The 144,179-nt window shown below is 40.5% G+C and overlaps 3 protein-coding genes across 3 annotated transcripts; all 3 read right to left on the bottom strand.

Annotated features, from left to right (window-relative positions):
• Positions 1-26,348: 26,348 nt before the first annotated feature.
• tmem8b (transmembrane protein 8B) lies at positions 26,349-71,217 on the bottom strand. The gene is made up of 13 exons (XM_054611250.1): positions 71,054-71,217; positions 64,968-65,157; positions 64,171-64,378; positions 56,813-56,946; positions 55,882-56,150; positions 53,091-53,476; positions 45,218-45,314; positions 44,052-44,175; positions 39,382-39,524; positions 37,735-37,913; positions 36,900-37,046; positions 31,836-31,952; positions 26,349-27,438 (listed from the first exon to the last, which is right to left on the bottom strand). The coding sequence occupies exons 1-13, from the start codon at positions 71,139-71,141 to the stop codon at positions 27,103-27,105; spliced, it is 2,418 nt and encodes an 805-aa protein (XP_054467225.1). The 5' UTR covers positions 71,142-71,217; the 3' UTR covers positions 26,349-27,102.
• Positions 71,218-75,758: 4,541 nt separating this feature from the next.
• Positions 75,759-91,392, bottom strand: mccc2 (methylcrotonyl-CoA carboxylase subunit 2). The gene is made up of 17 exons (XM_054610748.1): positions 91,184-91,392; positions 89,860-89,926; positions 88,791-88,875; positions 88,386-88,487; positions 87,642-87,769; positions 86,779-86,891; positions 85,754-85,867; positions 85,420-85,484; positions 83,557-83,656; positions 83,360-83,455; positions 81,964-82,036; positions 81,782-81,858; positions 80,437-80,503; positions 79,936-80,092; positions 79,153-79,267; positions 78,129-78,214; positions 75,759-76,762 (listed from the first exon to the last, which is right to left on the bottom strand). The coding sequence occupies exons 1-17, from the start codon at positions 91,313-91,315 to the stop codon at positions 76,645-76,647; spliced, it is 1,695 nt and encodes a 564-aa protein (XP_054466723.1). The 5' UTR covers positions 91,316-91,392; the 3' UTR covers positions 75,759-76,644.
• A 10,555-nt stretch (positions 91,393-101,947) lies between these two features.
• Positions 101,948-140,446, bottom strand: LOC129101680 (transducin-like enhancer protein 4). The gene is given in 20 exon segments (XM_054611583.1): positions 101,948-102,203; positions 102,422-102,498; positions 103,692-103,842; positions 105,614-105,761; positions 106,628-106,875; positions 106,972-107,221; positions 107,327-107,403; positions 108,167-108,354; positions 108,516-108,648; positions 108,977-109,129; positions 109,280-109,333; positions 111,016-111,138; positions 116,123-116,139; positions 119,012-119,136; positions 119,138-119,217; positions 121,798-121,872; positions 125,338-125,400; positions 137,071-137,115; positions 137,360-137,423; positions 140,382-140,446. Coding segments are annotated over 19 exon segments (2,136 nt in total). The 5' UTR covers positions 137,381-137,423; positions 140,382-140,446; the 3' UTR covers positions 101,948-102,095.
• Between the last annotated feature and the right edge of the window lie 3,733 nt (positions 140,447-144,179).

Here is a 144,179-nt window from a genome sequence, read left to right as displayed (position 1 = left end):
TTTCCATATGGTAAATTATTCATTTTCTTGTTTGTTTGCAGAGGCTTGTTTCACCAACATGCACTGGGCAGGACTTAATAACAGGGCTGACACATATTGACAGTCACTCACACTGACATTTATGGCCAAAATAATGTTCCCAATCCAAAAAGGACCCACATGTGTTTGGAAAACATCCAAAAGATAACCGCACAAATGTGGTAAAATATGCAAATGCTGTAACAACTGAGCAACCGTGTCACCTATTTCCACATGCAGCCACTCAAAACGTGGAGATGTGTCTGTGATTTCTTTTTTTAACAACACATCCAGCACTCAAAGTGATGTTAAAATCCCACTAACAGTAAACCACTTCGCAACGAGGTTCATGGCCTGGCTTGCTTTATGACTTTGGAGGATGATTACTTTTCGTGGTAATTTGCTGTTTATATGAATAGAAAAGCCTATAAATAGTGCAGCCTTGCAGAGTGACAATGTGATTATGGCTTTGGCAACTCTTGATAAGCAAATCGTGTTGCTCTAAGTAAAAGCTTCCCTGCGATTCACTTTCCCTGACCTAGAAAGTCCCATCACTCCCACTCGTACACAGACTTCTTTCCCCTCGAGGTGGTTTAAAAAGTCAGTTATGCTCGGAGGAAGCAGGTCCTATACTGTCCACAAGTAAGCTAACTTTTTAGAGGTTTTTTTGTGCTATATAATTCTACTGTATCCCCTCAAGACTTTCACAAGGGCTATAAATATCAGAGAAGTTGTATACTAGTGGGACTGCTTAGTTCAGGCTGTGAGATGAGTAGTGCTTTTTAGACTGAATTTGTAAATGCTCTCCTGTGATCGTTAGAGAGGATTAACTGTCCATTTTCTGATAGGCAGATCGTCCTAAAAGCAATAAAATGAGATAAAGGCTTGATATTGGTTGCCCCTGCATAAAAATATGGTTTTGAGTGATGTTGGCAGCATTGGTTCCAGTGATGGCAGTGTTGTGTATTCATGGAGCGCCACCAGCAGGTCCATTACTTTGGTTTGTGACCAAGGTAACACTATTTAAGTTAATAGGTGCACTCAGTAGAGTGCAGATCTGCGCCGGGTCTGTCTGCAACGACCACTGCTGTAATGTTTGATTGAATGAATACAACCCACAACTGGCTGACCCCCTTTTCTAGACACCAATTGGCTGTAAGGCGTTGTTAAACACACTTTGTCAAACTCAAAAACAAGCGGTGATGTATGCATGCAATCGCCAAAATGTCATCTTATAAGACATTTCATACATTCTTTCCAAAAACAAAATCAAACGCACCAAACTGCGTCTGCCAGTGTAGCAGCCGATGAGTGGCGGCGATTTACACAGCAGTGTGTGTGCCGTGTGTGTACTTGTCGTTACCTTTGCTGTTGGTCAAACACACCGTCCAAAAGAATAAGAGTGGGCGCACTCAGCTCTGTTACCACTAGCGGCCCCTACCAGCCGGGAGCTGGTCAAGAGTATGGTGAGGAGTCAGCAGGCAGCCAATGGCAGTATAAAGCAGGCAATAAAAAGTGTTTTGAGTAAGTGTGAACCACGGCAACCACCAGCCTTGAGCATGCAGCCATAACTGGGTACCAAAATATATTATGCAGTTTGCTGCAGCAGAATGCGAGATTTGCTGTGGACGGACAAAGAGGTGCACGGTCAAGGATACACGCACGCACATATGCGTCCGATCGCATTATCATCAGGTTGAGATTATAATGATTGGGGACAAAGCATATACTTAGGTGATGCTTAACTAATGCCTGACTCGTGATGATTTAATGCATGAATGAAAGAAGGATGTATCTGAATTCCTGTTGCTCACCAAAAACAAATAAACAAATCACTATGACTTTATGCGATTAGTTCAAGCTTAATATATCATAAATTACGGAGTGTTATTTCACAGTTATTTCACGCATTTATTGATATCCTACCAAATTAGTTGGATTCCAGTTACAGAAAAGGTAATCTCTGACCCGTTCATTTTCTCAACCTCTCTGAAAGCAAAACTGTTAACTCTAACAAACATTTTACATGTTTCTTCACAGACTTTACCCAAAGGTAATTATTTCACAACAGGGGGTGGATCACGAGTTATTGTTTCTTTTTAAATTATTTTTATATCTGTTTGCTGTTGTTGAGAGAAGTTGAGAGTTGCATTGAATCCCAAATCATCTGGTACAAGCCAATTAACAGATTAAAGGAGAGCATAGTGGAATGGAATAGAACGATGGAAATAAACAGGTACCGTTCCGCTTACAGAGAAGCATAAGTTCATTAGTTAAGCATCACATACATGATGTTTTATCTCACAGTCTAACATATATATAAGTACTTTGTGCAGCTGATATCTCACTCCAGAGCCATAAAGCAGATTAATTGTTATGCTTCAAAATGGACTGTGGACTCTCACAATTGGATAATGTGCCATATTAAAAGGAAATGTATGTGACTATGCAGTCATTATGAAAACTGTGTGTTCTTTTCCTGTCAGCCTTTTAACTTGTCGTGACTAAAGTTGTTATGTTTGTGAAAAATGCTGGTTCAGTCGCTGGGTTTTGCAGCAGCAATTTTAAAAGAGCGTTTACCGAAGAAGATGATTGGCTTCTACCGATTTGTTTATGACAGGCTGCAGAGCCACAATAGCTTGATTTGACTCAATCACCCTCATGTGATGGCGTCCCCAGTGAAGCATGCAACGTCTCCCTTTTCATAACAGCAATATATGCTCACTTCTAAAGTGAAAATCTACTGTGGTTCAGAGAGTCATTCGTGTCCGATGAGGTTATCTAACAAACACGAGATGAAAATGCTGCATAAATAACATAGCGGGAGCTGCTGTTTTCTGAGTGGCCACATTTATGTAATGCTTCTCGGCACAAGCACAGGCTTTGACATTATTGATCACGCTTCATAGCTGTAGATGTCTAGTGCTCTATATGCACTGGTTTTCATTTTAGGATTTTATCTGTAGCTGCTTGTTCTGTGCAGGGAGACTATCTGAGTTCAGTGCAAGAACCGACAACATGGAGCGTTACATGAGCGAAGCTGACCAGTTTTTACAATCAAACCGGCACCTTAGGCGAGGAACACATAAAAAATCTGCACCAACAGCGATGAGGATCCTTTCACTCAGCAAAAGTCATCCCTCGTGAGCTGACTCTATTTTTGTGAATGTATAGTTGCATGGTCCTTTCACATTATATTTTCATTTTCCAAGGCAATTGAAAGATAATTGGGAACAGACTCAATATATATTCACTCTATACTATATCCTTAATATATATAATAATATCCATATCACTGTATTATGTTTAAGGTAGCAATTAATGCAACGATAGCAATGACATACAATTACACATACAAACAATAGATACAATATACAGTATAAATATACTATTGAGTTGATGTATTAATACATCATTTGAACTTGTTTATTTACCATTAACATCAAAAACAAGACAACTGCAACTTACTTTCATTACCAATTAATCTGTCAACGGTTGTTTTTATTACTTGATCAGTCTTTTGGACAATGAAATGTCAAAATATGCAACTTATCCTCATACCACGGTCCGAAGGATATCTTACAAAAAGGTACTTCTCAATTGTTGTGCGTTTTCTTACAAATGTCCAGCAACACGTGTCAATCGCAATTCATTGCATACGGTCTTTTCACAATAAACTTCCGTCTTCAGAGGAAACAAAAGATTGTGTATTACTTGGTTAAATAAAGGCAACAAAACCACTTAATTAGATTTGGGAAAATATTGTGAAATACTTAGTTAGGTTTAGACCTTAGATCTTTTTGGGAAAAGATCGTTGTTTGGCTTAAATAACCGCGGAGGTGCGGTAACTACATGACACAAGTTACTTGACAAATAAATAAACATTGACTTATACCAATATAGATATAGATATAGGTATAGCTACGAATGTTGGATGAGACCAGCCGGAAATATAAGTAAAAAATGCCAAACACAAGCTCTGCTGGTACAAAATACTTTGCGTTTCTGTCTGAGAGACACTTCCAGTGATGGCATCTACCTGATGAGAGCGGAGCTACCAGTCTGTCGCCCTGTTGATTTTGCATCTGTGACTATCTCCCCATCACGGCACCTAAATGAACACCCACAGATGGCAACTGTGTTCCAGAGCAGTTTAATGTGCTGTTTTAACGGCCCTGTCTATAAGCCTCCCCCTCAACAGTGCAGAGTTTCTTACTAGACTAGAATATGGAAATCTTTCTTGTTACATAGTGCTTTCTTTTTTAAAGCCTGTTTGCCAAAGCCTGTTAGACATTTGAGGTTTCTCGGACATTTGAACTCCTACTAATGTAACTTCCTTTGCACCATCACCATTGACACTAATTGGAGCGTCCTTTCGGCTGTTTGCCTTTGAGTCAGTAAATGATTTCCTCTATGTTGGAGGCATTGAAATCAACTTTATTTTCACTTCATCACCGTGTGAGTCACCCAAGCTTCTCTCTGTGAAAAGGGACTCGTTATTCTGAATTCCCCTCGATCTGTTTTTTTGCTGCTTGCTAATTTAATGATGCGGCCCCCATCATATTTTGCAATGCAGTCATGAGTGAAATGTGAATATAGGAGGGAACTAAAGGGTGCGCCTCTGGGGTGCACCTTCGTTCATTACCTTCTGCAGAAGAAGTGGAATTATCTATTCTGACTGCCTTTTCTCTCCTTACTAAAAAAGACTGAAATCCAGGCTAACAGAATGTCTGCATGCTGTATTATACTGGTTGGTTGTAAAATAACACGCCGGTGGATGATAGAGATTAATTGGAGGGATCTGTGTATGACCTTTTAGATAGTCTCCCTTTGCGAGTGGGAGGAAGACGCTCTGAAGAAGGCGATTTGAACATAATGCTGATGTGTGCATCTGCACAAAGTAAATCAAAGTGAAACACTGAAATGTTACCTACACCTGACTCTCTACTTCTATTCATCCACACGGTATATATTTTTTGTCAAAGAACTTCGCATTGGTAAAACACATTTTCAAACATTTCTCGTCAAAGCACATTTTTATCAACCCTCAAGTAAAAAATATTTATAAACCTAACGTTTCTTTTTCGTTGCTGCGGCGACGGTTGAACAGGCTACAGAACTTTTCCCTAAAAAAACTTGATCAAACAGGACTTTTATCATTTTATCTTGACAAGAAGACAGAGATAAGATTGTTCTCCATGTTTAATAATTCTGATAGAATTACTTTTGCTTTTGTATCACTTCCACTCTATGACTCCAGTACACTGTTTTTCTGTCTTTTCTGACTGGCAGGGTGAGGAGGGCTGCTGCCTTGTCATCAACAAATCCTTTTTTTTTTATGCCTCCCTATTGAACATATTAATTCAGACAGTCTCTTAAGCAGGTGTTCAAGTCTTTATTTGCTGTAGGAAATATCCATGCTGTGATGTTCCTAAAACTGAAGTAAAATATGAATGATAAGATCAATCTGAATGGCTGTATACTATATGATAGTCATAAGGCTGAAGGAAAACCTTTCTTGCTACATAGAATGATTATCATTTTGTCAGAATTGTTCCTTTTTCCTGCAACTTTGCCATAAAGAACCGCTGTTCAATTCCTATATTGACCATCAACCATGCACATGATCATTCCTTACCCTAACCAAGTAAAGTTGTAAGAAAGTATTGATAAACTTGAGAATTGCAATGTTATGTTTTGTGATACTGTTTTGAATCTCAAAAATGCTGTATGGATTTTAATTAATAGTTTACATGCAACGATTCATAGCCATGTTACCAGTCAATTGTCAAGCCACTGTTGAGCGAACTTTGGAAATGTGGCAAAAAAGTCATTCGACTTAGGCGAATTAGCAAAACAAATTAAGCTACAGTTTAGTTTCATCAAAAGTTAGCGCTATAAGCTTTGCATGCTAACCTGAAACATAATGTGTTTGGCTTGGCCAACTTCATTTAGTGTTGAGCTCAAACCCCCAACCACAGGTGCACCGCTAATGTTAGCATTAGCAAACCTAGCTGTCTAGTAACATTACTAATAATGACTGACATCGAAAGAGTTGGACTGGCTTACACAATAAATATGGCACTGAGGAAACTAAAAAGAGCCATGTCGTTTCCAAAAATGAACCATCCCAAAACCAAATCAGGAACCAAATCTGATGTACAGCTAACGGCTAACAAGCTATTGAGTGGTTCCCTCTCAACTCACCGACATTAATGTACCACTGAACTCAACGCGTCCATTATATAGTGATACAACAGAGACCCTTTACACAATACCCAGTGAAGATAGCAAATGCACATCTGACTGTTCTGATTACATAAAAAGGATTTATTGCATTCCTGCATAGTGTTTACATCTCCAGAACTCTAAAATTAGGTCAAATGGGTTGCTCTATGAAGGGCAAGTCACTGTTTGTGTAAAGCAGGGATCTCTATTAGTACTCAGTTTTAAGGGTTGAGAACCTTTGGCTCATAGTAAATGTACTCCAAAAGAGAAGAGTTCTGAGCATTCACATAAGCAAATGACAGGTTTAGAACAAAAACAGAAGCCGAGCGTGCAGGCTGGCTTCCCAAACCTGCAAAAATGTTCACGCAACGTCTGACACCTGCATCTTATAAATAGTGTCATGTGAGTGGTTGCATCACCTCGAGGAGCAGTTAATAAACTTGTTTAGTCGTCATTTTGTTTTTACATCTTTGCCACCCACTTAACTTTCCTTTTTTTCTGGCTGTCTTCCGAAATCCTTTCCACTTGCTCATCATCACCAGATGTCTCCCCCTCAGCAAATGTCTCTGCCACAAAACATCCTGAACATCACTGTGAGCCAATTCCAGGTGAACAAGGAGATCAAGAACTGCATGAGTTGATAATGTGGAATCGACCCAATTTTTCGTATATTGCTATTTTATTGCCAAAAAGCTACATATTGCAGCTCAAGCAAATGTTGCAACTGGCTCAGGATTGGCACATTTCCACTTCTCTCAACTTGCAACTGTTTATCTGTGGATAGCATCACATCCTTAACTGTCAAAAAATAAGAGGAAATTTGCCTTACAAAACACTGAACATTTCCAGTCCAACAATAACACATCAAACTTCTCCATGGAAAAACCCAACAAGCTTTTGTAAACTGGCCTGACTCGATCCAGTGATTGACCCAACTTGCCGGGCTCCCTGTCCCCCACCTCAATACTCCGAGCCCCTAATTGGGAAGACTGTGGGCTTATAGCAAGCATGAGCCAATCAGGATGTCTCCCTCTCCACGGGAGTGGAACTGCATGCTGGCTGTGGAGCTTGTTAATGCATAGTTATTTGTAGCATCATGGGAGCAGCAGCACACAGGCACACACCAGACACACAGCAGAGTTACTCCAATCACGCCACCTGTCTCCCCAGCATTACAAAAAGTACCAAGTAGAAATTTGATGTGGTAGATTTGAGGAAAGTACATAACATCATAGTCAGACATCCTGTAGTTAATCACACTGCCTCCAAAACCTTTCAAATCTATGGTATTTGGCCAAGTAGAGCCAATTATCAGGCTGACAGAAGGACAATGAAACGCGACGAAGGAAAGAAAGAACAATAGGCGGCATCTATCAACACAATTAATCAAGTTGTGCCTTCAGATGCCAATCAAATTGGAATGAGACGTCTTCTGTTTTTATTTTAACACCACCACCACCACCACCATCAGTTAGTGTTGCTAGTGGATATGATACACCCTGAATTAGATAAACAAACCAACAAGACTGACTCCATGGCCACTAGCAACTGTGGTTGGCTACACTATGAGCTAAAAACGAACATCAGCATGCTGACATGCCCATAACTTCAATAACTGACAATTCGGTCAGGAACACCCACGTCATAGATTTTTATCCATTTATTGCAACAATGGAAATATAGTTATACTTGGCGCTGGTGGCTCCGCTCTTAAAATGCTCCCTGGATTGGCTGAGCTGTTACTAAGCCAAAACAGGGAGCACCATGCATAGAACCCCGGGTATACAGAAATAAGCCCAAGGTGAGACTTTGAATACCATTTAAATCATTTGTTATGCAAGATGAACTCTGAACTAAAAAGGGTGGAGGCTGGGGTGGAGGAGGCAAAGCTTTGCCAGCAGTACGGTCTGTAACAGCGTTGGTGTAGCAAGGTATGCCTTTAGGTGAGAGTGGGCTGTGATTGGTGTGTGGCTGATTAGAAGCTATGATTCAATCGGCATTTCACATGAAGTAGGCTACTCACTGTTTACCTTGATCTTGAAACCTGGCACCTCATAGCCTTCACAAATGCATGAATATTAGGTGTCCAATCCTGAGCACTTGCCAAATTCATAATGTCATTTAAGTGCTTGTGTGTGCTTATGAGTTTATTGATGCTCATTAAAGAAAAAGCTTGTTCTCAAAGATAAACGGTACCAAATGTGAAAAACATTTCTGCAGCCAGTGCTGTCAAGTTGCCGTACACCTGGTAAGAGATACTAATAAAAAAAGTGCCCAAGCACAAGAGGCAAATTTCTCCTTTAAATCTGAATCCTGTTGTAAGTCAATAATCTAAAGATAGATGTCAATGGGCAAATCAGAAGCCTTGACTGTGGATGGCGAGCGAAAAAAACTGTGAATTCTGTCTCAAGTTCAACAAAGACCTGACAAAGCTCCCGTAGAACCTTGTCTTAGATGGGGAAAAAGAACAGGTTAAACATTTCACAGCTGTGTCTCCCTCATCTGGAAAGAGCTTAAGCCTTTATAAAACTTGTGTGACAACTTCATTTTGGCTTAGCAACTTTTCATGAGATTATACAACCAGTTTGTAATATCCACAATTAATGTAAGATATTTTAGCTATTCTGCATTTTCCTTTTTGCTCCATAAAATTTTCGTAGAATCAAAAAAGAAACGAATCAGTGCGGCTCCTGGGCTTAACCACATTGTTTCGGTTTGGTATGGCAGACAATGGGTAATATGTTTGCAAATTTGAAGGCTATAAAACTGACAAACATTCCGACCTCTGGCTTGAATGAAATCAACGATTCGGAGCACCAATCCCATGACGTGATCCATTCTTAACAACTTACAATGTTTTTTGATGGAAAATGTTATAAAATGCACAAAACAAAATGCTCTCCATTTGTGGCCTGTACTTTTTTTTTGACAACGCATTCCTTTTTCCGGATCATTGATGTTGGACCATCTGTAGCCAAGGTGACAGTACGGGCCAGACAATCCCGACCCTGCAAGTGCTCCCAAGATGTCCTTCATGTTTAATCGGCAAAATGTCCTTCATGTTTAATCGGCATCAACTACGAACGCCAAGGCAACAGTCAAAGTCTCAACAACACCACGAATGAATATAGTCGGTAGAAAGCCAGTACATCTGTTATGTCTGTGTTCTCGTCAATTGCAACCGAAAGTGCCACAATTGATTTAACTTTGTGCCTAATTTAGATAATTATGTTGGCAAAAGCCTGCTGATTCTATTTCATAAGCAGTAAGTATAGCTATCTGTCATAGCTGCATCACTGATCTATCAACTATGACCAAAAAACAGACTGCTGTCTCCTCAAACCTACCAAGACTTAATTTATCTTCTCTGGTCTCTGTTCTCCTTACATGTTCTTTTATTTTTCGCCAGGATGAGTCTGATAGTGACACCGCATATTCTATGCCTTGAGCACTGTAAGGTGCTGTGAACACAACAAGCACATTGTCTTACCATTTAGCTCTGTAAAGAAATAGGAACTGGTCCATTTTTCTTTTCTCCCTTTTGATGAAGGCCTTTTTTCCACTGACGGCTTCTGCCTGAACAGCAGCCTGTTTGACAGTGTTGTCTCTTGTAACCTGTACCTTATCATATGGGATCTATGATCCAGTTTCCAGTGGGCTGGAATGGACCCCTTTGGGCTGGTTGTTTCTGGCCCGTTGGCCGTATTTCTGACAGAAACGGAAAGTCAGAGGATCACTAAAGTCATTAATATACATCTCTGGGGACCATGAATATCCTTGTAAAAGTCTGTGCTGCTGCATCAATTAGTTGTTGAGATATTTCACTGGATAAGTGAATACTTTGACATGGATGTGTGTCCAACCTTTCACGGAAATCCACCTGATTGTAAATAAGGAATTGGCAAGTGTAGCCTCAGTGGCCTCAAGCTTGAGTTATGATCCTGACGTGAGTGACAGGCACCATGCGAAAAGATCACAGCACCGGTCACATCACACCTCGCTGTCGAGCGCTGGTCATATCAAATTTTATCTTCAGGGGTGCTTGTTTTTATGACTCCTGTAACAGGCACCACATCCACCAGGCAAAAATAATAAAACAATGGTGGCTACACAATAACTTCACTGGATTTGAATATAAAAGAAATGAAAGGCAGATGGGAAAATTACACTGCTTCAAAAGATTGGCAAAAGTAATAATAATAAATGATATGATCACAGTTTTCTTACAAAGACAGCATACTTTTACATGAAGGGATTAATATAGCTGCAAACTTCACAGACTATGTGCGAGACACACTGATTACTAATAAACGACAACCTCAGCAGGTACAAAGTTTGTTAAAATGAATCATATAATTTAAAGTGATTTTCATAATTTCACAACACTCAGCAGCTGGCACAAGCCTACATGTGGTGCTTATACTTTGACTACTTAGCATAATGCATAAGTCCCTGAAGGCAACAGGGGGGCCAGATGTGTCTCATGATAAATAACTACCACAGACCGGGGGAAAAGTGCTTATGGCTCTCCTGCAATTATAAAGCGGGAGAACCTTTTTTTTTTTTTTTTGGAAAGATTGGGATATTTGCTAAATATTTTAGTCACCGCATCAAGGACATGTCCAAATAAAAAGACTCGGGACACATTAACTTGCATGTTGCCTGTTTGCTAATCAAATTTCCGTAAAGGTGCTACATTCAAGACAATTCGATTGCCTCTCAACGGCTCTCAACATGTCGACTGAAAGCTTCCGGCTTAGTGCAAACTATGGCGAAAGTGCGTTTTTTTGTGCTCACGTTGTAGGCTCTGCCTTGGCCTACTCCATGTCTACTGCTTTTAGCGGCACAACACCCGCAAAATTACTCTTTCCACTATCAAAATTCAATCAATTCGGTTTGATAACATTTGGAAGGTCGAGATGAGAAGCACAATTTAATTATTTTATCTCTACTCAAGTGAGCATAGGGTTTAACCAGAAGTTAGCCAGCTCGCTCAGCTGGAGTCTCTTGTGCCCTCGTTACCATTCTGCAAAAGTAGCACGAAGCAGTGAGATGACCAACATATTGTTTAAAGTTTAACTTTTCATGTGAAGGTAATCAACCTTCACCCACTATTGGGCTGGGTTTCCGAGCCTTCAGCAAATACTCTAAGTTCTTTTCACGAGTTTGAAACCTAATTTTATGTACTTGCCAATTTTTTATTGATTCAACTTTGGCTGGGTGGTTAGAAACACATTTTCTGCGAGGTGACACTTGTTCATTTTTGCTTTACTTGGAGTGTAAAGGGTTTCACACCGCCAGGGCAGTATAAAACATTGTCATACACGCCATAAGAATACATCTGCAACACATTCATCCAATGCTTCTGTACAAATTGATCTCTTATCTCAAACATAATCTGCTCCGGGGCAGGTTAGGTGTTCAGCATAAGTTACCATGGTGATCTAACTCCGGTAAGAAGTGAACCTATGTGTAGGACTGGAAACCTGTAGGGTTAACCCTGAAGTTACCTCACTAACCACAAATTGTGCTTCATAGTACAGACCCCAGGACAGCTAAACTAGCTGAAGCTCGACATAAAGCTCCATACAGCTGATGTGAAGCTATAGATTCAGCCAATAATAATTCTCTCTAAATTCATCACTATTATTCAGTTTTCAATTCAATTCAGTTTATTTTGTATAGCCCAGAATCACAAATTACAAATTTGCCTCAGAGGGCTTTACAATCTGTGCACATGCGACATCCTCTGTCCTTCCCTCACATCGGCACAGGAAAAACTCCCCTAAAAAACCCCTTTAACAGGGAGAAAAAAGGAAGAAACCTATGGGAGAACGACAGAGGAGGGATCCTTCTCCCAGGATGGACAGAATGCAATAGATGTCATGTGTACAGAATGAGCAGCATAACAGTTCTTAGATACAACACATTCAATGTATATGACATAAATGATTCATATAATAAGACTACTTATAATAACAGCAGCAATTATTACAGTAGAATTATAGCCATGAAAATAGGGATAGTAATGTGACTAATAATAATAATCGAAGTAGCAGTGGGTGTCAGTCGGCTCACAGCAGGAGGCACGACTACGGTCCAGGTACCACAACGATTCATGGAAACCTGCAGAACGAGAAAGCAAAAGGGCTTCAGGGTGGAAGTAAAGCTAAAATGCTTAATGGTACAGGTAATAGTAATAGTAATGTGACTAGTAATAATAATAATGGTGGTAGCAGTCGGTGTCAGCAGGGCCGTAGCAGGATGCACATCCACGGTCCAGGTACAGCCACGATTTATAGAAGCCTGCGAAGCGAGAAAGCACAAAGACTCCAGGGTAGAAGCAAGTCAATAAGCGTAATAGTACAGGCAATAATAATAGTAATGTGACTAATAATGATAGTGGTAGTAGTAGTGGGTGTCAGCAGGGCCTCAGTAGGTGGCACGATGACAGTCCAAATATAACCCCGATTCCTGGGAACCTGCGAGGCGAGAAAGCACAAGAACTCCGGGGAAGAAGCAAAATCAGTAATGTGCATAAATAGGAGATTATTACATAAAGAAGGAGGGAGAGAAGAGGAGAGAGGAGCTCAGCGTATCCTAGGTAGTCCCCCGGCTGTCTAGGCATATAGCAGCATATCTAGGGGCTGGACCAAGGCGAACCTGAACCAGCCCTAACTATAAGCGCTATCAAAAAGGAAGGTCTTAAGCCTGCTCTTGAAAGTGGTGAGTGTGTCTGCCCCCGGACTGAAACTGGAACCTGGTTCCACAGAAGAGGAGCCTGATAACTGAAGGCTCTGGCTCCCATCCTACTTTTATATACTCTAGGAACCACAAGTAACCCTGCATTGATTGAGCGCAGCTCTCTAGTTGGGTAATATGGAACTATAAGTTCCTTAAGATAAGACGGTGCCTGACCAGTTAGAGCTTTGTAGGTAAATAAAATAATTTTAAATTCTATTCTTGATTTAACAGGGAGCCAGTGCAGAGAAGCTAATACTGGAGTAATATGATCTCTTTTCTTAGTTTTTGTTAGAACACGTGCTGCAGCATTCTGGATCAACTGTAAAGATCTAAGAGACCTATTAGAGCAGCCTGATAATAAGGAGTTACAGTAATCTAGTCTAGAGGTAACAAATGCATGAACTAGTTTTTCTGCATCACTTTGAGACAGGATTTGCCTGATTTTCGCAATGTTACGTAAATGAAAAAAGGCTGTCCTTGAGATCTGTTTTATATAAGAGTTAAAAGACAGATCCTGGTCAAAGATAACTCCAAGGTTCTTAACGGTAGTGCTGGATGCTAGAGTAATGCCATCTAGAGAAACTATATCGTTAGATAATTGAATTCGAAGGTGATCTGGACCTAGTAGGATAACTTCTGTTTTTTCAGAGTTTAACATTAAAAAGTTACAGGTCATCCAGGTTTTTATGTCCGTAAGACATGCTTGAAGTCTAGAGAACTGGTTAGTTTCGTCTGGCTTAATTGATAGATACAACTGGGTATCATCTGCATAACAATGAAAGTTTACTGAGTGTTTTCTGATAATATTCCCCAAGGGAAGCATATATAAGGTAAATAAAATAGGTCCAAGAACAGACCCCTGTGGAACTCCGTGACTAACCCTGGTTTTCATCGAGCTTTCATTGTTTACATATACAAACTGAGATCGGTCTGATAAATACGACTTAAACCAGCTAAGTGCGGTTCCTTTAATGCCTATTAGATGCTCCAATCTCTGTAATAGGATTTGGTGATCAATGGTATCAAATGCAGCACTAAGGTCTAGCAATACAAGTACAGAGACAAGTCCTTTGTCTGAAGCTATTAGAAGGTCATTGGTAATTTTCACCAGTGCCGTCTCTGTGCTATGATTCACTCTAAATCCTGACTGAAAATCCTCAAATAAACTATTGTTATGCATAAAGTCACAGAGCTGATTTGCTACTGCTTTCTCAAGGATCTTAGAGAGGAACGGAAGGTTAGATATAGGTCTATAGTTAGCCAACACCTCTGGATCTAGAGTAGGTTTCTTAAGAAGAGGTTTAATTACAGCTAGTTTGAAGGCTTGTGGTACATGGCCCGTCAGTAAAGACAGATTGATAATTTCTAATAAGGAGTTGCTAATTAAAGGTAAAACTTCCTTAAGCAGCCTAGTCGGAATCGGGTCTAAGAGACAGGTGGAAGGTTTAGACTTAGAAATAGTTAAAGTCAATTGTTGAAGGTCGATGGGAGAAAAGCCATCTAAATATATTTCAGGTTCTACAGCTATGGATCGATCGGTACTGGTTGAGGGCAGTAGATTATAAATTTTTTCTCTAATAGTTAGAATCTTATCATTAAAGAAGTTCATGAAGTCACTACTACTGAGGTTTATAGGAATACACGGCTCAACAGAGCTGTGACTCTCTGTCAGCCTGGCTACAGTGCTGAAGAGAACCCTAGGGTTGTTCTTATTTTTCTCTATTAATGCTGAATAATAGGCTGCTCTAGCATTACGGAGTGCCTTCTTATATATTTTAAGACTGTCTCGCCACATTGGTGGAACGCCATATCCTTTCAAGCTTTCGCGATATTTGCTTTAAATTGCGGGTTTGAGGATTATACCATGGAGCAAACCTCCTTTCTTTTATTAGCTTCTTTTTAGAGGAGCTATAGAGTCTAGTGTCATTCGCAGTGAGCATGCAGCACTATCAACAAGATGGTCAATCTGAGACGGACTAAAGCTAGCGTAGGAGTCCTCTGTTATATTGAGCAATGGTACTGAATAAAACCCTGAAGAAATCGCTTCTTTAAATTTAGCTACAGCATTATCAGATAGACATCTAGTGTAGAAACTTTTGCCTAATGGCGTACACTCTGGTAGAACAAATTCAAAGGTTATTAGAAAATGGTCCGATAAAAGAGAGTTCTGTTGAGAGACAATTACATTTTCTACTTCAATACCATAAACCAGAACAAGGTCGAGGGTATGGTTAAAAGAGTGAGTCGGTTTATGTACACACTGACAGAAGCCAATAGAATCTAGTAATGAACCAAACGCAGTACTAAGGCTATCATTATACACATCCACATGAATATTAAAATCCCCTACAATAATAACTTTATCTGTCTTAAGGACTAAACTAGATAAAAACTCTGAGAATTCAGATAGGAATTCAGAATACGCACCTGGTGCACGATACACTATAACAAATAAAATTGACTTTAATGCTTTCCCGCTCGGGTTTGAAAGACTAAGAACAAGGCTTTCAAATGAGTTGTAATTTAATTTAGGTTTAGGGTTTATTAATAGGCTTGAGTCAAAGATAGCTGCTACTCCACCTCCTCGGCCTGTGCCTCGAGGAATATGAGTATTAATATAACTTGGAGGAGTTGATTCATTAAGGCTAACGTACTCTTCATGACACAGCCAGGTTTCAGTAAGACAAAATAAATCAATATGATTATCTGATATTAAATCATTTACAAGTACACCCTTAGATGACAGAGATCTAATATTTAAGAGTCCACATTTAACTGTCCTGTTTTGATGCACTGTTGCATCGGTTGCCTTAACTTTTATTAAGTTATTTTGTATAACTCCTCTTCTGTTGACTTTAAATAATTGAAGTGGCCGTGGGGCAGACTATTAACGACCCCTTTCACATGTGTATTAGTTTTACAACAGTTTATACCAAAATAAATTCTGTATTCTGTTTTTATGAAGGCAGTAATTGCATTTTTAATTGCTTGAAACTGTGACAAACTTGAAAACACAATGAAAGATTTCTCATAACAGAGTGTTGACATTGAGGAGCGATAATTAAAGCCCCCGTCCCTCTGACCAGCAGCAGTCAAATCTGAGGCTGAACGACAACGACAAGGACCTTTTATTTTTTGGCCGCAACATTATGCATCTTTAACTGCCAGCATCATTAGCACTCTACAAACCCAGAGGCTTTCACTTTTCAAAAGCCAGCCATCATTTAGTCCTTTATGCCAGATGTCCGTGTGGGGATACACACTGTATATACCCAAGACAGACTTTATTTAATCTCCAAGCTCCGACATTCAGCCGATCCCTCTCTACACAGCATCTGAAATGTAGCATGACCTTTCTGCTCCCATCAGACGGCAGGGCTGTCTGCTTGATGTGTTTGGGTTCAGTATGTGCTGACAGGAATCAGAGGAGGAGCAGAGTGCAGCCAAATCAGAGATGTGAAGCTGTTCTTATTCAGATCTGCCCTGTTTTGACAGTTTTCTCAACCATCCATACCTCTCTATTTGGAACTGATTTAAAAGCCCTCTTAGCTTAAATTTCATCTGACTGTCAGTTCTCTCTTAGAAATGAAGGTGCTCACTAATCACATGGTGTTCTTTAAGGTTCTTCCTCTTAGGAGAACCCTTTTTGGGTCCTGGTAAAACCTTTTGTGAAGGTTCCACCTAAAACCCTTCAGAAGGGTCCTACTTAGAGCCATCTGTGAATGGGAGGTTCTACAGACAGCACTTCTATGGTGTAATTGTTCCACCCAAAATCCTCTCTGGAGTTTCTAACCAGAACCTTTCCACCATGTAAGGCTGCTAACACGAACTGAGCCAAGGGATCCTACTAAGAACTTTTTTATATTCTAAGGGTTTTATCCAGAACCCGTTCCTGGAGTTCTACCGTGAACCCTTTGTATATTCCAATAGTTTTATCAAGAACCCACCCAGGGGGTCCTACTGAGAACCTTTTTATATTCAAAGGCTTTCAACTAGAACCCAACTACAGGGTTCTAAGAATCCATTTATATTCCAGGGGTTTCATTTAGAACTCACCCAAGGGAGTCTGCCGAGAACCCTTTCATATTCCAAGGGGTCATCTAGAACCCACCCACAAGATTTTACCGAGAATCCCTTAATATTCAAAGGGTTTCACATAGAACCCTTACACAGGGTTTTACTTAGTACCCTTCTAAATTCAAAGGGACTCATCTTGAATTAAATTGCCCGGGGCTGACGTGGTGCAGCACCACCCACAAGAATCATGGTTCACGATTACAGTTTTTGGGGGTGTGTGGGCTGAATGTAAAAGATTCAGTATAGTCAGATACTGTTCTATTAGTTGCCAGTAATAATGTTTTGATAACACTTTAATTTCTATCTGAGGATAACAGGATTAAAGCGTTCATTAGACAAGGAATTTGGATAATGAGTATTCCTTCTTCCTTTTTTATGTGTAAACAAAATGGATGGTGTGCGAACTCTGATGGGTATTCAATTTATCTAATTTCAGTTTTTAGTACTTGAGGCTAATAGCTCACAGGCTTATTACAAATCTTGTGTACCACCCTAATCATGTATTATATTGAGAGAAAACTAATAAATATAGGTCATATATAGAATTTGTACTGTCTACTTTCTCATCACACAGTTTAATTTCCTCTGCAACCTGACGTAATGATGTTTCTAATAATTGTGACCTGGTCTTGCATGTGGAATAAGTCTTCTCCAGATCTAATAAACTAAAATCCACATTACATCTGAATTATTCATGTCAGCAGATGTAATTTGGGATACAATTTCTGCTGAAAAAGACTGACAGTACAGAACATTTTTGTTCCCTTTGCTTCAGTAACAAAGTTCTGCAATTTTAACACAACTAGCTTGTTTATATGTTTTGGTGGTTCCTCTTGTATGATCAATATTAAATTTTATTCTGTGTTATTTATATAATTTTCATCTGCACATATTCAATCTGCAAACAAGACTAAGAGTCCACAGACATGCCAGCATCTCTTTGAAGCTGTACTCAAGCAAACAGTGGTGGTTTGAGCTAAATGCTAATGTAAGCATGTTTTTATGTTCACAATGACACTATTAACAATGCTGATGTTAATCTGGTATAATGTTTACCATGTTCACCATCCTAGTTTAGCCTGTTAGCAAGATAACATCTGCTAATTAGCACTAAATACAAGAGACAGCTGAGGCTGATGGAAATATTGTTAGTGTTGCAAGCATTCAGTCATTAACCAAAGTATCGGTTTATGAATTGCAATTTTGACTCGATGATGACACTTGATGAAGAGTCAGAGGATTGTCAAAGTGAATGCAATTCATCCTGAGGAGGCATATGTACCTTATAGTTGTCTGAACATAACACTCAAAACCACAAATGACAACCTCATGGATGCGTTTGAGGAAAAGTCAGGTACCATGAATGTCTGATCCATCCAATAGCTAGTGAGAGACAAAGTGGTGGACCAACTGACTACAGACCGGCAATGCCATCTCTACAGACATGCTGCCATCGAGACTAAAAACTAAGTAAACCCCAAAAAAGGTTAATTATTTACAGGTGAAAAAAAATGACTGCAGCAAGTACATAACAAACTAGAATGTAATAATTCAGCACTAAGGAGTCCTGAGATACAACAGTATAGGATGTGGCCTAGGGACTTCTATATGTGATATTGATTGGCTGCACACTGAGAGCGCCGATGTGACCAGACCTGCAGGTAGTGGCTGCACATTGTAAACTGGTCGCCATTAGGGATAACTAGACAGGACAGTGTCCAGTTAAAGAATGTTCTGTTTTGATGTATGTGCATTGCCTGTACTTTGATGTTGCATCCCCACCCAAAATGAAAATCAGTTCTAGCCTACCTCTGCCCATTGGCCAAATTATATTCCAAGTTTGAAACTCAACATCTCCTCCTCCTCCTACGTCCGTTGCTGGGCTTGTTCCCCAGTAGCCAACAGTATTTAACCTGCAGCCCCGAGTTCAGTAGCTGAGATAAAACCCAAGAGTCTCCACCTTCCCCTCAGTCTCCGAACTGTTTGCTGCTGCAGCTCAAGAGGAGCTTCTCTGCCTCCGGACATCAGCTAATCTCTCATTTATATTAAAATCACAACTTCATGCATAATGTCTTACTTGTGAGGCAAATGAAGCACGTTACTGTTTCAAGCTCAATTTAAGTGAGTGATAGCATGGTGGAGATGCAGGAAAAGCCAATGTTTTGATGAAAGATTAGAAATAAAAAACTATGTTTATTTCCTGTAATTAAATCGGCACATCCCAGATGCAATAGATTAGCTCAACCTAAACTAACCTATCATCATTACAGACCAGCATTTGCACCCTAGAGTGCATCTGGTCCTATAAAATGGCCTCATATTTCCTGGTTGCTATGCAATTGTGCAGAACAAACATTGGACCCGACGACTCTCACCGGATGGATGCCCAAACCATTACAGATCGACCAACATGTCTAATGGTGGGCAACAGACGGTGTAGGTTAAATGCATCCTTTTGGCTTTCTTCAAAATTCAGACCGTTCTGGATAAAAAGAGGCTTAAAGATGACTCATCATCAATAAGCCCTTCAGCGTTTCTGCTCCCTAGACCACATTATGTATCTCTGTCTGTTGACCTTGGAGCACAAATTGCATTTCTTTTATCTGCCACCAGCTCTTGGATCTGGTCCGGTTCTAGAAAGCTTTGGATAGGGGGCAAAAGATGTTGTTTGCTCACCAATGACTGTTGTTAATTTAACGTTTTTTAGGACTTGGGCTGCAACTAAAGGTTACTTTAATTGAGTAATTGATTAATCCATTAGTTGTTCAGTCTATAAAAATGGTAAATTGCGTCAATCAGTGTATCCCAAAGCCCAAGATGATGTCCTCAAAAGTATTGTTTAGTCCACAACTAAAAAAGACTGTCACAGAGGAGTAAAGCAACCACACAGTATTCACTGTAAGAAGCTGAAATAAGAGAATTTTGACTTTGTTTCTTAAACATTTTCTCAAACTAATTAATTTATTAAGTTGGAAACCATACGATTAATCGTTGCAGCTCTAAGGACTGTAACGTCACGCTCACTGTTTAAATGTTTTTATCTAAAGCTTTCTCCAAACCAGTACATTCTAATGTCACAATGCCAACAATAGTTGTTGCACATCTTTATAAGTGGTTTCCAAAACATTTCACATCAAGGACACCTAAACTGGCACAAATAGGACCATGGACCCCCATTTGCTATTCCACGGTCCTTAATCTGGTATGATTTCTACTCTTAGATGTTTTAGTAAAGAAAATTAATGACCAAAACAGTCATACATTCTGTCATCGTGATACTTCTGGATGGAATTATCCAAAATCCACTGGAAAAATCCCATTGACTTTCTGTCGAGGAAACCAGAGCGATGCCAACTTCTGGGGTTGGCCTACAAAAATATGTCATCCCAGGCTCTAGCACTCTTTGGGCGGTAAGCAGGTATGATTTAAAACTGAGCATTTCACTTTGTTACATACAAAGCAGCAGCCTACATTTCCCCCCTGTTAGTTTTTCAACGTTGCCTGTTTTAGTGTGTGTTCGCAATGTGTCTGTGAGATGGTTCTGCTGTAAAAAGCTCAACAGGAGAAAAGATAATTCATTCATTCATGAAGCCCATAAACGTCTGTGCGGCGTTTAGGATTTCCCTTGTCTGTGCAATCAATGCAATTCTTAATGGGTTTTGGTCATCAATTATTTTGCTGAAGACGACTCCCTGCTCTCTACTCGGCAGCACACAACTCTCAGCTTACGGCACACAAACATTCATACAGAGCCTGTGTGGGCAGCACTGATACAGTCATATTTCAACTCAATTCAGTTAAATAATTTTTTTTTAAAGTCCAAAATCACAAATCACAATTTTGCCTCAGAGGGGTTTACAATCTGTAAACATTGGCCCGTCTCTCTATGATCATGCTCACATAGGTTTTGAAGCGGAGGGTAGTGGTCATAAAATGTACAAGCAGCAAATTGAAACTGGTTCACCAAACCGTTATATTAAAATTCAAAATTATTATAACAAAGAAGGCGGTTAGACTTAAATGGGTAGTGGAACTAACAAGCTCAGAATAAATTATTTGGGGTTTTTTTTGTTTGGGAGGATGAGGGGATACTTGGGGTGTTGATGGAGCATTTTTGGGGGCGGGGTTGCCCGTGCTTACAACCGGAGTCGTTCTAGATCCTCTGATGAGCAGTCTTGTTGACACTGAATTCAAAACTGAGTAAAACTGGATGCTAACATGTAGTTTCCTTGCCGAGGCAGTTTGTCCATATTTGGAATAAGCTCTTTTCATGTTCAAGATTGTTCCCTCTGCAGCATTCAATAACTATCAATCTTTCTGACAGATGCACCTGCAATTTTAGAAACATTTATTGTTCCCACTTTGTACGGCCCTGATCAGACGGCAGCATTTTAAGTTATGTTTCAATGAGAGTGAAGCGTTTTGCACACAGCTGCCATGCCTTGTGTTTTTGCAGCATGCTCCGAACGCCTCTTGTTGGGAAAAAGTCATTTGAGAGCGGAAAATCGCCAAATGTCATCAGCATTTTTTCTCACTGTGGTGACTTTTGCTTGACATCTAGATCTATGTGACTTCACCACCTGTAAACAGTCCTTAAAGCTGTTGTTTGAAACCTGGAACTACTGTATAAGAGTTATCGTAGTTACCATGATCTGAACAGAAAACAGCAGGTGGCCAATTAGCGCGTTATTCAATATTCCAGGTACGTTTTTTATCATGAATCTAAAATGTAGGTGGTCTACAGTTCACGGTGTGTGTAAAGGTAACGTTAGCAAGCATTCAGTTGCAGCGAATTGAAAAAAAAAATGCAGCGAATTGATCTCTCTGATTAGGGCCTAGGCTGGCTTTTTGGAATTGTTTTCAGTGAGATGAAGCGTTTTGCTTGCTGCTTTTGAGTTGCTGAGCACCTCGCATTTTTCCACTTTATGGGCCACGTGTTTTTGCAGGAGCGATGAAATTGGAAGTTTTTTCTTATTGTGGTGACTTTTGCTGGATACCCTGAGCTATATGACTTTAAAAACAATAGTTACCATGATCTGAACACAAAACAGCAGGCCTTGGGATGAAATTTGTGCTGCACTTGAGATTGTCTTTATTCAAACTGTACTACTAACTTTAAGGTAGCGTACCGTTCAAGGTTTAAGTTAAGCTAACTAAATTTGTGGTTGCCCAGCAACAATAATAATAAAAAAGACGCTGCAAACAAAAAAACGCTCTGTCTGGTTGGACGTCTTTCACAAAAAAAAGGCAGTGAAGTCAATGAGGTGGGCTTAGCTTTGCTTTTCAACCTGCAAAACACGCTCTGTCTGATCAGGACTTAACTCTGTTTGCTGTCTTGTGTTGATTTTAACCTCACCTTATATCAACTCTTGAATTGCCACCCCTTACCGCTAATTAGTATTCAAATGAATAGGACTTGTCCATCTGGCGGCTTTCTAATTATGCTTCAGTTGATTTAAGTTATTTTTTTCACGTGGTATGTGCAGCATTTTGTATAATCGCTTGCTGTACTTCAGAACATCAGCAGTATATCTATTGTATTGAAGCTTGTGCTCATCCATCATGATGAAACTTGTTTTTGACAGCGCACATCTGTTTCACACCTTTCTGCAGGGTAATTTAAAAAAAGAAATAGTTTATAGAAACTTGTATCACTGAGAGCTGGCAAACTGTAGCCGTAAAAGGCATTTGACATTTAATGAATGCCTTAAGAATCACACTTAAATAAACCCATTTGAAGGATTTTGTGAATACGAGTGCCTGATTTGGATCTCTGCAGGCTCTATCACCATACTTCCTGAATAAACTGCATACAAAATGTTTAGTGCCTTTAAAGATTTTACTAAATAATAAACATTCTTGGTCATAGTTTGGGAACATTGACGCTAAAGTTAAAGTTATAATTGTTGAAATAACAGTTCTATAGCAACAATGTTGGTCAGCGGCCTGTCGGTCAGCACCACTTTGATCCAGACTGAAATATCTTAACAAATGTTAAATGGATTGCCATGAAATTTTCTACAGAAATTCATCTTTCCCAGAGGACTATTCTTACTGAATTTGGCGATTCCCTGACTTTTTCCTCCAGCGCCACCATCAATTCAAAATTTTTAAATTGTCCTGTACTTTGGTTTAGGATGAAATACGTAACTAATGACATTCCCATCAGCCTGTTAACATGCTAACATGCTACCATGCTAACGTTAAATCTGCTTTGCCTGTCACCGCTACGAAGAATGAGGTGGACCAGCAATTTGTGAGGTAGCAAAAGCCAAAATGAAATAACTAGCAAAAGTCATATCTCGGTACCGCGCGTCTCATCATATTTCAGCCCAATGCTGTAGCTCTGAGGACTGCAGGATTTATCCAAGGGGAAAAACAGCCATGCAAATAAGCTGAGCTGAAATTGCTCGAGTGCTGTGGGTTATGGCGTGTCAGAGTAATAATCCTGTTAGATATGTTAGCCAAGAACCCATGAATACAAAGAAGGTACTTTCTTTGGTTTTCGTGTGTGGTGGAAGTACATGGATATCCACTGTTTGAAATTTCAATATCTAAGACCTTGTCATTTTGGTGTAATTTGTCTCATTAAGTGCAGTCACAGGCCTTTTATTCACACCAAGGGGTGCACTCTCAGCTTGGAATATTGATTCTCTTATCACACACATTTCCATTACTTGGCTTTAGTAGCAGGAGAGTGAAAGAGAAATGCATTGAAATATATACAACTTTACAAAGTCTGTGTTGATTAAACCAGTGTTTCATTTAACATTTCAAATGTACTTTATTTCTCATTTCAGTATCAACTGAATCCTTTTAGAATAATGTTCCTTAAATGATCTGCCGGACCTACAAAAGGGATGAGAGCCAATTTGTATTTCTTCTTGTTGAGGACAAGGGGAACTACAAAGACTCTCTCCAATATAGAGGTTGTCTGGTTGTATCTTGTTCAGTTAAATACATACCATTTAATTTAAGAAAATTATATAAATGTGAGTATGAGTCAGCACAATTAAGATAAAAGCAGGATGTAATGCCGCTGTCTATTGGTCACATTGATCTTGTTTCTTATTTAGAAAAACGACTTGACGTTGGACATCTTTTTTCTTCTTTTGGACAGAAGGAGACAGGAAGAAAAGTTAATGTGAGGCCATTAAACACCCCCAAGTGACCTCATTCTATCACATTTTTAAAGCTCAACAGAAACACTTCGAGTAAAGGATTCATACATAATTATCTAGCAGCAGTGGCAGCTTTGGTAAAGATGAGGATTTATTATTGTTTTTTTCTCCTCCGTCTTGCCCTGTAAATGAATGTCTTGCTTGCAAAACTTGAATGGAAAATTATTGAATAGGTCACTGGAGTGAGGGTGTAGGTGTGTGTGTGTGTGTGTGTTTAATTTGTATCATTGGACAGCTGAAAGGAATGAAATACACTTTCTTGCGCTCACTTGCAGAGATTAGATGAGAAGATATATAGGCCTACAACTTTCATTCCGTCTGCCAGAGGACGGTTAGCTTAGCATAAGGCGTCTAATTAACACATTATCTTTCAGTTGAATCTGTACAATTTAAAATGTATAAAAACGACAAGTTAAGAACAGACTGCTGTCAGACTAGCTGTTTCCCTGTTTTCAGTCTTCATGCTGAGCCAAGCTAACTGTTTCCTTACTGAAACCCATTCATGGTCCCCAGAAGAATGAATTGCAATCCCTTTCATCCCCCACTTTTTCTCCAGCACGATGTCTGGTCGGAAATTACATTGCATCCAATACTTTAGTTTATAACCAAATAACTGCAAAACTAACAGAGTTATCAGCCTCAGCTTGTGATGTCAGCATGCTTGCACCTCAAACTAAGATAATGAACATGGTAAAAAAAAAAAATGACCTGCTAAATATCAACTTCCTTGCATTATTATTCTGAACATGTTAATGTCTGTTTCCTGATACAAACACATTCATGGTCCCCATACGTTGTACTGCAATCACTTTGATCCCTTGACCTTTTGTCTAGGGCAATCATCTGGCCAAAATTACCTTTCATCCAATACTTTGGTTTATGACCAAATACCTACAAAACTAAAGACAACCCATCACTCTCATTTTAGGATTAGTGGTAATTAGCAAATGTCAGCATGCTAACACGTCAAACTAAGATGATGAACATGGTAAAAATGTCATACCTGCTAAACATCAACACGCTAGCACTATCATTGTGAGCATGTTTATGTCTTTGTGCTAGGCCAATCAACCTGTTTCTTGGCTGAAACACATTCATGGTTCCTAGAAGATAGATTGCAATCACTTTGATCCCCTGACCTTTCATGTAATGCCAACATCTGGCCAAAATGACATTGTCATCCAATACTATGGTCCATGACCAAATACCTGCAACGCTAATTCTTTTCTAATCACCCTCAGCTTGGGATTTGTGCTAATTAGCAAATGTAAACTTGCTTTCACATCAAACTAAGATGATGAACATAGTAAAAACATTATTCCTGCTAAAAATCAACACACTAGCATTATCATTGTTAGGATTTTTGTGTCTTTTGTTATAGGCTAAGCTAACTGTTTTTTGGTTGAAACACATTCATGGTCCCCAGAAGTTAAATTGCAATAACTATGTTCCCCTGACCTTTCATCTAGCACCATCATCTGGTAAAAATGACATTTTACAAATACCTGCAATATACTGTATTTAAATTCCCATCAGCCTCAGCTTGTGATTAGTGCTAATTAGCTAATGTTAGCAATGCTTGCACGTCAAACAAGACATTGAACGTGGTAAAATAATTAGACCTGTTTAACATCAACATGCTAAGCAGTTACGTCAAGCTCACCGAGTTACAAACATAGCTGTAGACTTGTGTTTTTCTAGTGTGATGTCAAGTCAAAACTAATTGTTTTATCTTTCTTTTCTCTTATAATTTAATTGAAAAAGGCCGGTCGTGCACAAAGGATGATAAACACAGAGGAGCTGCTGATGGAAGAGACAAATAACTCCCTCTTTCCTTATATAACAGAGAGGCTACATATCGACAGTGCGCTCTGAAGCTGCTCTGTGGGAGAATTATTTATCTCTCGCTCTATTCCTGGGAGGACGCTGTTGACAGCGTCTCATCTCACTGTCTGAGTACTGCTGGTTTCCATTAGGGCAGTGCTTGCAATGCAATGTAGTTGTGGGAGGTTCACCGGTTGCACTATGTTTAAAAGCTTCGAAAGCAGAAGTGATACCAAGGCGAGAAAGAAAAAACATTTATTGTTTATGAATGTGGTGTCACACAGGTCCTGTCAGAAAAGAAACAGGGAGGTGAGGTCTTGGTTTTGAGGTCTCTGTGATAATCCCGCCCTCCCCTCTTCTCTCTTTTACAACAGGCAGCCGGACTTTGGAATTGTTCCTGTCGAGAACAACCTGCACATTCGTGTAAAAGCGATACATTGCGATTGCAAAAGACAGTCTAACATTCCACATGACGACTAGGTTTTACATTTGTGATGCCCACTGTAGTTTATATCGTTATAAAAATGTACAGAATAACATTTTTTTGTGTCTCAGTGCAAAAGATATATTTCGAAAAGAATTTCAGAAAAGCCGTGCCCTTGATAAATGTCCCCGCCCCCCATGTCTCCCCCTGATCTGTGCCCCCCAACAGTAAAATAACTGGCCCATTCAGAGGACCACCAATAAATAACCAACAGAAGCAGTTTTACAGTCACCGTCAGATAGCAGCAGTATTTCAGCTTTGACTTTAAATACATATTCACAAACAACAGTGTGCCACTGTACACCCACAATTCTTCAGAACAACTTTAACTATAGATAATAATAATTACAGTTGTATTGATAGTAATTACCATGACGAAAACAACCTCCCCCCCAAAAAACAAAAATCCAATGTGTCACATCTGCATTAAAGTATTTACATTGCTTTTTCAAGTTCTCTGGCTTAATTTCCCGTGTGTGAATTTCCCAAGTAAAAGAAGGCAATGGAGTGTCTCTAAGGTAAAAGGCTGGGTGTATGGGGAGTTTATCAGCTGGTGCAGATGCTGTTGATAGAGATGATGGCGGGGTCCACCAGGCCGAGCTCCTCGTGCTCGTTGACGCACAGCTGATAACCGCAGCCCCGCCGGCGCTTCAGCGGGGTCACCTTGGCGTCGGGCTTGGCGCGCGGCGGCAAGAGGAAGCCCACGCTCCCCGCGATCAGCATGTGCCAGATACTGTGGATGTAGAAGTAGTTCTCCTCCGTCTCCACAAAGGCGTAGAGGGCCACGGCCGACGTGGCGATCATGGTGCCCGGGAAGAGGAAGAACACCCAGCGCTTCCAGGTGGGCGGGTAGCAACGCCGCCGACGGATGGTGCGCACCGTCTGACGGAGACATAAAACAACGTCTTTTTCAACTTCACCATTCAGACCTATTTCTTTTCCATTAGGTTTAAGATAGCAAACTGTATAGTTCATGCGATAACGATTAATTTGTTTTTTTCGATAAATTAATATCTGAAACTATACTTGGGAGTTGGGAAATGACAGTTACATAAAGCTTAAGGGGGGTGTACACATACAAAACATGAAAAACTCTAAGCGAACAAAACATGCAACACTGCAATGACAATGGAGATGAAGTTTGGATAAAGTAGCTGTAAGCCGCACTGACTAAACTAAACAAAGTCAAAACGAAGGAAAATAGATTTTCAGCACGGTTAATCACACAGTAGCTTAACTTTGCGATTTGTCCATGTCAGGTTTGCTGACCTTTCACCTTGATGTTGCGAAATCCTTGAACGGGAAGTGCGAAATAAGTAAAATAGCCTGTGGACCAGATTGTTAAACTGTAGGAAGATCTGTATTAAAATTATTAACTTCTCTTCCATATTAACTGCAGACTGATATTTCCAGAAAAGAAAGACAAGATCTCTGCTTCAAGGTAAGAACTGCACAATGCCAGTAACTTGAAATACTGAGATCCATTCGCTAACCCAATTTCTTATCATATTTGTTGAATTGCCTATTTCGATCACACAGAACCAGATAAATATTTATTTTATTTTGATCTGACCAGATCAGTACCGAGTAAAGCTCAAATAAGGCTTATCCGGGCTGCTCGTAAGCAGACGTGCACAGCCGTCGTTTGAACACGTTTGTGTGTTTATGGGGGAACCACAGTGTGAAGAAAATGCAGAAATCAGGAAAAGGAAATAAATTTCACTCAGGTGACAGAGTAATCAAACCAATAAATCAGAGAAACACATTTTTTTAATTTATAGATTGGCTTGACACTACCTTGAAGAGGAATTTAATTTCATTGGCTCTGATAGAAAGTCCCGTGTGGCAGTAATGTGCTTAAACGTACCACCAAACTCTGTCTTTGCTATGCTGGTAACAAACAAAAAAATGTTCAGTGTTTTTCCTTAATGAGTCTCAAATTAAACCAGTCCTTTCCAATAAACTTTTTAAGACAAACATTTGCACGTCAATTTCTTTCCAGAAAACTATTAGGGACCCAAGGGACCCATTCAATTCTACAGTTAATTTCTTTTACAGTTGATCTCAAAGGGCCCCTGTGTTTAATGTTCTTCCTTCCTTAATTTAATGAACACATTTCATGTATAAGCGGGATATTGAAGTGGGAGATCACACAGGGAGCAGACATTCAAAAGATGGAGACCAATGGGATTTGGGTGGCAGGCGGTTTGGTTTGCTTTGATTGGAGGAAAAGAGAGAGCACGAGATGGGACTCTTAATAAATCTCTGTTGGTTTTTATTGTATGAAAATTGCATTCATGCCTCCCGCCGCCGCATAAAGTCCATCACAACGATCATAATCAGCGGATAGATGTTTTAAATTGGTCATCAGCGAATAGCCAGTCACCGCTTTGGCTGTTTCTGTTCTGCCAGTTACATGTGTATGATGTTTCTTTTTGTTTAACACAGAGAATGAGCTCACTCGTCGCAGAGCACGAGGCGCAGAGCGACTAGGTCATTTCATTTCTTTCTAAACAGCGTTCAGAGAGTGCTTCCTTATTGGATTCGGTCTCTATTTTCTTCAGTTCATAAACACTGATTGCGTTTATTAGATTTTTTTTTTCTCCCAAAACATTTCCATAAAGAATCCCGACATCATCGAAGGAAATGTGAGCCGTTCACAAGTGACACAAATAATTACATGCATCCTGACGGTAAAAATGGCTCTGATTGAGTTATTATGCTGTTTGCATTTTAGGTTAAAGACTAAGAATCTATGTGAAGCCAAGTAAACCCAGGAATAGAGCGAGAGATAAATAATTCTCCCACAGAGCAGCTTCAGAGCGCACTGTCGATATGTAGCCTCTCTGTTATATAAGGAAAGAGGGAGTTATTTGTCTCTTCCATCAGCAGCTCCTCTGTGTTTATCATCCTTTGTGCACGACCGGCCTTTTTCAATTAAATTATAAGAGAAAAGAAAGATAAAACAATTAGTTTTGACTTGACATCACACTAGAAAAACACAAGTCTACAAACCTGAAATGTGTTGTTGCTGCTCCAGTCCCTTTGAAAATGCACATTTTTTTGCAGTTAAGACAAACAAATACAGCCCTGGATGGTCTCTTCATGCATAAATCAGAGAGCTCGTTTAGTTTGGAGGGTTGGGGATATTCGGAATTGACAGATTTGAACTTCTCCCTGCTGCTGCTGACACCTCCGCGAAGCAGCAGACGCCTCGTGCCCTTCACTTGACTGATCTAATTCGGTTTGTGTCTGGGAACGCTCAGAACGGCGGGCTTTGCAGGAACATGACAAGCTGAAATGAAAGGGGCTCTTGTAGAAAATGTGTGGCGCTCAAACTCGGAGGCGCGGCGGCACAGAGTGCTGAAACGCAGAACGTACGCCATTGAGCGGCTGATGAATTATGAAGTGTCAAGCGATCAAAGCGCAAATGCAGGTTTGAAAAAACAGCAACATTAGCATAAGATCCAAGTGACCTTTTATGAAAACGTTGCTGCGCTAGTTAGTGTGTAGTTCGTCACTATGGAGGGATTATTCTGCTCTGTTTCTGTCATTTTGGCATCGCACAAAATGCTGTGTACAATTATGTAGATATTGTCACAGTATAACCAGACCATGATATTTTATAGTTGTCAAATAACATATGTCAACAAGCAATCTATAATTGAATCACTAATGTGCCAGAGCCTAAGGGAGCCAGCCAAAGTGGAAGCCAATGGCTATATGTAAATCTAGAAATACACATTTGAATGATACAGTAGTAACAAAAAGCGCTGTCCAAAGAAAAAGATTCCCCTCTATGGTAAAATATACTGTCTCCTAGCTGTGGTTCTAAAACTGGAGGGTTTAACATGGTGGAATTAAGCAGCGCTTCGTCTTCCACTGTTTCCGTAGGAACCTCCAGCTCGGAGACCCGGTAACTCTCAGAGCTACAACTCCCACACTTTATTCAAAGCGAAGCTTTCTCCAAGGAAACCACAAACCTTGTTTTCAAACTCATGTCAGAGGTTTGGTGTTGAAGGCACTTTTTTTTTTTCTCCAAGAACCTTGCCTGAAAGACTATTATTTTTTATCTTCTCAGTTCAGGGAGCACATTATGACTCGGAGAAGAGTCGGTGGAAGTACAAGCTGACTTATAATGGAACTACAACCCATGACTAATACCCATAGGCTGCAAAACTTTTAAAGCCCCTTTCCATGCTAATGCAAAGTAGCTTCATTGGTCAGAGCGTCATTTTTTTAGCCATGCACATGTTCCAGCCCCATGTTCTAGCCCTGAGCTTAAAAGATGGATTAAATCCTTTTACACCTACTAGCATGAGTAACAATAGAGGGACAGTGCTGACACATTTCATCTGCATGTTCGAACAAGCTCGTCTATTAACGTCAAACACACATTATGTATTAAAGTGAATCATCCTTTTCCCCGAGTAAAAAATCCCTGGTACAGCACTAGTTCACACACTGTATTATATACTTTTGGGGTAAAGAAATGTCTTTACCTCGGAAATACAAGATAAAGAAGCTAATATTGCTATAATTTGGTCAAAAAATATCAAACTACATGTTAAAAATAGGCTAACTTTATTAAAAGCTTATGGTTTTTACTATTTTCCCATTATATCTTGGGATAGTAATTCTTATAAGCAGCGGTTAAGGATGTTCCTAATTACATTTTGAGTTTTAGGACCAGTCAAGTAGTCTAAAAGTCAAAAATGAGCAAAATGTAATCTATAAGGTTAATAATCATTTGAGAAAATATTTAGTGTAATAGAAGAGCAATTAGAAATTCTTAATCACATTCTTTAACAACCAAATTGTCTTTTAAAAGGGGAGATAGGGAGCGTTACGATCTATCGAAGCCTATCGACGGCTCCTCTAAACATGGCGACGGCAAAGCCGGTAGCTCAAAGCTAACGGTGCTAATGGCTCTAATAGTGCAAACAACTGCAAAAGCGTTGATAGCACTAACAGTTTTTATCTGAGAGCGACATATTCATTTTCAGAATGTTAAATACAGCTCCTTTAAATGCCGCTGGAATCAATATGTCCCCAGTGTACTCTCCAGTCACCCTGGTTAGGATTGTGCCTCCCAAACCTGCAGTGTGGTGTAATATTTGATGAAATGCCGGCAGGGACTGTGGTCTTACAAGTGTCATGGTCTGGAATAGCTTATACCATTAGTATCTTAGCATGCACATGAACTCATTATGAAATAAACCCAAATTTTAGCTTTAGGCTACTGTCTGCTGTGCAGTGAATATAAGAGTTGCCCTCACCCATGCTACGGCCATGATGCCCAGAGCAAACAGGCTGGGTCCCAGCAGGTTCCACAGACCGTGACGGTCCAGCTGCAGAGCCATGGACAGAGACATCGCCCCCAGCAGATACAGCACCTTGACAGAAAACACACAGATCAATAACAGCCCTCTATAAACACTGTTGACACTTTTTACTTTCTCAGTAAAAAGGAAGACATTTTTTGTGGTCGGGAAACAGCACATCACTGCTTTTGGAGAGAAAAATACTTAAAAAATTCCAATATTCTCCTCATGTGAGAAAAAGGGGGACAAACGCTCTGCAATGATTGACAGTTACTAAAAACACCGGGAGATGATTTTGTTCAGTGTTTGTTGAACTACATTTCAGTCTTTCTGCACCTGTGTCCTGTTTTTTTGGGGGGGAGGTGAGAGTTCTACTTTTTCTAACACAGCTGGTGCATTCATGGAGGTCTAGTGTAGAACTGTGTTGCTGCAAAAAAAATAATTAAAGAAGCTTAAATGTTCCACAAACAGGAACAAAACAGCAGGAGTGGGTGGGTGCAAGTTAGGTTGAGAAAACTGAGTAGTACTTGAAATAACTTGTCTGTATTAATTTGGTACAATTCACTATGGTAATGCACTACGAACTCTAGCGTGAAAAGTGGTAACAGTTAGTTGTTGGCTTAGCCAGAGAGATCATTTTGAAAACTATTATCAATTAACAATTGGGACTGGCGATATTCTATATTTTGGTATTATCCACCAATCCAATGATGGATCCAATGACGATTGCCAAAAATTACTTGATGCTACTAACAAGTATTGCCTGTGTATTCAAACCCTGGTATATTGTATTCCTCTGCACCATAGAGCTCCATTGTTGTGCAAAACTATTTAAAATGCATCAATGAGCCACACTGTTGCACCGTGTGCACGTTCCTTCATTATCATAAACACCTGTTTATTCCGACTCAATCCAATATACAATGTTGTGGTGCAGTAAATATGCACCAGAGCACTGTGTATTATTCCCCCACTGGAAATTGTCCTCAACAAATGCACAACTTACTCCAGAAAAAGCTAAAATTCAGTATAAAAGGCAATTAGCATTTTTTTCCAAAATGAAACGGTATATTTGAGATCCATTGTTAAACAGTTACATCTTCTGTAGGAAGGAATGGGCTTGGGACATTTAAGTCAGAAAGCATTTAGAGACAGAGGAAAAATGCCAACCTTATCCTTTAATGTCAACTGCTACTACAAGAGCTGGCTTTCAGCAATAGCATGCAAATCTGTGATTACAAAAAAGGCAAAAGCCTGTAATTTTGCAGAATAATAAACAGAGTGAACCTCCACCATATGCTTGAGAGACAAGATATAACAAAGAGAACAAAACACTGACAATAGAGGCCATTGCTATAAATAATGCCAGTTTAGCTCTTTTTTCTCAAGCTCACAATTTGACATAAAGCCACAGGATATAAAAGAAATAAAGTGGAGGGGGAAAAAATCAATAAGCTGTGCTACACATGCTTTGGGAGACGCTAAGCTTCTCCAGGATGCCTGAGGTCTGCATTCTTCTGTCTGGAAGGGAACGTGAGGAGAAATTGGGGGATTTTGGAGCTGGGAAGGGATGACCCATGCTGCAGGAGAACAGCACTAATTGGCACAGACCAAAGGAGGGGAGCGCAGCAGCGCGGTACAGCCCGAGGACTCTGTGCAGCAACCGTCATCAGTCATACTGCACCGCTGGATCGCACAGGGGCCCCCGAACATGCATGTATACATGTATAGACCCTTCAACAGCCGACGTCATGATTAAGTTACAGTGTTAGCTGTAGGCAAAACAAAGGAAAGACTGGAGGCAAACACAAATCACCTGACAGTAGTGGGCTAAAGTTACACACCAAAAAGCACAACCTTTCTCTGTTGTTGGGTGGATGAGTCGATATCGCATACATTTGAGAAGATCCGAGGCACTGGCATGCTACAATATCATCGAAGCGTTTCAGATATAAAGAGAAATTGTTGCTAATGGTTTAGCTTAGACTCCTCAGCTGTCACAACTGTTGCACCACAGGCTAAATAATCTGAGAAATGGAGAAAAAATATTACTAATATGCTAAACTATTGGAGAGATGAAGAGACGGCCTGCGGCGGGGCATATTTTCTGCAACCAGTGTAGCATGATAGTATGGCTGAATTAGCACGAAAACTAGCGGATGACTGGCTACTTAGCTAGCTTGGTAATTCTGCGATGCTATAATGAACAAAGTGTTCATTTATCTGGCGATAGCAATGCGCTTTCCTTCAATGAAACAACAGTGTGTGGATGAAGCAAGAAGTTGCTAAATTTTTCCCCATTTAGCGGCTGGCTAGTTATCTTTCTACCCCGCTGATTGCACCATGCTTTCATGCTAACATGACATTGGTCACAGAAAATGAACCCTACAGCGGGCCTTCTCTTCATCCCTCTAATAGCTTAGCCTATAAGCAAGAAATTTCTCCATCTCTCAAAAAAGTTAGCCTGCTGCAGTGGACTAGTGGCCAGATGGGTCTGTTGGTCCCTCTGCCTCACTCCTCGCCGCGAGGAGGCTACTACTACTAGCCTGTCTGCTCTTCTCCTGGGGAAGTAGTCTGCCAGTGGCGTAGGGGTCGCTAATATGTTATGGTTAACTTTCTCAAGTAACACTCGCGGAGAGTGACTGCACATATTGACAGAAACTATTTTCCCCAGCCATTATAAAAAAAACAACAACAAGCCAACAAAACTTGTTAGCCAGCGTTAACTAACGTCTACAGAGAATTATCCTGCCTCTAGCTACACTCCGCCTACAAAAAAACGTCTTCATAATTACTTACAGAAAAGAATCAACAAAAAAAAAAAGTCTACACAAAAGGTCTACTGGATGCAGGCATGAATGCATCTTTTTGAATTTCCGTGTTACACATCAAAGTCCTGGTACAACTTTGACCCAGCACACTTACCTAATTGTGGATGTAAAACATTTCAGATGGGCTCACTTTTGTTTTTTATTGTATTTAAAGTGGCTTTTCTAAACAATTGTTGTTTCAAACCCTGTTGTACTACGTCTCAGGAAAAACTTAGTGAGAACAATGTTACCATAGCCGCCCAGTAAAAGAGTGCCAACACTACAAAGATGAGATCCAAGTTGTACAAAAAACGCAATTATCCTTTAAATTGACTTATCTGGCGCAATGACCTTCAGCGAGTTGAGATAAACAAATCCCCTGTTGCAAAATGTCATTGCAAGATATCCAGCTTACACATTTGTAAGGATTCTTTGACCTTCGTAGGACCAAAAGTCACATACACACCTACACACACACACACACACACACACACACACACACACACACACACACACACACACACACACACACACACACACACACACACACACACACACACACACACACACACACTCTCTATCTCGGCCCCTGGGTCCTTCACCCTCTACTGCTGCTGCGGTCATGGACTTCATCAAACAAACAAACAAACAAACAAACAAGCAAACACACATACACAAACAAACACACGCACACACCGTCTCTCTCTGGTACACAAACACACACAGCTCCACTTGCCAGTCCTGACATGTGCGATTTGATTAGTGGCTGCGTTCTGCAGCGCTCAGCAAAAAATGAAAACTCTAGAGGACAGCAGATGTTCGTATACTCTCCCTCCCTCCCACTACTCCGCCCCCTCTCCCCGTCTCTTTATGGACATAGACACACACACACACACACACACACACACACACACACACACACACACACACACACACACACACACACACACACACACACACACACACACACATACACACACACACACACACTTTCCCTGTGACTGCTCCATCTTGGTGTGCAGCCAAGGAATGACCCGGGGAGAAGGTGCACCTGTTAGTGTTTACTGCTATCCACCGCAATATGTCAACAACCGCAGAATTCAGAGCACATTGATCTTCTGATTATTAACTCAAAATTGAGGCATATGCCGTACCCATTTAAATCTCTCTGTCACAGCTCCACAGCTCCGCTCTTCAGTCCTCCATCACTTAACAACCACTAGAACATGGAGCTCTCAGTCTAGGTGCTGCCGGACCGAGACCCATGCCAGCGGACATGAGTTTTTGTCATCCAAATTCCCAACGCATCATCTAAGGCCACATCCACACTACTGCGTTTCCACTTAAAACCAGGGTTTTAAAACCAAAACAATCTCCGTCCACACGGCGTTTCAGCACCATTTTAGAAAGGATTTCCGTCCATACTAACATTCCTGAAAAGAATATCACATGACTTTTCATGTACACTGGGCATGCGCGTTCTGGGGTTAACAGGAATTAGATTGGTTGCTTAGTTACAGAAAAGACGAGTATTATTGTACTCTTTAACAATAAAAGGTTGTGCTTGATACTTAAGATCATGCTCTATAATCTTCCTCTTTAAACTGACAGAGAAAAATAGTTTTATTTTTCAAACATAGTTTTAACGCTGCATGTCATGCTCTATCTCGAAGAGTTTACAAATGTATCCATCCTCGGGAGCATTTTTATACTTATCCGTTTTCGGTGCTCTAAAACTCCGGCCTAGTTTGAAGGCTCAGTGTAAACGTAGCAAAAGATATGTGTTCTAAAATGGAAATTTAGTAGTGTGGACATGGCCTAAGATTTTGTCTTTTTTTGTAAATGGCTGCTTCACCATTTGTACACAACCCGAGCCAATCAGAGCCTTTTGTGTGGCCGGATCATAAGATTTGCTGCTCGTTAAAAAAGCAGCCATCTGAGCTTTATTAAATGATCAGATAGCTAACAATTCCTACACTTTGTCGTGTCGTAATCCACTCGAATGCTGTGCTTGTGAAGTTGTGTGCTCGACTTCCCATACCGGAAGCTCACAAGTCTTATTTTAAGTGGAAAAATAGGACAAATGTGCCTACACTCACTGCTCTTGGGCAAACTAAAGTTCCATTAAAATCGTCCTTTTTTCCTTTCAGCTACATCACCCGACTCTCATTGGGAGGTTAAGTAAGTAGAACCACAGCAGGCAGCCTACCTGTTTGATGATGGACTTAAGCCTGGCCATCGCAATGACAGTGACCCACACTGACATGAGCGAGCCGAGGAAGTCGCAGAACTGCAGGACGTCGTACTCCATGATGCAGAAGACCACGATGCCCGGCTGGTCGCACGCGTGGTAGAACTGTCAGGGGAGAGGGAGGAGGCAGTGAGCGGTTCAAGCAGAAAGCAGATGTGACAGGGGGGAAAAAAAACATCAGTAAAATAATTTTCTTTGGTGAGTTTTTTTCTTTCTTGACAACAGCTAATGTGCACACTATTGTTTGACAAGATGTGTGTTGTTGGCTAAGCACAACTACTCTCAGACAAAGTGATAGATCTTTCTGGTTTGGTCTAAATTTAGCCCGAAATCGGTCTTCTGTTTCAGTCACCACTCTCTGAGAAAAAATGCTTTTGTGTTTTCTTCAACTTTGATCAATTCTTACATTTCAGAATTTTTTTTCATAAAAAAATAAATAAGACTTTTATTTTCAACTGACTACACAAATCTTATAAGTCTGGTGTGTGATTCATCTTGTCAGTGTCTTCAGATGGCTGTTTTTTTTCATGCAGGACTCAAGCAGTTCTAAAAGTATCCTTCCTTGTTAAACACTTGCAAAGCCAATTCTTTTTTTTAAATTTGTATAATGTTTGCACCCATGTTTGCTGGCTTGCCTTTCTTTACTTACAGATAATTCAAATATTGTTAAGCTACAGACGGAGCAGTAATCTTGCTTGTATCAGACCAAATAACTGTTTAAGGGTCAACTCCTTTAAAATATATATTGTATAGAACATGCACCGCTTTGTTCTTTTCTGTGGCAGTCACTCACAGTGGAGAAGAACATGGTGAAGATGTAGACGGAGGCCTCCAGCAGGTAGTGGCTCCGGACGGCGATGGCCACGGGTGGGACGAACATCAGATTGCTGAGGCAGAGCAGCAGGGTGGAGAGGAGCTGGAAGCTGTAGGAGTAGGCTTCCGAGTTGTCTGTGCACCCCCAGCCCTCCCAGCCTAACACACACACACACACACACACACACACACACACACACACACACACACACACACACACACACACACACACACACACACACACACACACACACACACACACACACACACACACGTCAGTACTGTACTGTGTGATGATCTAAGAAAGTACAGATCTAAGAGCTTTCTGCAGGCTTTATCGGTTTATAAAAATAGAGTTGAAGCGGTTTCCGACTTCCTGAAACTCTAAATAAACTTTTAGGGAAGGTCTTCTTAAATCTTTCGGCTGAATGGATGAGAAGAAATTCTACTGTGGATGAATCGGTTCGCTTCAAAAGCTCATTCCCTTCAGAGTTTAACAGCACCTCTTAAAATGCGTAAAATATTAAAATCTCTCAACGAGATAAACGCTTCATCTGCCCTTCCTTTACAAACAGACATTTCTCTGTGGGAAAAAAAGCAACAACAATCAAAAGCAGATATGTGTGAAGTTGTTTATCCCATAAACAATGGAGCCTCCTGGTGTGAATTCCCTCCTATCCCCCCCCCGCTTTGCCACTCGAAATTGGATCCTTATCAAGTGGTGGATTGGATGAGACAGTGCAAATTAAATATTCGTGAGCGCTGTTGAACCGGGGGGGGGGGGGCATTTGCAGTGGTGGGAGACGGGCCAAGGGCAAGTGGTGAATGCAAAGCGCCTGCCAGGAAGCAGTCACACATATGAGGTATGACAATGGATTTAACTGAAGAGAAGGCAGCTCTGATAAAAGAAGATCAAAGGCAGGAAAAGGCCTCAGAGGACATGCTTTGTTTAGTTTCATAAGCTCATCTTTTATTGAAAATCTGCTCGTAATTAAGAGCGTGTTTCGTTGGCTTATGTGAGGAGATTAATACCAGCGCGCTGTGTGACTCGTTGGGGGACAGCGGCACGTACAAGCTAATCTCTGCCCTGCCAGTTTGACTCTGGAAAAAAAAAAAGACCGGTGCCATCCCTCCTTACTCTCCTCTCATTTTCTTGTCACTCTGTGTGACGCATTCTCCAACAAATTAGAAATTCTTTGCATTAGTGTTGACACAGTTTCCTCACAGAAAGTTCTATCTTATCTTGAAGCTTTTTGACTGCTGAAAATCCCTTCTAATAATTAATACATTGTCATGCTTTTTTCTGCTAATTAATAATTACTGATTAATAATGAAAGGCATTGTTGAGTTTACATCTCATTTGTACAATTATTTTTCCACTCTTATCAAACCATCTTGCTTTGCTTTGTTAGAACATGGCTTCCATAACTGGGTTTGGTGAATGGGAATGCAGTTTGATAATAAGGCGGACATTAAAATAGAATCAAAAGAAGACATAAATGGACCAACAAATCTGAATTGAGTTCACATTTGGAATCCTGCATGAATTCAAATCAACAAAGAGGGAAAGAGAAAAAACGAACTGACTTTGCAATGCATTGCCATAGATTTTACATGAACTTGTTACCTGCTTTGCATTCACACGCAGCGTAAAGGTAGTTGTTGGTGCGCAGGAGCTTGCACTGTCCATACGTCCCACAGTCATTGATGCATGGAGTCAGGTACGCACGCATGTACACCTCGGCAGTGATGTTGACGCATGCCTCGAATCTGGAAAAGGTCAGAAACAGGCAGGATGTTAGATGGAGGTGAGCATGGGGACCATCAGGGGGGAATTTCAGTATGAAAGTCCTTTTAAATGGATTTCAGCTGTCATATTTTGCACTTAACCTACACCACCACTGTCTAGATGGAAATATCAAAACAAGTACTGGATGGATTTCCATGAAATGTTATACAGACGTTTATTTTTCCAATACTATGAAATTTAATGAATTAGGCGATCTGCTGACATTTCCTCTAGTGTCACCATGAGGTCCATGTTTGTGGTTTTGTTTGATATTTTGACAACTATTAGCGAGATAACCATTAAATATCCATAACTGGAACAACTCTCATGATCCCTTCGCTGTTTATCAAACACCTTTATCAAATAAAAATACTTCATGGCCCAATGCTGCCAAACTAATAACATCCACATCAGCTTCACACGTACTATGCATTTCTTTCTAATTAGCAAATGTTGCTAATATGCTAAATTAGGATGGTAAACGTGGTAAACATTATACTTGCTATGCATTGATACTGTGAACATGTTAGTATGCTGACTTCATTTCACTAGGCACTGCCACGTTATAGTTTCACAGAGTCAATCAGTGTGACTGTAGACTCTCATGCTCCAGCATTATAGAGATCAAAAGGCCATTTTAGGGTTGTCAGATTTCAGACACCTTTACTTTGTTAAGCTTGTGCAATATCCAGAAGCAATTACACAAGCAATCATTCACAAATTATGCCCATGCTTTAGAGACCAACAGGGGAGCTTGAATTCTACTTTATAGTTTAACATTCATTAATTATCTCAATTGAACCTTAGCTAAGTCCCGCCCTCGAAAGCAAACGTTACGTTTCGAAGTAAAAAGTTGTGGAGCTAACATTAGCAGAGTACGTTGGCGCATCTTTAACTAGCATTAGCACCGAAGCTACAGTGAGTGCATTCACACGCTTCTTTTGCTTTTTAATGATTGTAACTGTGAATAAAGACCGGTCCGGCTTAACAGGAACATTGGTGTTCCTTCATTTCATTGTCTTCTGTCTCGATCACGAGGTGATGTAGTGGTTCACTTTTAAGATAAGATAAGATAATCCTTTATTAGTCCCGCAGCGGGGAAATTTGCATTGTGATCTGTAGCTCTAGCTTCTATCTTTATCTTTTTAACCTGTCTTCACTGCTGATAAGGTTTGACATCCTGGATATACCCTTCAAACGCATATTGTAGACCCTTCTGTCTGCTTCTATCTGAAATTCCATTTTTGTTTTTCCAAAAATAGAGTGAGTTAGTGACAGTCTGGGCTCCATGGTAGCTCTGACAGCTTGACTGAGTAGCAGTGGGGGCAGGACTAAGCGAAGGATCAATTACAGTAGGTAGCCCACTTGAAATTTTTCAATACTTTTCATATTAGAAAAAATTGCTCCATTTTAATGCCTCCTGTTTGTATTTCTAAAGAACCGTTTAAATAAAAGGTAGAATTGTTTATTTATTTCACAGCCTGATAAAAGTCGTTGTTATTGTAGTGCAACTAACGACTGCACATGGACTAATATATTATAAATTAATCTTTGATAATATATGAGATCAGAAAAAACTTGCAATATTGTGCTTTCATTAAATCTTTTCTAATTGCTAGCAGTCAGTCACAGAGAAGGAAACTCTAGAAGCGATCAAATGTGTTTCTTTGCTTTTTTCCCAGAACCTATTCTTAATTGGCACAGCTGCTTGCTTCTTAATCTTCAAGTAATATCACTCAACATAATTGTAGCCTTGAAGAGCACCTATCATTCACACTACCTCTTTTCTTCTCCATCGAGACCTGATTAATTTAGCATGTGTACATTTCCAGGAAATCTAACGCACAGCTACGTGAACCTTTTTTTACATTTACATACCTCAGCAAATGCTCTCATGTGAGGACGAGACCATGTCCCACACCATCTGTTATTATTTGTTATTCAAATTCAATTGGAAAGTCTCAAGTGGCCGGTGAAAAAATCTGCTTAATTTCATTCTGTTCACATTTTTCGGTGCCATTAAGGGTTGGGCAAAACAGTTCAATCTGCTGAATAGCTAATCCTTAAGAACTTGTGAAAAACATTGCGTTGGACAACTTAATGGAAAAACTGCCCCCCACCCCCTTCCCTTTGCGACATTTCTCTTAATGACTTTTAACAACCCAGAGAGAGAGAGATTGTGTGCTTATTGCACTCATCTGTGGATTAAACTGTACATGATGTTTGAGGGACCAAAAGAGATAACAAGATATTTTCCAGTAATGAAAATTTAAGAGTCGTGCCCTTTATAAATCCCCCCTCATATCTTGTAGGCGCAATGCATTGTGCCAGGGTTCACATTATTTTACGGGACTTTTCCAGGACATTTTTAGCGATAATCTTACTGATATGACGGAGATGGCCCAATACACCAATATGTTCTTCTATGTGGAGGTGTCATTTAAAGGACTATCACTCATCTATGAAATCATCTAAATGCTTAGAATGAATAACCTGAATACCAAAAAAATATAATTTTGCCTACTTTGCAAACCAAAAAAATGTATACTTTAGCCTCAGTACTAGTAATATTAAGTGGAGTCTTTAACAAGGCTAATGACAGCCACCATGAGCTACTGCTACAAAAGTTAAACATTTTTGTTATGGCCCATTTAACCTTAACAATTCAGCACTGGGTTTGAGGAGGCAGTACTAGCAAAGTAAAAATGGACCATTAGCCAGTATTTTGATGGTGTTTTGGGCTCCCATTCATTGTTTTGACCAATGCTTCCCGTTCATTATGAACCAACTATCTCAACATCGCCAAACACAGATTTGAAACCATTGCTCTTAGCCAGAGTTGAATCATCCACCCACCCTTTGCAGGCAAAACAAGCTAGCAAGCACGTTAACTTTAGCATCTTGACCAAATATTGCTAACCAATTATTCAAACAAGTTGGGAAGTGTAATGTCATCAAACTTGCATGTGCTAACATGTGACCAGACTTGGGGGTCTGTTCAGAACATTTCAACAAAATTACCAACAGCAGCCTATTCAAAATACTCTTGTCCATAAACAATTATTTAAACGTTAACGTCCTTAACATCACTTTTAAGTGGCAATGTTAACCTGTTTTTGGAACTCTGATAGACAGCCTGTAGTTCGTTCTCAGCTAAAGGAAAATAATTTGTATGGGCAACATGAGATTTTCCAGGATATATGTCGTTTGCCTCTAATTTTCCATGTGATTTTATTGACTGGAAAATTGGTTTTCCATGGGTAGTGATGGGAAATCTGAAAAATCTGCTTTTTAAACCTCAAAATCTAACCCTCTTCCATGTCATATGCTAGGTGCGCACCATGGGCACATTTATGAAGCAAATCCCAAATTAATCTGCTGGGTGACAGATGGGAGAGAATGTGGCTGAATGAGGGAGGCAGCACCGTGAGTCTGGTGTCTTCATTAGAACACTGAATTATTCATCTTGGTAAATAAACTAGTGATTGTTATACCAAGATGTTTTTTAAAGAAATACTGAATGTCCTATTTTGCAATTGTCTTCCTGTAATTGACAGCAAATATTGTCTCACAGAGGTCGCTTCGGGGCACAGGGAACAAGCCGAAAAACAGATTATGATACTGTCAAAATGTACAAATAACAGTCACGTAAATTGTTTTAATGAATTTGAGCTTGCAATTTATGTTTTGGAGACTTTATGAGTTAGAACCCTAGTTTCCTAGAGCACACAATTAACACCATTCTTTCTATTTTATGGGTATAACTGAAAAAGCTTAACATTTTGGGAAATAGACTTATTTGCTTTCTTGCGGAGAGCTAAGGCCATGGCACACCAGGCCAATGGGTGGCCCTATTTTTGCAGCGTGTACTGCACCCGTGGCACTGTTCGGCTCTTGGTGGCAGCTTTCGGCCGATTGTTGTTGAATCGGTAACTTAGACCATCAGTGAGAGAATTCACTCAGATTGGCAGTTCAGCTTGTGCCCCACAAGAGAAATGGTAGTGAGAAAGCAAGCTTCATCTAATTTTTCATATAAACAGCCACCCCCTGCTGCTATAGAGAGTAATTACCTCTCATGCAAGCGCAGAACGTACCTGCTAGTTGGCCGTTAGCTGTAGTCTTTACCGTGTTCAGGTGCAACATTTGGTCAATACAATTGAGGAACGTGAGGCAAGGCAAAAGTCTGCTTTTTCCGCTGCTAGTTCCTGAGATGGCTAGCTATTTCCTTTGTTTCCAATGTTTATGCTAAAATAAGTTAGCTGGCCGCTGGCTGTAGCTTCATATTAAGCGTACAGCCATTATAGTTGAATTGAACTTCAAAATTACCTCAAGAGGGTGAATAAGCAATTCTTTTAGCCAAGTGTTTACTTCTCCTTTAAAGACAAAAAACATTTGGCCATCGATTTTTTCTTCATGAATAATTCTAAGTATCGGCCACTGAAGTTCTCCAATGAAGCAGAGTGTAAGCATATAGGGTAGAAATACAGGAGCAGCATTGCATTTCTTACCCATGTTCCGTTGCACACAGAGAGCGCAGACTGAGGTACCAGGTGCCTGTTTGCGGGTAGGGAATCCTCAATTTGGTGATATTAGAAGAGGCGTTCACAGCCAGAGAAAACCCGGCATCGGATTCTGCAGCAGGAGAAAAACAATCAAAGAGTTTAAAACTGAAAGCGCTTCTTGGAAACGGCATTAACAAGAATAGATTACATTTTCTGATAAAAATGTACTTGTTTTCCTGAAATTTACTGGAATACTGAAACAGTTGAAGTTGCAGTCAAACTTCAAAATACGAAAAGAAGTTGAAAGAGCCATTCAATTGGTGTCAGTTCTAGTGTGAGATGAGGTAAGTTGAACTGAATGTGCTGAAAGGAGTTCAAGATTCACTTCAAGTTCAATCATTAAAATAAGTTAAAATGTCAGTCATGTGTTGATAAGATTGTCAGTAGAGGTGTAGGTCTTGATAGAATTTAGTGCTAGTTAAAGTAATTACAATGAAAGAGTAATCACAATTCAGTGTAATCTAAGCAAAACAGGTGGAGTAAAGTGTGTAGGAATATTCAAAGTTTTGGGAGTTAGAGGTGCTGGAGAAGTGTTTTTGTATGCTCAAAAGTGAAGCCCTGTATGAGCCTTAAGGGCCGTCCACACCAGGAACGAGAACTTTAACGAGACATATAATGATAATGATGTGAGTATCCAAGCTGATTCTGTAAACAGAACGCAAAGTACGTGCTACTCGCTCCATCTGTCTACTTCACTAAGGCACTGTCACCTAGTATTCTTTAGCTTTTGTTTTCCTGGTCAGGAAACGGCAGAGAGAAAAAATAAAAGAGTTAACTAATGTATGTACTCAGGAATATACGAAGGTGTATTTGTTTCACACAAAGGGTGTAGATTAGTAAAATGGTCGGTGAACATATTTTCCATCAGCAATAATGTGTTGAAATTAACAGCATCTCTATCTCCTCGCCTCCGTAGTGCTGAAAGACCAACAATGTCCCGGCTGTGCGGCTAATTTTCAACAGTTTTCTTTTTTTATTCTTCATATTCTTATTAATAAGAAATAAAGTGATCCCAAAAATATTTAAAAGTTAATCAGTTTTTATATTCGTAGAGAAATATAAACCATTTATTAATTTGGGGGTCATTTTTGTTAAAGTTCAATTTAACATACCTGATTCACATTTCAGTGAGGAGTTTTCCTTTAAGAAGAGAGGCATCCCGTGGTTCAGGCAGCCAAACACTGTGACATTAGCTCCTTTCAGCGTAGACTGTAGAGGAAGCACAAGTACATGTCACTCATCTATCCGACCATCAGCCATCTGCTGCCGTCACGGCGACGGGGCCAACGCCGTTCACGGGTACCTCAGGTCTTATTTCAGCAGAAAGAATTTAAATCTAACACATCAAGTGAAACTGCTCTTCCTCTGTCTGCCTGAGGCACCTAGATGAAGATGCTGGCAGTTTATCTCCTTAAAGCATCAATTATACATTAATGTTCTCAGGCATTAAGAAAAAAAAATCCAGGAGAATTATTCAAGCGTTGGGAGCTGCATATGCTTATACAAATTGGCTCACCCCACAGAGAGGTGAGAGGAGACCGAGGTCCAATTAGGTGAATCGGTAAAAGGACAACCGGATTACAAATAACAGCAATAAATTACTGCTCGTGATAATAAAGTATGGGTGTGCACTCAGGCGTTTGTTAAGTTTCTAAATTCTCTCTAATTTATTCACAGTACCTCTGTATTTTGGAATTAAGAGCATTGAAATGTTTTAAATCTACCGTGGGAAAACTAAATTACTGAACTTGAAAGTGCAAGTCAAACATAGTAAAAGTATTTTTCAGAAAAAAAAAATAAACAACTTGATACAGCACATTAAACTAATTTACTTTGTGTCCAGAGGGAAATGTGCTTCATGGTAGGGATAACTTTAGGCAATTATTTCTTGAATAAATAAGATCTCTATCACCGCCCCCTCTAGCACAAAATGAGCATAATGTATATGCAGGGAGTTGGCAAAGTTGTTGATTAATGCAATGACTCAACAAACACTTTGCCAGGTGCTGGGATTTCAGGCTTTCCTAAACTCGCCATCTGGCCCATACTCTCTTGGTAGTAAGACTCAATCACGCCCACTGGCATTTCAAGATAGTCAAACTTTACAACTTAGTGGTTCATCCACACACCCACATTGCTATTGCGAGATGAATGATAATGTTGTCCAGCTAATTGTCTGTAACCATTGTAACATAAAAGCATGGTGGAATTAGTGTAATGCTACAGTGGTTGCGTTACGTTAGCAGCGGTCAACAGTAACCTTTCAGCTATTAAGATATGAGTTCATGGCTCTACCCCTGTGGGTCAGGGCACATCCTCTGATTGAGGATCAATCACAAACTAAATTCATTTTTTTCTGACATAAATTTTAGGCTTACTTACATTTTTATACAAGAGAACAAGATTAAGTTTTTATATGTTGCAACTACATGGTCTGGAAGGGCAATGGGGAACTGCATGAACATGCATTCCCTCTACTGGCCATCAGGGGAGACTCCTCTGGCTACAGAAAGAAGTCTGGTTGTATAGAAGTCTATGAGAAAATGACTCTACTTCTCTCTTGATTTATTCCATCAGTAAACATTGTAAACATGAGTTTATGTCTCAATCTCTCAAGTCTTCTTCAATACAGCATGATGTTCATTTAGTAAGTTATGGTCCATTTAGAGTCAAATAGGCCATAAAGAGGATTATGCTTTAGGGCGGGGCTACATTTTTGATTGACAGGTTCCTACCAGAGCGCTGTCCAGTGTGGGAGTTATCCGTTAGAATATTTACTCCGTCACAGTGTGTTTTCAGTTCATTTAATTGTAACATTTTTGGTTGCTTCCAAATGTCTTATATAGCGTGCGGTTGTACTTCAATCCTCCATCCTCTCGTGTCACTTCTGGTTGCAAAAAACAAGATGGCGACGGACAAATTGCGAACTCGTGGCTCGAAAACCATAGTCCACTAACCACCCACTCAGTGGTAGAGCGGGTCATCCTTTAACCAGAGGATTGGTGGTTCGATCCCTGTCTCCACTTTTCCATGTCGTTAGGCAAGACACTTAACCCCAAATTGCTCCCGTAGGCGGTGCCTAAGGTGTATGAATGGGTGTGAATGGGTGAATGACATGTAGTGTTTGAGCTGTCGGAAGACTAGAAAAAGTCCATTTACCATTTACCATGCTTTATTGCTAGCAGACTGGTGAAAACTGGATCTAATGGTCCCCTGCCTCTCCCCAGCTCTGCGTTCACTCTCTTCCCCATCAATCTCCAACAACACTTTATGGTACCACTGGTGTGTGTTGTCACCATAACAACTAACACCAATCGCCATTTCTTTTGTACCAGTCAAATGACCACGGAAAGCAGGGCTGTATTCCTAGACTATTTATATAGGTGACTTTTTCTTCAGAGCCACCACAAGGTTGACATTTGTGGTTTAGAATGATATATCAACCACTATCCAATCGATCGCAATGCAATTTACAACAGATATTCAAAGCCCAAGAGGATAACTTATAATGACTTTGCCGATTCCTCTGACTTTTCTTCTAACACCGCCACATAGGTCAAAGTTTATTCAATGTTATATCTCAACAATTTGGCACAGACTCATGGTTCTCAGACAATGTACGCTCAAGGACGTCGGTGATCCTGTGACTTTTCCTTTCGCGTCACCATGAGCTTGACATATAAAGTCTTTTTTTAATCTAGTTCTTTATCATTTTAGTCTAAATCTGAACAAAACAAAAAAGCGGAGATGTTTCCTCATCAACAAAATCTCATTAGCCACATTGATATAGAGCAACGGAAAGAGCGAGTACTCTACCTTGTGCCGACCTTATTGACTTCAACAACCAGACGCAACCAAAGCTCTCGGCTGAAAAAAAGCTGCGCCTCCTAAGTGCTCGCTAGAGCTCCGAACTGGGCGTTTTTCAGAAGAGAGCCTGACGTTTTCAGATGGGGAAAAACGCTTTGGTGGACGCGGCCCCTATTAGTTTATGTACCCATATAATCAATGATATACTCTAGTTCAGTAGTTCTTTCAAGCTCAACCTTCAGATTTAGAATCCCTAATATCCTTTTGGTTTTAAATGACGCCATGATGTTACGTGCCCACCACCACCTGGTGGGCACGTAATATCCAACAGGATATGAAATTAAGGAAACAAGAGGCCCTCAAGATCATCTTGTGATACGTCTGATCCTTCTCAAATCTATCGTCTGAACCACTCAGGAAATTCCTTTGTTTTTTTCTACTCTTCTCTGCCTCGCTCTGTCTGTGTGGAGCTGAAATTAAGATTTAACCTTTAACTTTCAGAGGTTCTTACAGCTCCATCTCATATATGATGTCCCCTCAAGCTGGATGCTGACCCCGGCACCTTGCATCTTTTCTGTCCGGTAAGCTGTGATTGGAAACGGATTTCAATCGCTCTTCTGTTGTCGGGGCATTGCTGTTAATTTATGTTCTTGTTGTGCTTTTTTTTTCTCTGTGTGTCCCACTTTTAAATTCATGCCTGGAATTTGAATGTTAATTTTGTTTGGGTTTTTTATTTATTGCTATTACTTGTAAAGTGCTCTGGAACATTGTTGTGAACATTTACTACATTTATCACGTTTGATATTGGGATTTATATCCCTCGATCAATTACACAGCTGTTAGTTAGGATTTTGGACGTGAGCTGCGGAGGCATAATTCAATCAGGAGTGCTGTCCTCAAGGTTACCGACTGAAGCAAAACTACTGACGGAAAAACTTCAGAGTAAACATCCCGTCAAAATAATTACAACAACGGCACAGATTTCTAACTTCAACTCATAAAAGTGCTGCAGAGAGAAAAAAAACTTCTGATGAATGCCGGTTCATCTGTGTTGTTTACCCGTGTGGCTTTTACTTTGCTAGATTTCCCAGGAGTGACGCTGATGACATAGAAGAGAACATAGAAGAAGCTGGCATGTGCACTATATTCTGCATATCCCAGTGCCCAAACTAATTAAAATAAACTCCATGATGAGTTTTTATTTTGCCCACTAAAATATGAAACTCTGTTCTGTTTTGACTCAGATTGGACCTTATTATTAGGATTTGTAGGCAACTCCCCCTCTGAACAAACCAGTGCATACCATTGTTATCTAAGTTCAAAATGTTCTGTTCAAATTAAACATCATCTAACAAAGAAGTTCTCAGATACTGGGGACCCAAATTTCATAGGAGATAAACAAATATTTTAATAAATGATTGAGCATGATGATTTAATCATGAATAAAATCTCACTTTTGGCATTAAAAAAAGAAAAGATTAACGGGCATGAATAAAATATATTCCATTTGTACTATTGTATTGATTTATTTCTACATTTATTTATTCATAATAATTTGATTAATTTCCATGGCTCCTGTGTGATAATGAGAAACGGTGTCACACGACTATGTCATGTTGTCTCCTGGCTCTTATTCAATGAAAATAAATATTCAAATAATAAATATATAAATAAATTAATAAATAATCACTGAAAAATTATAATCTTTATTTATTTATTGCTATTGCCCATTTATTTCATAGTTTTTTGGGGAACATTTTTATTTCGTAAATATCATTTTAATGTATCATGCTCATTTATTTATCAGTTTATTTGAGCCCCCTCCCCATACTCAGATGATTATGTATTAGTATGAGAAAACAACTTTAACATATAAAACCGAGACTAATGCTTATTGCAGCGCTCATAATTTCTCTCTCTGCATCATCCTCACCTGAAGAAAACTTTGAACGATGGATCTAAAGCGATTAAACTGATCCATCACCAATGGGGGTAGCTTTGTAAATAAAAGGCACTATGCATTCCTTTTCCCTGCTCCTTCACGGGGAGTGACGCAAGGCAGACAAGCAGCACCAGCCATTGTCTCGTAAAGCCCTGCAAATCTGCCAGAGTACCCCACTGGCAGCAGCTGACTGGATTCCACGCCTGTGACAAGCCAATGACAGATCGCTGCTGAGAGGGGGGTTGGCAGGGTCTGTCTATGGAATAATATAGCATTACAGTCTCTGAAGAATACATCTCGTGCTCATACGGGGAAAGAAACTGGGTTTCATCACCGCATGCTGTCTCTGGGACAGTGGGATCATGGTCTATGCAAGGACGCATGAGGCAGGAAAACAATCAGGACATCGCTATTGCAACTAATTACTAACGCAGATGATGACTTTAGGATGAAACACACATAAACATTAAGGAAATGGGCCATTTAAACCCACAACGATCTCCCAGCAGGTGACAGTAGCCACATCCACCAGGGAATTAATCAATAAGACGTCAAATTCATTACAGTCAATTATTTTTCATTTCCTTTAACTCTCGACTCATGGCGCTTTTCTCTGACATTTTAGGATATAAGGCTGTTTGCTTTCTCGCCGGGGGTTAGATGGGAAGATCGATTATCAATTTGATCTCCGTGTGTTCGGTGGAGATGAAAGATGTGTTTAGCCTGGCTCATCACAAAGTCTAAGAGCAGGGAGAGAGGGCACAGAGGCTGACATTATTACATGTTTGGCTGCAATTTGGCACAATTATTTTCATGATGGATAAATCTGACATTATTTTCTTGATTAATGGATTAATGGTTGGGTCATTAAAAAAAAAAAAAGTCCATATAAGTTTTATGTAATATAAAAAGAAAAAAAGCAGCAAATGTTCACATTTGAGGAGGAGGAACTGGTACATTTTTGCTTTAAGGACTAGTGTGTGTGATTTGCCGCCATCTAGCGTTGAGGCTGCAGAATGCATCCGACTGAAACTTCTGCCATGCGCCGAGCATGTAGAAGAACTACGGTGGCCTACTCAGAAAATTAAAAAAAATATATTTGGTTTGTTTGTTCAGGGCTACTGTAGAAACTTGGCAGCATGTAAGGTAGATAAACAGCTAATTCTAAGGCGATTCTTGTTTCCAAGTTATTATACACTAAAGAAAACATATTTTCTACTATCTTATTCTATTTCTGCCAATAAATCCCTCTAAATACTACATACTGTTCCTTTAAAAATTACTGTGAAATTAAACTAAATTATTACAAAACTGTTGCTGATTGATTTTATGTTGTGACTAATTGACTAATCAATTTTTTCCCACCCAATTTCAGTTTTACATGTTGTATATTGATATGTATTTAGAGCAAAAAGCTTACAGCTGAGTCCATGGGCTCACTGAAGTTGAAGTGCTTTCCAATCTCCGTTTGCTAACACAAGGTCTGTTCAGTAGCTGTTTTAGAGCTTTTGATTGTATCAAACTTCTGTGTCCAGAGTCAAAAAACATCTTTCAATCTGAACTTTTAGGTAAAAAATTAACACGAAAAAAGTGTAGTTAGAGCGCTCTTAAAAAAATTGAAATTTTTCCATCTCCTCTTTTGTGACAAGTGGGCTTCTCTATCTGCTGAGGAAGTGATACAATCAAAAGCATCAGAAAATCTACTGAATGGACCTTGTGTTGAGATTATTTTTGGGGTTTTGGAGTTGTTGGCAGGGCTTATTTTTCCTCCTGTTTCCTCCTTCCTCCGCCCTTTGTACTAAGCTACAGGTACTGCAGGGCTAAAAATATCCTCGACCAATATCTTTTCTGAATGCAGGCAGATGAAACTGATATCAATCCAACTCCCACAAAGAAAAAAGCATATTGCCTAAATGTCAGGATATTCTTTTAAACTGATCAAAGACATTCGTTAGGGTTTTATGCTTCATCCTCGAGCTGCTTCAACCGCGTCTGGCTTGCTTTCTATTTGGAGTGAAATGTTCAACAGTCAATCTGCCAGCCTGTGGCTCTCCTGTTTCCGGCTCCCTGCAGACCTCCAGAGCCGCTGCAGGTGTATTCCTAAAGCCATTACTGTCTGAAGGGCAGCTTAACAAAGACACATCAAATGCTGCTTGGCTGATATCTGCAATTTGTTAGCTCTCAATTAGAGACGTATGTCACGAGCAAAAACACTGGCATCTGTTTTGCTGTGAAAATTTTTAGCTCCCACAGCAAAGTATATGACTGTACGAGCATTCATATTTAGCATTCTAGCTCAGACAGACATGTTGCCCAGTTACCAAAATATCTTCTATAAGAATCCTTTAGGTGTCTGGAAACCATTTTTTTGACTGATATACCAGGATTACAGTAGTTACACAAGCTGTAACATGACTACAAATTTCAACGGCATTGGCAAGATAGCAAATAAAACATACAATCTTACAAAATGTCTCACTGGTAAGAAAAAAATCATATTGTATTTGTCAACTGAACATGAAATTAAAACTTCAGCAGACGCTTTGGAGCTAAGTACAACAGAATGCTAAATAAGACATTTATAGGCGACCAAAATGTTGAAATTAAGTATCATGAACTGAAAACACGCTGTGACAGGGTTACTTTTCTAAGTTGAAAACACTGACAACTCCCAGACCGGAAAACGCCGCGGTAGCAACCTGTCAATCCCAAGGTAGCCCCACTACCTGTTATTCTATTTAATTCTAAATGTACCATCATTTACTAAATGAATATCATGCTGTATTAAAGAAGACTTGAAACTAGAGATGCGACCATTAACTAATGTTTACAATGTTTACTGAGGGAATAAATCAAGAGAGAAGTAAAGTCATTTTCTCATAGACTTCTATACAATCAGACTTATTTTGCATACAGTGGAATCGCCCCATGATGGCCTTCAGAAAGAATGCAAGTTTAGTTTCACTTCCCTATAGGCTTCGCTTTTCAGAACCCGTGGTTGCGGCCTTATACAAATAATCTTGTTCTATTGTATGAATATGTAAGGTAGTAAAATATTAACAGTATCAGAAAACTTTGACATTAGTTTGTGAAGTATTTCTAATTTGATAAAAAAAAAAGCTAACACTAGTTAGCTTTTTTTTTTTTTTTTCACATCAATAGGTCTTTAAATACTAGAATTGGATCATGGATTATGCCTTTAAAACAACAGGAATCGTCTCATCAGAGCGACTCACCATGTTGAGTTTGAGCTCCATGTTGAGGACTCCTCCGCTGTCCAAAACGGGCATCAGGTTGATGGCGAACACGGCGGCCCTGTCCGGCGGTATGGATATGTTCGGGCCGAAGAAGACGTAGAAGTGCACGGAGAAGGTGTCCAGCTCGTTGCGCAGAGTCGGACGGATGGGCCAGCACTTGTTGTGAGCGTCGGCCACGGGGGGGAGGTAAACAACGCCGTCCTCAGATGTTCGCAGGTGACTGGCGTTCTGTGACAGGCTGGGCAGGGATGCCACTGACAGCGTCTCGGAGAGAGAGAAGCCCATCGCCGTCCCGAAAGACTGAGGCATGTTCATGGAGGAGCCGGGCTGTGCTTGGTCCTTGGACAAATTGGACTTGGAGCAATCTAGTGGGAGGAGGAAGACATGCCATTCACAAAGAAAATCAATCAAAACTGATCCAGTATGGTGGATTTTTCAATGGCTTGCTGCTTTTAAAAACACAAGTAAGGTCATATAAGAATCCCCATCACCAAGTTAAACAACCAATCCTTCCCATGTCTCAAACAAACAGGCAATAACCAAGTCAGTTCTTCTACTTGCATCATTATGCATGCTAACTAAGCGACCAGGGCTTTTGCAAATGTTTGAAAAGATCCCCTTCGGCTGGCTCCTGCAATGTAAACAAGCGATGTTTCGGGCGCCGTATGCTGCTTTTTAATGAGACAAAGATTTGCAGTAATTGCAAACAGTATGCTCTCACTCAACATAAAGCTACTCTGCAAAAATAAATTGGTCATTGATGCAACTGGCAAAGCACCATCGCATACCACCCGATTCCCCCAAGGGGACAGGATTTCAAAGGGCTTTTCTAGCTCCAGCCTCGTTCGTCGCACACAGTGTTGTCACTGTGAAAGGGTTTGAAGAGTTTCTGATGTCCGCTCAGGCAGCCGAAGCACTCACTTAAAAAAATTCTGAAAAAACAAATACTGCTGGCTCAAGGCAAATGCGAATCTAGTTAAGACAAGAAAAAAATCGGTGCAAGAATCAGCTAAGACCCAAACGTACAGTGTGTGTTTATGTATGCGTGTGTGTGGGTGGGTGTGGGCGCAGGGACTGTGTAAACATTCATAAAATCATAATCCAAAGAACTGGCTTCCTTTTTTTTTTTGCTTTCATATCTAGAGTTAAACTCTCTCCAGTTCCCAATCATCTATTGAGGGCAGCATACCTGCAGTGACAATACAGTCTAAACGACGGTAATCAATAATAGCGTGCAGCCTAGTTTTGCTGCTTCTTGTCTAGCCACAGGGAACCGCCACGTCTGGGAATGGGACTGAATTCTAATTGAGGGCATTTTTTTTTTTAAATGACGATAACGGATAAGAGGGAGGAAGCACGAGAAGGTGAGGACTCCAGATGGTCTTTTACCCCCCTCCCCCCCTCACCCCCGCTCCGAACCTGAGGTGTTCTTCAATTCAAATTCCAACAAAAGGTCAAGTAAGATCTGGCAGTCACGGGGAGGGGGGGAGCGACAGAGTGTGAATAATTAGTGTCTGCGTTGCCATGGCGACAAAGTGCTCGGTACAGTGTCCGGTGAAGGGAGTTAAGGGGGGGGGTCGCTACACGGGGAGGACTTCCCACAGATTTGTAAGCCATCCCTGTGGAGTGAGCATATAAAAAATACCTCAGCTCTCCTCCACAACCTCGAAACAGCATGTAGCACTTAGGCATGCTTTCAGTGGCTTCTTAGCGATCCCATATGAATCCCCACAGTTTGGGCTCCAGTCTTTAGTAGAACAAGCCTCTTGATGCTCCGACTGTGTCGAAACAGGTTCAAATTAAATTTGTACCCAATGTATTTGCGACCTCGAACACGTTTTAACAGACAATTTTTTGTTTTGAGGACAAAACTGCATTTAAGAATCAGTTTTTTTTTTTAAGAGCGTCTGCAAATGGAAAGCCACAATTATTTTTACTTTGACTGTATAATTTGTGATGTTGGTTATGATCTACTTTAAGCTTTTGATATGCCTAATTCATGATTTTCAGGTTTGTTGAAAAAAAAAAAAACCTTCAGTTTCGACTTAATTTTCTTTTGAATTGAACATCAAAAGCAGAAAGAAGAAAAGTGATGAACTACGCCGGAAGTGGACTGAAGAAGGAGAAAACACATTACCCTCTCGCCAATTATTTAAATGCTAATGTTGTTTAATTGGCTGAATTGGTCAAAATGTTCTCATTTACCAAAAGGTACACACAAAACCATGAGGGAAAAATAAAACACTAATGGTACTCAACTTTGAAGTAATAAAATAAGGATACAATAATACATTTACAACCTACCTATAATTGTTTTTAACCACATCAGTGATTGTGAACTAAAGCAATGAGCAGAATACCCCACTGTGATAAAACCAGGATTTTCTCCTTCTTTAGATGTGATATGTCAAAAATCATATGCAGCATATTATTACTAGCTACTGTACCTGGCCCTTGCTGTTATAAGGAATGTAAACGGTCAAATAATCTGAAAAATGAATGTTGGTGCCGGTAACTTGTTGAAAGAAAAGGGCAAAGGTCAAGCTACCATTCAGTCAGTAGAATAATTCAGTCTGTAATGTTTCATTGACTCTTAAGGATAAGTTTAATACATGAGAAGGACATTCTCTTCTACTCAGTTTCTTTTAGTTTGATGTTTGTTTTTTTCTAATGAAAAAGAAAGACTGCATATTGCAAGCCCGAAGTAAAATGCATAAGAATGAAAAAGAAAGGCTTCATTAATCACATTTGGCGTGTGAAACCCACTCACCCGTGACCTGCACCCCGATGCGGAAGTAGACGTTGTAGTTGCTCGGGTATCTCTCCACCAGGATGTAGTACCATTGTTCCCAGGCAGGGACAAGGGTTTCTAACTCACAAGGGTTCCACTCCCTGCAGTCGAGGGCACTCGAGTTATGCACCGGCGGCGCCCGCGCTCTTATCTTCAGCACCACGGGACAACTGTCGCTACTCCTGTTCCTGGTGCTGCAGTTTACCAGCTGGACCTTCACCTTTGATATATAATTGGGGATGAACACTCTGCGTGCGTGCACACACACACACACACACACACACACACACACACACACACACACACACACACACACACACACACACACACACACACACACACACACACACACACACACACACAAAATGCATTCAAGTTAATGTTAATTAGAGTAAAAAAATCATGTTTACTAGAAGAGAGCAGCATGTCTCAGCATTTACTTTTATGGTAATGTGACACATGCTTTTTCTGTTTTTTTCTGCAGGTAAACCGATATCTCTGCAGTACCTTTATATCCAATATAAAATCAGACATACATCAAAGACTGGAAATACATCCAACGACTGACTTTACATGTAAATATGCTGTTTGTGAAATATTCAAATGACAAACATTTTGATACCCGTCAAATATTAGAAAATAACTCAAATAATAAGACTCTCCTTCTTCCACAACACCAAGGTGACTTTTACACAAGAGGAAGTTAATAAAGATGCTCAGACTATAAGCACACACTTGGAAATTGCATATTTTTAAACGGAAAAAATGCAAGATAAGCTCACAGAGATGAAGAACTCTGGGAGGTAGACTGTGCAAAAATAAAGTGTATTTTCCTCTAAGGTAGTCCACGATTAAGGACTTCATTTAAAAAAGCCAAACCCATACTGACATTGTGGTTTAGAGGACTTACTTATAGAGTGCAGATCTGTTATGGATGGGGATCATCTGGTCGATGAAGTATCCAGGATAAAGCACCGAAATCCCAATCAGCCTCTGGACGATGAGCTGAGGTTGGAACAGATACTGGCATTCTTCGGACAGACCCTGCGAAGATAACACAGCGTCGGTTTAAACAAGGCGTTTAAGTGGTTAACTCACCAATGTTTCTTAAAAGCTGCTAAGGAGGGGATTAGATATCATGCAGACTGGCTGAATATTCCTAATGGACTGCGTGTGTGTATAAAGCATGTCAGCCTCCTGGATTAATATCACTCCGTCCTCCCTCTGCCTGCCACATAGTGCAACCCGCCATCCCACTCGTGTCGTTCTGAACCATTAATGCCCGACGTGTACGTTTCTCTGTGAGATGAGCTGAGCAGACGGAGCCGGGAGGCCGCGAATCGTTCCCACGCATGATCTGCTGAAAAAAGTTTAAAAAAGAAGAAATGGATGCGCTGTTTCGCACCTGATTCAAAAGGACAGGTGTGAATGCCAAATGAGGCCCTTGGTTCCTGACAGCTGATCACTGACCCCGACTGCTGCAGCCACAATTACCATGGCATGTCATTAGTCCGGGAGCTGCCGAGGTGACCCTTTGATTTATTACAGCCTGTCAGTTGGACCTGCACATGCATCCTGTAGAGGAAGTTGAGTTTTAATTAAGGCTCAACCAACAGGAGCGGGGGAGCGAGGGTTTAAAGGGCCAACGTTTTTACCCTATGTTGTGTTTGATAGCTTTAAAAGTCATGCCAAAAAATAAACAGGCATTTATTTATCCCAAGAATTTTGTTCTTTTGGCAGGATGTAACAGAGACAGCTCATCCAAAATCCAAAAAATACATATTTTTTACCTCTTAACTGTACTGCTATTTATTAGTCCAGATTGTTTTAGTGTGAGTTGTAGTAGTTTTAGAGATATCAGCCTTCTCTCCGATAACATGGGACTATATGGCACTCGGCTTGTGGTGCTCAAAGCAACAAAAAAATAAATTGAAAAACTCTTTCAACCATTAGTTCCTGCATGAAACTACTATTTGAGAGAAGGCAGGCATCTCTACTGCCAATATCTCCAACACTAGTCTACTCACACCAAAACAATATATATTGATTAAAGGTACTAAAGGTAAGAGGAAAAATATGTATTTTTTTATTTCGGGCTGAACTGTCCCTTTAAAGCCTCTAAACCCCTTTTTTAGGCCATGGAGCACTAAACCCTCACTGAAACCTTGACTAAATGCATTACTTTAGCTCTTTCAGTCAGAAGGACCCACTGAGACCATGAACTGTTAGGGAACACTCTGTGGTATACACCGAGCCTCCATTTATTAGGCACACCTGAACAATCCAATGCAATCCGACGCAATAGTGCTGCAGTAAATGCAACATTTACGAGCTTACGTGCAGCTTTATTAAACTCTGTGGTCATTTTAAAGTCTGTAGTTAGTGCTGTTGTTGCATCGCATTGCATTATATTGAGTTTGTTATGTACTGAAGACGCCCAATATAATTAGACAGACAGGAATACCTTTCATTATCATTTAAAGGCTCACATAGGAAGGATTTATTGCAGGAGTAATAAATTGGATGGTATTAGATTCTATCAGCAAAGATAACTTAGTGTGTTTGGTCTTTAGATAAGGAATTATGCTCAAAACATTTGAACATTTGAATTAGTAACTAATGTGTGAGATAAAAAAAGATACTTAATTGCAGCATTTACAGACTATAAAAGTATTTTTTTCTATATTTGCAGACTGGGACTGAGCCCCTGTTATACTGACTGGCAGACGACGCTGACTGGCCAACATCCAGCATTTAATAAAAAGCTAACACATCATGTCAAAGCTTGATTTTAAAGAGCATCATAAAACGGTAAGATCTTTTTTAAGCAATGGGTTCATGAGAGAAAAGAAACCCCTCCAGAACTGTGATGGATTACATGAGAGTAGCCCTTACCTCTATTAATACATTACTAGAGCGGAAAAAATAACTAGCATCACCATTACCCCTATACACGATAAGCTGGTTGCCCTACACTCTAGTGAAGTCGTAACAACCAACGTTTAAATGTACACATATGGTTGGATGCTCTGGTAAACATTTGATATAATGTATTACTTGTATCACTTCCCATTTATTTCCTATGTGTTTTCTCTTCATATGATGGGTTATAACTTTTCATCTTAGAATATGATACACTTGATAAGCAAGAAGACCAGGTCCAGCTAGTGTCAACTCTGGGAGACGGCTCTCCAGTTAGCGGTTAGCTATAGCAACTCGCATTCGACCTTTGTAAACCCCCAGCGCATAGGGGTCTGATCCTGGGGGACTGCCCTGACTCCCTGCTGCACCAGGATACTCAGTGTGGCTGTGGCGCAAAAAGGTTAATAAAACGGCCAGCTGTTTGCACGAATAAAACGTGAAAAACTGCGAGAAACTTCTACATAAACCCACATGGGTGAAAAAAGTTAAAAACAAACTCAACTTTAGGCCATACTGTAGCATTATACTTTAACGTAGAAAAATAATTTATGATAATAAGGTTCACGAAGCTCTGGACTTTATTGGGCAAAATTGGCATTTTGATAGCCAGCACAGTTTTCATTAAATCACAGTTAAAGTTTCAGGAAAATGTTTGGGACCATTTCAGGTTTTATAATGGATGTGTATTGGACTGAATGTTCAGACTTAGAGTGGTGAGGTCATCGCCAGAGAGGAGCTTGTGAAATATTCTGTAATTTTTTCCAAACGACTTTCTGTCATTCCCACAATTTTTACTCTTCATACACCATTGTTGGTCAAAAGGTAAGATATTTTGTACTGGTCGTAGACATGTGTCTGTGGAATACAACAGTCTCACACATTTGGCTCTGTGAGCCTGAAAGCAAAATGAACTCCAATCAACTGCTCCATTGGATGACATCGATATGTTGTCCCTTGGACTCTGTCAGGGTTTTGACAGGTAGCTTTGTTCAAAATCACTGTCTACTCCAACCATTCTTAATTAGTCTGCCTCTTCACCCAGATGCCCCCAATCACCCTGGCATCCAGTGTCACCTATTATTCTCTATGAAGCGATAAGAATCTCAAAGAAATGACAGAAGCAATACCTTTTCCAAGAGTATGTTTCTCAAATACAGAAATGAGAACAGCAATAGCTCAGCTTTTTGTCAAAAGGAAAGTAGGGAATCAGTCTTGTTTTATATTTAAAAAAAAAAGCATAGATGTATTACAAGAGCACGTAGCTCAGTAGTGATATTAACAATGCCTTGATACCTGTTGTGACCATTGCATTTGATCAACTGTTGTATTTTCTGTCTCTCACCATCTTACGATTATTTAATCAACTCATCCATTACATACACATAGCATGTGGCCAATGTACCTCAATGATACAGCTTACTTTCTACGGGTAATATTGTCAGATATATTGCAATCCAAAGTAGTGTCCTGGTTGCGGAAGGATGAAACAAAAACAAGTTTTGTTTTCTTGTTTCTGCCATTTTGAATATGAGGCGATAAACTATCACAATGTACCTTCAAAGTGATGGATAGCATGGGCAGCTCTACTTCTTTGTCCTCACATGTTGAACTGAGGACAGACTAGACGTTGGTGACTCACTATCGCCTCTTGAGGTACAATTGGTATTACGAGACAGGACGGGCTAAGGCTAGCTGGTTAGCCTGCTTATTTCAGTAGATGTATCTGCAAGTACAGCGGTTCACAGACCTTCTGACCAGGCGGCAACCTTCGATTCTGCTGAGTGAAGCCGGTGCAGAAGTGGCTTAAAATGTGCATCCTCCCTACTGGCTATCAGGGGGCGACTGGTTGCAAAAAGAAGTCTGGTTATATAGAAGTCTATAAAAAATTACTCTACTTCTCTCTTGATTTATTCCCTCAGTAAACATTGTAAACATGAGTTTATGGTCTCCATCACTAGCATTTAAGTCTTCTTCAAACAAGCATGCTGTTCATTTAGTAAATGATGGTCCATTTAAAGTAAAATAGAATATAAAGTATGCTTTAGGGCGGGCTTACTGTGATTAGCAGGTCTTACCGCTATTAGAGCCATATTAGGCGTCTCTACGTCACTCCTCCGCATTCCAAATATGGTAACTTTGGTTCATCGGTTACAAAAAAAACATGGCGACGGCCGTATTCTAAGATGGAGACAGCCAAATCCCCGAACTCAATGCTTCATAATGGCAGTCCTCATATCAATGGGTGATCCTAATATATACGTCCACTTTTTGTATACAGTCTATGTCTGCAACATAATACATCGACGTCTTTGACATACCGTCAACACTGTTACCTGTTCATATTCTGTTGATAATGTTGACATTATTTAGATTGCTTTAAACTCAATTTCTGGCTTTTATGAGAATATAGTTAACAGATAAATACATTCAAGAATTATTAATTCCAAGGAGGTATACTAAAAATATGCCTGAGTGAAATGTATATATGATCAAATACAGGGAATCTTAACCGTCCAATCTTGCAAGGGACATTTCAGCAAGTCAAAGAAAATACTTGAGATGATGTATTAGACAGAAAATACAGTTTTATCATTGATTCTTTGTTCTTGGTTGCTAAATCCTTATACCCTCTGTGCGAAGGGTTGCTTTAGTTCAGTATTTGACTGATATTGTTATAAATGCAGCTTGCATTCCCTGCTGCTCTGCTTGCAATGCTTCCACCCGTGTTTTTCTCTCTGAACTGATAACATCACATCTTGGCTGTTTTAAAAAAAATTGCTTCAGAGAGCAGAAAATATGTTATTTCCATCTATACGGCGTGTCATTGGAGGCCGGTCACATTTGAGCCACGGCAGCTTCTATTCTCAGTACCCCCCACAGCAAACCAATTCTTTTTCTGCATGCCAGATTGATAGCAACTTTTGATGATATTTTTGATTGTTGTGTATTCCAGGTGCATTTGTGCCAGCACGTGGAAACCACAAAGGAAGCACAACTGAACGCCATGCCAGTGACAAATAAATTGCCTGAAATGGAAATCAGCAGGTGTTTTTCATGTGGCCAAATAGAAGAACATGATGAGATGAAAAAAAAAAAATGAAAAAAAAGAAGCCTCTTTAAGCTCTGCAGAACACGCAAGGAATACTAATCCAAACCACCACTTACATCATTTTTTATGAGATTCTTTTCTATCTTGCAGGAGAGGTAAGTAACCATGAAGACAATATTATAGATGTAGATCCCATTTATATAATCTGAAATAACACTTTCTGCATTAATAAGATTTGGTTTTACTATTCACTTACAGCGACTGGAGCTTTGCTTTTGCTGCTCTAAACAGCTGATCCTCCGTGCTAGCCGTGTGGCTTTAGGGTTGGCTATGTTATCTGTCAGGCTGTTCTCATACAGCTGTTGTAGCTATAGCTTTCGAAAAATAATGCGCTGTAATTTGTAGGTATCTCAAGAAGTAACTGCGTATGTAAACCATGTAAGTTGTTTCCTGTGAAGACTGAATTTTCTTTTGAAAAGACTGTATGCATGTAACAAGCGGAAACTTAAAAGTATTTGCTGGATCTTTTTAGTTTACTTATTAATTGGAGGATTGTCATGAAATGTTGTATGTACGTTCATGGTCTTCAGGGGATGAATAACAGTAATTTTGGTTATCCCCTTACTTTTCCTTCAGCACCGCCATGAGATTGCCATTTTTGGAAATTATTGAATGTCTCAACAACTACTTGATGGACTGCCATGGAATTTGGTACAGAAATTCATGTTGCCTGGAGGATAAATCCTACTGACTATGGTGATCCCCTGACTTTTATTAAGAGCCACCATCAGGTAAAGTTGTTCACTAACGCATTGAAATATCTTAACATCTAGTAGAAAGATTGGCGTAGAACTTGTGCCTTCTGTGTTACTTTATAACTGGTGCCGCCATGAGATTGACATTTGTGGGTTTGAGTGAATGAATTGCCATGAAATGTGGCTCAGACATATCAATATCCAACCCATATCAGGTCAACGTTATTATAATTGAAGTTGGTCAATAGTTTGGATAATAAACTGAAAAAACTTCAAACTTAACAACATCCCCATCAGCCACGGCTGTACTTTGTGTTTACAGCAAATTAATGGTTAACATTAAATCTGGTAAAAAAGATCTAACGGTTTGTTAGCAATGACATTGTGAGCATGATAGCATGCTTGTGTTAGCATTTAGCTCAATCACTGTGCCTATGTATACTCTCACAGAGCTGCTAGCAGCTGCTAGCAAGACTCGCGGGCGAGTCCAGATTGAATGGGAGTCTATCGGGCTAAACGGCTAATTATGCCTTATAGATTCCGCAAGTTCAATATAGATTATGGTTCAAAAGTCAAATGAGTGAGTACTTATGTCCTTTCGATTTCTTACAGTGTAATGAATGCTGATTGGTCAACTGATTACGACCAGAGACCCTCTTGACGGCATCTGAAGCTGAAGCGCATCGGAAACATTATCTTAAGGAGGACTTTCCGTCGAAGTTATTTTTGCGTACTGTATTTATATTATATATATATATATATTATACTATTATATGGTAGAAAGGGTGGCAATCTCCTGCTCCAAAAAGTGAAGCCAATAAGGAAGTGGCTTAAACTTGCGTTCTTCCTAATGACCATCAGGGGGCGACTCCTCTGGTTGCAAAAAAACCTGACTGTATGAAAGTCTATGAGAAAATGACCCTACTTCTTACCTGATTTATTATCTCAGTAAACATTGTAAGCATAAGTTTATGGTCTGAATTGCTAGTTTCAAGTCCTCTTCAATGCAGCAGGATGGTCATGTTGTTGAGTGAATTAGACCATAAAGCAGGCTATGCTTAGGGCGTGGCTACCTTTAACCCTTTCACAGTGGGTTTTCAGTTCATAAAAGTTAATTACAATACTTTGTTCCCCTGAAAATGTTTTTCTCAGCTTCCGGTTTTACTCAGCTCCACCCTCTCGTGTCACTTCTGGTTGCAAAATAACAAGATGGCGACCTTACAGGTTCAAAACCATAGTCCACAAACCAATATATGCTGCACGATGACTACGCCCATTTTTTATACAGTCTATGCTGTACACTGTTAATTTTATTGATGGGCTGATTTGGTGTTTAATTTAGGCACTAAAAGCAAATAAAAGAGCGACATCTATAGAACACAGTTTTGTCCACTGTTTGTTTATAGGTAGATCTCTGGGAGGTGCACTGAAGAAAACAACAGATTGAGGCTAGCACCAACTACATCAGCAAAATCACATCTCAGAGATTCAAATTCTAATAAAGAACTATGAGGTTTACTGGTGGTGGATGTTCAGGCTCACCTTGACTGAGATCTTGCCCTCATCCTTGGGCAAATGTGCGGCTAGGAACCAGTCTCCAGGGAGCGGGCTGGTCACGTTGAACGCCCCTGTGGTACGGTTCGGAAGAGTCCAGGTGAGAGTCACAGCAAAGGATCCTGGGACAACCGTGTCCCGAGGGAAGCGGGTGTACAGGGGGTTGATTACTGGAGGAGCCCCAGACCTGAAGTACCTGTTAATCACCAACACAAAATGTGATCCCTTAGGACTTGAATATTCTCACAAACAACAAGGGCATCTGCCAAACATCAAAATATATCCATAGGAACAGCTGACAGCATGAGAGCAGATGGCATCTTCTATTTGGAAATGTGAAACATTTTAAATCCAAAACATTAATAATCATATCCAGCCCTACGTATTTGAAAGCGATAACCGTGCCCACGTTCAATCACAGCATCACAGGGACACAGCGGAGTCACCTGAGATGCCAGCTCTCATCACAAACCTTACTAAGCAATATGACAATAATGATACAGACAGGCAGAATTAAAAGTGAAATGCCGCTAACGCTTTGACAGCAGTTCCATACATATGCCGAGTAATAGCTGACACTGCTCAGTGTTGAACCAGCTGGTATAACCCTTTTTCCCTCAAAGTCAAAGTGTATAAGATGCTTATTGTTATCTATTTATACCCTAGGAAGGCAGCAGACTTCAACTTCTAAGTGTTTAAAACCCACAAGAGAAAGGCTTTAAACTAAACACAAGCAACTTAAGAAAGAGAAAAAAAACAAGTTGGGTACAAAGTCATGGTCTTACACAGTCACGTTGCGGTTGGGGCAGCTGTCTCCGAACGTGCCTCCTTGCTCCTTGAAAGTGATGAGGTTCCATACGGCCATCATGGTGTCGTCAGGCACATTGAAGTGGAACAGCTCCACGCTGGCGAAGGAGTTGAAAGCGTTCAGCTTACGAGGCGTGCGGGTGAAGTATTCGGTCACAAAAAGGCAATCTGTGGGGAGCAGAACCAGAGGAGAGTCACACGCTGAATATTTGCCGGGGATAAATGTCAGGAACACACAAGATATCCTCATTTAGAAAATTAAAAGTGTTCGTTACGTTTGATTGACGGGATTAAGAGCCTCAGGGCTGTACTTAGGCACAGCACTGCTCTGAGCTGAGAGTTCACCATGTGTTAGTGTACTAAAATATTTACAATGTTAATGCTAATGTGCTATTTTTAACAGCTATAATGTTAACCATTTTAGTTTGGCATGTTTGCACTACATAAAAAGTTTATATGAGGCTGGCCATAGATGAGAAGTCAGGGGATCATCAATGTGATTAGGATTCATCCTCTAGGAACCGTTTTCATTATGCTAATGCATCTCCTTGATTCCTTCCCTTGCTTCCTCTCCCTCGCGTCTTATACCCCGCCCACTGGAGATGCGAGAGGAGGTGGCAAGGAAGAGAAACGAAGAGAAAGAAGTGGAGGCAACAAGGCATTTAACAAAAAATGAGATATCCTCAGTTCTCATTTCAAAGAGATGTCAATTAAAGACATGTGGCACAGCTGCATCAGCTTGTCCATTGTTTTGTTGCTCCTTGTCCCCTCGAGGTGCACTCTAAAGGATTGGAAGATCCTTCATGTTGGACGGAGAGGGAACGATTATCCTGGTCACAGGAGGAGAGAGGACCAAGTAAGCATGAGTTTGAATAATGAAAAGCAACCCATTAGGGTCTTTTATCAGATTCTGTGCCAATCCATTTGGTTGATGTTGAGATTTATTTTACAGGGAAAGTGAAAACTTTGATGCACTGAGATGAGAGATTCACAGTTATTAGACTTCATCGTCTTGGGACCATTTTTTTCATCTTACAAAATACCATGGAGCCCACACAGTCACTAACTGCATTCCCTGAAGAAATATTACCTTATTTTGGGAAAAAAAGAAGTTATTTCCCAAACAGAAGCAGACAGAAGGGTCTGCCATATGTTTTTGAAGGATATATCCAGGTTGTAAAATTGATTCAGCAGGGAAAACAAGTTAAAAAGGTAAAGATAGAAGCTAAAGCTACAGATTACAGTGTAAAATTGAACCACCACATCACCTGGTGATTGAGACAGAAGACAATGAAATAAGGAACAACATTGATCCTGTAAAGCAGGTAGGTCTTTATTCACTTTTACAATCATTAAAAAGCAAAAGCAGCATACAAACATTCAGTGTACCTTCAGTTGCTAGCGGAGCATAGAAGTGCTACGATAGCTAGTGCTGTGCTAACGTACAGCATTGGGTTTTAACGTAGAAACAAAAACATTTCAGAAACATACATCTCCTTCCAACCCTCTACGGGGAGCGAGTATCACTTTTACACAGTGTTTAACCACGACTAGCTCCAAATCCATCCGTGGTCAGAGCAACGGAATCCACACTATGATTGGCCAGGGCGGGATTTGGCAAAGGGTCAAATCAGTCCAACCCAAAGTTCTGGAGTGATCAACAATCAGACAGACCGACATTGCCGTCCCTCGCCATGCTGCTAGCGTGGCCGACAGTGAGTCAAGACTTTTGCTAACATAGACTGAATACCAAACACCAACATTTCCCGATTCGTCAGCGTTATCATTCTGGTAAACAGAACTGAGGCCTGAGCAGTCAACAATAACAACAAGCTTCTCCTTGAACCCGGCACGCCATAGGGAGATAGATCATCAAAATATGTGATCACAGACATTAACTCCTTTTAAAAGCAGTCAAGGGAGACGTATGTATGCAGGCTCACTCTCGTACCCACATAATGTCAAATCCTTGGATTACATCCATCGAAAGGCTCCTGCATATAAAAGCAAGCGGAACGAGCGACAGGTGTAATCTGCCATATTACCCCACGTGAGCCATCTAGCAACGCCCAACGGGTGGGTGGAATCAGGGGGAAACGGAGTGCGAGGCAGTTAATTGCTACACCAGAACACTGCTGCATCTCTTTGATTAGTGTTATCGTAAATATAAATACAAGGAGATAAGCAAGCAGCAGTTCATCAGAACAAAGTGGAGGCTTGATGTTTCACCGGGGGAGAATGTTTCCCCATTTGCAGCGCGCTCCCCTTTGTGTTTATGCGCTTCCACCATCTGCACTTGGAATACCTGCGGCGATGTCGTTCACCGTTTTGGGGGGATAATTTATCTCACCTGCAATTTGCACAAAGAAAATGTAAAAATCTTGTAAAAAGCCGTTTTCGAGGATGCAATGAAAAGCCTGTGCCTCTAAAACAGCGGGAGCCCGATTCATCTAAGAGTAAGCCAGCTCACTGCACCGATGCTGTCATTTGCGGCTGCGCGGATTCGTTTCTCTTTCTCCTTTTACCTTGATGATGACACAGGGCAAAGAAAAACCAAGTGGCCCCCGATCTGCAGTGACAGGGCTCTGAGGGGGAGGCAGAAAGAAAAAGCTTTTTTCTTGAACGTGCATTGTGTTCTTATAGGAAAAAATGTAAAAAAATTGCTTTACTCTGCCCCCCTGCTATTACCAGTCCTCAAAGCTTGCGCCGGCTCTCACCTATGGAGGCAATCTTTGAATACTAAAGAAGCTGAATAAGAGGGGGAGGCAACTCAAAGAAGAATGAAGCAATCTTGCCGTCAAAGAGCTGAAGCTTAATCCCATACAAAGCCCCCGGCCTTGATTTCACCCTCATCCTGACGGTTCCCCCCCCGCGCTACACGTGAGCATTCTTTGCATCGAGGCTCTTCCTCATATGTTCATTATACTGATTCCTTCGACTGAGGATGAGGAGAAGCTCTTTTCCATGTCACAGGCTGAGTGTGGCACTCACGTTGCAGTAAGCCTACTGTATGTTCTCCTTGTCTGACTAGAAAGAAGCAGACTTCTCCGAGCTACAGATCACAGCGTAAGAGTTAACAACAGTGTGTTCTTACACCGGTCGATTACTTGTCAGTGGGACAGATGTTTGAGAGGAGAAAGTCCCCAATTTTGCACATCTGGAGATGAGACTTGTTATGTATGGTTATTCAAAAGTGGTCTTTAAATTAGGATGAGTTGCACATCGCCACATTCTTCAGAAAACGTAATGCCAGTTAAAGGGAAATCACTATTGTTAGATCCAAAAAAAGCTTCCACACACACTGAATCAGTGGTTGGGGGGTCAAATGAGATGATTAAAGGGGCAGTTCAGCTAAAAAATCAAAACTACACATTTTTCCTGTTACTTGTATTGCTACCCATCAATCAAGATTGTTTTGGCGTGAGTTGTCTAGTTTAGGAGATATCGGCAGAAGAGATGTCTGCCTTCTCTCCAATTGCAGTTTCATGTAGGATCTATCGTCAAAAGAAACTAGTCCCTACAAGAAATTGCTCACAGCAACAACTGTGGATAATCTTGAGTAACAGGGTCATGAATTCTGGAAAGAGACATTACTGTTGAGTTTTTCAAATGTATTTTTTTTTGGGCACTTTGAGCATCGCAAGCTGAGTAATTTATAGTCCCATTGTGTTGGAGAGAGAAGGACGATATCTCCAAAACTAGGCAACTTCCACTAAAAAAATCTAGACTGATAAATAGCACTTCAGCTAGGAAGAAAAATATGTACTTATGTGAACTGTTCCTTTAAAGGCGAGTAGGATCGAAGGAAAACAAATTCCTAGTACATAAAATAATGTTTATTATTCACACTTTTGTCCAATCTTTGTAAGAAAACAGAATTTTTCAGTAAGGGGAAATCACTCTTTTCGATTGAACTGCTGACAACTCAAAGACGTTTGAGAAGTGAGGAGACAATGCTATTTCTAAATATATTAATATTTCAGTATGTGAAAACACCTGACAATGGTCGCTGTATCAAAATGTAGCTATTTAGTAAAAACAACATTAGTGTTGACAAGTGTGCTGCAGATTCATTTTGTAGCTGTCAGTCATGCAAAAACAGTTTTTCTTTTCTTGTCGTTTACGTCAATGGAATGTTTATTGTCAATATTGTAAATTAGCATTTCTAATGACACAACATGCTGTTTGCCGGATTTTACATGTCACAATTTATTTTTTTCAGTTTTGTGATTTGTAAAGTACACAAAGATGTATGCAGTTACACTCCATTGACAGGAAAAATACACCTTTCAAACATCTTTGGCAGCATTTTTGGTTGTTGTGACAAATCAAATATAAGAACAAAATCCACATGCCAAGTTGTTAGAAGAAAAATAAAATAATAAACTTGCATGTTTATTTTTAAACCATCCTCTGTGTGGAGAAACTCAGTAACCACACATATTTAAAAAATGCCTGTTTGTTTGCCAGCTAAATAAAGACATCTAAAGATAAAGGCAGCGGGGTGCTTACAGGCATTCTTACAACGCGGCTATGAATTCAGTAATCTCAGTAATCTTCAGCGAGCGCCTCCCAACCACTGTTTTACTCCGTTAGGGGCTTAATACAGACATAATCCTGCTTTTTGTCATCTCTACTGGAGATTTAGCCTTTACTGCTTAAGTGGGGGAAGTCTTTTATGGAACAGTAAACGTTGCTTCTCCAAAAAAAGAAAATAAAATCCTCCTCTATTAGGATGTTCTTGTAGGGTTTTTAAAATCTTCAAAAAAGAAAACAGATGAAATAAAGGAGAACCATCCGTGAAAACACAGGATTTGGTTTACACATTGCCATCATTCCTCACTCTTGGCCAACACACTATCACTAACTGGATAATCTGACTGATCACTGAGACAATGATCCTCCTCACTGATACTCAAAACAAAACCACAGTTATCCAGGAAAAGGAGAGGGTAAAGGGGGACAGGGATCTTACTGACTTCAGCCAAGTCCGAAAATTAACCAAAGAAAATAAATTAATTAAAAACAGATTGAGAGGAGCAGCAACAAGTCTACCAGGGGACTGCAACATCCTCAGACATCTCTTTAAGGTCCTCTGTGACCACAGCCAGTAAGTACAGCGTGTGCTGCAGGTATGGATTCATTGTTGTCTCACCATTGAGCTCTGGGCTTTTTTGTTTTTGTCTCACGCCTCTGTCTTGTAGCAGTGAAGACGTCTTGGCGGAAGGACACCACAAAACACGAGAAAAACACTCTTAATGTCATTCGAGATAAGATTTTTCTTAAGGAGTTAAATATACAGCAAGTAAAAACATGTACTTTTGTACATTTAATCATTACAGTAAGCAAAAATGAAAGGTTCAACTCAAATGTCGCCACATAAATAAAGCAAATCTGCTCATTGTTTTTCAATTAGGCTAAATTAAAAACAGGAAATGACAAGGTGTAACTTAAACACTGCTTTATTGTCCAATGACTCCAGTCCTATTTTTTTTCCTCGCATTACGCCAACGTGTCTCAACTTGTCTTTTTGCCGTTCTTTAACAAAGCAAAAACAATGACCAAACAAATACAAATGAAACCACCAAAAAAAGGTGACAATAATGAAAAGCGTCCAGCACCAGTGTGTGTGTGTGTGTGTGTGTGTGTGTGTGTGTGTGTGTGTGTGTGTGTGTGTGTGTGTGTGTTCATCTCTTGGTATGGTAGCGTACACAACCTATAGGAGCATCTGTCAAGTGTGTTAGCGTGCCATAATTAGCAGCGATCTTCCCAGTGCGTCACGTAACTGAGCCCAGACGGTGTTCATAAAAAAAAAAAAAAAAAAAAAAAGAAACGTGTTTGTTTTGGTGTCTAAACGCGGCAAGATGTGGATGTTTTTTAACTGGGACTGAAATCGAACCGCAAACGGGATCGGACGCTGCTGCCGCTTCCGCCGCCGCCGCCGCCGCTGATGCTGCTGCTGCTCTGGATGAGGCGTTCAGCACCACCGACAAAAGGGACAGCTCCCCGCGAATCAAAGCACCGCACACTGACTGGAGAGAAGGAGAAAAAGAGCCCTACTCACCACCGACGAGCGCGCACAGATAGGTGTAAAGCAGCACGAGGAGCCTGGGAGGGCTACATCCTGAGCCCGCGCGCTCCGGTCGCCGCATCGTTAGAAGCCAAGTCTTTAGTGGAGGGGCTACAGCCTAGCCCGGTGCAGTTCTCAGTCGCTGTGCTGGTCTACATTTTTTTTTTTTTTTTTTTTTTTTTTTTTTCCCCTTCCCAGTTTTTTCTTTTTTTTTTTTGCCAACGACCAGCTGTTTGTGCATGACGTCATTGAGGCGAGGACGGGACAGCACCTCCCCTTTGGCTTTGATTTGACAAGCTCAATATGTCGACTTATCTCATTGGACCTACGGCGCTGTCAGTCTTGGAGGGGGTGGGGGGGGGGGCGGTGCAGACGTACATTGCACCACAAGGCTCGTCACTTTCGGCGTCCGGGGGCCACCACACACACACACACACACACACACACACACACACACACACACACACACACACACACACACACACACACACACACACACACACACACACACACACACACACACACACACACACACACACACACACACACACAGAGAGAGACACACATCACGCAGGGGCCGAGTGAGGAGCCTCCGGAGGCGGCTGCAGACTCCTCCTCACCCGGCAGCCGGGACACAAAGTTGGGGTTTCGGGGGTTTCGGGGTGAGAGTGGGGGTGAGGTGTGTGATATAAAACATCTGACCTGATGTGGCATCCCTGTCCTGACAAGACAAATACGTCTGTTTTGTCCTGCAGACACTTGCAGCTTCTTCTGCATTGCAGTGCATGTCATTTAGAGCAAAACACATCCAAGATTAATATTCATTTATAAGCTGCAATCATAAAGATTTTCCTTTGTAATTGTCTTTATGTTAACCCACCCTGTGGCCCCCTTTAACTTCATTGTTTTATCACATTGATGCTTCTCCTGATTTTATGAGAGTTGCTTGTGAACATGATTGTTGTGACTGATAGGATGTTACCACAAGTCTGCATTACTTCTGTGGGACTTCTCAGAGACCCTCATCTGTAAAACATGATAAGACATGAGGGGATTTTTAACACGCTATTTAACCTCTCTCAGTTTGATGTCTTATTCACCCCAAATATGTAAGTAATGTCACAATAGAAAACCATCAAATGTGGTGTCTGCCAATGATTTTTGTAAACTATATAACATACAGTATAAAACATGAAATATCTCCTTATTTGGACGGACGGTTTGTCACGTACACAGACCATGGACAGAAACACGCCAGAGCTCTACATACACACCGCAAATAGTTCACGCGTTCTTGCATGTGTCCTCCCCAAGCAGCAAGAGTTTGGTCGCACAATAGCACAACCCACAACCCACAACCACACAGTAACATGTTTTAAATATAAAGTATTGTTGTTATTGTGACATGTTAAATTACAGCGATTTTGTGGGCGTTCTTTAGGTGTGATACACCTTAATTTAAATAAAACCACCAACAACAACAAACCTTGAAAGAGTGAACATCAAGTGAAGTACAGAGCCACAGCTACGACCACACGACGTGATGCGATTTCATTGGCCGGTTTTAGGTAAAATAACCTGATGAAGGTCTACGTACCGAAACGTCGTGACTAATATACATTTATACGCAAGTGACGAAGCCAGTGTGCGGGAGTTTCTGTTCTACATTGGCCGGTTTTACGAAACGTTCAAACAATTTCATAATCATACTACATTTTCTAAATCACATTAACTCCATTATTTTAAAAACAAAAATACTTCAAAAAAAAAAAAAAAGATAATGAATCTCAAGGCCACCTTTAAATATTCAAGTCAAGTTCTTGTCAAGGGCATGAATTACATTGTGGCTTTAAATACGCTCGGATTAAAAGACAAACAAAAAGCGCTTTGATGGGAAAATATTGGCTGATTTTGCAATTATTCATATCTTTCTTATTTCTTCTTCTTATTAAATGTTATATTACACACAGAGCAAAGCCAAGCCACTTCACTAAATAGACCAATAATGACCTAACATTGTTGCACTGAAATTAAAATGATTGCACTTTTGGTGTAAGTTTTATTCTTATTAAAAACAATATAGAAAAACAAAGCATACTTCTCCCTCCTAAATCAGTACACTAATGGTTAACTCGTGGACTTTGGAATATTCATTTTTAAGCATCTCGCTCATGTTCAGGAGGTGATTGCAGACTCATAGGGGGGAAAAGATAAAAGAAATCCCGCATCAGACGATAATCCATTTCCCTCCAGGAGCTGGACATTAAGACTGACTCAAACTCTCAGCCATGATTATTTTTAGGCTGTGGGGTGACTTCAACATGAGTCATAACTGTCCAAGCAGATCTGTCAAGAGAGTGAATGAGCTCCTGAATCAGGTTGGGTATAATCTGTCTGACACAAATGAATCTTTAAAATGAACCGTTTGCTCTGAACTGAGGACAAATGTCCAGGAGGCTAAGAATGATAAATGGGTCGGATTATACTTCGCAACAAATTTTTGTTGCTGAACTCAAACTAAGTCACCTCACAACACACTTTTTTGGGGGGTAAATGAGTTTACAGTTGAGTCAACTAATCTGCCTGGTGTTTGTTTCAGCTAGGCTTAGACAACAGAATAGCCTTCTATGAAATAACCTATTCTCTCTATCTCAACGAATGTATGAATAGTAAACGGTCACAATGAGCCAGATGACAAGGGTTTTCTTTACTCTTTGCAGAATGACAGAAATATTTAGTCTGTATTTTGTCGTTTGCCTAACGGGAAGTGTAGAGGGTTGACCCCATTTCAACCAGCTATCCATTCCCATCCCATCAATGTATAGTCCCAACATGTTCTCATTACAACTCCTCACATACTGAAGATAAACACATGGTTAACGTTGTGAATTCAAACAAAAAATGTCCTTAGGTCAGTTGGGCTTAAATAAGGACGTTAACTTAGGTTTTTGCAAAAATAAAACAAACACTTAGCTAGGTATAGGCAACAAGTTAGGTATAGGAAATGCATCATGCTTAAAATGACTAATGAACTTAGGTTTAGACAACAAAACCACTTATTTAGTTTAAGGAAAAACATTAAGTTTGGGCTTAAAATAAGTATGGAAATTTAGGTTTAGGAAACAAAACCCCTTATTTAGTTTAAGGAAAATCATCACGGTTGGGCTTAAACTGTGATGTTAACATACTTATTTTGCATGCCCAAAATAATGTAAACTTATGTTTAGACAACAAAACCAGTTAGTTAGGTATAGGCAATAAGTTAGGTTAAGGAAAAACATCACAGTTGGGCTTAAAATAACTAGTGAATTTAGGTCTAGGCAATGAAACCACTTAGTTAGGGTTAGGAAATACTTCTTGGTTGGGCTTAAAATAAGGACAAAACCCAATTAGAACTTAAACAATGTAACATAAGTATAGAAAAACAAACACAAACATCACTAAGGTAACTTTTGATCAAGAACATCGGTTTCCTGTGTTAAGGTCCTGTATTTCTTTGACCAATCCTTCTCCCCTCCCTCCATATGTGGGCTTTTTTGGTCTTTATACTACGCCATTACACTACCAGAGTATTATGTATGTGGGTCTAATAATGACACAGATGGGATATGATGGGCAGATGTTTGGGATTTGATGTCAGGAAAAGAAAACTGGCTGATAATCCAACTAAAAATGAGCAAACTGATATTACGTAATAGTACATTCCACATACCAAGTATGAGGAAATGAGGTGGATTCTGAAAACCCTTGTAAGATGTGTAGAGTACTACATTCCTGTCAGCTTGATGAAGACATGGAACAATCCACTAAGAATACCTGGGAGAGAACCCTTTATTGCGACCATGTCATACGTTAATAACTGGCATGCGGTTTACAGCAGTCACAGTTTTCTTGGAAGTTTTTTTCCAAAGTTGAAAAGATGCCCTGGATACCAACACCAGCGCATGGCAACCCGTCGTGTCCGGCCTACCTCGCAATAAACTACTGCAATAAATAAGCTCAGCTAGAACAAACGCCACTGTGTCCGACTGAAACGGCCTGGTGTGACTCCGACGATGTCCTTAAGCCACCCAGAGAATAATGATTACCGCGATTATGAGAAGTCACGGTCAGAGAGAAAGAAATGTAGAGTATAATCATAAATGGTTGATCAACATCTTTTATCACATACCTTGAAAACCCATTTGAGACGAGACTTTTCATTAGATCTCAGCATTCAAGCAACCAAGGAATCAAAATGTCTAAAACTGGTTCATGCCGTGTGGTGATGATCCCACAGTGACATTTAGTGGAGGAAGATTAACCAGGCTACTAGTTTTAAAAAAAAAAAAAAAAAATGTGGTGGTCGTGGAAGGAGATGGATGACACACACACACACACACACACACACACACACACACACACACACACACACACACACACACACACACACACACACACACACACACACACACACACACACACACACACACACACACACACACACACACACACACACACACACACACACACACACACAAAGTTGAGGCTCTCCACTCAGTCAGTCATACACAGAGGAGTATAAATGGTTTCCAGTTCAGCTTTTATTTTTTACCAGCCGGCTTCATAGGAAGATGCTCAAACATTCACATCCACTGCTGCACCTAATCCTTGCCCGCTAAAAGTCCTATGGAGGAAGAAAAAAAAAAAAAAAAAAGTAACTTGTTGCCAAAGTGAGCTCAGATGCTCTATATAAATATGTGAGCATACCAACTGTGTGGAGCATGTTCAGTTAAATAGATAGAGGGATGAGGAGGAGAAAGAGGAGGAGGACAGGGTGGCCAGCTGGTAAAGTTAAGCGCTCTTCCTCTGTGGCTCAGCTTCAGCACACAGCACACTCAGTCTGCAGCATGCCATCTATACGACTACATCTTGCCGTAATGCTATGTTTCTGATAAAAAAAACAAAAAACATTAAAGCAGACATAAGGCTGGCTCAGAAAGCATAATTAAAAACCCCAGCGCCTCAAGTGTGCACACACAGATAATTGCACCAAGCTTGGACATCTTCAGTGTTATTTTATTATTTCCATCAAAACAGCTCCTCTATCAATACAACAACGCTGTTATCTAAAAAAAGGCATTTAGAGTGTGCTTCTGCCATCCCGCTAGACTGTGGCCAGTGAAATATTTATAGATAAACAGCGCCCCCTTAAGCAGGTTGGTTTTTCTTCTGGTATTCCTCTTTCAGAAGCAGTAACTGAGTAATAAATAAAAAGACAGCAACTTGTATGTTATCCTTATTTTATAATTCATCATTTACAGTATACGATTAAAAAACTCATTCCAAGTACGGGGTGAAGGGGTGTACAGTTTGCATTTACACTGGAACAGTAACAGTTAAGGCACAACTTATTGGTGGAAATATCCCACAACAACAACAACACACCATCCGATCACATCCCCATTGATCCGAGGGTGTGGGATTTTTTTTATTCCTGTTTGTTGCTCTTAATCTGGTGACATCTCACAGCTATAACTACAAAAAAAGACTAGTGTAAGTACAGTTCACGTCTGAGGTCCACACCTGCAAAAGCTACGCCAGCATTACATCCTGAACACCCCGAAGCGAGTCTTCTTCGTCGGGGCATTCAGTGCTGCGCTGAGGCTCAGACCCAGAATCAGACGAGTGTCGGCGGGATCGATAATGCCGTCATCCCAGAGTCTGTTAAAAAAAAAATGAATACAAAAAAAAGGCATCATGTTATTAGAAAGTGTATTTCACCTCACTTATCTGAGGCTTCATACAGTACTTGTGCAGGTCTCTCATCAATCACTTTAATGCAGAAATCAAGACGCAGTGCTCCGTTATCTGAGTGACTCCCTCGCATATCTTCCAGTTTTTAATACAGTTGTAAAAGTTTCAAAAAGGATTCCCTGCCTTTCTTTATGCTCTGCAAAGTTAGAAATATAAAAACTTATTTCATCAGTATTCATATTTGTGAAACTTGCATAGCATACTAATGGCTATAAACTTTCACTTGATCATTTATTTTGTAGTATTAATATAGAAAACGCCAGTGCATCACGACCCTGAACATCGACACAAAATATATCACTAATGCTACTTCCACTATCACTACCACCTCCAAACTACTATTGCTGAGAGCAAGTATATATATATATATATAAAATGCATTAATGTATTACCTAATCATTTGAAGTGTGTGTTTTCATGTAAATAACCACTACAAATGACAATAATAAAGTAAAAGATGACATTTAAAAGTTTTCATGGTTTGGGTGGTGGTGGACAAATTATTAAAAAAGAAATTTACAATCAGAGCTTTTCTACTTTTAACTTTTTGCTCTGACAGCTTGACTGAGTTGCAGCAGGGGGCGGGGCTTAGGAGGGTAATTCCGTCATCAACCTCGATCCTTTGCACAGTAACTAATTTACTGGCCGCCAGTAACATCTCTAAAATGAATTTGTAAACGACCTCAGTTCAAGAGTCCTTTCTTATTAGACATCTAGTACAGTTTAGCATTTTGTTTGTTTAATTTGATCTTATGCGTTTTGAGCATCTTGATTTTTCTCTTTATAGTTTATCTGATTCATTGTAAGTTTGTGTTTTCAATCTCAGTGAGGCTATTTTCCCTTTAAAAAAAAAACATGTACAAACAACCATCCTTATTTTGAGTATTTGAATCGTCTCCCAGCCCTTCAACATATACACATCATTTTCTACAGTATGATGAATATTTTGTTTGTACGACCTCCACTGTCTGATATGTGCTCTGCTCACATGTATGCCATGAAAATAGCCCACAGGACTAAATGAAAAGCGAAGATGATGATGATGATCATATTAGCAGAACAACAGGACATCTGACAGGGAAGAAATGCCCTTTAAACACATCACCCCATCACTTCTTATGACTTATGAGAAACAGGATGACGTGATGTATTAGAATGATTCAAAATGAAATTACAAAAAGAAAAATGCTGATGACCTGGTCATGCCCTGACCCTACGCACAATTTTGTATCATTTTGAATAACAGAATGATGTGTCATGACCAAAAGCTCACCTTGCACTGGAGAAGTATGGACTGCCTTCCTCTTCAAACCGCTCCACTATTGGTTTCTTCATGGCAGCCTCCTGCTCTGCTGTGAACTGTGAATAAAATTGTTAAAATAAATTAAATTGGTGCTGTAGGTCTGTCAAAGATAACTGCAGTTAAAAAAAAAAAGGTCTGGTGTATCAGACTGCGTTGGTTTCAGCCAGGTGGAGCGAATAAACTCGCATTTGAGTGTACACGATTTGAGCACAGTGAAATAAAAAAAATGTAAAAACATTTGCCTAAGTTCTAATCTTACTTCAGCACCACGGACAGTGCCGTGGGTTTATCAATAAGCAGCTCAGTGAGAGATGCTGCTGAAACGTATAACGGCACTGGTGATCCACAAGCATCGTCTAGAATCGCTACAGCAGCCAAAGCTGCACCCAGAAAGTGTTGCAGATGCGTCCGACGCATGCTATTGATGTCAATGAGTCAGGCAGGCTAGACCAACATATGCAACTGAACAAGCCCTCTGCCCCTGCACTGTCTCTGCTACCAGGGGACGGCAAGTCAACAAGAGGGACGCTAACCACCCCTGAAAGTGCCTGCTGCTTGTTCAACCGGGTTCAACTGTTAATCGAGTAAAGATGGTAAAAAAAAAAAAAAAAAAAGTATATATATATAATTAAATATATAAAATAAAAAAACCATACATTGTTAAACCATCTTAAACATCACCGATTGAAACGCCTGCCATTTAGCAGTAATGCGAGGCGACATTCTGAAGCTATTAATACGCTCTTAATACACCCATAAAATCATACCTGACACAATTTAATTATGGTCATTTGACGACTGCACTATTCAGGATAAGTCATCACTGTAACACTTAACACTGATATAATTTTATCCTTGAATAAGTGCCATGTCCGACCATTACTGAGAGAAAAATGTCTCCATAATGTTTATGCTTTTTGGCAGCAAATCCACAAAAAGCCAATTTGAGCCGTTCCAATGCGGTGCGGGCGGGATGATTAATGGGAATCGTTACCTCCTTTCCCTCGCGTGCCCTTTGATCCTTGGTGATGGTGGCCAGGACGGTAGCCGCCTGCTCGCCGCCCATCACGGAGATCCGGGAATTGGGCCACATGTACAGGAACCGAGGGCTGTGAGAAGAAGACGACAAGGAAATGTCATTTCTGCTTATCATTTGCTGAGCTAGAATAGTCAGCTAAATAGCAGACCAACCACCTGCGTTAATGAAGATTTAATGCTCTAGTAATAATCTGATGACAACTACACCATAATGTGATTTATGAGAGCTTTGGGCCAGAAAAGCACCACTTCACAGGGAATACTAAATCATAAACAAATAAAAAAATAAAAATCCAGCCAAAGGTGAATACCGGCATAAATTTTCCAAAACGCTTTATCTGTGTTTATTCAAATTTGTATTTAAATTGATGGAAAACAAAGAAGCAGAAAGAGCTGAGAGAGACACCGAGATCAGATGAATGTAATCAGACAATAGCTTGTTTCTGAACGACTTGCAGAATACATGCAAAGGTTACTACTTTAGGGAACTACAGCGGACGTGCGAAAGGTTTTATAAAACCCGAGTGGTGGTTGGTGTCGGAAAATTGGAATCAAAAAGGATGGATTTATTTTCAAGTGTGTTTTTAGCATTGAAAAAGGTTAGAATCTGAAAGTCTCCAATGCAAAAGGGTCAAATTTACAGACATTTTAAAATCCAAGGGCATCTGATCTTCACATTTATGCAACACTGTAGCTCTTGGCCAGGCTTATATTTTTGTTAAGACGTGTTGCTTCGTACCTGTAGGCTCTGCCGCACATGCCGTAGTTCCCCGCGCCGTAGGAGCCGCCGATGATAACGGTGATCTTGGGAACATTGGCGCAAGCGACGGCGGTCACCATCTTGGCTCCGTCCTTGGCGATTCCGCCTGCCTCGTACTCCCGACCCACCATAAAGCCTGAGATGAAGATGCGGAGGAGAGATGGCAGATTAAAAACTTGGATTGACTTTGTGTTTTGTCGCCTCAAAGGGAAGGCGCCTAGATGTGTTAAAAAATAAAAAGATTAATGTGAAGGAAAAACATATTAGAAACAAGGTTCATCCGGTGAATGAGAGCCCATTAAAAGGCCACAAGTTTTCAGTCGTTTAAAAGTACTTAAATCATAATGAATACCTCTTCGTTATAGTGTTCACTCTGAATGGAGGCCATGGAGTGACAGAATGAGAGAATAGAAACACCTAAACAAAATCCGACACCTCGAAAATCCCCAAACATCAGGTAAATAAAGAATTCCCACTGACCTGTTATGTTTTGGAGGAAAATAAGTGGAATGTTTCGCTGGCAGCATAGTTCGATAAAATGCGTTCCCTGAAAAAGAAATTCAAATATTCAGTGAGTTTAGTGTATTCCCTCTGCAAAAGAAACACTGCCCATATATAAAATGCACTAACAGAAAGAGCTGTCTCTAACAGAATTCTAGTGTACACGCTGAACTGCTTTAGGAGCTGGTCTAGTGCCGATGCTGTTGCTGTCCCTGTCCTGTCTGGATCACATCTGGAAGGAACTGCTTGGTGTTCATCAAACCACTCATTGGGTGTGTGTCCTGCGAGCAGCCGGCCTCACCTTTATCATCATCTTCCCCATGCGAGTCAAGACCAGTCACATTTATCAACTTTAGGGATCTGGCTTCTCACTGGCTTTGTACTCGCTAGAATTTTACTTTGAATGCGAAAGCAGCTGTACGGCCTTCAGCCTTGCCAGAAAAAAACCCAAAAACAAACTGAACAACACAGATCTGCCAGGAGCACAAAAGGCATGTGCGCGCTGTATGGAGACGCCTCGTTTCCAGTACGCTTTGTATTGCTGGATTACTCAGGTGTTTTCTTTGTTTTGGGCAGTCTAGGCTTTCTTCCAGTGGTAGCAGAAGCTGGAGACGGCGTGATAGACGGCTGCTTATAAGAAACTGTCACTCGTTGAAACAAAACAAATAAGTGGGTTTGTTCCCAATGGCGTGCACGACAACAGAATTCTAATCTAAATGTTTTATCTGTTAACTCTCCTTTTCACAAGCAGAGAAGCTTTCTAGCAATTATACAGTGATGACAGCGTGTCTTGAAAATGCATCTTGAATTGCAGGTGCTGTATTGATTTGATTCTTGCTCCACATCTTTCTCCGACTGATCCACTGTGTCCGTCCCTTTTTATCAGCAATTACACTGATGAGATACTGTCATACTGCCACATTTAGACCGCACAATAAAAAAAAATTGAAATCAAAGAAACCTTTATATTTTTCAGTTCAAGCTTGTAATCTCATTCAAAATGTGTTTGAAAAAACGGATTAGTCTATAATTCGGCTCCTCATCTTCTCCTAAGCCGGTGTAAAGTTCAGCCGTTCACGGCAGACTGGCTCGCTAATTCAGTGAATTATATTGAATGAAAACGATGATTGTCTCTTGTCCATGCTTTTCTAAATACTGTTATTACAGAGCCATCTGTCAAAGAACTCCTGAGATAGCCACCCCGAAAGAAAAAAAAGAAGCCAGAGGCAGATTTTAAGGAGTTCTAACAACACTGTGGAGATATTCTTTAGAGAACACTTGCTTTTACCGCTTCAGTTATTCTTGGGCACAAAATTATTTTTACCTTTTTCGCAGACTCTGAGAACAAGACTCCGTTGTTGCCGATGATTCCGACGGGGTAACCAAATATTCTTGAAAATCCTGAACAGGTACAAGAGACAGAGGGGTGATGCGAATCACATTTCAAGGTTGGTAGATCTCTGAGTTTGTAGAAATGGAGAAAAAAAAAGAAGTTGGTTCACAAACCTACGATGAGCGTGTCTCCATAGAAAGCCTTGAACTCATCAAATTTGCTGCCGTCTACAATTCTGGCGATGACCTGCGATGAAATGGATACAGTAAAGTTTTAAAAGCCAATAATACAGGAGCAGTGACACAAAACAAAGAAGAATACAATGTTTGCTTACGGTTTGTTCTGACATGTTAGAGGGAGGGGGAGGCTGGTGATATTCTAGAGTTTTGTAAATGTTAACCAATGGTAAATTGACTTGTACTTGTGTAGCCATTTTCTAGTCTTTGGACCATTTAAAGCGCTTTAACACTTCATGTCATTCACCCATTCACGCCCATTCATATACTGATGGCCGGAGCGACCAAGCAAGGGTCCACCTTCCCATCAGGCGTAACCAACATTCAAACATTTTGAATTGTTCATAATGAAGAAAAATCTATTGAGGTCACTAGATTATTACAATTTTAACTTGAGTGATTTAACTGAAGTCATTTAAGGCTGCCTTTTGTTGAAAAGCCTATAATAGCCTATGAATCTGCTGTAAAAGAGGGAGCATCCACTTGATCTTGTTTCCTAAACGGACTGCCAATACTGTTCTACACTACAAACAGTTTGACATCTCCAGAGTTAGCAGTAATTCCTGCTCCACGGTCTGCATCAAGAATCAAAGGACACAGGCTTCAAACCAAATGAGAACATCTGGCGAGCCCCGCCGGAGAGAGCCAAAACAAAGAGATTGACGCCGGCTGTCCATTATCGATTGAGCTCCTGACAGAGAGAGAGACCTGACGGCTAAATCATGTTCACGCTGCATTCTGAGACTGTTTCATAAATCTTAAGTATAAAGCAGGGGTGCAAAGCTTCTTGTTTTCTGGTGGCAACACTACAATAAATCTAATTAATCCAATGGAAATTATCTCTGCTAAACACATTAAACAAAGGGCATCAGGGCTAAGTTATATCTTAAGTTGTCTGATGCTTGATAGCCAAGCTTACTTGTCTGAAATGGAAAATGTAGGCCTATTAATAAATAATTAAATCAACAGAGTATATGACAAATGGACAGAAAAAAAATGTAAACAATTCTAAATGTCTTTTTACTTAGTTATTGTCATGTTTAGTGTTATTTGCATAAAACAAACAATTGTATTTTTACTTTAATATTTTATTTTATTAAACATTATTTTGGGGTATTTGTATTTTTAATTATATATTATATGCTGCTCAGAGTTAGTGTCGGAAAGTTAAACATACAACTGGATTTGTTTTCCAAGTTTCTCACCGAAACCAAATTTTAAAAGATTACATTTGAACACATCATAATAATACTATAATTTACCTTCGCCCAATACTCGTTTTCACAGTTGTTTTGCCCTTTGGACATAATGTACAGGGAAACTGGACAAATACCTCTCTGACATCAAAGTTGCGTTTCAAGTTAGCTCCAACGATGCCATAGAGTTCATCTGCTGGGAAGAGAGGGGCTTCAGTGGGTTCTGTGGTGACCTGAAAAATAAAACAGACTCCACGTCAACAGAGAGCACAGACGGCTTAACTGTCTAGAAAATAAAAAGGTGATTGTTAGTGATCTTCATCATCGGACTGACCTCAATATTTTTCCTGTAGTTGAGGTTTCTCACCGCCTTTCTTGCTAAATGGATGGCATGGTTATCGTCCAAAGCATAGTGGTCTGTCACGCCAGATTTTCTGTCAAATAAGCCACAAATCCATCACTGTGACATTATTACAGCACATTAGTCACAGACAAAGAGCGTGTGATGCGTTTCAGCAATTTAAATGAAATGAAATTATTTCCCCAAAAACACAGCATTTTGAATCTGTAACCTGAACTTTTTTTCTGCCTGTTTTGTTGGATTATAAAATATGAAAATATATTCAAAATATAAAAAATGTTTTATTAATTTGTTTATTTTGCAGGGACAAAATATGATCTATGTACAGTGAAAAACAAATCATGAAAAGAGAAATCTTGGCACAACGCCTGAGTCGGAATTGCCATGTTTATTCCACATCACCCGAGGCTTGATTTGATAACCTTCACCAAGGGCTAGTCATGATTTTGCTGAGCTATCTGCCAAGTTTGAACCCTTGATGGCTTCACACTAAGACTTCAGTTATCAATTTAAAATTCAAAGAATTTGTGTACTTTATCTAGACAGAAAAGAGATGATTCGTTGGTGAAAAACCTGGCTCAATTTTTGTTAATTTTTGATAATAAGTACTGTACTCACATACAATTTATAGGTTATTGTACTTGGGTACTTGAGTATTTCCATTTCATGTAACTTAATACTGCTACTCCACTTTATCTCAGAGGGAAACATTGTATTATTTACTTCACTACATTTATTTGAGAATATTAGTAACTAGTTAGAATCAGAATCTGCAAAGTACCCCAAGTACAAAATATAAATCAACTTATAAACTATGATGTATTATTAAGTAGCATATAGCCTAATCATTAAGTAAATAAAAGTAGTTTAAATGAGTCTCACCTTTACCAGCTGCTACAATAAAGTGCCGAACACATTAATGCCTCAATAATTGTATACCATTAGTACTTTAAGTATAATTTGATGGCAATACTTTTGTACTTTTGCTGATCATAAGGAGCCTGACTCGACTGCAAATCTCACAATTGAATCATCACAGTGACAGGAAAATAATGAAATAATGTTATAATGAAATAAAGGATCATTCATCACTCATAAATAACAACATGAATATTTCAAAATAAAAGAATGTGCCTACATTTATTATTCAGAGCATTCATATAATAGTGTGGCACTATTTGAGTGCTAGATATATTTGGAATTTATGAACTACTCTCTAAAATCAGCTGGGGGAAGCACGTAGAAACAGCTGTTTGCAGCGCTGTAACAGCTGTTTGTGGCTTGTGGACTGTACCTACAATTCTGTGTGTGGATCACTACAATGTGGAAAATAGAATTGGAATGGAATTATGCTGAAAGTTCAAAGAAAAAGAAAGAAGAAGGAAGAAGAAGAATTTCAAAGTAAAGGAATTTTGAATGAGGATTCCTAGCAAAAAAATTCAGGTGACTTTCAAAAAAAAAAATCCAAAGAAGAAAAATCTAAAGATCAGAACTCTTTCTCAGAACTTTATGATGGCCTTTCATCTATATGTGATGTGCATATAATTATGCTCCTTTTAAAGGAAAACAACAAACTCCAACAACACTGTCTTCAACATTACATATTTTGTGGAGAACAACCTTCTCCCTGTGTAAATCCACATTATAAATGACACCACTGGGAAAAAAACTCATCATGTTTGTGTCATGTGATGTTTTGTTGGTCTATTTTAGGGTTGAGTCACATCCTATGGAGAACAGATTATTTATTTTTTTAAGTTAATGAACAACGCTGTTCTAAAAAACAAATGAAAAACACCCACATGTGATGTAATGAAAAATACTGTTATTTCATACTTGCAGTGAAGATCAGCACCACCGAGGTCCTCTGCAGAAACTTCTTCCCCGGTGGCAGCTTTGACCTATGAATACAAAGACAGAGTCTTAAACACACAAAATATTACTAAAGTTTTTTTTAATAAGCCTGCTGTATACTGTAATACTGTATAGCTCAATTTAAATTAATACAACCAAAAGTACATGCTATTAGTAAGATATTTCTGGTGCTTAATATATGTTTGTAAAACCTATAAATGGCATATGACCCACAAAACAGGATTAGGAGCCATTCTAATGCTCCAACTTCCATCATACTCTTATATATAATTTTAAAAACAATAATATGACCTACCAGTGGAGGTCCTCCCAGGAAAATGGTTCCTTGTTTCCGCACAATGATGCTCTCATCTGCCATGGCGGGTACATACGCTCCTCCAGCAGTGCAGGAGCCCATCACGACCGCAATCTGAAAGAGTCAAGAGAAAAGTCAAATATTGACAATGGACATCAGAGATTGACGAGACATGAACGCTCTGCTATGAAATTAATAACTAATTTATATGACCGTGAAAAAAGCTGCTCCAGTACAACTTGGCTACAAGCAAATTTGTAACTTCACACTTGATTGTACCAGTAGCAATCAGATTCAATGTAGATTAAACTTTCCATTGTGTCCCTGTCCTTAGAGGCCTTTTTGAATAATTAACTGAATTGTGAATGCAATTAACAACAACTTAATGGCCACTTGTAACTGGACTCATACATTTGTAAAACAGCAATCTAGTTGTAAATGTGGAGGTTACACTTAATATAGCTAGGGGGAAGAAAAAAAAAAAATTAGGAAACGATAAATGACACAGAAGGAGAAGCCTTGAATAAAATATAACTTGAATCATTAGAAGAGACAACATTAGCAAAAATAAATGGGCATTCAGTTTGTTGAAGAATGAACATAGTCAGCTGTTTATAACCCCTGAGTCTTTTGGAGAGATGTGAGTGTGAGACCTGACTTCTCTACAGCACCCATCGCATCTATCAGCTCGCACACAAATTGAGTTCTTTTTGTCCTGTTTTTAAAAAAACACAAGGATGTGTCTTCTTCAGCAGTCAATAACAAGATGGATCGGTTGCCTGCAGACAATGAGAAGATGAATCACCCAAAGCAGTGCAGTTTATTTAAACCTATAATATAAATCCCTGCTGTTTCTGATATCATTTTTAGACAGCCCTGTATTCTTCTAACAACCAATCAACACAGTTATGTCAAATACAACAAATGTCACATCCAAGAGAACACCAATAGGCTACAGTTAAAGACTGCTTTAAGTGTGTTATATGTTCGGCATGTGAAATACAGTGTTATTCAACCAAACATACCTGTGCTATTCCCTCTGAGGACAGCCGGGCCTGGTTGTAGAAAATACGTCCAAAGTGATCTCTGTCTGGAAAGACTTCGGCCTGTCTGGGAAGATTGGCCCCGCCAGAATCCACTGAAGGAGCAAAGAACATAAAACATGTAGAGAAGTCAGTGGTTATTAGTAACATTTGGCGTCTGGCTTTATTACAGGCATCGAGTCTTTGTTAGACTACAAACTGCAGCCTGAAAAGTCTCAACCAGGGGACTTCTAGGGAGACTACACATCAGGATTTTCCTCAGAGGGCAGAGGAGAGCTGGATATTTAATAAATCACAGTGAAGATACTTGTAGTATCCTTATTTTATAAAGTTACAAATATACATATTTCTCTTTTTTTCTCCAGCATGACTTTCAAAAGTATATGTTTATATTATATGTTTAATTGTTTTGTGAATAAAGGTTTCTTGTTGGACCAAAGTCTTGACTAGAATTACAGCCTCTCGGTTGTATGCCTACACCGACCAGTCATGTTGCAGTGGACATCCATTCCTGTCTGAGATGTCCTCCCTTCCATCATTTCATCCTCTCAGACATTTGTGTTATTTTCATAATTAGCATGTGAATTCTTGAGTTATGACCTTTAAACCACAAAATTCTAATCAGTCCAGCCTTGGGTAAAAGTGGATGTTTTTGCCAAAATTTGAAGAAATTCGCTCATGGCCTTTCTGAGATATCGTGAGAATGGGATGGACCTGAGGTCACAGTGATCTTGTCCTTTGACCTCCAAAAATCGAATCAGTTCTTTGTTGAGACCATGTGGACGATGTGCAAAATCGGGAGAAATAACTCCTACGGACAACCAACGAAACTAAAAGAAACTTACCTAAGTAAATGCACGGCAGGTTGTTCTGCTGGGCTATTTCTTGCGCACGAAGGTGTTTCTTCACTGTAACCGGGAAGTATGTGCCACCTTTGACAGTAGCATCGTTTGCAACAATAACACATTCCACTCTATGAGAGACAAAAGAAACTGAATTCAATTTGCGGTGCATCTGGAGTGCTCGGGGGAAATCTCATTGAAAATCATCCAAAAAAAGCTAATTACAGGTCACAAGAATTCATTTAAACACCCCATTTAATTATCAGACTTTTACATTTGAATATTTTGCATCTAGTTAAGGATGTGTTTATTCTGCATTTAAAGAGGCATAGACCAGTGGTTCTCAACCTTTTTTCAGTGATGTACCCCCTGTGAAATATTTTTTCAGCCAAGTACCCCCTAACCAGCGCAAAGAATTTTTGGTTGAAAAAAGATGTAATACACAGCGCTGTGCCATCAGTGTCTGATTTATTAAACTGTCAACACTGAAGATTGCATCGTTGCATTGAATTCAGTTCATGAACTTACACTTATATTTTTTGAATATTTATTAAATAACTCTTTTTAAAGGATTTTTGAATGGATGCTAATTTTAAATATATTTTTAAAAAATCTCACGTACCCCCTGGAGTGCTTTCACGTACCCCCAGGGGTACATGTACCCCCATTTGAGAACCACTGGCATAGACAATGTCTTGTTTTTCAGTCTTTTATTAGCAGAAATATCAGCTCATTCGTGATGCTTACCCTGAAACCCGGCCGATCCCAGTAAGGATACCGCCTGCTGGGACGACCTCTTTCCCGTACAATTCATATGCAGCAAACTGAGAGAACTCCAAGAAAGGGGTCCTGCAAGAAAACCATATAAAAAAAAAAACATATAATACATGTTTGCAATTTAAAATGACCCCTTTTACACTTTAGATGTTCCATGTTTTGAGCATGAAACCATGACATGTGATCGGATGGTGGATTATGTGAAGTGAAAGCAATGCTAGTGTGTGTACAGCGTCAGACATGGGAACTACCTATGCATTGGTCTGTGTAATTACATCCAACCAGAGCACTACAAATCTTTCACGTCTTTTGGTCTGCTTGGTGCGAGTTGGCCGTGAACTTTGAATCAAAGTTGGAAGTAAGTTGGTACTGTACCCTGGATCCAGCAGTCTGTCTATACGCTCCCTTGGCAAAAGTTTCCCGCGAGAAGTGTGAAGTCTTCTGGCTTTTTCTCCCCCACCTGGATGGATAAAAATAAACAGAGTGTGAAGGAAACAATTTGGCAACACTTTGAAAAGGCTAGTGTTGATTAAGCATGTGTCAAAGTGTAGATCCTAAACACAAAACACAAACATAGAAATGAGATACGGAATAGCTTAGAGGTTTTTTGTTTACCCTTTATCAATCAAAGCAAGTGTTACTTCCAGTTCAAACATTGACAAGTAAAAGTCGGCCCTTAAATCCTTCATATCTACATATCAGTGGACCCTAATACATTTTTATAGATTACTAAATGTGAATTTAAAATGGACAGATGTTGTCTTTTTCATCAGTCATTTGGTGCCATTTATTGATTCACCCAAACCTTGTCTTTTACATTATATTGCACTTAATATGCTGTAACAATCACTGTCACTCACGGTGCAGCTCCTTTTTCGCAGCCTCAGCTTGTTGTCGGAGCTATGGCCATGATTCAACCAGAAATGATGCAACAAAATCTTGATTTTTGTCATATTTTTTTTATGTTTAACCATTTCCTAAATATCCTTGCCAACATAGTTAAATCTTCTGTTCTGTTCTTACTTTGTAATTGTGTGTGTGCGTTTGGGGCACTTCTGTAGTGGCAAGTTGTAGATGAATGCGCTTTATAAAGCTCTGTGCTTTTCTTAAGCTTATGTCTGCCTTCCCTTTCTCCCACTAAACACACTGCTGGTGTACAGCAAGTCCCTTTGTGGAGCAACATTAACTTGATCATGATGTTTTCTGTGTCCCTCTGCCCCACAAAATTTTAACAAGAAACCCCCCCTTCTAGAAGTACAATATGATTACAAAGAGATTTGTTTTTTTCACTAAAACAGATGGGGGGAGTAAAGGTGTTTTGTCAATACTTTCATTATCCAGTTGGCCTGAAGGTGGAGACTCAATTTCCAGCATTGAAATGAAAACACAAAGTGATGAATTTATGTACGGTGTAGCGTGTAATCCGTCATGTGCTCACACCTACCCAATTTAACTTTCTCTGTCCGGCTTTTCAGTTCATCAACGATAACCTGCATCCGCTCATAATTCTCCTGAAACACAAAAAGAGCACACAGACATTTCGTTTTGTTTGTTATGTCGAATGATTTCTACTGATGACATCCATTTAATCACATAAAAGAATGGAGTTAAGGCTCTCTGTTGTAACTACAGCTCTTAGATCATTTGAAATAGAGAAGTTTGCTACTCTCTCCATCACTTATGAAACTGTATTTGTTAAGAAGAAATGATAAAAGGCCAAGAACATAGCTGTAACACTGATTTAATGTGGAACACCATCACTTAATAGACATGTTTACCTTGGTGTGTTTTTAAGTCTTTTTTTCCAAGCTGATAATAAAGAGACAATGGGACGCCGGCGCCATCCAGTGGCATTTTTTTGTGTAGCATCAGTGAGGATGAATTGGTTGAATGTTGACCCTATTGATGCATCTTGTGATTAACATTAGTAATGTATAACTGTAATACTCTTAAGCATTAAAACCTTTAACATTCTAATAAAATAAAAAAATTAAGCCCAGTTTGCACTTATTCCTACCTAGGCCTAAAAAAGTTCCATAATTGGTGTGTTGTTTGAGTGATAAGTATTGCTGATGGCTCATTGTGGTTTTCAGAGGTTACGGTAAAATAAAAAGTGTTAATGGTAGATTTTGCCATTTATGCATTTCATTTTTACCACCTATCATTGATGCTGCATTTACCCCTCAGACAGAGGTCATCAACTCTGGATACTGAGTACAACACAGGTCTGCTGGTTGCAACCTAAGCAACATTTACCTCTACCTGATGTACTAGAGGCTACACAGTCCGGGTTGTGAAAAGTCTCTACTGTAAAAATGTTAATCACTTGAGAGGTATAACATATGGCTGGGATGCCATATGTAAACCACCAGTAAACCATCTTGTTGGAAACAATAACAAGCAGGACTAACGTTAGGAGTGACAGTCACAAACAGACCTTTAATGACATGTGTAGTTAACCTTGTGTCTATATACTGTAAAGCAGAATGAATGGCTGGCTAGCTTGTGTTATGATGCTAACACTTTGGCTGAGCACAGTGAAAGCTCAAGGTTTTGACCTCTTATAGCCAGTAAACTAGCTAGAACTAGCCTCTGCGTGGTTTAGAAACTAAAACAAATATACAGTTTTAATGCCTGCCAACATTAGCTAACCCCGGCGTGGTTTTACATTTGTCTGTCAATTGTGGAGTTGAACAGTTCACTTTGACATTAGCAGCGAGTACAGTTGTTACGTTTGGCTAGCTGACGTTAGCATCAGGCTAACCTACCTGGTATTCAGAAGACTGTTTATCCGGCTGAGACCCGAGTCGAGCTACTTTTTCGGCGTAGTAAGACCTGGTGCACGCCGCAGGTAGACTCCTGCAACGCAGCAACCACGGCCTGGCCGTCTGTAAAAGCATGCTGATGCTCACGACTGTCTAACCGTGCACTTTGTAGATGCTAGCTTGCTAGCTAACCTAGAGCTGATCTTCTTCTTCTTCTGTGGTTAATGTTAGTAGATATAAAGCTCTATATCGCCACCTGCTGTTTATACAAACTGTATGTGCGTAACACTTCTCAGTTGTGTCAATGTTGTAATAATATAATACAAATCTTTGACGGAATAATCTTACCTCAAGGTCAATTCATTTTTTTTTTTTGAGTTTTCAACTGCATCCCAAGAATAAGGATGTAGTTATATGGTGGAAAGTTCCAAAAAAGCAATACAACTCACTGCTTATGTAGGCTACATCCTCCATCCATTATGCAACATATGGTTTCTCTCATTTCTGTTATTAAAATTAAAGTATAACTTCATTAAAAAATTACTTTGAAAGCATTTCAATTGTAGATTGCAGTGTGTTCATGTAATAAAAAAACAAGATGCCAAGGAGGAAAAGAGGGATCATTATACAGATCCATACTGCCATCATGTGGATTTTACAAGCACTAGGCACCCGAAATCAGTGCATTGTATGTGTGTGTGTGTGTGTGTGTGTGTGTGTGTGTGTGTGTGTGTGTGTGTGTGTGTGTGTGTGTGTGTGTGTGTGTGTGTGTGTGTGTGTGTGTGTGTGTGTGTGTGTGTGTGTGTACGAGTGAGTGTGCGTGTGTGTGTGTGGGTGAGGAGCTTTCCATATAAAAGACATATATTCTTTAGCAACACTATTTTTTGACGGCATTATTATTATTTTTGACCCAAAGGCATATCTTTTAGCCGCAGTTTTAACCTTAGGAATAAAGCCATACACGTTCAATCACAATTCTCTTTAAAAAAACGTGTAGTAGAAACACCTCTATTTGACTGTAACATACAGCAACACTGAAACAGACACAGAGAAGAGGCCTTGTCTCGTTTTTTAGAAATGGGATCTAAAGTTGTTTTTAAGTGGGAATCAAAGTTAGCCTAAAAGCTTCAAAACACATCCCTTCTGACCCCAGTGCTTTATTTGAGCTAGAGTACTTTTGGCAGAGTATAGGCTGAAGAGCATTCAAACCAAGAGCTTTTAGTTCATTTAGTTTTAAGAGGCCTTTCTCCTCCAACGCCTCCACCCATTCTGTCGGCATGCATAGAAATGTCCATGACCTCCACTCAAATGGCTGCTCCTGTTTTCTTAGGAAATACACAATCCTCCACTCTCTGTGAGAACTTGAACCCTCTCACTCATCCAGCTCTCTCTACTTTGCTGTGACCCTTGAGCCCTTCTCACTGCTGCGGCGCGCTGAAGTGACAGAACAGATGGAAGTATAAAAAATGAAAAAAAATGACATATTTTAATGCTACGGAGTGAAGTGCAGTAAAGTGGTTAAAAGGCACACCAGGGTTGGATGAAAAAGTAGGAAAATAAGATAATTTGGTGCTGAAATTCGGGGGGGGGGGGAATTCATCGGGTCAAGCCACAAGGTCACTTTACAGGATTATGCAGGAGTGTTTTTTTACATTTTTATTATAGTATTTTATTAATATTTTGTTGTCAATCTTGCATCATGCTTGTGTTAAGACATATTTTGGGGTTGTTAAATGAAAAAAAGGGGATATAGAAATGATGTCTATATTCCTCAAATATCAAAAGAAGTTAAAATCTGTTATGGAGGAATTTTAAACAATATCCACTTTTAGTCTTAAGATGAATTCAAGTTAAAGGGGCACTCCATCAGTTTTACATATTTTGGTCAGTTAACTCATCATGGGGAGTACAGCTATGGAGGGAGCTTTTTAATATCTGGGGAAATAACAATGGTTATTTCCCCAGATATTAAAAAGGTTATACTCCTGTTCTATTTCTATGGTGCGGAGTTTGAAAAGACATTTACCAGTAAGGAAGGCTCTAGTGATTGACGCTGCCCACTTGTATTTTGGAAAAATCTAGGATCCAGCTTTTCTTGGAGCTTGACCCCTGCTACTGACTAAAAGTGAAGATATCTAAGCCTCGCGCAAGTCCCATAACTGCTTGATTGCAATGTAAAATCAGTAAAGTAGCCCTTTAACCCAATTTAGAGAGACAAAACACAAGGTTTACTGTAGGTTAAATTTTATTTAGTGTAACCGGTTTCAACAGCATTAGTTGCTGTTTGAGTTGAACCGTACACAGTAAAGCTACATCCTCCATCTTCTCCCTTTAGAAACAGGGTGCAATGTAAGTGTCACTCAGTCACTCACACATACAAACTCACTACACGGTGACCCGATTCCGACCTTGTCTTTATACAAGCTGAGCTGAAATCTCTCTAAATCTCTCACCCTTCCCTTTTTCGAAAAGAGATAATGATGCTCGTTTCACAGCTCATAGAAGTCATTAATGTGTGACACAGGCTTGAATGTAGAATATCAAAGCACAGCAGAGTGCCCCCCCGCCCCCCTCCCGCCCACTAAGGGGCACAACCTCGTTAAGGCGGTGGGCACATGAATTAATCATTAGTCCGGCCTGTAATAAGGCAGGAAATTGTTAGCAGCATCGGTTATTGTGAGAAATGTCCCTTTGAATTGCTCGAAAAGTACAAAGCTCCTCTTTCATCTCATTACAGGCTCACTGTCAAATATACTCCACCACGTAAACTGATGGACGTGCTTCTTCCTATGTACCATCGTCCATTCTTCCTCTCTCTCACAGGTATGATGAGACTGGCAAGGTGAGGAATGGGAGGAGATTTTGGTAAGTGACACACGACAGGGAGTTCTGTGAGTTCAGATGCTGTACAAGGCCGTAAAAGAGAATACTATGAGCCTTATGGCTGTGATATAATCCCATCAAAAACACACTGAAGAACATCCTGAACACGGCATAAACTGTCCCTGGCCTGCAACAGGGGAACAAATCTCTATTCACATGAATTCCCTTTCATAGGTCTCATCCTACCACTGTCGCAAGAAACATTAATTTATTTTTTGAAGCACTCGTAGCATCATTTTTTTTTATATCCTTTATAGACAGAAATTAACTTTCATCCTTTCTGTTCCACTAATGTGAAAAAGTTCATAGAGTGGACAAAATGCTACAGCAAAACTGTTCTATTCTGATGCCGTGTTATAAAATTGCCACGTTGAGTTATTGTTTTGCAGCTCCTCTATGTGCAAAAGAAAAACCTCGTGGCTGCATATTAGCCTTCAATTTCTATTATTTTATTAGATTTGTGATCCTGGGTTAAGGTAATGCCCTATACTTGGTAGAAGTTTTTAAGTTGCCAGCAGTGTACCATGGGAGAATAAAAGCCACCCGTTACCGGCGGTCAGATGTTATAGCGATTCATCTACGTTCATTATTCAAGTGAAAAAAAATCCTAGCATTCCTTGTCCCTTTGTCCCTTTTGTGCACGATGTGACTTCTAAAGGGAATAAAAGAGTAACGATACTCAGCAGCACATCCGCCGCTGTCTCCTTGGGTTTTGTGTATCCCATCAAAAGAATGACCAATGATTATAAATTCAGCTGAGGTTTTTTATGATCAAAGCACAGTAGCTACTGGAAAGCAATCGTGTTATTCACCAACCTCAACCTCAATTAAATGTTTAAGTAACTATTGGAAAGATTGCCATGAAATGTTGTCAAGGAATTTATGTTTCCTTCAGGATGAATTTTAAGACATTTGGTGAACCCTAAACTCTGTACAGCACATTAATCTGGTTAAAGGTGCACTGTGTGGTATTTTGCGTCATCTGCCGGTTAGGTTGCAGATTGAAACCAACTGAAACTTCTCCCGTGTGCCCAGCGTGTAGGAGAACTATGGTGGTAGATGCAAAAAACGTGAAAATGTAAATGACTCACGCTTCCTCTTAGTGTTTTATTCTGTACAACATGGTAGAATAGATGCAAAACTAATAACAGTCCCAACAGCCTCAGCTGAACTTTGTGCTAATTCTCAAACGTCAGAATGCTAACAGGCTTAACTAGAAAACAAACATGGTCAATCTGTGTTAGCATTGTCATGACATTAGCAATAAGCTCAAAGCAACGCTTTGCAAGAGTCTCCAGCCTCACGGAGCTGCTACAGGGCTGTGTACGCTATATTCGCTCTGTTTCAACTACAATCCTCTTCAGGAGACTCCAAAGTGTGCTGTCAGAGCTCTGAGAGTGAATTCATTAAGAGCGATTCTCACAGTGCTCTGAATTTAGGTAGAGTATTGTAATGGTTCTGTAAAGTGACACTTTGCAAACATTATGCCAGCAGACCGTGAGGTCGCCAACATGGTCATGAAGGATTTCGGACAGCGGTGGTCACAAACATACCTACTTTTAACATCTGAGTGAGCCGTCTCTGTGAGAAAGTAAATTACAATCTTTGCAGCTTTGCGAGCCAAAATCTTCCATCAAAGCGATGCAACGCGTTCTAAAGCCACCTTGCTATTGTGTGGCCTGTTTGTTTAATCCAACTTCTATGTCTGTTAGGAAAGTGGGCAATTTGCAAGCCGCAAGTGCTCTCGATATAAAATGTTGAAGTAGGGTTGGCTCATTCCCACATTGCATCCCCACCTTTCCTCCTTCTCTCCCACTTTTGGTTGTTTGAAGTGCCGGTTGGAGAGCTGTAACAGGAGTATCATTCACTGTAATGGTGGTGCGTACTCCTCCACAGACCTCACTTACATCACTTAATCCACTTCAACAGTCCGGCGCTGTGCTCGACGTGAACGCAGCACGTTCACAATGGGGAGGTTAGACAGATGCTGCGTTGACCTGTCAGCTTGCACTAAAATGCCACACTGAAACACTTGAAACCCTTGTTTCTCAGCTCACTTAATATGGAGGTGGAGTATGCCTGCTGCACAGCTATGAGGCAAAATCCAAAGTTTTTTTCGGCAAAAACGTTTTTCACCCTATACTTTAAAGAGGACATGGACGATTAATTGTGCTAATTATTGTTATATTAGTGTTGATCATAGCATCCTCAAATACAGGCTTGTGATAGTGAATGTAGACAAACCCTTGGAATGTAAAAGGGTTGTCTGTAGAAACCCCTGAGTGGTTCTACATGAAACCCTTAGAATAAGAGAGGATTGTTGGTGGAATCAGCTGGGTGGTTTTAGACTAAACCCCAGGAACCGAGAGGGGATCTTGGTAGAATCCTCTGGGTGGGTTCTAGATGAAACGCTTGGAATATAAAAGGATTGTCAGTAAAACCCCCAAGGCGGGTTCTTGCTAGCATTCATAGAAGGAAGAAAGGCTCTGGATAGAACCTCTCATAGGGTGTTCTGGGTTGAACGTTTTTACAGGTGGTTCTAGGTATAACCCTTTACAATGGGTTCTGTGTAGAACTCTCTGAAAGGGTTCAAAGTAGAACATTTATAAAAAGTTCTACAAGAAACCAAAAATGGTTCTCCTATGGTGACAAGCCAAAGAACCCAACATGGTCCTAGTTAGCACTTTTATTTCTAAGAGTGTAGTTGCTACCTTCATGGCATCTAATGGGGATCATATTAAAAGAAAAATAAACAATACAATGTGTAAAAATGCTTAAAAAACTGCCAATTCATTGAATTGAACTTGATAGCATTAGGAGGTATAAAGTTGATACGTTGCATTGAAGCATCTGCTTTCTGTTCAAGCTGAGCGAGGATTCAGAGGCAGGTTCAAAAGTTAAAAAGTAGCAGCTTTAGAGAAGGCTGTGTCAGTAGCTTTGGTGGTAAGTTCACAGCTGAGAAGTAAACAAATCAAAAAGGACAAACTAAAGTTAAAGGTCTTGCTCTGGTTGTTTTGCCACAAGACAGAGCTGCAAGTTTCTTTCAAGGGCAGAAAGTTTGCAACCTTTAATGCAAAAGGGAAAGTCTGTTGTGGCTGGCAGCCAGCAGGACGAAGCTAGTGTAATGTGGGGTAGTTGTATTAAATTGTCAGGGAAAGCATTAGAATATTAATGCCCTAGGCATGCACAGAAAACTGTCAGGATGTTAATGAGTCCAGTAACAGGTTGCCATGCACAAATGTGTGAATTGAGGAATGAAATATGTGGAAACTAGCTGAAAAGTTAAGTGTTTTGTTATTATGAACATTTAATACTTTTTTGGAGGAAGGAAAGAATCTGCTGTCACTGACTGTAGGTTAACGTGTGTCATAAGTCCATCACACCTGCAATCCACTTTCATTTTTGGTATACGATCAAATACCATGAATATTAATAATAATACAAAATATAATCAACAAATAAAGTAGGATTATTATGAAAGGTTAAGATGAGACTTTATTAAAACCCAGGGGAAATTTTCAAGTTGCCCAGCTGTATGTAAAATACTTTAAAAAGTAGACCCGTCTTTACCAGCTGCAACATTAAAGTAATGTTTACACATTGATGCCTCAATAATTATAATTAAATATAAGAATATACATATGATTCTTTAATGGGCCATTCTGCATTAGGAGCACTTTAAGTATATTTTGATGCTTAGACCTTTGTACTTTTACTTAAGTAACGTTTTGAATGATTTGACTTATGTATTTATACCATTTGTGCCATTGTTACTTTTACTTAAGTAAAATATCTGAGTACTTCTTCCTCCACTGGATATACTTCTTCAACATCTGGACAAAGTACTATTGTTGCAGAACTTCTCAGAAAGTCTCAGACAAAATAGTCCACACAATAATTTAATAAAATCAATCACAGACTAAAAAAAAAAGAGAGCAAAGGCATTTCGTATTGAATAGGAAAGAAAAAACTAGCAACATAAAGGTTCTTTCCACTGGATGCTCAAATTTTTACATGTTTACAGTCAATGTATAACACCTTCAAGAGTTCAGTCAAGCTAAACGCTCTACACATCATTAGTGCACGTGACATCACGTCGATATCAGGTCATGTTAGCCAGCTAACTTGTAGCAATCAGATGAGACATTGAGGTTTGACTCTTGACATACAGTCTGGGTATAACCAAAGTGTGCTCTGTATTTTTTTCCACTATTAATGAGGGCGTAGGTTGCACAGCAGGTACCCAGTACAGATTGTATGATTTATTCAAGAGCAGAAAAACGCAGCTCAGCAACGAATCGTCATTTTAATTTGAAAGCGTCGAGCTGACAAACACAGAAATGTCTCAGATTTAGAAAGAAAAGAGAAGAATAAGGCGAACACTGTGAAAAAAAAAAAACCAACATCATGGGAGGTCCTTCAGAATGTACAGTGTCACTGTGTCCGTCAAATAAATTACAAATAAATAAGTCAGTACAGTGTAATATCTTACATAGGGTCCCACAGGTATCAAACACAGTGGACCTTTTCTCTCAATGGTTGGCTTTGCTGCAAAAAGGCCCCTTTACATTCACATCAGTGAGGTGATTATCAGTAGTTTCCTCTCCTCAAATACAGATCTGTCTGCCACACACAAAAAACTATTAATATTGTTAAGACGTTATCTTTAAATATGCTCTCCTTGGCATTTCACTGAAGAAGGGCGTGCTCAGAAACTGATCTTTGTCCAATTTAAATATCTATATCTATCTATTAAGACCTTACAGTGAAATACTCAGACAGGTAGTTAGTTGTCAGGCAGAATAATTCTATGAGCACTGTGCTCTTCATCAGTTTAAAAAAGAAAACCAGAGAGGTAAAACCACTATCAGCTAAATCTGAAAACCTCTCTGTTCACTGCTGCCTTCTGTTCCGTCTTGATTTGCGGGTTGGGGATGTCGTTTAGCACTCAAAACTTGAAGTTAAAGCTCAAATTTGCAACTTCTGGGATTAAAATAACAACACAATGGATATTTTAGACATATATCAGTCTAAAATAAATGATGCAAAATGGTGAATCCCACGAGGGTTACAGCGAGCAGTTAACCAGAAAGTGCAATGATTATGTTAAAAGAATGAGCCTCCGGATAGATAAGTTTAGTTATAAAGTTATCAAGTGGTTGCTTAGGTCAGGACGCAGGGGTCTCCAACAAGTAGCTCGAGCGCAACCACTAGGCCGAGTGCTAACAGTTGCTCGAGTGCTACCCCTGCTTCTGAGTGGCTCGCTCAAACTTTATACGATCAACTTTGCAGACATCCCGCCCCCTTTAGACACAAAATATATATTTGCCAAGTGGCTGTCAACTAAGCAAGTTACGCCAGTGTGATACCGTGTGTCTCATTTGCGGTGCGAGTATGTCAGTTGTTAAAAGATGTAAAGTCGAGCGCTGCTTCACCAAAGTTCACTGCAACTTTTCAAGGGGACTTTTCAGGCTGCTATTTGTATACGAACTGAGAATGTAAAGAGCTGAAATCAAGAACAATTAAAAGACAGTACAGTGTCTATTTACCAAACGGAAGAAGAATGCAGAGGCTTTGTTTAGTGGCGCACATCCTTACAAAACATTGTAACAGAGGAAAACAGAGGGAAACGTTTCAGTGGCTAAAACGCTGATAAAGGACAATAAAAGTCCGAAACTATGTCTGCTATAGGCGATGTATTGGCGATGTACTATGAGTAGCTCTCGGCCATTTTTTATTTGGTCAAATTAGTTTTGAGAGAAAACAAAAGGTTGGAGACACCTGGGTTAGATCACAGGATTTAGCAGGGAATTGTATCTCTGCCAATGACTGCTGATGCGCTGTTTTTTTCGATGTCCAACAAGAACAAAAACAAAGCTTGAAAGTGAAAAGAAAATGCAATGGAGAATATCGTTGCTTCAAAAGCTTCTGTTTAGTGGCTTGCATAGTGCTTCAAACAATCAGAATGAAGAAGCAGCAGCAGCCATGTGAATTTCACGTGCGACACAAAGAGGAGTTTGGTCCTGATTACTTCTGAGCGGACAACAGACAATTGATACAAACCGGAATGGACCATCAGGGTAACCGTAAGTGTTCATTTGCTCAGGACTGAATTCTTTTTTTTTTTTTCTTCTTTTAATAAAATCCATTGTTAAATGTCATTTTTAAAAATCCATCACCTTTCCTCTCGGTGCAGCTGAACACTCAGTGGGGACGGGTCAGAAGCGCAGAAGCATAAAGGCACTGTGTTGTTTTCTACAAGCCAACAGAAGTAAATCCCAAGAGAAATCACGTTAAAGTCGATGACCAAGTTTTTTTTTTTGTGGGTCCAAAGGTCCAAACAAAAAAAATCCAGGCAGGAAATGGAGGGCTGTTTGACCTCCTAACACCAATAAAGTTTTCACTGAAATCTACCACACAGAGAATCCAGCGAGCGTCTGGAGGAGTCTCAACTGTGGAGGTGGAACCAAGTTCAAAGGTCACGCAGTAGTAAGCGAGGGCTCTGAGGGCAATCTTGTTAGTTTGTTGGTTCAAGCCCACATGGTCAACACACACAAATATACACACACACACAAATACACACACACACACACATTTTCCCACATTCACACAGAGACTGAGCTCACACCTCACTCAGAAATATGACAGTAAATAAATAAAAACAGTGATGGAACGCAACAGGTAGAGAATAAATATCAAAAGGTAATTTAGAGCTGCATTTTAAGGAAACATGTAGTTTGTTTAATCTCTATATTCAGCATGCCTTTGGAATGAAATAAAAATATGATGTTTTTCACACGTGGAATGCTGATTTTTCTGATTTTGGAAAAACATAGCAACAAAAAGACAAAAACATATAAAACGAAAAAAAGGTAAATTGAGTATGAGGTATTACAACCCAGGCTCACTCCCAACTCCTCAAATACCAACTGCATGTAAACCAAGCGCGATTTCCTAAACCTAACCAAAGCTTAAGTGGTTTCCTAAACCTGAACTTCCTGTGAAGATGGAAGTTCATTTGGAAAAGACACTTTGAATGTAACAAGTGGAAACTGACACGTGGTCCAAAACTGGCGCTTGAGGGGGAACGTACGCATTATTATGAATCACACTGCTTTTCTCGGCAAGACCATCTGTGCTCGCCGAGGTACTGGTAATCTGATTTGTTTGGGTCCTATGTCCTGACCAATGGGCTGGTCAATGCCTAACCTCAACCAATTGTCTCCCTGCCTCAACCAGCTATGCAGGGCTGGTCTTGCCAAGAAGAGCAGTGAGAAAGAGGTGGAACCAAAATATAAAATAAAATGGCAATACTGCATTTAGATGTCACATTAATAAAAGCTGTGCAAATAAAACAACAAAAAAATGATGCAAGTACCCACAGGAAGCTCTTATGGAAAAAAATGAATACTTGTTGAGTGCATCTATGTAAATTAACTCTACACCCCTATATGGGCAGTATGTCAGGAAGTTAAACAAGGTTGTTCAAGGTTTTGCAGAGAACCCTCCCCCGTGATATTTACATTAACCTTATGGTAACCCTCTCGAGTGTTGCCCATTTTCTTGCCTAAGTATCTTTCGGATTTTTAAGCCAAATTCTAAAAGAAAAAACTCTGGTGTCTTCGTGGAACGGTGCGTCCTCAATTTCTTTAAAAGCTTTCAGGTTCGCACCAAGCACAACGGCGCTTGTGTTGTAGCTGCTTGTCCGTGCAAGATAAATAAACACAAAAAAGAGGTCTTAAGGTGTAAAAGGAATGTTATCTGGCCAACCTAACAACAGCAGCCTCTCCAGACTCAGTGCACACGGACATCCTCACAACAACAAAAAAAGACACTCAGTGTGAACAAAAAAAATACTCTCTGTGCTTGGTTCTGCTTGTTTGTTTTGATCCACGACCAGCTAGAAAGGTCCAAGAAAGACTCAGTTTGGTTTGGTTGGTTCCACTCAAATCCGTTTTATACACATTAAAAACTGTACACAGGTGGAGGAGACGCTGCTGAGTGCCTGGCTTGAAAGCGTGGCCTCCACCTCCTAGTAGTTGACTTCGTAGACAGTCGCCTTCTTATCTCCCGAGCCCGTCACGATGTACTTGTCGTCTATGGAGATGTCGCAGCTCAGCACGGAGGACGACTCCTTCGACTGTTGAGGGGAACAAAAGTGGCATGAAAATGTGAAAAGCGCACTTGAGTACTAAGAAAAAAAAAAAGCAAAGAGCGGGACGAAGGCCATATGCGTGACGGACAGGTGCATGACTCATTTCACTTGTCCAGTTCTGCAATATTGTATATGTACAGAGTACATTTGCACTGTAAATGGCCTTTATTTCTGTTTTGCAGTACATTCTTCCACACACTTACCTGGAATATGCTGGCTCCATACGGGGTTCTCCATGCGTTGAGCAGATTGTCTTTCCCTGTGCTCACAAACCACTTGCCTGCAGAGGACGACAAAACAACATTAGGAAGGGCCAAATAAATAGCCGCTAACTCATATGACAGTAAATATATCATTAAAACGACTGGCGCAAACAGCAGGGGGTTGTGACGAATGAATGACACAAATATGCACACTTGCGAATAAATGCATCAAAACTATTCATACCAGCATTGGTGCGAATTTATGACGGTTGGGGCACTTATTTAGCTATTTCACTATCCTTTAAGTGGAATGCTTTGAGTGAATTTGAGTTCCCTCCGGCAAACATGTTATAGTTCTAGGGTTTTTATTGTTTAAGTAAGAACACAAGGAGTGGATCTTGTCTGCGCGGCCTTTGTCAAGGTTAAAAGGAGTAATAAAGTTTATTGTCTTGATTCGGACAATAGATCCATGTTGCTGTACACTATAATGTAAGTTTTAAAAATGTCCGTTCCGCGATGAAAAACTCTCTGTGTGTAGCTGCGTTCAGCGAGTGGCGAACTTTTGGCAGCGCAAACAGCATCCTGTGTGAAAGGTGCTGAAAGGCCTTTAGTGGGATAAATACAATACCAGCATATAGTGCTCATATACCAATACTAAATACCAAATATCAAGACAGTATGGGCAGCATTGTTGTGATTAATAACTACACTTGTTTTTTCCGTTATACCTAAATAAACCCCAAAATGATTAAAATGTAGAGATTTTCTAAACATAAGCATGTTTCTACATTAATTATCAACAATACAGTACTGACAAAAAGAATAAAACTAGTTAGTCGTAATGAAAATTTTGGGACATTGTCATATTAGACATTTTAAACAGTAAGTAGTGACAATGTCCAGCTGGTGCATGTTGGCTGATTCCAGCTTGCCCAGAAGTCTTAATCTTAATTACTAAAAAGTCATAATTGGCGTGTATTTTCTCGGTCCATTATGATTTCTGGCTTTACAATGCTTCCTCCGAAAATCACCTTCATGTACATTTATCATTTTGTAATCACGTCTCCTATATAAAGCTGACACATTTAATCACATTCTCATATCCTTTACTCACTATGTAGCATTGTTAACCTTCTACAAATATATCTCTCCACGTTATGCTAAAGTTACAGTTATCATCGATTGACACAGAATTTGATCAACGAGTCAATTTCCCTTCCCCTAATCCCTTTTCATAAAACACTGATAGGAACATGTTTGTGATTCTTACCACAGTGGGCAAATCTGAGTGAGAGCACACAGCTCTCGTGCAGGTGGAGCTGGTACTTGTCAGGTTTGGTGACGTGCAGAACCTCCACGTTATTGTTCTCCATCCCAACTGCCAGCCACTCGCCCGTTGGACAGTATCCCAGAGAGAAGATCTGCAACAAAACACATTTGAGGTAGTTATACCTCTTATAGTGTATATAAATATAACACATACTCTGTTATTATACACCTTGTGAGTCTGTGTGTGTGTCATCATGGTGCTTGACATACCTCATGTAGCAGTAAGTACCACAGAGGGGGTTTTGAGTACTCTGCCAGGTTTTTATATTTCTGTGGACAGATTTTTGTCCACACAATAGAAAATAGAATAGCAGTAGATAGGGCATTCCCATTCAAATCAACGTAGCAGGATGGACGGAAAGTGGTGGACATGTTCATGTGTATTGTTGCCATTGCCACAGTTGTGGCTGGCTAACTTCCACATGAACTTAACCGACTTATGTTATCTGGAGATAGACAAGCTACTTAGCTAACTAGCTGGCCATCCGTCTTCAGAGCTGAGACCGCTATATTCCAGGCAACCTGCGGCAACACTTTACTGCACTACCGTTGTGTGTTGTCACTTTAACCACTAACAAAAATTGTAATTTTCTTTGTACCAGTCAAATGACCACAGAAAACAGTTTAATGCGGGTTCAACTCCTATTCTATTTCTACGGCTAACATTGGTAGCGTCACAACCTTGCAAGATGCCGTCACTTCATTTTACAGGTGGGTAGTTGGGATTAAAATAAAGACAGTTTGGTCTGAGGGTGCCGGAAGTCAGGGGAAAGGAAGTTGGCAAAAGGACCACCACTCTGCCGATTTGGCATTGCGGCTTATGTGATACCATTACAAGATGGTCTCTAGTCTACTCTTGAATTTTTTCAGTGCATGAAGAAGACTGTGTTTGTCTGCGGGGGCGGCCACTGATATTAACATATCTATGGATGCTGGCAAACGTCCGCTGGCTGCGCTTTTCTACGCCATCATCAGCATTTCATACTAATCTGTCAAAACTGATGGCTTTCTTTCAGTTTATAAAACCAAATTAAGTATGCAACACATCCTGCCAGCAGCGATTACGCATCATGAAATGCGGTGGGTGAATGATTTAGTCAATTCTCATTTTTTAAAACACACCACAACATTTGTTTTTTACAGATGATGAAGACACCTGATTGCATGATAAACCTGGTAAAAACAACTGCATTTTTTTTTTTTTTTTACTTTGCCAAAATGCAAAATTGGGGGTCTTGAGGGGTTAGAACAGATATTATTGGATAGCATTAGCACTCTATTGGCCATGTCTCTCCCTGTCTGCCCTGTCCTCTGTCCTCTGTCCGAGCTCTCTAACGCACACTCACCTCCTCCCTGTGCACACAGTGATTGTGAAATGGGTCCTTTTTTGCAGGAATATTGCGGTAATGGTCTATTATTGCCGCCTTTCTCCTGACCCGGAAAAAAAAAACTAAATATCTAACCGCCAGTGTTGTTACGTTAAAGGCATTTGTGCAAAGTGCAAGAACACCAGAGCTCAGTCTGGCCTTTATGGTGGGGTTAAACGTTCTGAACCAGGCTTGTAAATTACTGCAATGAAGCAAAACCAGAGAGTGTAATCACACAAATTGTGACTTTTCCTGGGACGCAGTAATATGTGCCTTTACTTCCACCAAATAATAAAAAAAGTGATACAAAAAAGCAACTTAAATGCTACATACACCTGCGAACTAATTCCATTCTTCTCCAACACAAACTATGATCCATGTAGACTTTTAGCATGCATACAGCAGTTTGCATTGCAGCTCTTATAATGGCAGTAGGTGTAGTCACAGCACTGATGGAAATGGTGCATTTGTGTTTATGAAAAAGTGTTTTGTGTACCTGGGAGGTGAAGTCGTGCTGCTGCAGCTGCCGTCCCTCCCTCAGGTCCCAGGACCGCACGGTGTTGTCCAGGCCCCCCGTCCACAGCTTGGTCCCGTCATTAGAGATGTCTATACAGCTGGCTCCGTCGGTGTGGCCCTGGAACTGCCTGCACATTGACACCAAAATCACAGGACACGTGTGAATATTTGTCAATCGCCCTGTATAGAAGCTCTTAAGGTAGCAAAAGGAAAGAAAGGCCTCGGGTTGCAAGATTTGTTGCTGAAGTTTGCTGGACAGATTCCACGTCTGCACCCGAATGGAGTGGACATGGCAGGAAATATTTGGATGGACTATTAATAAGTAAACTATTTACACCACACACTAAAAGTGAAGAGTGAAAGAGAGGCATTATTAGTACAATGCACCTTAATTTACTTAATTTATTTTCAAGGTGGAGCTTTCGACTCTAATATGATGCTTGATAGTTTAATGAATAATAATGCAGCATATTTTAATTGACAAATGTTGTGAGTCAAATCTTAATCTGCAACGTAACCAGTAATGCTACAATGTTTGAAGTAGAAGTACACAGTAAGTAAGTAGCATAACACTCAGTATTTTATGTGCTCTATTATAAAGTGCTTTAGGGGCCTCTTTTAAGTTATTTCCGGGTACAATAACTTAGAATAGTAATATAATTAAATACTTCTTAAATCTATAGATGTTGAGGTCCTTTTAGTTGGTGGGGGCCCATGTTGCCTACCTTGCCTAATGATAAAGTCTGTTTTTCATTAGGCAGTGTATTCCACCAGTGTTTTTTGGGTGTGACTAGCTGTGACTCGGCTGTGTGACGTAACTATGTAAAGGCAAGTTTATGGCTCAGGCCCCAAAAAAGCACAGTGTTGAGTGTGAAACTGTTTGTATGAGCGTTTCTCAAGAAAGCTGCAAGCAGCAACACCACAGGCCCAGTTCGCTCCATTCTGAACAGACACTGCCCTAGTATTCACATCACCCCCTCCCTTAGCTCCATACCTAACCAGCGTCTGGTTGTGAAGATCCCACACGGCTATGTTTCCGTCGGAGCAGCAGGAGAAGCAGACCTTAGAATCAGGGCTGATGGCCAGAGCGTAGCACGCGGGCGCGGACGAAGTAAGCTCGGCCTTGATCCGTGGAGTCGGAGTAGCCAAATCCCAGATTGACAAAGTACTCGCCTCGCCCCCGACGATGAGGGTCCGCCCGTCAGGAAGCAGCCGACAGGAGCGGATGTAGTTGTCTCTGTTCTGTTGTGACAAGACGCAGGGAGGTAGTTAAAAAATATACATTAACCATATATGAAGAAGTACTTCATGTACATAAGGGGGTCACACAGGACTCACGAGGCAGTCCAGCTGGGACACGGGGGTCTTGTTTCCAGGGTGACTGATGTCCCACACCTTGACGCAGCCCTTGCCGCCGGTGTAGACGTGACGCGTCGGGTTGCTGATGGTGACGGCACACACCACCTCCCCGTGGCTGAGCGTGTTGATCTGACGAGCGTGGCGCGGGATGCCGGGGCCGATAAGTGCGTCCGGAGGGAAAGGCACGGGCTGCATTTGTCCGTCGGCGCTCACGTGAAAGGAGTAGGCTCTGGTGGGAAAAAGGGGGAAATGTGGGAAAAGATACGTGGGGGAAAAGGTACATGCAAAATGTGACGAAGAAGAGAAAACACAAAAACGTCATTGATTAACATACGGTTTTCCACCAGGAATGCCCGACAGGTTAGGGGGAAGGCCAGGGACGCGTATGTGGTGGTGAGGATCAAATCCCACCTAGAGAGTGTGAGAAAGTTTGATAAGAAAATTATATTTTATATAGGTATAATTGGAATGAGCAGGGAAATGATAAGAATGCATAAACAAAACAATGTATAATTTATTTTGCCCGGTTTAAAGGAAGAGTGTGTTTTATTTAGTGTATAGTCACCTGAAAATAAGAATCGTTGGGTTTTCATTGCTTTAGAAGGAGTTTATCTCAACATACGGAGCGGCGCCATAGTTCTCCTAAACGCTTGGCTCAAGTTTCAGTTGGTTGCAATCTGCATCTTCGCCACTAGATGCCGCCAAATCCCACACACTGCAGGTTTAAAAGGTTTTCTGTGTGATATTCCTATCTCTAATAATATAGCAGCTATTTTCTATTTAAAGATATAGTGGTGTAATGTCTAACTGAGCAGAGAATGGTGTGTGTGCTGTAATCCAAGTTTCTCCTTGCTTTGTTTACACAGCCAGCCTTGTGTGCCTTTAAGGGGACGTTTGTGCATGTGAACATGCTCCACTGGTTAGCTGCACTGCTCTTATATGGCAGTTACAGCTGATAACGCCATCGACCGATGGCGTCCTCGAGGAAGCGCAGCCCTCACTGTTAGCTCTTACAACACTTGTAGGTGGCACTGTTAGCGCTGTTAGCACAGTTAGCTGCAAGCCGCCGGCTCATCTCACCATGAGGGTCATGTGGACATGCTCTGAATTTCTCAGATTGTTGGTATGCATGTATACTTCTACAATGTGTACGTGTTTGTGTGTGTTCAGGTACCACTTGTGTGCGTCCGTACGCCGCCACAGCAGCAGCGGCCACTGCGCTCATCTGAGGAGAAATGTTGTGCAGGCCGGTGTAGGCTGCCCCGGCTCCGCTCAGGTCTCCATTCATACCCGGGTGGGGAACCAAACCAAACGGACTGGGGTACGGGCAGGGCACCGCCAGCGGCGTACGGAGACCAGGAGCTACAAAGACAAAATCACCGTCTTACTCAGGTTGTGATATTTGCGTCGGAGCTTAAAGATTGTAGGCATCATCTGACTTATTTTTCTGTTCCCAAAAACATCAACTTTAAGTCAAACTGAAGCTTGCATGAGGAGTGTTGTGCTTGGTTTGCAATGCTCACCCAGCGTCTCTACTCCCGGGGGTTTGCCCGATGTGACCCTCAGGCCCGGGGTGGAGGTGCTGCTCGGTGTCGGGGCGTCGGAGCGGGAGGTGGGGGTGCTGGACTTGGACACGGGTGTCGTGGACTTCTCATTCTACAGCAGAAAGGTTTAAACACCAGGCTAAACATTGACTTCAGATGAAGCTTAGCGGGAGGGTTTTTAGCACTAACAGACACACACAGACATTTACAAATGTAATAGCAGAGCAGAACTATTCATGCTGTGACTAAGATTATGACCCATAAAATTGATATTCTGTATGAATGTATTATGTTTTGAGTGCTTTCTCTACCTGCTAAAATCCAGGGTTTATCATCTTCTTACCAACAGGATTTTTTGCCTACTTACTAAAAATAGAGAACTACCCTGAGAAATGACGAACAAGAAGATCAGTGGGTTATTATTTCCCCCGATGACTCACCAAATTCATCTCTTTGGATTTGGAAGAAGGCGTGCTGCTGGAAGAGGCGATGGAGGAAGGACTCAGCGGAGCGTCCTTCTTCGTCAGGCGACTCTTGTCCAATCCGTTCTCCCGAGGCGAGTGGGCGGGACTTCCTCTGGGAGACGCTGGATCCTGCGGCGGACGAGCAAGAGCAAAGATGAGAGCAGAGAGGTGGATACATTTTTTCTTTCTTTCTTTCTTTCTTTCTTTCTTTCTTTCTTTCTTTCTTTCTTTCTTTCTTTCACAAAACAAAAGATTCAACGTAGCTGGAATGCATCGTACCTCGTTGGAGACGTCCACCACCAAGTTGTCGTCGCTCTTCTCTCCGTCACTTTCCTGGTAGACACATAGAGGACATGCATATGACATTCACTCTGTGGTGAAAACATTTTTGGAACTAGATTTGCACAAACTTATACAGTAAAATCATGTGCATTTTTCGTGTGTATCATTTTGTTTTATTTTGGATAAAGGGGATGAAAACTTGAAAACATCTAGTGTATGTCCACGTTCTGAGGTATTGTAGGAAAAACAATTAACCTAAATTCTCCAACAGTAAAAATACAGATAAGCGGTGCTTTTATCAAATCCATTCCATTTTAATGACAGTACATGAAAAAGAAATTGCACGTACGTTCATAAAAAGGGTGATCATAAAATCAAGGATTTAATAATGCTCTAAAAGAAGACCACAAAAACTATTTTAATCAATCCTCTGGCTCCCTTTGTATTTTTGCACATTTTTAATTATCAGATAAAGTGGTCCAAATGGTTCCATTGTGTACCCTCCAGATGGCTCGTTTGGCCGAAGAACGAGTTGTAAACTGCAACAAGCTGAGTTCAAATCCAAGCTACGCCCTTTGACAGTCAGTTCTCTCTCTCACTGTGTGGTCCAAAGAGAAAAAAAGAGAAAGTGTGGGTTTGATTGTGGCTCATGTGAGGAAAAATCTGTCAGACTGCCTTTGTTTTGTTGCCGATTTCGTATTAGAAAGTTTTCACTTCTTGTTTTTCTGAAGTTTTCCAAAATGCTGAATATTTGAGCCCAGACTAAATTTTGGTCAAGGGTAAAGCAAATGTAGTTAATGACCATGACCATGCCTTTCCATAATGTTACCCTCAGAAATAACACATTGAAATAAACTAGATTACCGCGTTCCGGTTGCATGCCTCCGCTAAAAAGTCAAGTTGCAGTTTACATCCATGTCTGTCCAAAATATCATCATTTCATAATTTTATCCTCTTGAAATTGTCATAATTAGCGTACGAAATCTTGATTCATAGTGTTAGGAGAGATTGCAGTGAGTTTGACCAAAACAATCGCAAAACAATATTCCTTGTAGAGGCAAAATAAATTTACATATCAAGTCGAGCAACCTCCGTATCTGAGAAGTGAAGCCAATGTGGAAGTGCCTTACACCTGCATTCTCTCTACTGGCCATCAGGGGGCGACTCCTATGATTGTCTATGAGAAAATGACCCTGCTTTCACTGGATTTTTACCTCAGTAAACATTGTAAACATGAGTTTATGGTCTCAATCTCTAGTTTCAAGTCTTCTTCAATACAACATGATGTTCATTTACTAAATTATGGTCCATTTAGAGTCAAATAGACCTAGGTATGCTTTAGGGCGGGGCTACCTTGTGATTGACAGGTTGTTACTATGAGCAAAGATGAGAGCAGAGAGGTAGATTAAATTTTCTTTCTTTCTTTCTTTCTTTCTTTCTTTTACAAAACAAAAGCTGTGCGAGTTGTCTGTGTTTTTGTCTGACTTCAACCTTTGTGTTCTCAGATCATCAAAGTTAATTGTAATGTTTTTGGTCATCAAAAATGTCTTATTCAGCATTTAGTTGCACTTAGCTCCAACCGACATGTTACTTCTGGTTGCAACAAGCCAAAAAAAAAAAGATGGCGACGGCCAAAAGGCCAAACTCGAGCCTTCATTAACTATGTCCATTTCTTATACATACAGTCTATGACCAAGTCAGAAAAAGATAACATTTACAGTATGTTGACTCACATAGCGTGTAGAGGCCAACTCCTTCTCATCAGTCTTCTGTTTCTTGCTGTCGGAGGAGTAGTCGCTTGAACTTCTGTGCTTCTCGCGGGTCCGAAAACTGGCCGAGGGGGACACGGATGAGCTCTGGAAGAGACAACAAACCAGATACTTGTTGAAAAAATAACTTACTCCACGAGGGTCTAAAATGTCACATGCGTGTGTACATTTATATGCAACATATCGCTTTGCCTTGATGAAACCAAAAGATGTTGTCTAATCTGTGCGTTTATATTCAACATTTTTTACTGCCTGATTTGAATGACTTCCAAGCTCTTGTTAGGTAACTTCCAAATCCTCTGTTCACTCGTTTCTGTCAAAACAGCCACAAGCTAAATGTAAAGAAACGATTGATGAAGTTACTCTGATTTCCTTCCATCTTCAATCCTTGTTGTTAATGTTTTTTAATATGCCAGGCTAACCACCCATGGGACGTTTCTTCTTGTTTAACTTTTTAGTTTTACGCCTCTGGGCTTCCACTTGTAACCCCATGTTTAACGTCACAACACTATGAATTGTGGGTACCATCCTTAGGCAAAGTCTGCAGAACTGCGGACTCACGGAAAGTGTACATAAAGGGCTAAAAATGTCTGACGAATGAGCAATCAAGCACTCTACGATCTGACAGTTGGAACATCCCTAAACCCCTCACAGAGTTTCACGTGAGCTCGCCATCAAACGCCCTCAGCGGTTTGGCGACGCCATCGCGGCTTGAACATCAGGGCATTACTTTATTTTTAAAAATGTGGGGCAGGGGTTCCATCTGTTGATGGCTCTCTCTTCTCTTCATCAAATACGGTCATCCTTTAAATACCATCGCCGAAGGATTAATCCAAAGATCAAAATAAGGTCAACAAATCCCCCCCCCCCCCCCCCCCCTCTCGCTCGCCCCCTCTCTCTCTCATTGGGAGGCTCTCCTTACCCGGAGCACGGCGGACGGAGAGAAGAAGAAAAAGGAGAAGAAGGAAAAAAAGAAAGCAGGACCTTTAACTCGACCTTTACACTAACTCACGCTCGCAACCTTTTCCGCTGCCCTTTGCCAGGCTGCAAGTGTCGATGACGAAGATTCCATGGGGTGGGGGTGAGGGTGGGGTGGGGTGGGGTTGGTTAGGGGAGGGAGGGAGGGGCGAGGTTCGGCGTGCTGTCTGCCGACACTCGCACCTGTTTACATTTCAGTGCTGCGTGTGTGCAAACAAAGTTGAGATGTCAGTGTGTGTGCACAGGTGTCTCTCCTTGAGTAAGACAGGTTGAGCCCCCCCCCCTTCTCCCCCCCAAGCCCCCTCTCTCTCGCTCTCTCCAGACTGATTAGATTAATTAGCCTGCAAATTAGCTCTTTGAAAAGAAAAAAAAAAAAACATCAAGACAAATTAATTTTGCTGCGAAGACAAACGGAGGCCTCCTTGCCGGCGGTACAAGCGCCTCGATGAGCCGCGGCGGGCGTGACTCGGGCAAGAGCAATTAATTTACCGGGCACATCATAATTATATTTGCCTCCCGTTTTCAAAATTGATTCCGCACGTCCCTGATAACGATACCTGTAACCTTCACTGTTTTGCTCAATTACAGTTTAGTGGTGTCTCTGTCTCGTAATGAGAGGCCCTGAATGACCCAGCTTCTCCTAATGCTGTTAGGTACCATGAAGTCTAAGGCCAGTTGTCTTAAAGGTGGATGCTGGAGCTGCTTACTTATCAAAAAAAGTAATTAGAGGGGGGTAAAGTGAGAAAAAAAGATGGAAACCTGTAACATTTTTAACATCATCATGATTGATTTTAGGGGAGTTTTTCCTGTGCCGATGTGAGGGAAGGACAGAGGATGTCGCATGTGTACAGATTGTAAAGCCCTCTGAGGCAAATTTGTAATTTGTGATTCTGGGCTATACAAAATAAACTGAATTGAATTGAAACTGAATTACATTCTGTACTTTTACTGTGAAGGTGTGCATTTTTATGCTTTATCTTCCAGTATCGCTGATTGTAATGCTTCTGACAAATAAGCAACACGAAAATGCTTGCATTTGAATATTATGATTCAAAAGTCTTCATACCAGCAGCAAGGCGATTTTGAGACAGTTGTAGCTCTTAATCAAGAAACGGTTAGAATAGATTCATGCAGGCAGAGGACCGACTACCAGGATCCTATTTACATAGAGCAGGGTCTGGCAGTCAGTCTGTGGTAAACAGTTATATAGTCTAAGACACTGTAAGACATTTTAAGTTTCCTTTCAGCAAAATGCCCGGAAGTGAATTTCGAATTCCCTCTTGTACACAGTGTATATGTCTAGGGCTTTTATTGGGAAAGGTAGGAACAGAAGGAGTAGATCTGGTCTCCACTGTCTTTGTCAAGGTTAAAAGAAATAACAAAGGTTGTCGTCTTGGTTTGGACTCCGCAGCCTCCCTGTTGTTGTACACTATAGAGTAAAAAAAAAAATCCAAATTACTTTATAGATATCTATATATATCTATATAGATAGATATATATGGTGACAAGACATGTCAACTTTTTTGGAAACCTTGTTTCTCATTCCTTTTGTTTCACAGCTTCTTTCGGTAACTACATTCCCCCCAAAAAAAAAAAACCGACAGTTCTGTTCAAACCAAAAGCACTTTTCAACTCTGGGCTCAAGTCGGCTGGTTTAATCCATCACCTCTGATTCTTTATGTTCGACTCAATTTGTCTCTTCTTTTGCAGCCGACTCAGCATGGGACGCAGGTCTGTACAGACTTTTTTTTTTTTTTAAAGGAGCATCGCAACATTAACAAAGAGACAGACTGCAGCTGAGCGGTGAGGAAAATAAGAAAAACAAAAGACAAAAAAAGAACAAAAAAGAAGTGTGATGGCCAACAAGCTGCTGTATGTAAACCTTCAATGAGCGATTCATTCTAAAGGTCGGTCTAACCATGAGAGCGGGCCTCATTAGGAAATCATTCTCAACCTTTTTCTCGAAACGTTCAGAACATAATCATCGACATTGTTAGATTGAGAATTTACCTTGATTGTTTTAAGGGTCATTGCATACAAAAATATATATATATCCATCTTTTTATTGCAACTACTCCAAAAGCTCATATCTCCTTTCATCCATAGTAGACTCAAAAGGGAATATTACAATAAACACACAAAAGAAAAAAGCGGGAAAAAATATGTGGCTTTGGCGACTGAAGCAACAATTAGCTTCATTACATAAGTGCGTCTGAAAGGCCCTGAGGAGGTGCAGTCCTTGAACGCACCGCCACCACACAATAGACTGTCTGTGTTTGGCATCAATATTCACGCACACACACATGCTTGTTCGTCTTGCGCCCACATGCCTTTATCAGCGCGCAAGGTACTAACGCCAAGGACGTTAAGGCACAGATGTTCATACAATTCACACACACACACACTGTACCCCGTGGACGGTTGCCAAGGCAACTGTAGACCACTGACAAGGGGCTTATTGGTTTCATGAAGTGACTGTTGGCTGCGTGTGTTCTCACAGGGCGCTAATGAAAGGCATTCATCATTCTGGTCTCTCTATCTTTACCGCGGATTTCTGACGACCTCACACACACACACACACACACACGCACACGCACACGCACACACACACACACGCACACACACACATACAAGCACACACACACACAACACTAATCGCACCCACACGTGCTGTCCCATCGTGTGTGTGTGTGTTTGTGTGTGTGTGGAGGAGGATACACTACATGGGGGGCAGGAGATAACATATTAAACATTCCTCCCGTCTCCACCTCCTCCAAAACACCAGAGAACACCCACGATCTGCTAAACTCATACATATGTGTGTGCATGTGTGTGTGTGTGTGTGTGTGTGTGTGTGTGTGTGTGTGTGTGTGTGTGTTTGTGTGTGTGTGAGAGAGAGAGGGAGCTCGGTCTGCCGGAATAAAGAAATGCTAATCTGCTCATTGAGTATTCAACAAACCAAATGTTTGCCTTGGGAGAAAAAGCTCAGCTTAAGGGACTAATTACTACAAGTGCTGGATGTAATGTTGCTCTGTTGAACTGCCTCCTTTCTTTGCTAGTCAGACGTGTGCTTCTTTTTCCCCCTTTCTCTATGCCTCCATTTCCACAAATCAGAATGTTTTGAAATACATTATTTTATTGTTTTTGTTTCAATATATTTTACAGTGAATGTGGAAAACATAAACTGCAGTTGGGTCAGAGGATACCTATTCTCTGGTTTTAATTATGGCATCAGAATCAGAATCCATTAATGGCACTGGATTCTGATTTTTGTTGAATGATATCTGGTGAGCAACATTTTTAGCTAGAATTACCGCCTAGTGGTTGTACGCCTCCGCCAACCAGTCCAATTTTACATCCATGTCTATCCAAAGTGACATCACATCATTTTATCCAATCAGACATGTGTGTGAAATTGTCATAATGAGCATGTTAATTCTTGAATTACGACAAAAAGACATGTTTTGTGAGGTTACGTGACCTTTGACCACCAAATTCTAATCAGTTCATTCTGAGCGCAAGTGGATGTTTGTGCCAAAAACTGAAGAAATTCACTCAAGGCATAATCGAGAGGTCACGAGAATGGGACGGTCATGAGGTCACATTGACCTTGACCTTTTGATAATATTTACCATCTCTTTTAAATATATAAGTTTTCCACACAAACTACTCTTAATATCCTGCTTTACCTGAATATACTGTTAAATCAAATGGAACCATTACAGCCACTTACTTTACTACAAAGTTGACAAAAAACAATTAACATTAGCATTCAAATAAATGTGACAAAGTATATGCCGAGAAATTAAGCGTACCATATCATTCAAAAAAAATTGTTTTTTCCTTCATAGTTGACACAGTTGTGAACTAGGAAGGCAGGTATCACACATCAGTCTCACTGCATTTTCTTTGAAATCAAGTATTAGTCCTCAGCTACTGGCAAGCGTGTTACAAATAAAGATAGATGAAGACGGCTGGTGGGCAATGTTGATGCTGGGAGAAGAAATTGTGTCACCTGATAAAAGAGATTTTTTCTAACAAGCTTGGCAAAACACACGAATGTGTAAAAAAGAGAATGAAAGAAAGGACTTACCTTGACCGAGTCTCTATCTGAGGAGGCGGAGTGAAGGAGACAGAAAAAAAGACTAATTAAGGCATTTAAAGTCTTAGTGAGAAGAGCCGTAATGCATGAGCAACGATAGACACAAGACAAAAACACAGAGATAATGGAAAAGTTACACACATTACATACACAGAGGGTGAGAGAGAGAGAGGAATAAGGCTAATGGTGGATGATGATGAGGATGATGTTACCTGAGGTATCGTTAATGCCAGCTAAAGCTAAAAGTACATTAACTCAGAATTCTCCTGTTATTCTTTTCGGCAACATGTTAGGTGAAATATAATGGAGGCAAAGTGGAAATACAACATTATGCTGGCTGGCTACGCAGAATTTAGTTTTTGCATAAAGAAACACTCGTCAACCAACTCTGTTCTAAATGTTTTGTTTTGTTTTGTTTGCCCATCGCTGCTCCAAACATGCAAGAGGTTGCAAGATGGCGTTGCTATAGTTTCTTTCTCTTAGCAGAGAGATAAATAAACCTGCAGGGCTGTTCGGATTAGAAAAGCTAACAGCCTGAATGTACATACTATGTACATATGATCAGCTGCCAAAAAAAGCAATGTTGTCCAAAATGTTGCTTAGATTTGTTGGAATTTGGCAAAATGAGACTTTATTTTTTTTGCATCGAAAGCGACCAAATTGGAAACAAATTAGAATAGAACAAACCTCTCATTTTCCAATAGTCAATGGAACTTAACTAGAGGAATTGACCCTTCACTAAGTCCCGCCCCTAGAGCAGAGACAAGCCAATCATAGCATAGCATCAACCAGCCCCGGCCAGGGTGCGCCAACTCTCCGGCTTTGCTCCGTGAAATCACTTTTTGGATTGATGATATTTATTCAGGGAGTGCAGTTAGTGACAGTGTGGGCTCCGTGGCAGCTCCGACAGCTTGACGGAGTAGCAGCAAGGCGGGGGCTTAGCGAAGGGTCACTTGTATTGTTATTGATTGTGTGCTCCTAATGGAGGTAAGTATTCACTGCAGCTACAGGGCAAGGTTAACTGCTCTACTGCACCGTAAAAAGAAGACTCACAGTCATGCTGCTGCAGAGTAATTAAGAGCTGGCACACACTGTTTCTATCACACACACACACACACACACACACACACACACACACACACACACACACACACACACACACACACACACACACACACACACACACACACACACACACACACACACACACACACACAGTCTCTGTGTGCTGTAATTGAATGGTTGAGCTCAAAGTCGGCTCGCTGAAGAATCAGAGGCGTTCTGCGAGCACAGATGAAAAGAGGAAAAGAGGCATCATGGCTGGTTGTATATCGCTCCCTATTAGGCCAATTAGGGCGGCAGAATGACAAATCAGTTTTTAATTGCTTTGACTGCTGTTCATTAGGAGTACTAAAAATCAAGTATCAGCCAGTACAAATGGTGGTATAAATCCATAACTTTGAATATTCCAGGCGTGTTAATCAGTTTGGGATCATTAATGGAACAAAAGATTAAATGTTCAGCATTTTTGTCTATTAAAACGCATTCAGTTTATGCAATTTGTTTTGAATATTAACATGTTATATTTTGTAATCTGAGATATTTTAAATATCTCAGATAAACAAATGAATATTTCTGCCTGTTATATGGACTTTCAGAGGGTAAAATAAGTATTGAACACGTCACAATTTCTCTCAGTAAATATATTTCTAAAGGTGCTATTGACATGACATTTTCACCAGATGTCGGTAACAACCCAAGTAATCCATACATACAAAGAAAACCAAACAAATAAGTTCAGAAATTAAGTTATGTGTAATAAAATGGAATGACACAGGGGAAAAGTATTGAACACATGAAGAAAGGGAGGTGCAAAAAGGCATGGAAAGCCAAGACACCAGCTGAAATCTATCAGTAATTAGAAAGCAATCCTGCCCCTTGTCAGTGCAAATTAATATCAGCTGGTTCATGTACCGAGACATTCTTGATAAAAATCTGCTGCCATCTACCAGGATGATGAAGATGAAACGAGGGTGGACATTTCAGCAAGACAATGATCCCAAACACACAGCCAAGGAAACTCTCAATTGGTTTCAGAGAAAGAAAATAAAGCTGCTAGAATGGCCCAGCCAATCACCTGACTTGAATCCAATAGAAAATCTATGGAAAGAACTAAAGATCAGAGTTCATAGAAGAGGCCCACGGAACCTTCAAGATTTGAAGACTGTTTGTGTGGAAGAATGGGCCAAAATCACACCTGAGCAATGCCTGCGACTAGTTTCTCCATACAGGAGGCGTCTTGAAGCTGTCATTACCAACAAAGGCTTTTGTACGAAGTATTAAATAAATTTCAGTAAGCGTGTTCAATACTTTTTCCCTGTGTCATTCCATTTTATTACACATAACTTAATTTCTGAACTTATTTGTTTGGTTTTCTTTGTATGTATGGATTACTTGGGTTGTTACCGACATCTGGTGAAAATATCATGTCAATAGCACCTTTAGAAATATATTTACTGAGAAAATTGGTGACGTGTTCAATACTTATTTTACCCGCTGTATATATTCTGTCAGTGAGTGTGTGTGAGACAGAAAACTAAAGATTTACAGCAATTTAATTAAGTTGTTATTTAATACACACTGAAGATTCATGTATTCTGTTCTCATGTGTTTGCTTCATTCCTAGAAAAGACTGTAAAGGAGAATTACATTAATATTTGTATTAAATAAAAATGGAGGAGGAAGTAAGCAAAAAAAAAAACTTTGACAAATAAAGAAGCCATGTTGAAGGCTAAGACTTACTGCAGGTGTAAACACATCAACACCCACAGTACACAAACACACACACACACACACACACACACGCAGAACAGGTCCTACCTCTCGGGTGGTCGCCGCTGCTGTTGTCGTGGTGCTTCCTCTCGTCTTTGAGCGGCAGCTGGTGGCTCAGGGCGGAGGACAGAGCCAGCAGGCTGGCGGTGGTGCCGGCCCCGGGGGCAGCGGGGCTGGAGGCCCGCCGGGTGCGGCGTGAGCGGGACAGGGATGGCGTGGCCGTGGGAGAGGTGCTGAGCCTGGAGCTGCTGCTGCTGAACCACAGGACAAGCAACGGTTACTGTTGTGCTGCACTTTGCATGGCAGAAGACATGAGAAGAAGCTGGGACGAAGAAAAAACGGGACTGCATGTTTACTTGTTATACTAAAAAAGGACACTGTAAAGTATCTAGACACATGAATATGCGGAGAAAGCACAACTCGAATTGAGCTCTAAATAACGTTTCTGTATATTTGAATATTGAATATAATTGTATATTTCTGATCATGAGGATCCCTTACATGTAATAGGCAAGATTTATTTGAGGGTAATATTTTGCAATCCAAAAACAAACTCCTCAGTGCTACTCTGGTTAACAAACTTGTGTCACTGTGTGTATTTGTCGTTGTAATGGTGTTAAGTAGCCTCATTAAGCCACTTTATGGAAACCGCCTTTTTAAAAAAAACATAAAAAGCGTCAAAATTCACGAAATCTACTGACGTATTTTATGTCACAGAACGGAACGCTAAAATCTGTTAAGCTTGCGTTAACCACAGACCTTATTTCAGGCATTTAAATAAAAAATAAAAAAACATTCAAAAACTCCTTGACCCACAGAGGAGGGAACCGGAAGTGCCAAAATGCTGACTCAGTTCCTGGTTTTAGGACTCGTTCCTGCAGTGCTATATACAGTGGGTACGGAAAGTATTCAGACCCCTTTAAATTTTTCACTCTTTGTTTCATTGCAGCCATTTGCTAAAATCGAAAAAGTTCATTTTTTTTCGCATTAATGTACACTCAGCAACCCATCTTGACAGAAAAAAACAGAAATGTAGAAATTTTTGCAAATTTATTAAAAAAGAAAAACTGAAATATCACATGGTCATAAGTATTCAGACCCTTTGCTGTGACACTCATATTTAACTCACATGCTGTCCATTTCTTCTGATCCTCCTTGAGATGGTTCTACTCCTTCATTGGAGTCCAGCTGTGTTTAATTAAACTGATTGGACTTGATTAGGAAAGGCACACACCTGTCTATATAAGACCTTACAGCTCACAGTGCATGTCAGAACAAATGAGAATCATGAGGTCGAAGGAACTGCCCAAGGAGCTCAGAGACAGAATTGTGGCAAGGCACAGATCTGGCCAAGGTTACAAAAGAATTTCTGCAGCACTCAAGGTTCCTAAGAGCACAGTGGCCTCCATAATCCTTAAATGGAAGAAGTATGGGATGACCAGAACTCTTCCTAGACCTGGCCGTCCAGCCAAACTGAGCAATCGTGGGAGAAGAGCCTTGGTGAGAGAGGTAAAGAAGAACCCAAAGATCACTGTGGCTGAGCTCCAGAGATGCAGTAGGGAGATGGGAGAAAGTTCCACAAAGTCAACTATCACTGCAGCCCTCCACCAGTCGGGGCTTTATGGCAGAGTGGCCCGACGGAAGCCTCTCCTCAGTGCAAGACATATGAAAGCCCGCATAGAGTTTGCCAAAAAACACATGGAGGACTCCCAAACTATGAGAAATAAGATTCTCTGGTCTGATGAGACCAAGATTGAACTTTTTGGCGTTAATTCTAAGCGGTATGTGTGGAGAAAACCAGGCACTGCTCATCACCTGCCCAATACAATCCCAACAGTGAAACATGGTGGTGGCAGCATCATGCTATGGGGGTGTTTTTCAGCTGCAGGGACAGGACGACTGGTGCAATTGAAGGAAAGATGAATGCGGCCAAGTACAGAGATATCCTGGAAGAAAACCTCCTCCAGAGTGCTCAGGACCTCAGACTGGGCCGAAGGTTCACCTTCCAACAAGACAATGACCCGAAGCACACAGCTAAAATAACAAAGGAGTGGCTTCGGAACAAGTCTGTGACCATTCTTGACTGGCCCAGCCAGAGCCCTGACCTAAACCCAATTGAGCATCTCTGGAGAGACCTGAAAATGGCTGTCCACCAACGTTCACCATCCAACCTGACAGAACTGGAGAGGATCTGCAAGGAAGAATGGCAGAGGATCCCCAAATCCAGGTGTGAGAAACTTGTTGCATCATTCCCAAGAAGACTCATGGCTGTACTAGCTCAAAAGGGTGCTTCTACTCAATACTGAGCAAAGGGTCTGAATACTTATGACCATGTGATATTTCAGTTTTTCTTTTTTAATAAATTTGCAAAAATTTCTACATTTCAGTTTTTTTCTGTCAAGATGGGTTGCTGAGTGTACATTAATGCGAAAAAAAATGAACTTTTTCGATTTTAGCAAATGGCTGCAATGAAACAAAGGGTGAAAAATTTAAAGGGGTCTGAATACTTTCTGTATTCACTCGTTACACGCACAACATTTTTCAAAATAAACTTTAGTCTTCAAAGGAAGTAAGGGTTTATGCAACAAAGGCACTCAGGTTTAGGAGAAGAGCTGAATAATATTCAGTGAACGATAAAGTAGATATACGTCCAAAAAACAACTCGCTCATCATGCTTGTTGCATCTAACTGGTACAGTTAGCAGTTAGCTAAACTCCAGTTTAATCTCAAAACGCTCTTTGTCAAACGTGCATCTCTGTTATATCCGTCTTTAAAGCGGTTTTCTATTACTGCGTGTGCATGTGTGTGTGTGTGTGTGTGTGTAATACACCCACCCCTATGATGGCGTTGAGTTCAGCCATGGTGACCTGCTTGGCCCGCTCCACCGCCTGCACCACCTGCTGCTGATGCTGCGAGAGAGACAGACAGACAGACAGAGACGATCAGAGTGAGCGAGATATTGCTGCAGCAACCGAGAGGGAAAAAAAACGTTGTATTTGAACTACAACATCAAATGTATTCACTCCTAGACAATTCTCTGGTAAAAATGAAGACGGTGTATTGGGGGAAAAAATCTAAAAAGTCCTTGAGAGCACACGTCCAATAACACAGTAACACTACACAGCCTGGCATACAATTATCAATCAACGAACAGCAATGCACCGATTATAAAACCTCACAAGATGTTGTACATCTCATTAAAGCAGCCTTCAATGTGCAGTAACAAGAGTGAGCTTTACGATATCTCACTTTACACACTCTCCTTTCAGATCAAGATGAAATCCGTCCTCTGTCTTATCACTGCTCTTTATTTGCGAAAACCATTGCGTTCAGTAAAACTAGAAAAATATGTGTGTGATAGTTGGTCGAATGTGACTTTCACAGGTAAGTTAGTTCCCTCTTCGGAGAGCAGAATTTGAAAACCAAACAAATTAAAAGATAAACTGTAGTAAAAGAACATCCTGATATAAACACCTACGATATCTTACAGAGAAGCCCAGCGTGTGTGCATTTAATAAGGTCTATGCTGGAGATGATGCGCTGGACATTTTACATCCCTCGGAATTTTCAATCAAAACGCTTTAACAATAAATTGTATGCAGTTCTGTCGTCAGTTTTCTGAGTGGCGTAGGTGATAAAAAACTTCAAGGTGAAGAAAACAGTCCTATTTGTGGCAAGAAAGAGAAAGAGACAGATTCCCAGAGAGACAGACAGACAGGCTAAGAGGGCAAAGTCACCCAAAGGGCAGCCGAGATTCATCCGGAGAAACGCGAAAAACATCAAAGCGGGGCAGAGAAGAAAGAGCTTATCTGGCGTGGAAATGAACCCGACCATAGGGTTCAGCTTTAACCTGCCTGAACGTGACTCACACACAAGAAAAGGTCCATCGGTGTGGTGGGTATTGGTTGCTAAAGCGATATTATCAATCATTCTTATAATTACAGTCCTGGAACAGACAACTGATATTCGATGACTTACAATTTACTCCGACATTTCAGCCAAATCAGATGCTTTTCATTTAATCACCTTTGCCATTAGAGTTTATGTGTTATACCGTCACATGATCTCAAAAATATTTTCAATAGCTGAGGGAGATGAGGGCGAAATGCAAAACTAGAATCACCACCTCACGCTTGTATGCCTCAGCCAAACAGTCAAGTCACGCTTTACATCCATGTATGGCTCACTTCATCATTTCATCCTATCAGACATTTGTGTGAAATTGTCATATGAAGTTGTGGTTGTTTTGTGATGTCACAGTGACCTTTGACCATCAACTCATTTTTTCAAGCTTGAGCCCAAGTTTTTGCCAAATTTGAAGAAAGAGATCTTATTCACAAAAATCTATTGGATGGACAGACAGATGGACTGGCTGATGGACAGACGGACAACCCGAAAACATGTTCTCCGGCCACCGCTGTCTACAGTGCAGAGACAAAAGATAGGTAATATTACCTCTTTCATAACATACTTAAAAAAATCTCTGTGGTGTTTTTTCTAAAGTGGATGGATCACTGAAGGCTGTTACACTTCTACACTGTTGCAAGAGAAAATACAACTGTAAATATAAAAAGTTCCCTGCGATCAATGGAAATTCACATAAAGATATTAATTCTATCCCTTTAATATTTGGCTAGTAATCGTCACATTTAAACGGACAAAATGACCATTACATAAGTCTAGCTAAATTGTGCCCCATTTAAGAATACTTAAAAATATTCGAATATCGATACCAAAACATAACTTTTTTACAAATCTGTGACTTAGTACAAACGCTTGTCTTAAAAGAAAATAGAGATGCACCGAAATCGGTCTGATACTGACTGAAATAGCTGGATTGGTCCAATCTGGTAAAGCGATAAATAACAATTCAGTAATTCATATCTTTGTATTAATTTGTTATATTTTCTTTTATGTTAAGTTAAGAAAGCAATGTGTAGGCCAAGCCTGATGCTGCCTTGCAAACTTCCACACAATATGGCTTATTCATTAACACTGGTTTTGGATCGGTACTCGGTATCGGCCAATACCTAAAGTCGGATGGTCCATTCGCACAAAAAAAGCTATTTAAAAAAAAAACATGAACATACGCATAAATGGAATGCAGTAAATGTTTAGCAAAATCGGATTTTAATTTGATAAATAGCCTATCAAAGAATGAGACGATGATCCAGGATTCAGTGCCAGCTGAATAGTTTTTGGTGCTCTGTGACGACGCCACGACTATGTAGTAGTGTGTGAGACCCAACCCTCTTTACATACGCACCATTATAGACATGTAATACACATAAAACACGTAATGGAAACCAGCTGGTTGCCTGATAGATCATCCTATAAACGTCAACAATGCTGCTGTCAAAGAAATGTCCAAACCGCGAGAACATTAATCGAACAGAGCTCTCCCAAACAGAAAGCCGCGCACACCGCCGATGTGATTTTTACTGCACAATAATAACTTGAATTTTGTTGCGTGTTCGAAAAAACAAAGCGGTAAAAAAGCTGCTTCCTCTCCCTGCCTCCCCTCTCCACGGGCCTCGGGGCTGTGTAGCAGCACCACCACAGTCTAATGCCATTATTCCTAATCCGCCCTAAACCCTCCTAATCCATGGCTAATCTGGAGGAGAGCTTTTTGGAGTCCACACTTGCTCCTTCCTGCTGTTCCCGCCCCTTTAACACACACACACACACACACACACACACACACACACACACACACACACACACACACACACACACACACACACACACACACACACACACACACACACACACACACACACACACACACACACACACACACACACACACACACAACTCCTCCAGAGAAAGGATTTACGGACTAAACACACACGCTTAAAGGTTCCATAATAAACATATTGTGAGAAACACACCTCAAACACCCACCACTCTACGTGCACACGTTTATTTTATGTGCACACAGGTGGACACACAAGCATACACACAACAAATAATTTTCACACACACACACAAATCATTTTCACACACACACACACACACACACACACACACACACACACACACACACACACACACACACACACACACACACACACACACACACACACACACACTCAGCCGCTTGCTCCTGCATATGTTAGTGGGAGACATTTAATAAATTCAGAGCATATCTGCCTATCCCGAGCAGGGAGGATTAGCCCGGGATAATCTGTGTGTGAGTGTGTGTGTGTGTGTGTGTGTGTGTGTCCATATCTGTCTGTTTGTCCTCACAATCCACCACACACTTCTCCATCTTTCTATGGGTCCTATCTGTCTCCCTTCCTCCGTCTCTCTCTCTCTCTCTCTCTCACCCACCACCGTCTTAACTCACAGCATTTAGTTTTTTTTATTCTTACCTCCTGAGAGAGGAAGGGGATGACTTGGGCGCAGATCGCGTTCAGCCGCTTGACGATCTCCGCCTGCAAGAGAGAGAGGTGGGCGCAGAAAACACAATCATCTTTCAAAATTCACAGAAGGGACAAGGAGGCGGCTGCGGCGGTGGCGTTTTCCTCAGACAACCTAAAAAAAAATTCATATCAAGACAAGTGCAACGTGTGTTAAATTAAAGTACCGGCCCACGTGTGGAACAGCAGTCATTTGATGCGTTCTCAGTTGTTGAGAGCTGTAGGAAAACACAATCTCTGGTGGGGGGTTTTCACCTCCCAAGAAAAATCTTTACAGGAAGTAAGGCTTTGCAAATGTTATATGAGGAAGGAAATGCATTCGACATGTTTCAGACCTCAAGCCTAAGCACAATGCGATTAAATGAGTAGCACTGAATGTAAACATACTTTTTGTTTGTTTGTTTGCGAGGAGAATCCAAGGGGCCATTTTTAAAGAAGATTAAATGGGAAAAAAATCTCATCATTAGATCTCATCCCCGGACATATTGTGTACCTATTTAACAATATATGCAAGACATTTTTAAATGTAATATAATCGTATTTTCAAAATCCATCAATCCATCTTTTCTTACAGTAACACATAGTGTGACATGTGCGTATGTAAGCCAGTACCGACTAGTTTCAACAAATAATATCACGAAATCCCCATCAATCGTCAATCAATCATCCATCCATCCATCCATCATTCTGCAACTTTTAGTGACAAGGGAGTTGCGGTTAAATTCACAATATGATAGATGTAGATGATGTTGGTATCAACCAATTATGTGTGCGGAAAGGACAAATTCAAGACGTACATTGTATTGTACAACAACAGGGAGGCTCGGTAGTCTGATGCAACGCAAACTTTATTACTCCTTTTAACCCTGACAAAGACAACAATGACCATATCCTCTCCTTCTGTTTTGCAATAAAAGCCCTGCACAAAAATGATGCAATGCCGGAATCCTGGCATTACAGAAGCTAAAGCCGCTCTAACTAACATTTCACTGGGACTTTTTGGGGTTATTTTGATGAAAAACGAGGAACTGATAGCATTAGCAGCAGGGGCCATGAAAAGAGCAAAAGCCCCAGAACCTCAAACTTCATCTGCAGAGGAATGCAAGATAAAAGACATCAAAGTGCCACCCACACTGTGCGTTTTAAAGATGATCTCTGGAAAGTGCAGCCGGTGCCCAGGCAGCACGGTAATGAGCGCTTCTGCAACGATGTCACCAAATCACAGAGAGAGAGCGTGCTCTGAAACTTTATTATTGAGTGTCAAAAGTAGACCATATTGTCGACCCAAGCGGTCTGACTAAAGACAAATGATCTAAACTTGGGTGTTTACATGTCAATCAGGGAGTGAGTCAGTACCACTCTATGACCTGTATAAGCTTTGCAGGCTGAAGGTACTGCTAAAATAATTAGAGACAGAAACTAATCAACTATTCATTCAGTGTTTACTTTGACAATCAAATAATTGTTCAATTGATTATTCAAATACAAATGCCAAATATTATCTGGTTTCTCGGTCAGATGGGAGGATTTGCTGACAGAATAATCAATCCCTAAGACACTTGTGCTCTGAGAAATTGCGACTGGCATTTTTCTGAGATTTTGAAGACTACAAGATAAATGAATATAATCGCATCAATAATCAACTGCAAGCTAAAGTGATTTTGTTAACTCTCTAAAAAAAACACAGAGAATGTTTTCTATTCCATGCATTGTTCTTCCTTGTCAACACCTGGCACCTACATTACCCACAGTGCAACTTAATCGCTGACAGCAGTATGTAATGCTAGTAGCGGCTAATGTAGCCTTGTGCTTCTAGCCTTAAGCATAATTTCCACAAAACTTGAAGTTTTTTGACCCAAGTGACATTACTTGAGAACATTTATCAGTCTCCCTCTGGAGCCCTTTAGATACAGCAACGAAGGTCACAGCACTTACTTTGCCGCATTTCAATAAAAACTATTTATATTTAACAAATGGAGCAAGAAAAAAACACTGTAATGACACTATTTGTGACTTTTTAAAACTATTTGAGAAACCTTTTGTCATCAAGATTTAGTGCTACCTTCCTCACAGTTTAACCTCTATATCTTACTTCCTACTATCAATTCTTCAAATTCAAATATCAGTATCAGTCTGAAAAACCAAGTGTCTGGGCTATGCCACTTATCCTTGAGTGTGTCAGGGAAGATTTTCTACTGCTGCTCTCTCTGAACCTCAATCAACATCTGCCTAATGGGTGATTTGTTGATGTAAACCAAGGATTTTGTCCCCTTGAGAATTGGGTGGATTTCGCCGGAGATTGCAGTGCACCTGAGTAGACAGCTAAAGGAAAAAGTGAGATTTTTTTGTCGATTTAATCAGCTGAATTAAAAGGCAACATGCTGAAAAAGCCATCACAGGTTGAGATAATCTCTCCAAGTCCAACACAATTGCAGAAGAAGCGACATGTCAAGGGCTTGTTTCATGTGTATAACCTTGACAGAGGTGAACTTTGCTCAGGTATCAGTAGGAACAGAAGCCCCCCGGAGGCCATGAGAGCAAACCTGCAGACACCCACACCGATACAAACCCATCACAGTCTGCACAAGCAAGGCTGCAGTGGGATGGGACACATAAACACAACGGTGCAAGTGCAGTAGATACACACCTCCACAGCCTTCTCTGTATTCATCAGATGGTTTTACTGAACCCCGAGGGTTGGCTTTTAAAGATTATACAGCACTCTCTCTCCACATCAGGTAGGATTTTTTTTTTTTTTTTACAGGAAATTGCCTGATCCACTGTCCCAAAGGGAGTGATAGTAGTGCAACACAAATCCAAACACAAACACAGAAGAAAAAAAAAAGACAGACTCGTACTAAATCAGACACTAAATGGAACAAGGGGATAGACTAAATATTTACAACTATCTGAGATCACGTGACCTGCAAGCACAATTGTTAGAGAACTCCCCTGCGTTAACAATTTTACAAATAATTTGTCTAACAAAAACATTAGTACTTTCTTTGGTAGTAAAAACTTGACGACTGGAAAACCATCGGCAAATGAAAACAACAGGATGCAAACTGCGCTGCAACTAACGCTACCAACAGGTAGGTGGTCAGAACAAATGACAGTTGAGCTGGTCAGAAACAGGCAACAAAGACGCAGCAACTGGGACAGGAAACGGGTAGAGAAATGGTAATCAAGGGACCCAGGGAAATGAAGCTTAAAGGAGGGAGAGGCAGAATGGTAAAGAATAAACAACTGAGGTAGACTCTGTGACACAACAAGAGATACTAGAAAAGGTGTACTCAGTAGAGTGCAGATCTCCAGCGTGTCTGTACCGACCACTGTTGTTTTGTGGTCCTTTGTTTGATTGCGTGATTACAACCCCCAATTGGCTAACACCTAGTATAGACACTAATGGGCTTAAAGGCGTCGTAAAACACACTTAATTCAAACTCAAAAACAAGCAACGATGTATGCAGGCAATCAGCTCAGAGTTGTTGTATAACACATATTAAAATAAACTAAGCTGAGTAGCAGCGATGTACTCAGCAGTGTGCATACTTGTAGTTCCGTCAACTGTTAGTGCTTAGCAAAACACACCTTCTGAAACACAACAGTGAGCAAAAAGTTTTCCCCCCCACTGTGCCTCTGGCCGTAGAGTAGCGGTTGAGAGGTACTCAGCAGTGTGTGTAATGGTAGTACTGTTAGGGGTTAGCTGCTAGCCAAACATACTGTCAGAAAAAAATAAAAGTCTGCAAACAGTTTTCCCCCCACTGTGCCTCTGGGAGTTGAGTAGTGGTTGAGAGGTACTCAGTAGTTTGTTTACTGATAGTTATGTTAGCTTTTAGCGAAACACCACCCAAAACACCCCAAAAATTGGACACGTGTGGATCTACCGATCTGCAAAGAACACAAAGCAGTAGATATGGGCTGTTTCTACAGAAACTAAAGACTGCATTGAGCGGATTGTCGAGAGTAAATCTCAAGGCCTGGACGGGATCACGCTTAAAAGTATTTCTGCACCCAGGAGACCTCCTTTGGCCAGCACTCCATTAAGCTCCGTCAATTTTCGGTCAATTGACTAATCGATTAATCATTAAGGTGTACCCTGGAGATCTACAAGACACCAGCTTTCAGATAGCCTGAAGTTCAGAGGTCCTGTCTTTACAATAAATGCAAATCAAATATATTTTTAACAAAGCACTTCCAGCTGCAGTTTTTAGTTTATAGTTATTATAATACATTGGACGCATTCTGTGTTACGGATCAGCAGAAAGTTGACTTTTACAAAAGTTGTATGTTCTGCCTGATAAAAAAGCAGCACTAACTCAGGTGAAGGTTTTGCCAGTTAGAATATAAGAGTAGCTAGAAAATGCAGCCATGTTCTCCTTAGTCACACAGCAGACGGACAGAAAAACCAAACACGAGAGCAGAAGCATGACTTCAAGCTGAGCTTCATAAACTCTGCAGACTTTCGCATACATTACCACAGATTTGAGGGGTAATGCACTCAAGAGGTTCCACGGAGTACATTGATTCATTCAATGTTCACGGTACAAGATTCGACTATCTTACTATTTCAAATCACATATCCAAGGGCTCTGATTCTTTCAGACGTGTATTTATTATTGAGCTTTTCTTAAAACCTCCGAGGCAAATAAATGCAGATCTTAATAAAATATGTTTGCACAGGATGCCTGAACACCAGCTATCAGTGGGGTTAGGGAGCCATTTGGCGCCAAGCCGATGGGGAACCTGAGGGAGGGCTGCAGCTCAACTTACCTGCGATTATCCCAGTGCTGCAGTCGCTTCCACACGCAAACCTAAAACACTGACATTTTCTTTTTATATTTAACGTTTATCCAGGGAAGACTTTCTGTGCACACATGCCCTTTTTCAACTCGGTTCTGCTTCACATTCATACACACCGGGGAGCTGCCCGGTACATATTAGCCTCCGGGAAGCTCCGATGTATTTGTTGGTTGGGGTCTAAGTGCCTCGCTCAAGAGCAAAGGAGGCCATGGTCACTGTTTGCACCTTAAGAAGTGAATGAATGAGAGAAGTGTTTCCTCCGGTCTTGCATAAGGAAATGGATGTTCAAGGACACAGGGAATGGATGGCAGACGACTAGAGGTGAGGATCAGGCTGTATGAGATGTTGCCACATCTACTTGGACTTAAGATTGCTGCTAGGCAACGCCACAATGAAAGAATCAACCATCAAGCTCCCAAAGTACACTATTAGTATTACAATTGATTTTGAGGTATTCAGGGTGGCAATATATACCTCTATTAGAGAGCTGATGGGAAATTCATTCTTTCTGTTAATGAGCGGCAAAGCAGCAACTTTTTTTTTTCTTTTCAAATTTGCATTTAAACTGTACGGCACCAACCAAGATATGACTTTGACAAAAACTAAACTTTAACGAACACAACTGCATGGTTTTATTAAAGAGTAACTTCCACCCCAGGTCTGAGCTGAAGTCCATCCGCTGCATAATGTTTTTAGTCTCCTAGCGGTGGGTAGCAGAAATTCAGCTCTGCTGCCAACCACCAGCCTACTGTTCTGCTCATTTTCTGTTACCAATGGTGGACCAAAACATGGTGGAGTTAGCAAGCTAATGTTAGCTAGCTAAGTAGCCAGCTGCTAAATGAGTAAAATTTAACAACCTAATCAGTCTTTTACACTGATTCACCAGACGTTGTTATGAGCTGTGAGCTTCATTTCAAATCCACAGAGAGAAGAGAACAGTTCTGTGCTGTGATTGTAATGTTACACAGTGGTTACTGAAAAAGTAGAAACTATAGACACTGTGGGGAGAGACGAGGAGGGGCGTCTGATTAGAGCGTGTTAACATTCTTTTATTTCATGACGTAGGTTAGTCCTAAATGGTCGATTCTATCTTAGAACTGGCCTTTTAAGATAAGCGCTGATTTAAAACAGTTGATAACGTTTTGAGCCATTTTCAACCATTCAATGTTAATATTAACTGGAGCATTGATATGTTTAATCCCAGTAGAATGATATAATTTACATTTATAAATGTGCAGTTACTCTGATACGGTTTAGATCAAATTTTATTTAATAAAACAAATGCAATTTAGTGCTGAAAAGATTAGTTTGTCAACAGAAAGTTCATTGTGTAATTTTTATGTCAAATTGCCCATAAAAAGTCCCATGCTCCAGCAGGTATTTGCTGATTTTGTTCGTCCACTATGATAATGCGCTAATTATGTTTTGATAAATTGATGACACATCAAACAGATAAATCAATTAATCTTTGGTACTTTGTAGCAAATAGGCTAAAACATGCAAAACCAGTAATACAGTAGTTTAAAAAATAAGGACTCTAAAGTACAACTACAACCTACAACATAAACCACCAATCGATTCGTTTTGAAGAGGTGAACCTGAGTAGTTCGCACAGAAAAGGAAACAAAAGCGCTGAAGCAAAAAAAGGAATGGAGATGCTTTTTTTTGGCGAGGCAACACAACCAATTTCAGGTGACATTTTACATCAATTCCCAGACGATCGTGACTGTCGGCCAGAGTTCAGGGGATGTCAGCCTGTTTGGCCAAACACGTCCATCCACACAGGGACCAAAGTAAAAGCAGGGCTCCTCTTTTTAGTTTTTTCAAAAAAGTGTCCTGTGGTTCGTGTAAACCACAGGACACCGTAGACATTTTTATTTTTATTTTTTGTTCTGCACAAGGCAGGCCTCGACTTCGACCCCGGAACCTGTCACACGCCTCGACAGCCGATAAAAACGAAAAACGACTTGCCAGAGAGTTCTCTAAGGTGAGGACTCAAACGCGGGTCGATCCATGGAGCTTATTGCCAGATTAGAGGACTCTGCGGTCACATAAAGCCCGGCAACCTCGGAGGCGAGAGATCATTTGCGCTGAATTTATCTTTGACCCTCTCTGTGTGAGTCGCCCCGGAGAAACGTTCCTCCGGGTGAAAAAGAGGGGGGGGGGGGGGGGATCTGTGAGCAGCGGCTGTGCAACATCAAACTTCTTGTTATATGGTTTGGCCCCTTGTGATCGGATCAACAACATGCACTAACTGGCTGACTTTTATGAACAGTAAAAAAAAAAGGGCTGTATTTGCCACTGAATATGCTTTTATTATTTACTGGAGAGCACCTACTTGCTATCTTGTAGCAAGTGCAGCATAAAAAAAAAACACCCCAGCAATAACCACTTATCTCTAAAGATGTTGCCCAAAAGAACGCAAAGGGGGAAAAAAAACAGCCTCAAATACTCTCACTTTAACTCCTAACAACAGAGAAATTAGATCAGGCAGGAGCCCTGGAGTCACATTGGGTCAGATAGAAGATCAAATGTCCATCTCCCCTGTGGAGCTTTGTAAGCGCCACATCAGCACCACTTTTCACCACCAGCTAATACACCTAATGGACCCCACCATATAACGGCTGTATTCCCTTGTGACTGTATGTGTGTGTGTCAGTGAGTGTGTGAAAAGACACAACTAGACAGGTAGGGAGGGACAGGGAGGAAAACACAAAGGGCATTTTACATTTTGACAGTCTACAGACAGAATTAGTGTCTGATGTAAAAAATGTTTTAAACCATATCAAAATGTCACAATCGCATATTTCTTTAAGTTATGATAAGGGTCTGCGTTTAACAAATTTACCTTATACATGCTAGCAGCAATGTGCAACTCAAAAGATCATTTCCTGTATCACTTTTTGTCCCATTTCACCAATCAAAACCAAAGCCTTTTTGCAACCCAGGAGCCTTTGGGTTAGTCTTTATGCTAAGCTAAGCTAAGCTAAGCTAACTGGCTGCTGGCCGTAGCATCATATTCACCAAACAGATACGGGAAGTGGTTATGGTTATGGAGTGTATTTCCCGTAACCTCGATATATAATCCATCTGTTATCTTGGGGACCGCTTAGAATTATCTTGTGATAAAAACACGTCACAGTTGTACCTGTTACATACATAAGTAAATTAAGAATCTGAAGATCATCAAAATGCTTTATGTGAAAGGTTAACGTTTGTTAACCATGAGAATATATGAAATAATAATTACATTTCTGCCTTCTAAGACCGTTTTTACTGTAATTCAAAGGTTCCAACTTGCTTTTGTCTTCTTCTTCCAAATGCATTTTCTGAGAAATTACGTGACCGAAATCCTTGAAATGAAAAGAAAAAAAGTCTCCCTATCCGCTGCTGTAAAACGAGTTGTCAGCCCTCGTAGAAAAGGCTGCCAGTCTTCAGCATCAAAACGTCTCATTACTTCCTTCTCTCGCCACTCTCTCCTCCCTCCTCCTCCGTCCCCTCGCTTGCTTTATTCCTCTTTCGGCCCTCGCTAATTTGCAATTGATTAGCTGTCCTCTCGCAGCTCTCTCACCCCTCCCCCCCACCGCCCCGTCCTCTCCTCCATCTATGAGTCAATTCGTCTTTAACGAGGGGCCACCGGGGGCCCTCCTGTGTAAATAAAACGGGGAAGAAAAAAATCAATGTGGCCTATTACCCTCAGAAAATGCTAAACAAGCAATATTAGCGATCCGCTTGGCGGCGGGGGCCAACTGCCTTAATGGGAAAGAAGCCGCCACATCCACCTCCATACCCCAACCCCCACTCTTCAATCTCAGCAACCACGCAGGTCGGAGTGCACACAAACACAGCCTGCACATCAAAATCATGTGCTTTTAAACCACGCACACACACACGCACACGCACACACACACACAGAGCTGGCAGAAATTAGGGATTCACTGTCCAAAACTGCTTCCTGACAGAAATCATTGGGCACCACACGGAGCCACAGGCCACATTTCACCTCTTTTTATTTGTTCTCCTTTTTCCCCCCAATAAACACTTACACGCACACACTCTCTCTCACTAACACACACACACACACACACACACACACACACAGCAGGATTTATAGTAGACACACCCCATATCTCATCACACAAGTCTGATTCGTGTGCCAGTAAAAGGCTGCATGTGTGCGCAAAATTCACACACACTCCAACAGAAACTCACACAAAGGCCAACACACACACACAAGAAATAGGTTCCCAATATATGAAGACACACTACCAGCACAAATACACAAACAGCTCACACACACAACTAAATAAACAATCCCCATGTGCATTCACACAAGGGCACGCACATGCTAAAGTAAACAAACATGTACGATATAATGTACATACAGACTGTTATACAGATTCCCCGAAAACACAGTAAACACACAGTATAGATACACAGACACACGAAAACAAAGGACGAACATTTATCACTTGCTCCGCCACACACACACACACACACACACACACACACACACACACACTACACACACCATTTCTCTGGAAATGAGCGTGTAGCTGTGGCCCATTTAGCCTGGCAGCTCATGTGCAGTTAACACAGACATTTATGCTAATGACCCTCAGTGTTTAAAAAAGGAAAGAAAGAAAAAAGCCAGCGGTAATATAAAGGCTCGTTAAAGCCCAAATACTCGTTCACTCTGCTCATTTTTCGGCCCATATTTCTCGTTCAATTAAGCTGATGAAGTCATTATTCACACGTGGAATTACTGTTCAACCTCGCCGAGCAACCAAAACTGCTTTTTTTTCTATTTAACCCTGTAAATTACTTTTTCCATTACGAAATGCAACACCTTTATGGTACATCTTCTTCTTTTTTTTTTCTTTGACACTTACATTCAAGTCTCAGCTGAGCATAGAGTTTTCCTAAAAAAATTATTACCCAGCGATCTTTAAAAAAAAAAAAAAAAAAAAAAAAAAAAGACGAGAAGGTTGTTTGATAAAATTGGCCGCTTTACTGAAGGTATTTCCAGAATCTTCAAGGTCTTTTTTAATGCATTATTGTGTATGAAAAGTATAAAATATTGGTTTGAAACATCAATTCATTTCCAAAAATGATAATACAGTTTTTCATTTTGGTTCAGGTTGTTCATGTTGATGCAAAAAGTCATTTCTGGCTGCTGTCTGTGTTTGTATTAGGGAACAGAGTGGTTTGCTGCATGATGAATCTCATTTAAGGGGAGACACTACAGGTGAATGGGGTAATAAAATAACTAATAGATATCACCATGAAACTTCCCCAGCTGATAACTTACATAAAGGCAATTACTGTTTGTGTCACGCATTATTTTTTTTAAAAAGGAATGTTTTAACATGCAAATAAGGCATAATCTTATTAAATAAGTCTACATTCCTAGAATAAAATATTATGAGCACCTATTAAAGCCAGGTTCAAAATTCCTGTTTCATTTTTGATGACATAATAGATTCAAAGGTTTTTACTGAGGGGATTTTATATACCTTTATATATCTTTTTATCACTCCATGAATCAAAAATATCTATTTCGGCTATGTTTTTGGATTAAAATGTTGTATAAATCAGGCTTTATGGAATTATGTATGAACAAACCCCTCTGTAAAATCCTTCAGAATAAAGTTTGGTGTTTATTAGTGGTACTGAAGTGGAGATTTCTGCCGCAAAATCAGCGAGAAAACCCCTTTTAGAGAAAACAGCCCTTAAACAGCTGCACAACCAACTCTGCTCCCAGCAGACCACATGACACTAATACACTAATACACTAATACATCAATACACTGTGCAATACAACATTTATAATAATTTCTGTCTGTATATATATTTTTACTGTGGATCTCTACTGTTCTTACTGTTTTTTACTGTTTTTATTGCTCATTTGCCTATTTATAATACTTATTTTGATCTTGTGTTTTTTATTTTTTATTTTATTTACTATGTCTCTTGTGTGCACTATCCTCTTTGCTGCTGTAATCCTGTAAATTTCCCTGCTGCGGGACTAATAAAGGATTATCTTATCTTATCTTATCTTATCTTAAAGAATTTTGTAAAATTACAGACATTTTGAAGACACTTGAGGTAAATAGGGTAGAAAATGTACTAATAGATATTACCATAAAACTTCCACAGTTGATAATTTATATAAGAACAAGTATTTTGGGGGATTACAAGCTTTCTGAAATTTCATATTTAAATATGTAAAAGAAGCATAATGTAATGTTGAATAAGTTAAATAACAACCTAAATGCGTATTTTGGATGTTTTCTTTTCACTATTCTGAAAGTAGACCTGTTTTTTGTCTGTAGTGTCTCGCCTTCACATGCCAAAAAGATCATACATTTCATCCAGATTTTTAGAGGGGTCTTTGAAGATTCTGGAAATATCTTTTTTTTTAAAGTGGTAAACTTTTGTGTTTTTCAAAGATCACCAGCTAGATATTTTAAAGGAAAAAAGATGCTCAGCTCTGTAGCTCTACTGTGGCACATGGCAGGCATATATTCTCAGCAATTTGTATAAACACTGGGGCCTCAAAAAAGCATGGTGGGACATTTTGAAACCTGATATATTTTAGGGTTTTTAAAAATTCCAAACTGTTGAAGTGACTGCAGACTGGCCTTTCTAGTGATGAGCCTCATAGCATCAGTGGTGATGAATAAATCATCTCCAACCTCACAGACCAGTATAAATATTTTAGAAATCAACAGCAACTAATTTCAAAATCAAAATTTAAACCCCCAAAAAACATCATGTTGATCTTGTTTTCTACATTCCTCTAATGCCTTCTACAATGTAGTTTGAATCGGTTTTACTTCTTTTCGATTTTCAAGTTGGAAAAAAAAAAAAGTTTCCTACCTGCTTGTGCATCTCAATGTTGAGTCCGTACGACATTTCGTAGTACTGAAAATTAAACACAGAGATCAAAGCAAGGTCAAACAAACGTGTTGCTCTTTTGGCACACAGCAAAAATACTAACATTCACACACACACACACACACACACACACACACACACACACACACACACACACACACACACACACACACACACACACACACACACACACACACACACACACACACACACACACACACACACACACACACACACACACACACACACACACACACACGATGAAACTCACCATGACATAGTGTCTCTGCATCTCCGTTTTCTCACTGGCCAGTTTCTCACACTCCAATTTCAGACTGTGAGGCAGAAGGAAAATGTTACGATTTTGAAATCAAATTAAGATACTCATGCAATAATGATACATCATCTTAAAACAAATTCACAAAATAAGACTTTGAAAAATTTAAATAAAACTGGAGATGTCACCGAGAGAATAATGAGCTGGAAAGTGACATCATCCGGTGGCTTTTAATTTACATTTCAAAACTTTTGGAGTGCAAGAAAAACAAAGAGCTGCTCGGGTCCCTGCAGACACAGACATGTACTCAGCAGGGTGCAGTGCAGTAATTAACGGATCAATAAACGACCGCACGAACCCCATCATATATTCTTTACAGTGTGAGCGGATGCCCAAACTGCACCATCGACAAAAAGGCGACCGTGTAAAGAGGATGCATTTTACAACTGTGGTTAGGCAGAGGTTGAACTCTTTCCACTGTTGTCTGTTAATGGAAAAGAAAGCATCCGCAAGCCTTTTACACATAATTTATGAGAAATTTGGCAGTTAATCAATGTTTCGGGTAAAGTCATGATGCTTTCTTGCCAGATGCGGACAAATAGAGAAACTTTTGGAATATCTGAAATATAAATTATAGAATCAAGTGAAGAATTTTGTCACTAAGAGAGTAAAACGTTGATACTTCAATACATTGATATGAGCCTACGTTATAGCTTGATGCATTTTTGACAATGTCCAGTTGATTTCATTGACCTACAAGGTTGGGTATTTACACAGCTAACAAGATGGAGACATTTAAATTTTTTCCACAATATGAAAGTCAATAAGCTTCTCCAGATATTCAAAATTATATAATGTGTGACGGGAGATCGATAATTGCTTTCAAAAATGTTTTAAACTCAAAGAAAGTTTTCCTTCTTTCTAAACAAAGACTAACATCCATAAGAACAAAAGGCCGTGTATTCAGTGTGTATATCTTTTCTCTTTTTTTTTTTTTTTTTTTTTTTTTTTTACTGAAACAGTGTGTCTCCCTGCTGTTTAGATTTAACGTGTATGCAGGAGACACCATCCTTGGTTCAGCTCACTCGGCCTCGGGGATTGCCCAGGAAACTGGACCGCCGGTTCATCTCACCAGGTGATTGGGCAATAATTACGTGGGGAGGCCAGAGGTGGGCGATTATTATGCATTGGTATCGCACTTAAGGTTCTGCCCCCCCCCAACAATGTATTTCACACTTCATCATGTCGGGGTGAAAAAGCATTTCACGCCACTTGGGTCTGCAGAGAGAGACGTGCATACCAAGGTTGATGGGGTTTACCTGTGGTTAGTCACACCTTCCGACAAAAGTAGCAGCATCTTGGCTCTACGAAGATGGTCTGAGGAGAATCCTTTCATGGGATCTACAGATGGATGTCTAACTTGGACTGAGAATGTTTTGTTTCCCTTGTTAAATCCTCGGTCAACAATCAGTTGCTATCTTGTATTTTTATGCTGTTTCATCATGCCTTTCCCGAAACATTTTGGTTTTACTGTGAGACTTATACATGACTGGTTTGATGGAGGTCAACACCACAGAAATGACCTGTTTTCTCACATGATCTGGAGGTTTCAGTGGAAGGAGGTGGGACCAGGTAATTGCTTTGCATGTCACAAGTGATTCTCAAGTCTTTGCACTCAAGTCCCCGAGTCAAGTCCCAGGTCAAGACAGGAAAATATAGAGTCATGTCCTGGGCCAAGACCAAAGTCCAGCAAGGCAAATCCCAAGTGAAGTCCCGGGGCAAGAACGACAAGTCCCAACTCAAGACAGGCAAATGCTGAGTCAAGTCCCAACTCGAGAACCAAGTCAAGACTCAAAAGTCGCAAGTCAAGTCCTAAGTCAAGACAGGCAAATTCTGAGTCAAGTCCTGAGTCAAGACCAAAGTCAAGACTGACAAGTCCCAAGTTAAGCCAGGCAAATCCCAAGTCAAGACCAAAGTCAAGCCAGGCAAATCCCAAGTCAAGTCACGAGTCAAGACTGACAAGTCCCAAGTCAAGACAGGCAAGTCTTGAGTCAAGTCCCAACTTGAAACCCAAGCCAGGACTGAAAAATCCCAAGTCAAGACCCAAGTCAATACAGTCAAATCCAGAGTCCCAAATCAAGTCCAAAGTCAGGAGGCAAATCCCAAGTCAAGTCCTGAGTCAAGACTGACAAAGTCTCAATGCAAGTCCCAAATTAAGACAGGAAAATCCTGAGTCAATTCCCAACTCAGGAACAAAGTCAAGACTTACAAGTCGCAAGTCAAGTCCTAATTTCGAGTTTCGAGTCCTAAACAAGTCATAATGTTCTCTTTACCAAATCATTAAGTCATTTTCAACCCACACATTTTTGATACTGCAGTACGTTTTTGTTGTTGACGACCGCACAGTGTTCACATATGCACAATATTATCTTTTGCATATTTTTTCCAACTGGCACTTAGTAATGAAAGCAAGTTATTCATGGCTCTCTCTGCAAGTTGACTGGATGCTGTGAGATTGGTTCAAACAAAATGGATTCGGGGAATTAGGTGTTGCTGGGAATGGGGTATCCTGGAAATTAATTCCAGGATACCCCAGTCACAAGTCAGTGGTGTTAAAGTCTGAGTGGAGTTGCACGTCTCGTTTGATTCCATCAAGTCAAGTCAAAACATTAATCAAATTTGCACTGAAGCCTTAATCAAATCCAAGTTGTGTGACTCTAATCCACACTTCTATCAGTTTATGATATGGACTAGTGCTCCAACTAACGATCCATTTTCATTATCAATTAATCTACTGATTATCTTTTCAATTTATCATATGAAAATGCCAGTTACAATAATTGACAGACTAATCGTTGCGCCTCTAATTTGGCACCAGAATAAGACACAGATTAGATTCGTGGTCGCTCTTCAGCCCCAAGGCAAAGCTGGAACGTTGCTTTAACAGTTTCCTCCCTGCCTTGCTGATGAGCAGGTGTTTCCATGCTAGCGTCACCCTCCATCCTTAGACTCTCACCTGTGATACTGGGCCTGTAGGAAGTGGAACTCCTCCTTGATCCGGTCGCAGGACTCGGTGACGGTGAACTTTAACGGCTGTCCCGGCTGATGGGGGGTCCTCAACCCGAAGGCAAACGGTGTGGTGGTGGGGGGTGGGGGGGGAGAGAGGAAGAACTGAGCCACCAAAGTTCAGTGTCACAACACACAGACACAGACACACACACACACACACACACACACACACACACACACACACACACAGGATTGACTGTAGATGACAATAGGCCTCTGTGATATGGTGGCCCTTCGGTTTCACTCAGTTTCTTTACACGTTAGCCCACGCATGCACACTCACAGACACACACACACACACACACACACACACACACACACACACACACACACACACACACACACACACACACACACACACACACACACACACACACACACACACACACACACTGCAGGAGCTTGACAATGAGCGCAATTGTCCGTGCGAGCGCGCAGTGGCACGGAAACTTGGATCTAAACTGATTACGCGTCAGGCGTCATGTTGATCTGCGCTGTTTTGACACCGCTGTTTGATGCCCCCCCTCTCTCTACTTACCGGATGCCGTGCCGGGGGTACATCTTGCTCAGATCTCGAATCATTTAAAAAAAAAAAAAAAAAAAATCGAAAGCAAAGTGGATCCACAAACACCGGGAAACAAAACTAGCGGGGCACGGATCTCTCTCTCTCTCTCTCTCTCTCCCCCTCTCTCTCTCTCTCTCTCTCTCTCTCTCTCTCTCTCTCTCTCTCTCTCCCCGTGCGTAAAAAAAGAAAAAAAGAAAGGGTCAGTCAGTGGCCGGTTTGCGGGTTATTTGTGCGAGTTCCGTGGAGAGTGGAAGCATCCTCGGACCTCTGGCCGGCCGTCATGCAGTTTAGACAGTAATGCAAAAGTCGATTCAGTGTGACATTCAGAGCCGGAGTTGTCTCAGTCCTCTCCAAAAACCTCCAGCGTGTGACTCTATGCGCACAAAGCTGAACATTCTCGCTCTGCTCTAACAACCAGATCCTCTATTCTCTCCGATGTTCTCGACAGAGCGGCGACTTTTGACACATCGTGACCTTGCTCGTCCGCGTCTCGGCTTCTTCCACGGCGTCCCGTCGTCACGCAGCGCGTCGGGTGAATTGTCCTACTAAACCTCCGATAGTGTCCACATCCTCGTAACGGCCACCGGCGGGGGCGACCACCTCACCGACTGTAGCAGCCCTGCTCGCTGCCGAGCCACATTCAGAAGCAACCGGTCCGCGCGAGCGCAATTACATATTCACAACAATTACGGGAGCCCCGTGGCGTGACGTCGGGACGTGTAGTTTAATTCACATCGGTCGATAATAAGCACTACAGATGTGCGTCCGCAGCGAAGAACTACAACTTCCCTAAACCCCCCCCCCAAAAAAAAGCCAATAGTGTGCTGTCTGAGGGAGGAGCAGCCATTGAAGACGACCAATAGCGACGGATGAGCGCGCGCACTGCGCTCCATCCTCGTGTCAATCATCGATGCGTCGTCCAATCAGCTCCGGACGGGATGCAATTCATGCAGACTCCCCACGTGGGGGGCTCCGTCCGGATGTCACGGGGATTCATCTGGAAACTATCTGTTGATTTATGACTGTGTTCTTTTTTTTTACAGGTAGAAGCGAACGTCACGGCCGCTAGGTGTCTCATGTTTGCTTTGTTTTTTTTAATTGATTCGCCAATTAAAACAGTCTGCTACTAAATCCACAGATTGTACTCAACTGCCTGCTTGTAGAGAATGTTAAACATAAGGGGTGGACAACATATTGTAAACACTTAATTAACTTCAGGTGCACAGATGTATTACTTTAAGGGACACACCACCCCCAAAATCAAAAGAACATATTTTCCCTCTTACATGAGGCGCTGTTCGTCAGTCTCGATTGTTTTGGCGCAAGTTGCCTTGTTTGTAGGACTACAAGGCACTTGGCTTGTTGTGCTCAAATTTTATTTTTGAAAAACTCAACAGCAATGTCTCTTTTCAGAAATCATGACTGGTTTACTAAAGATAATCCACATACTTTGTTGTGAGCAGATTCATGTCTGAACTATTTTCTTTTTAACCACATTTCCTATATTTGGAAGGTGTACTGTCCCTTTAGGTATACAAGTTGCAATACCACAGTGAAGACCCACTTTGTTACAAATATAAATGTCAGATTTTTACTGAAGTAAAGGTAAAAAAGCATTAGCATCGAAATTTACTTAGAGTACAAGAAGTTCTCATTATTTATACATTATACATATATATAGAAATATATTTTCGGATTATAATTATTGCATTAATGTGTAAATCACTGTCACTAATGTTGGAGCTGGTGAAGTTGGAGCTGATTTGATGTACTTTCTACACAGCTGGGTGGCTAGGGAGTTCCCATCCATTCCATCAATAAAGTCTCATCTTTACCCTGTAATGATGTACTAGAATGTATTTGTTTATTGTATTTTTTGTTAATAACAAGAAACAGCAAAAAATGCCTAGTTACTAAATGCCTAGTGGAGTAGAAATGTAAAGATGCAGAAATAAGTAAAAGTCGTGGCTTAAAGGATTTTAATTGATCTACAATCCAATTGAAAGACATATTGCTGGATTAATTTAGAGTCAGTCTATAGGACTCTCTTTCCCTCTCTCTCTCTCTCTCTCTCTCTCTCTCTCTCTATCTCACACACAGACACACACCCATCACTCAGTATGTCAGTGCATGTTTGATGTGGGTGGATGAAACGCGCTGCTGCTGGGTCAGCAGCTTCAAGTAAAACACCGCGTCCAGTCACTCAGCTGCACTAACCGACTGTGTCTTAAAATCTCAATCATCCTCTGCTGCATCACAGCCTCACATTCCTTCCCCTCTTTCTCTGAATCTGTCATCACCTCTTGCAGCTAACATTTACTGCATGTGTGCCAAATAAAAGCCGCCGTGCTGCTTTAACGCCACAAAAAGCAGGACTTCTATCATCGCTTCACCTTTTTATTTTTTCCTCACGAGGCCGTACAAACGGTTATCCACAGTATGACACCCCATCAATCCTCTCTCAGTCTGTCTCTCCCCCACATACATACATACACGGGGAGTGTACACACATATCCGGCGCCTCAGCCATTCAAATACACACCTTCTATCTACCGCACATACAAACTAATATCTCAGGTAAGCAAGGGGGCCTAAAGTGACCTGCTGTCGTCTGCGTGAATCCACTAAGGCTCCGAAAAGGTAATATCAAGCCCTCCGCCTTCTCCCCCTTCCCCCCACACCAAGGGCTTGAGCCGTGATGTGGAGGCGCAGGGGTGAGGGAGGAGGGAGGGGAGAGGGGGGGCAGGTGAGGAGGAATAAACAGATTTATTTGCCTGCGCCCCTCTCTGATTATTTTGCCCCTGCCTTTTGTTCCAGACCTTATGAAACCCAAATGTCAAGTGAGGCGAGGGGCCTCATATCGAGGCCCGTCAATCACATCCCTCCGCGCACCTGAAGCCCCGACGCCGGATTATTGGCTTCAGCACGAGGGCCAGCCGCCTCTGCCGCCGCCAGCCTCCGGGCGATTCGACAGCCAAGTTGTTTTGTTTTTTTTCTCCCTTTTTTCTAAAGAGGAACTTCATTTGGCAGCTGATGCGCGGGGAAGATTGCATGGGAGAGGATTTCGATAGATGTGTGTGTGTGTGTGTGTGTGTGTGTGTGTGTGTGTGTGTGTGTGTGCAAGATAGATGTGTGTGTGTGTGTGTGTGTGTGTGTGTGTGTGTGTGTGTGTGTGTGTGT

This window comes from Anoplopoma fimbria, chromosome 13 (assembly GCF_027596085.1).
Source record: "Anoplopoma fimbria isolate UVic2021 breed Golden Eagle Sablefish chromosome 13, Afim_UVic_2022, whole genome shotgun sequence".
NCBI classification, from domain to species: domain Eukaryota; kingdom Metazoa; phylum Chordata; class Actinopteri; order Perciformes; family Anoplopomatidae; genus Anoplopoma; species Anoplopoma fimbria.
The sequence above is the reverse complement of the archived record's forward strand: the minus strand, read 5'-3'. Positions and strand labels throughout refer to the sequence as shown.

Excerpts from the sequence above, each read along its gene's own strand:
- mccc2 (XM_054610748.1), bottom strand. The coding sequence starts at position 91,315 with ATGCTTTTACAGACGGCCAGGCCGTGGTTGCTGCGTTGCAGGAGTCTA. Across the intron at positions 83,657-85,419 it reads GGTGCTGATCTTCACTGCAA|AAAATCTGGCGTGACAGACC; the intron begins GTATGAAATAAC and ends CTTATTTGACAG. Across the intron at positions 78,215-79,152 it reads GGGCACGCGAGGGAAAGGAG|TTCACAGCAGAGCAGGAGGC; the intron begins GTAACGATTCCC and ends TTTTATTCACAG.
- tmem8b (XM_054611250.1), bottom strand. The coding sequence starts at position 71,141 with ATGCGGCGACCGGAGCGCGCGGGCTCAGGATGTAGCCCTCCCAGGCTC. Across the intron at positions 56,947-64,170 it reads AGGGCAAGATCTCAGTCAAG|GGTCTGTCCGAAGAATGCCA; the intron begins GTGAGCCTGAAC and ends TTATCTTCGCAG. Across the intron at positions 56,151-56,812 it reads AACAGATCTGCACTCTATAA|AGTGTTCATCCCCAATTATA; the intron begins GTAAGTCCTCTA and ends GCACGCACGCAG.